Below are 122,733 nucleotides of genomic sequence, written 5' to 3' on the forward strand. Positions count from 1 at the left end.
TCAAAATTCATCAAAAGTAATTTTCAAAATATCAAAATACTCCTAGTTATTATGGGAGGATTTAAACTCTAGATGTCTTCTTAGACAACACCCAAAGTAGTTAGTTTTTTACAAGACTCTTGGCAATCACGCAAATATATAAAATATTATAATTGGAAAGAGACTTGTTATGATAGAATTAGGTTGTTTTGTTAGTAATTGCTATATAGTATATATAATGGCTCCGTAAGGAACTAATTGAGTTACAAGATTCAACTCTTAACTATTGTTAATAGTATATTTAAGTATAACGACCTCTTAATCAGAGGAACTTGACTCCACAGTTGATTCTATGGAAAGTTTGGCCATCAAAGGTTGCTACTTCGCATGTTCCTATTGCTAATAGGCTCTTTAACTTGAGGAACCTTGCTAGTATATTAATAGGTCGGAGCATAATAAAACCTTCCAAATCTCCAGGGACGGCTGCAGTACCTGTCTATTATAGCAAAGCCAATCTTGAGTCTTGACAAGGCCTGCCTCAGATGCCAAGCTCGACTTAACAGTTAGCAGCACAACAAATCTACAAACCCCGTAACTTTCTCTTGTTTTCCTAGTATGAAGGTTACAGGCCGAGCCTCATTATATAGAAATCATGCACAGAATGTCCTCTAGCTGTCTGGCTTCCCCTCCTTTATGGGCTGCACTCTTTAATTTCACTTAATTCTATTTGATGTCACTTGAACCCAAATTCTCTAAGGGGCAGGGAGAGTAAAGTCAAGTTGGCCGGAATATAGTAAGAGAATTAGATAATTCCATTGAACTACAAGACCTTTTTGCCTAATGATGCTTGACTTGACTAACTGTAAACTACAGGATTTTGTTATTTAATCGCAAAACAAAAATACAAGGCCATGCCAATTCCCAACATCTGTATTAAATTACATGTGCATAACCATTAAAACATCATTTTGCTCATCTTTCCAAATCTTAAATGACTCCATAATTTTAACCAAAGAATTGAAACTTTGTGGAGCCTATACTAAATTCAATTTTCATTTGACATTCTTTACTTCGAATAATAAGTTTTGGCCTAATCATCATAATTCATAGCTAGGGGTTCATAATTTAAGATGCCTTCGACAGGAAGATGAGATGGGACCCCCACCAAATTCTACTGTTTGCTTCCTCTTCAAACTTCAACAGGGAGATGGGACGGGCCCCACCAATATTCTCAGGTTTTGCTTCCTCTTCAAACTTACAACCAAAGAATGTAAGGGGGGCCCTTCCTGATGAAACCTTCATTCATATATTTTCTTCCTCTTCAAAAGGGCAGGGCAAATGAAGATGAAACCAATGAGGAAAAGAACACACAAAGTTTTAAAATCATATAGATCCTTGACTGACTTGAGATCCCCAAGAGCAAGACCAGCCTATATCAGACAAAATCAGCAACATGATTAGTAAAATGACAAACAACAAAGCAAAGAACTTACCATATACGTAAGCAATTTACTATACATAAATTATTTAGACAATATATAAATATACTACCAAGCCTGTAGACTGTAGAAACCTGAGAAAACCAAATTTTATGAACTGTGGAGACTATTATGAAATTCCAGAGTAACACCAATAGAAAAAGAAAAGAAAAACACATGGTTATCTAACAATCCAGCAACCAAAAAATAAAATGATAAAAAGGGAGGTATGGGAAAAACCTTTAAATGACATATTTGTATTGGTTCCTTGCTATGTAGACTAGTGTACGCAAAAGTAAAAGGATAAAAGTTTCCTCCAACTCATTATGTGAATGATCATGCACATTATTATAATCATATTACTCATAAGTCATCTAAACTAGTCGTGATTTCAAATCATGAAATTAAAAGCATACAAAGATGATCATTTGAATAGTCATGCAGTGGATTGGGGAATTTTCTTCCAAACCAGTTTGAAAAAATTTCTATCCAAAGTAAAAAAACCAATTGCATGAAAAGTTCTCTGTTCCTTCATGATTTCTAATGAAAAAGTCACTCAAAGAGGGTATGTGTGAAGCAAAAGCACACTTTTGATATATTCATCAGCCAAGCACACCAAGCAGCAATGAAGTACTCCCCAAGAAATTGATCACCATTCTGGCAAGCAAACTCTTCCAGAAATGAGAGGACAACACCACATTTGATCCAGAGAGACTAATGGCATTTTTTCAAAAGATATTTGGAAAAGATCAGGATGGATCTTGCTATAAAACAACAGGGTAGGAAGAATTCAATCACAAACGCACCAAAACTCTACTTTCCTCAAGGCTAACACCATTCCTAAAGGTGACAATATGGAGGAAATATTTTTAGGAATGGTGCAACTAAGATAGTTTAATGTTTCCCTGCAACCCAATGTAGTCTCACCATATTCAGACAATTAGACCCACCATACATCATATCAGTACTCCCCAAACTTCCAACGCCATTTACCTGAGAGCTTTAATAATAACAGGCTCAATGTCAGAGTCACAAATGAAAATGGTAACTATAATGTCAACAAACACTCAATCATTTGCCTTTTCCTCTAACAATTCTTAACTAGCTCATCATGGCACATACTTTTTAAGAAGAAAAAAGCACTGGTGTTTTACATGTCTTTGACCACTTCAATTATAAGCTGCAAAGTGTGGGTAGCCTTCCTAATACAGCCAAGGCAGATTAATTTGTTACGACTTCATAAATTTGTCTATTCAAGACTTATTTTGTTACCATTTTATCCTATCCAAATTTATACTCTTTGTTATCTCCATTAATTAACATATCACTTTTACAACTACTAGTATTATTTTATGTCTTCCCCCACCTCTTTTCATTTCATTGACCTGAATCAAATCACTTTTCCTCACCAATGCATTAATTGTTGTTCTTTGCACATAACTAAACTATCTCAAGCAACTCTCCCTTGTCTTTTAATCAATAGGAGCCACCCATATCTTTAAACGATTTTTTTTATTTATTTATAATTTCTTTCCTTGTATTTCCACTTTTCCATCTTAGCAGCATTCCCACTATAGCTATGCTCATTTTATGAACATATCACTTCTTGATATGATAGCCCAACATTCAATACCATATAGCAAAATTGGACATGTAGAATTCTTGTAAAACGTTCCCTTGAACTTAATAGGTATTCTATGATCATACAATGCTCTTCACCTTTGAAATGTTTGGCATTGCAGTCCAAGCCCAAGTACCCCAACCCATCAGTCCAAGAACCAACATCAGTTGATTGTTTATAACCAACATTCCTGCAAGTACCGCTAAAACTCCGACTCAAGAACCAACACTTTTAAACCACATAAAACATAACCCATCAACATAGTGATGTTCACATTTTTAAGTTATAACAACTTATAAAGTTGAATTATTTTATGCTTAACAAAATATATGATCATTATGACCTTTAAATGTATGTTGATAACTGTAACTAGTTAAGTGACCACTTACTAGAACTACATTTGCCAGTTTCTTAATGAATAATGTTGGCATTCAAATTCTCAGAAAGCACAAATCATATCAATATTGAGAGGGGGGGGTGGGGGGTGAAGGGGAATTTTGTCAGCACAAAGAAATATCAACAACTGCTCATAGTTAAGAATTTGGAGTGTAGTTTTTTCTGCAATCCTTATAAGAGTTTTTAAGTGATAACCCACTATGAACAAGCTTCATGTTCAACCACAAGGTTGTAATTCTTGACTATTTAGGTCATTGTTAATCCATAAAGAATGCAATATATGGTCAGGACAGAAGGATAAGAATAAGAGACAAATATTCTTTTAGTTCCGATTACAATGCGGTGAAAGGCCAATAGAGATCCAGTAAAAAAAGATAAAAAGCAGTGCCCCACCCCCAACCATTTCCTTTTTTAAACAAAGAAGCAAATTCTATCAACAATGTTAAACTTGCAGCAGTATGGTAATCCATGCACAAGAGAATGATTATTTGACGTTACTCATTGTTTCTAAGATAAAAGAAATCTACACTCCATCCATAAAGAACTTCTTACTTTTCAATTGTGTGCATTCCAAAATGTTTGTCAATAATTAAAAGGTCAAAGCACTAATTTTTTTTACTATCCAATACTACCCTTACTGCAATTAGTAAAACTTATCTCCTTAAGTTCAAAGGAGGGAAGTTCATAAAGAATAATGTGTTAATGGCCAAATTTCTTTTGCTTATATATTTCTTATTATTAAGTTACACATGAACTCAGTGGGTCTTGAACCCATGACCTCGCCCCCCATCATGCACTTACAACAATAGGGGGTGCCATTTGAGCTAGAGCTCACAAGCACTTTTCTTTAAATATTGATTTTTTCCAAGATAATCTTTAAGTGGCTGACAGAGAAAATAGTGCAACAAAAAAGATGGAGAGAGGGAAGAGAGAGAAAGAAGGGAAGGTAGAACCCACCTGAAGAAGGCAAACTCAAAAATGAGAATACTACATTTAGCATAGGACTTACGCAAAAGAGATGAAATGAGAAGGACAACCATTGACATCTTCTCAAATGCCCCCAACAAGGACTTTGGGTCATCAAACTTTTGTCCATTCTTCAGACTCCTTCACGTTCATTGTACATGAAGGAGTGTCTCTTTGCAATAAAATATTTAACTTATCCAAAAAAAAAAAAAATCAACTCCTTACACCATTCACATGAGAGCATAAGCATGAAGCTTCTAGAAAAGTCTCCCTTTCTTCAATTATGAAGAAATTCTTTAATAATTGTTATTATAAGTTTGAGAAACGAGAGTATGCAAAACTCTATGAGCACCTAACCATTCCCTCGTGTATGCCTTGTTCCAAATACTCCAGGTTATTATATGTAGGAATCCCTTGGGGTCGCCCCAAATTGCTGGCTAGAGGTTTTAAACCCAAGATCTCATGTAAATCATGAGACCCTAAGAACCACTAAGCCAACCCCTTGGGCTAAAATCCTTTAATAATGCAAGCATAAGAAAGTATTTGCGGGAAAAAATAAAATGAGAACATTGAAAAGAATTATTATTAGTCTCTCTCAGCCCAGCTTTGCAAATTCAGCACTAGTTAGGTAAACCCTACTGTTGACACAACAAATGATCCACCAAAATACTTCTTAATCAAAAATGCCTTTGATAGTAGAGAAGTATGGACCAAGTTATATATAAAAGCAGCCACCCAAGTACAGATGATCAAAGATGACAAGAACATAGAACTATCTCATGCCAAAGACAAATCATGTCAATTTCTCTAAAACTCTAAAAATGACCTAATAAGGAGATGTAGCAGAAGTATTTTTTAATAAATTTCATAACTGGTGGCCATTTTTAAATGTACTTTTGAAATCTAACTGACATATCAAACACTCCCATAACAGTGTTATGACTGTAAAGGAGAAAACAACACCAAAAAAATAAAAAGGAATGTAAAGCAATCAATATAATAGCAACATCAATAAGGTTCTGCATTAAAAAATAAAAAGAAAATATAACATGAGCAACAAGATAATAACAGTGAAATGAGAAGGTCAGAGAGAGGGACTTACTCTGACTGTGATATAGGATGCTGGAACAAGACCAATCAAGGTAGCCAAAAAGAATATATGAAATGGTATATCAACAATGGGAGATGCCAAATTAATGAAAAGGTTGGGCAACGACGGAGTTATCCTTAGAAAGAGCATGTAATTCAGCAGCTTATCTCTACGTTTAGCTATCTGATTCCATGAAATTTCATGTTAATTGAGTAGCACAATAAATGACCAGAGTTAAAAATAAATAATAATTTTATGATACAAATAAAAGACAGGAAAAAGATATACCTCTGCTTGGAAGAATCTCAACTTTTCAGGCCACAACCAACTAACTATGGGCCTGCCAATTAACTTAGACAAAAAGTAGCAGGATGATGCTCCAGCTGTAGCATTGAGAACAACTAAGAGAAGGCCTCTAATGACACCAAAAAGAGCTCCAGCTAACAAAGACATGAAAATTGTTCCAGGAATCATAAATGTCTGCATGAAGATGTAAATGGAGCAGTAACCCAGAATGAATTGAGCTGGATAATCTTTAGCATAGGATCCCAGATGATCTCTGAGGCAAAATTCACAAAAACAAAAAAAAAAAGGATTCATAGTTCAGGAAATGCTTGAGGCAGTTACAACATAAAACATGAAAAGCAAAGAAACAAACAAACTCAAATGACATTGCAAATGAAACGAGCAGAGCAACACCTCCTTTTGTTTCGACAGAAATGTTTTCTGGAAAACTGACTTGTTTTCCTAAGTTTGGTTGTGAAATGGAAAATTAGTGTGGAGATTATTTGCAGTGGTATGTTAAGCATGTGACATTCCAGAAAACGTTTTCACTATATTGGGCATTTGGGCTTATTTTTAGTCTCCCACAAAATGCATTTTCCATTGGCCTGCGTTTTCTGCCATACCAAACACAGAAAATGCAGAAACGTTTTTCCGTCAAAACAAATGGAGACTTTGGATCAAAATGTAGAAGCCATGACAATTTGTAAAGCTAATGCACACCACACACTTTTGTGTCATGGAAAACAAGTAACTAATGTTAGAATTACAATGAAATGTTTAAATTCCCCCTTTTGCTTATGCTTTTGGAACAATTAATTATTTATCATGGTATCAACTCAAGCCGTACTCGTTAGAATAATGGTTAACCGATTAAATTCACCATTTTTTAAGCTTTTGAGACAATCGGTAAGAAAATCAAATATCGATAATTCTAATAACAAAATTAGCAATTTAAGAGACCAATAATTTCAGATTCAAAACATGAAATTCATATCTAACAAAGAAAGGACAATGGAAAAGGAAAGTACTTGAGCAAGCGAAGATCGGAAATGGAGCGAGGCAGCTTAAGCTTCCCGAAGTCCGCCGCAGGCATGGTGAGGTAGACGCAAAAGAGGCCAGCGGAGAAGATGAAGAAGACGGAGAGAGAAGCAACGATTTCCCATCGAGTCAAAGGGAATCGGTCCAATTTAGGCCTCTTGGCGGAGGGCGAGTCGTCCCCATTCTCTTCATCTTCGTCTCTCAACACTATCCTCACGCTCTCGCCCATCGCGCTCCGAGGAGCCGCCATTGACGACATTGTTGAATTTCTTCACCACCTGCTGTTACGCTCTGACCACATCAAACCCACTCATATATTGCATTGACTCTTCTCAATTTGTTTTTCAAAAAAAAAAATTCAAATAATTAAATAAAAAGAAACCCTAATTTTGGTTGGTGCTGTGTCTGTGTGCCTTTGTCTGAGCGTAGAGAATGGGATCTGGAAACGGAAACTTTTGTAATTTGTGTTTGTAGCAGAAAAGCAGAGCGTTACAGAGACAGGAGCTTTTATTGGACTTTATTTGTTTCTTTTTCCCCGGGAGGTTTTCTTTTTTTTTTTTTTTTTGCTTTTTTTTTTTAAACCTTGAAAAATTGTGGTGAATTTCAAACCTTTTGTTTTTAAATTATATAGTTGAATTATTATTTGAAATTTTGGTACTATTGGTTTTTTTTTTTTTTTGGTGGTGGGATCAATAAAAATAAGGAATTTAATTAAAACCTTTTGTGAATTTTTAAATTTTGTTTTGGTACAATGCAAGAATATTTTAGCAATAATATGCCACCTTTGGAATCTGAAGGAGTTTGCATGCTTTGCTGCCTGTTGCATCACCTTGACTTGAGGATACCTCCTTCGACAGCATTTAAACGAGACTCATAAAAGGGTATATTACATATGCTAGTTCATGAGGTATATTCCGTTAAAGCCTACTTTGAGATGAAAAATCTTTGAAAATCTCAAGTTGTTTTCTAGGGCTTGAAATTACTTGTTATATTGATGGTTTTCATATGATCCAAGTTCACATCTTACATCCATTCTCGAGATGGTCTTATTGACAATAAGATTATTGATACTCCACTTGAACTTAATACGTATCTAACTTCTTCTTATGAAGAACCACTACCTCAGTACCTAAACCTCTGCCCATGTGTCCACCCAAACTTCCACCATGTAGCTCCCTAATAATCTACTCCCTGTCTAAGGACGACCAGATCATCATACACTAGACGGACGAACACACAACACTTAGAAAACTTTCGACTCTCTGTAGCGGTTACTAAACCCGTAGCTATCACCATGAATCCCTCAAATGAGTTAACTTCCGTTAGCGGTTACAACTTTAGTAGCCGTTGAGGAAGTTAACTCCGGACTCATTGGCTTCCACAAATCTTGGGGAGGTTATTGGACAAATAACCGTCCCCAAGATCTCTATATAAAGGACCGGTCTGAACCCGTGAAAGGTAAGAACATTTCGGAAGACTCCACTCCCAAAAACTTGGAACTTCATTCCTGTGAGACTAACTTTGCCATCGGAGGGGGTTTGGCCGGTCTTCTCCGGTCCCCATCTTGACTGCGCTTGGTTTTTGTAGGCCATCCACCGCTTCAGTAGTCCACCGAAGCCAGATCATCCACCTAACTGATTTGGAGCGATATCATATTTAAATTCATAAATGTAATGAAAAAACAATTGAGGTTTAGATTGATTATGATTTAAGATTACATTTAGATATATAAACTACAATGCTGACTATGTATCTTTGACAAATTAACAATTTCGTATCCAAATATAAAGCAGCTAAGGATTACGTTGACAGAGAGACATAGATTGATTGATCTATCTTTCTAATCCTATCCAAATAGACTGAAATAGTTTGTTTTTTAACCTTTTTTTAAAGGAAAATTAAGAGAGAGAATTTTATTTTTATTTTTTTTCAAATAGTTTAAATGGGCCGAGAATGAAAGATAAACAGTAAAAGGTAGAAAAATAAAAGAGAGGTTTACTTGTTAGTTGGAGACACTAGCAGATGGTAGAGCTAGAGTGGGCCATGGCCCCTCCAAGATGTTATATGTTTTTTTTTATAACAAATAAAAATCTATAAATAAAATTCAACTAATGGCCCATGCTAGATTAAAAAAAAAATTTTATACTACATTTATAATTAGGACAATTTAGTTCCCGCCAGCCAATGAACATGGAAAAAATAAACATAAACATTATATATGTGGGGAACGCATAAACGTAAACATTATACATATATTTACATACACATGTATTACAAAATGAGCCTTTGAACATGTGAATGAAAGCAGTTTGATATAACAAAAATGAAATATAGAAAAAGAAAAGTTTTTTTGAATCGTATTTATGAAATTAATTATAAGTGTAATATATATATATATATATTTTGGAGAAGGATAAGTATACCATTTAGAATATGGATTTTTGGAAGCATGAAAATTTTTCATTCCAAATTATATCATACATGGAAATTTTCTCAAAATATGTTCTAATAAAATTAAAGATTCACATAAGTAGAAACTAATGAATATTAGGGGAAAAAAATTGTAGGCTTCAGTTTTAGGTAGGTATGGGCCAAGAAGCCCGGTATTTACCTAACCCATTTGCCTTAGGAGTGTCTGCCTTTTGGGTATGGGCCTTTCAGATCATAGGCTTTTGAGATACTCCTCAACAATGTGCTTGTAGGTACGTGTGGCTATGCAAGACACCTTTTGTACATGCAAAATTGCAATTGAATATTATGATATGCTCAATGAATCCCAATTTCTGTTCTACCCCAATATATAATGCGTGTTTATTGACATCATATTGGAGATATGAAATCAAATTTTATCCTTATCAAGAACATATTTTGAGCGATGGAAGAGAATTAGCTATCAGCTTTTAGACTTGAATAATGCTCGAAATACAACTAAAGATCACAACAATTTACAATATTCTTATTGCATGCTAACTCATTCATGGCCCCACCACAATTTCTAATTTATTTTTTTAATGATATGGTATAATAATTTGGAAATATTGTGAAATTTTTGTAGTTGTTTGTTATATTCGTAGCATTACTCTTTGAGAGGTACTACTTCTACAATATTTTCCCAACAAATCTTTTGTGGTAAGTTGTTATTAATTTTAATTTGAACTCATCATTTAAATTACTTTTTTTCTACCAATAACAGCCAATAACAACCTATTACTTAGGATTTATTATAAAATGTTGTAAAAATATTGCATTGATAGCATTACTTTCCCTCAACAAGCCTTAGTAAACTAGGAAAAAAGAAGCAATAATTGCATTGTGCTCACGAGTAATGGGTAAATGGTACAAAATGCAATTTTATGACAAAACAAAATTATTGAGTACAAATAATGCATGCAATGAAGCAAAAATTTACAATTATAAAATAACATAAACAAGTACAATGGTGAATAAAAACTTTCACCAACATTTCTAATATTTGAGGAGATTTACTTTTCAGGAACTCTCCCTTTATCACATCAAGTCATTGTTCCTCTAATTTATATGTGTTTTAGTGTGTGGACTCTCTTTAACAATTCTACACGGGAATTCAACCTTAAATCAGCTGGTAGAGACTGATTATTATTATTATTACCATTACGATGAATTCATCATCTACATATATAGATTGAGGCTATGGATGAGCTTTGGTTATAAGTCAAGAAAGCATCCAAGGCTATTGGATGACCTTTTGTTATAAGTCAGGAAAGCATCCAAGGAGATGGCTATCATTATTTTGAGCTCCTAGTTCATTGTTCTGGGATATTAATGGCAAGTTTGGATAGGAAGTTGTGCCAGAAAATTGTGATGCGAGTAAATCATCCAGATTTTTCCAATCCACATACTGGCTGCTGATACCATCGAAATCTTCATTATTGGCTAGACCATTATGCTGGAAACCTTCTTTTGTTGCCAAACTAGTTGATAAAGAAGGGCTATCTAGTCGTGGTATCTCAACAAGTTGGTTGTCCAAAAGAGCATGGTTGCAAACAAGCTCTTGCTGTAATGAAGTAATGGGTACATGAAAAGTTGCCGCTTGATTTGGATTAAACGCTTGTGTTGTACTTGCTATATGTGAATATGATGGAGGCATAACTTGGCTGTTATCTCTGACATAGTAAGCGTTCCAAGCTTCGAAACCTTGTCTATAATTAGGACTGGGCTTCTTGAATGCCCGACACACCACCCATCCTTCTTCCTGCATTATAACCACAACATTGGCTTATTAATACAGTAACTTGCATTCATAGTAGTCTTTACATGATTATTTGCATAAGGTCATGTATAATGTGAGAGAAAGATCAAGGCTAATGCCACTATATGTACAGGTGTTTTATTTTCATAATGATGGCTAGGAATAACTTTAGTATCAACATGGAACAATCAATATTTCCATTGGCCACGGTCAATATGTCCCATTAAATTGAACAATAAGTTACTATGATTATTATTCACTTCTTCAAAACTCATGGGCCAAGCTAGACAATTTACCTTGGGGAACGAGTCCAAAGTACTAACGAAAAATAGTTATATGATATGTTTTCTAATTAATCAATCGTTTCTTTTACTGTTGTCATCCAATTGTCAAACGTATAAGCACCATGGACAATTCATAAATATTGTATTTTCATTTTAACTTCAATATGCAAAATAAATTTTTGCTTTACAAGCAAAAGTTATAACCATTGGGAGGTAAATTTTTGAACTTGAATGAGATAAATATTTATATTATTGAACTTGCCTGAAGAGGTCCATGTTCAGATGTTTGGAGGCGATATTCATGCATGATCCAATCTGATTTCCTACCATTGGGTGCTCGTCCCTTGTAGAACACCAGAGTTTTTCTCATTCCTATGATTCTGTTCTTTGAGAGCACAGCCTTGTCTCTCCCAGTTGCTTTCCAGAATCCAGCAGCAGTGGCTCTATTAGTCCTCGTTCCTGTTGGGTACTTCTTATCTTTATGACTGAAGAAGTACCACTCATTTTGTTCATCATAGCCTAGCTTGCATCTGTCTGTATCAACCATAGAGAAAATTAAAGTTATACGAAACCCAACACAATGTAATTGGTATCATATTCCGTACCCAATATGTAATTTTCTTAGTTGCATTTTCTATGAAATACTTCAGTGCTTGCTGGTTCATTAGGTTAGTCGATATTGTATTAAAGTTTGTATCAATTTGCAAACTAGCATTGCTTAATTTGTTTGAATTCTTAACATGAGAAAATTATTTGATACATTTAGAGTATACTTGATGTTATCCATAAGGACACTAGCCTTCTATATAATTAACTATTTCACTTTAAATACCTTGGATGTCCCATGGCTCCATTTTGTAGAGATCAATGTCAGCAATAACATCTAGATCGATTTTCAGAGAGTTAATCTTTCTCCTGAGGTAGTAACCCACAAGTTCTTCCTCTGTTGGGTGAAATCTAAAGCCGGGTGGGACACAAGACTCCATCTCCATTGATAATCGTCTCCTGAGAAAGAAATAAAGTATGAGAGAGAGTCCAAGTAAATTAAGTAAAGTTCCTTCCAAAGCTTCTAACCTTTTTGTTTCACCCCGTTACATGCCTCAAACATAGCCTTAAAGTTTCTTTCAATGTTAATTGGCCTAACAATAGAAACTACTGTGGAAGACATGACTGAAATAATTAAATAAATTCCAAAGCTCAAAAGAGCAATGAAGTTCCACTCATATTTGCCTTGCACATTTTAGTCATGATTTCTAGCTATCCATTCCAGTAAAGCTAGCACAAGTGTAGGATAAACAATGGTAATGATAATGACGTAACTTTGTGGAACCCAAAAGTGGTCCTGCTTGGGTTATTAGGCATCAAATGGCAGACCAATTGAGGAACCCACCAAAGATCAAGGACTAGAACTAGTATATATATTTGAGTGGTAAATGTTGCATGAGCTTAAGCGAAGTATATTGCACACAAAAGTTTGGCCGAAAAGTTTGACTTTGCTGGCACAAGCATGTTATGTTTCTTTGAGTGCAGTGCACTCCCAGCAGCTCGTGGTGGTGGAAAACGTTTTCACACCCACCATGCTAGACAACTTCACTCGATAGCTGGAAAAAAGTTTTTCAAGGATAACCACTCACAAAACAACACAATATTACTAACCTATATATGCACAAGCTCGCTATACCTTTTTTTTTTTTTTTTTTTTTTCCTTTTTTCCTCTATCTGGCAGGGATTTCTCTTAGAAATAACATAATTAAGTTCATTGAAACCATTCAGTTTAGATGTTTCAGTTAAGTTCATTGAGACTAAATGCATGTCATAAGTCATAACTCCCAAAAAAAAAGCATTCTAGGTCAAGGATGAACAATGAAATATTTTATCTTTGGATGAATAAACTGTAAGCATGGAATGTTGAAATATATAAAATATTACTTGTATGCATCACAAACCCTAGCTAGTTTCAGCATGGAAAAATGCACCAAAAGAATTGCAAAATTTTAATATGGTGAAGCTACAAGTGCAGCCAAACTTTCTTTTACATATATATAATATGTACACAATATATTTTTCAACCAATAACTAACAAACAATACTCACAGAAAAATGTGTTGGTGCTTTGTTTTGTTCTTGAGCAAGGCAGAGAGAGAGAGAGAGGTTTAGGTATTGGGATTGGGATTGGGTGGAATGTTTTCTGATAAGAGAGAGAGAGAGAGGTATAGGTTTTATATATGCAAAAAGATGTAAGTAGAAAGGCTGGCGAATATTGTTGTGTAAGCGAAAGAGGAATAATAAATGTATTTATATAGATGATATGGGAGAGAGAGGTAAAGAGATGAAGAGGGATGTTATTGATTGCGCGTGGGGTGGCAGATACATGAAAGGCTTGTTTTTGGACGGCGTGAGTGACACCAAGTTTTCACGCCACCCCCCCCTGGCCCTGCCCTCTCTCTTTCTCTCTCTCCCACCGCAAATTTGTGTACTAAGTTTTTGATTTCCCATACTTCTATTACAACAGTACAATAACAATGACTGACATTTCACAATGTCACTATCAAATAGAACTAGCTTGGATTCAATATTCCTGTACATGAGACCCGTTAGGATTTGAACAAGTGTCAAATATAAATAAGGCTAAACTCTAATGTACTAGAGGCTAGAGCATACATTATTCGAAAAGTTTAGCTTACATCTAGTATTTTTTTAACTGAAATCTCTTTTTATTTTAATGAGAAACAACCATATCATCTATTAACTAAATAAAATATGAAGATTAAAATTCATTACTACTTATTATTGTTATTTAAAACAAAAGAAAGTGTTCAGTTAAAAAAAGTACTGGAGATAAGTCAAACCTTAATTCAAACACGTGGCAAAAATTAAACATACATATATGTGTCTGTATCTTATCATCTCTGGTGCATTAAAAAACTAGAGGTAATTAAGCCAAGTTCATCAAACATCTACCATATGTCCATATTTCAGCAGATTCATTGTAGACCCAAGCCATGCTCTTCTCACATATATATTTTTAGAGTTTTTATTCTTTTCTTTTACATCACCCTTTTTACAAGAGTTATTTTACATTCACTTTAACGTGTTAAAATATGAACCTTGTCACATTAATTCTGGATATGTGTGAAATAATGGATGTAATCCAATCTGCAATGATTTTTTTCCCCCATATTTTTACATTAAAGTTTGAATGAACCTCATACATCACAATCTCTCACATTCTCTATCTCTCCCCCCACAATCCAGCAACTCCTGTCTGTTTGGTGCGCCGCCCTTTGCCATTTGGAACCATTCAATCGTCAACACTTGGATGCCATGTCAGGCTTTCCAAAGCTGTCGATATCAACTAGCTAATCATTTATGTTCTACTCACAATCACATATCTCCCATCGATCAGATGAGTCCCGCCAAAGACATCGTGCCCTTTCACCTGGCCTGGCATTGCATAGACTCACGCGTCATCCTAGATTTATTCTCGTAAATTATGACTTGAATTTTATTAATTACCCTTCTTAGATCTAACAACTCACGGGGCCGTAATCTTCTTTTATGATGAAAAAAAATACGGAAACAACTTTTGCCACAATCCCTGATTGTGGATGGTAAAAAAAAAAAGTTGTGAATTTATAAAAAAAATGATAAATAACTACTTACAATCTATCATATATTAAAATTGTTGACAAAAATTGTGACATAAAAGTTGTACTCCTAAAGAAGATTGACAATGCATTGAGTTGATTTTTATTTGAGGCAAGTTGTTTTTAAAATAAGGATATCTTTTGAAGCACAGTGAGTTATATTAAATATAATGACATTATCCATTTATGTTGTTTAGGGTTATATATTTTTCATTTTTATTTTATTTTATTTATAGAATGGACTCACTCCATTGGATTTCAACTCAATAAAATAAGTTAGACGGTACCAAACATTAAGTATTAACAAAAAAATTACTCAAAAAAAAAAAAAGTATTAACAAAAAAGAATATAACCATATATAAATGTTTGTTGAAAGCTCACACGTACGTGTACGTGTGAATGACCTCTATTAACCTATAAATGTCAGTACTCTTCCTAGGGGAGTTAATATACATTTAACAAAACAATTGATCTTAACAATGGTTTAATTTTGGAGAAGTTAGGGTTTGCCAAACCTACTTAATAAGAACTTCTTGAGATTTGGGATTAGTGAAAATGTATTAATAAGAACAAAAAAATAAAGGGTTCAAATGATAACTCAATGGTAATGACATCTTTTGTAGTATCCATTTATTTACTTTTTTTAAAAAAAATTATTAATACAATATAATGATATTTTAATGTGATTTGAACAAGCTTACATATTCACAAGCAACACTAATCAAAATTAGCTATCAATGATATGGATTATAATCACATGACTAACTATTACAAAATACAAACTAAACTCACAAACTCTTACAAATAACACCTATTTTATATTTACAAAGAAATTAAAAATCTCTCACAAACACGAACTTACTCAAATTCAAATATGCCTAAAACAAACTCTGAATACTAATTCGAATTATTAAGTCTTTTCCACATGAGAGACCTCTTGGGTCAAAACTATTAAATCTATCACTTTGTAGTCTATATATAAGGTTTCAATACCTGGCTTTTTTAAAAATAAATACTTTCAAATTACTTCTTTTTACAAAAAATAATAATAATAATAAAATATTCATTCGAAATATATAAAAATAAAAAATAAAAAACCAAACCAAATCAAAATATTATTTTAAGGAAAGTTCCAACATATTTTATTCTCTTCGGAATTTAACCACAAACCCTTTATGAAGAATAAAAAGATATCTAACCATTTGTAATATTACTTCTCCTTTAAACAACATAAAAATTAAGTTTTCTGTGGCTAGGAAAAAAAACGTTCCCACCGTCCAAAAAATAAATTTCAAATCAAAATTTGAGAAAAAAATATATATAAAAAGATTTTTATTTAGAGCTTAAAGCTAATGGCATTGCCTGCCCCTTAGGTAGATAAACTAAACCTATTTTCATAATAAGAAAAAATAGTGTATATCACTCACCGGATTCATCCTTGCATGGCCAAACGATTGCAAAATTAATTGGATGAATTGAAGGATAATGGTGGTTGTAGGGACACGATTCTCAAACGGCCCAACAAGGACATTGGGCTCGCACGTGAAGGATCCCTCACAATAAGATTTGTAGAGAGTGGGCTTGAAAGGCTAGCGTTTGGTCACAGGGCGTTGGGTCAGACCGAACTTTAGGGAAACTCAGATAAGAAAAGGCTTCAGCCTGGATAGCCAAGCCCTACAGCTTTGTAACTTGAGGGATTGGACTCCTCGGATCATGTCCGAGGAGCACTAATGCCTTTCTCCGGTTACCCGGCGGTGGATTTTTCGTGGTGGTGTACATATATTATCCGGGCATTCTCATCCCTGGAGTTTTTTTTTTTAGGAAGTGAGATGGGCCCTCCCCTTCTAATTAGTTTACCTTTCCTTTTATACTAGCCTACGTTTGCTGTCCCTCGTCCACGTGTAGGGTCAACTTTTCCAGGACTGATATTTGTCCCGTCAATCTAATCCCAGAATTGTTGGGGATGGTTAATAAAGCCTCAAAATCAGGTTCTGTTAGGTGCAGAGTCTTATCAGTGAAGGGTATTAAGGACAACTTCCCTGAGATATTTTCTGATCTCTAGAGTTTACCCGTATGCCACTTTCATCAATGAGACTTTGGGTCTGCCGAGAACAGCTACCCGTATGTCACTTTCATCAATGAGACTTTGGGTCTGCCGAGGACCAAGCTGTCCTCGGCTGTATCCCCGTGCCATTTTGAGCTTCTTATCTTTGAGCTTGGGCCATGGCCTTCTTCGGCTTGGGCCTGTGGACTCCCCATAAGCAAGCGGGTCGGGCCCATAAATTATTGGGCCCCACAGTGGTATATCCAAGTTAAAATTGTACCGTTCAAAATTGTATTTTACAACATAAACAGAGATCAAACAACATTAATACTATGAATGAATAATGTGGTTTAATTTTGTGAAAGAATAACTGACTTGATGAGGCTTTCCTAAATAATGTTTGAAACAAGTTTCAGAAGTTCATAAAACGAGGACAAATTAAATTGTCTTAAACAATTACTATATGGCTTTCTCAAAATAATTACTATATGGGATATAGTTTTGTCAGGATCGCTTATGCTAAGTAGTTTTAGCCACTAAACAAATATTCAAGGTGTGTCGTATATATAGAATAAAAAAGTGATAGATTGGTTGTGTGTGTTTAGTATTTTTTTCGTGAGTGACCTCTTGGCTTTTTAAGTAGTTTCCACATGAGAAACCTCTTAGCTTTTTTAGTAAACTATTAAAACAATATTATTATTTTTGTGTGTGTTCTAATAAGTATTACTGTTTACTCAAAAAAAAAAAAAATTTATTCAAGGTGTTGATAATTGACCATCTTAAAAGTAATCATCGAGCTAGGTGCCACACTTAGTGCTCCTTATCTACCATTAGAGAACCATACTCCATTAATTAGTCAAAAGATGAAAGCTGATAAGCGATCACTTCTAAATAAATTATAGAAGTATATAAATATATATATATATATATATATATTTCAAAGCTTATATAATTTAAGGGTATGATAATCTAAACCTAAATATTGTTTCAATTATACAAAATTAAAGCATATTGATTAAAAAGGTAAAAATCTTCAGCTCATATTATACCCTGGGTACAACCGTTCAAGGTGTGGTTCTATTTAAATGGGTTGATATTTAATTTGTTATTTTTTAAAAGCTCATGATTTCTAATATATAAAGAAAAACTCTCGTAAATTAATTATTTAATTTTAAAACTATTAGTTTTTTTTTTTAGGCCTTCTAGATGTAATTTTTCTAAAAAGAAATTAAAAAAAAAGGAAAAAGAAATCAATTTATTTTCCTTTTAATTTAGGAGTTTAAAGACATTAGCTTTCTTCTGGACTTCAGGTCTTTTTTGTGACTAGTACGGTGGTACCGCAAGTCATTTGTCCTAGCCTAGATATGTACCTTTTGCTTTAATTAATTAACTAAGAAAATAGAAGATATATATTAAGGGAATACTTATGCTTAATACTTTAGAACGGTACGGATTTGATTATACTATGTAGTACCCCATCTTGTTAGTCACTAATCACTTGTGGATCATCCCACGTTCGTGAAGTCCTAGGGCTTTTGGTATGTTTGTCTACACAGAAGGCCCTGTATTCGAGAGCAAGAAAAACTCTTCTAAGAACACACACTTTGTCAAAATTTACACATTTGTCAACTTGTGACTGAATTACATTATTTACACATAAAACCACAACGGTACCTGTTGAAAACTATTTAAAACATGTACAGTTGTAATGATGTGTGCGACAAAATGTGTGCCTGTGAACTTTTTGAGACGCGAAACCTGATAAGCCAACCAATGAAAAAACATTTGTTTGGATTACACGTTTCTTTGAAAAAACGATACCCTGGTACCCCAGTCTCCAGCATTATTTTAAGCCTTCCATTGTGAATTTTTTAGTCTTTTGTGATTCCTGTGGGCTCAAAATGAGATCTTAAAGTAGACAGAATTGTTAATTATGGCATCAGAGACTCGGTGTCATTGTAGACTTGGTAGTACCGGGAAGGGAAGCTGTGTCTAATGACAAAAATTCTGCTGGGAAGGATTGCACTATATGACATGTTCCCACTACGTCAAGTAATCTTAACTGTTTTATTATACTTTTTATTTTAAGTTCTTCTGCTACGGTCATAAAAAATAAGAGAAAATAAATAAGAGAAAAAAGAGATTACAGCCACCACAACTCACAACAAGCTTATATTTGTGAACATACATTTACGTAGGTTATGATGTGTGAGTTATATTACTATGGTAGTAGAAAAATAAAGAGTGATTAAAAGAAATAAGATTGTGATAATTAGAATCTTGCTTGAGTGAGATACAAGCTGACCAAATTATTGACCTAATCATGCTCAAGCAAAGTATAGGTTAAGAACATGCCAAATTTCTGACCTGATCACAGTGCTCGAACTAAGTATAGGCGAACTGGCTAATACATGCCAAAAAATTTTCCTGACCTTGCTCAAGCAAAATACAGGTGAAATCTCTGGCTTGAGATTTCTAATAAGTTAGCTCGTGCAATAAAAGTCGTACGTGCTCAAGCGAGATGGGACATCTTTAATTAGTTTATTTATTTATAAAAGTTGATATCTTAGAGCATGATTGAAAAAAAGAGGTATATCCTTGTAAAATATAATATTTTGATAGAATAAATCATTCATATAAAACTCTTAGTTAAAAAACTAAAAATGATGTTTCATATTTTGGGAGATCTTATTATATTTCTAATTAAAATAAATGTACACATAATTATTATCCTAGAGATTTTCAAATATCACATTTTGAAAATCTAGAATGTCGACTAATATATTAGGTAACTAAACACTGCAAGAAGCAATACCTCTTCATGGTCTTGCTTTTTCGCAAGTCTAGCTGAAAGAGCCAAGCATGTAACAAATTAAGTTAAAAGTTGTGTGGACATTACTGTTGTTACCATGAGTCCAAGTCATTGTTTCCATCAATCACTATCGAATCTCCACTTTGGCTCCCTCTAGTCAAAACGTAAACGTACCCAAACAGTCTCTCATGGAGGGCCGGTGCATAATGCATTATGGTTTGAGTCTGGTCAAAAAAGTAAACTTCACCTCACACAAGCTAACAAAGTAATAGTCAATTACCCTACGAACTTGGACCTCACCTCACACAAGCTAACAAATATATAGTCAATTACCCTACGAAACTTGCTCGGCTAGGCAGTCATTTTCTTAATAGTTCTTAGGACCACGTCATGTAGGGTATTTGGTTAGAGATGTGGAAAAGTGGGAGGATAAAAAATAATAGGAAGATAGAAAATATTTTAATTTCTCTCCTTTTTGTTTGATTATGAGTAAAAAAATGGAGAGATAGAAAAAGTGAGTTTATATAAATTTACTCATATACTATTGTTAAAAAATGATGTCCAATTAATACAAAAAATTGACAAACAACTAAAAAAACAATCACCCAATTTATTAAAAAATAAAAATCATATCTAGTTAAACCCAAAAAAAAAAAAAGAAAAAAAAAAAAAACAAAACAACTATCACACCCATAGCCCAAGGAAAACAAAAGCAAAAGACAAAAAAGGAACGTCCAGCAAAAAAAGAAAAAAAGAAAAAAAAGAAATGAACTAGACATGAACATTTTGGTCCATTTATAAGCCACCTTATTTTCTTCCTTTAGTTTTCTCTCCATTTTAGATAGAAAATTTTTTGGTGGGTCTGAGAAGAAAACACCTAAATCCCATCATTTATTTTTCTTCTTTTCTATCAAACCAAACATAGTCAAAAATGTTTTCCTTTCCATTTTCTCTCCAAAGTTTTCCATCCACCCTATTTTACCTCCAAACAAACATACCCTTAGTTTGATAATACGTATGATTGTGATTGATAAACTATCACTTTCACATAGATCGATAACTAATTAATTTACAAGTTTTTTTAATATTTGATAATTATATGATAGATTTTCAACTTATATAGTATTTACTCTATGATAACTACTCTTTATTTTCAAATTAAAATACTAATTAAATTTGTGGTATAACTAAAATTTAAATTCCAAATCTCTTATTCGATGTTAAAAAAATATTTTTATAAGTTGTGCTAGCCTAACCATCCCACACCAATCCGCAAGTTAAAAAGAAAAGAAAATTGCAAGTTACATATTCTTGAAAATAACAACCCCTAGATGAGTCTCAGCTCATGCTCATCAACTGTTTATGATGATATCAATATGACAAATCATTACAATCTGATGCGATCAACCGACTTCCCCTTTTTGTTTCATATTTTATATTTTAATACAAAGTGATTTTTTTTTGTCCATATTAATTGACTACTCATCAAACATGGGATATTAGAGAAAGACCCTTTCCCATTGGCTACTCGTCTCTTTCGAACCTTCATTAGCCGAAAAATGCGATTTTTAATTATTTTTCCAAACAAAATAATCATTTCACTTGGAAAAGGACCCAAAACAAACGAGGAATAAATAATGGCCATTAAGAGAAACTAAACAAAACCATAATGAAACTAAAACAAATATAATAATAACAAATTGATCCACAATTATATAATAATTTAGTTTAGGCTTAGCAGACAAAGCAAGTATTTATTATGGGTCGCGTGGTTAAAGAGTTTATTTCATAGGATCTTGTGCAAGATTCTGCTGTCTAATTCAAACTCTTTCTGAAAGCAGCTCTTCTCAGGACCTTGACATGCTACCCATTATTTACTCCTTAATTTGATTGTCAAGAACAATAAATTAAATTAATATTACTTCAAAAAAAGAATAATAGATTATTAATAATATTAATAGAAAAATCAAACTTTATCTTTTATAAAATGTTATATATAGTTGCAAAAAGGACATGATGAGAATGAGATCCGTCTGATCAAAAAAAAAAAAAAAAAAAAGAGAATGAGATCCGTTTATCATGAGTGGTGATCTTTCCTTTAACTTATGTTTTTGGACATGTATTTTTGTACAGGCACGCTATTAGCATACAAAAATATATTAAATTATTAACTAAATTGACATTAATTGTAGTCAAACAAACAATATGAACCATAAGAAATTTTACATTATTTTGGGATAAAATTTTCTTCTAAATCGGTTAGGAGAAATCTCCTCAAAACTATTAAGTGATTTATGTACAAGTAAATAATTGTAGGGTCTCAATTTGGAGTCCAAGCCCAAAATATATGGAGTTTTGGTCCAATGAATCCGATACAATGAATTTGTAGAGAATGGACCAAAGAACTAAGTCCTAACGAATTGGACAACGGCTAGTATTGAACTAAATGACAGTCAAACACAAATAAGAGATGTTGATATTAATGGACTTTCAGTCCAAGGAGGCCACAATTATCGTATATTGATCATAGTTGGCTACTAAGACAGTTTAGATTGTTACAGTGTTCTCTCTTTCTATTTTTCGATCCCACCTCCAGGAAGAGTTTTCTACCTTATATATCCTCTTTGGTGTCACCTTTACCCTCCACTTGTTGATTATCTGAACCCCCACTTGAGTACTTGTCCCATCAGCCACCTTCCCTAGCACTCTGTGAGTAGCAGTAGCAAATGTGGCACTGTTTAGAGGTCTTCTCCACATCAATACGGCCAGTAAAGTAACTGTTGTGCATTTAATACGGTAGTGTCAGCCTTCTCTTAGATATTTTTAGGTTCTCTTCCTTTTCTCATGCCCATGAAGCACGTTTCTATCATTGAACCTTCTTGGCAGACCACTTTAATTGTTGGGTTATATGTTTTGAACCATATTCACTAAGTCCGAGGAGTATGTACTCCTCGGACAGCCACTCATTTGCTCTCCACTTATAGGTCTTGGTTTGAGAATTTCTCATCATTAGTAGTTTCTCTTCGAACCTGTTTATCCATTCGGATAAAGCCCAAGGCCCAATATGTGATCTTGGGCCCTTACTCCTACAATAATCATGTAGTGAATTGGTAGAACTTTTTATAAAAATAATTAATTGAGAGGAAAATCACGTCATTGGTTTCGTTCACTATATATTAAATTGACTTAAATCAAATATTATCTCTAAACTATATTTTTTTACAATTTTTTATTATGAATGAAACTATTCTTGAAAAAATGGCAACATGGTGGATGTGGTAACGTCAAAGAGTGAGTTTATACTTCCATGATTCCGTCTGTCTTAAGGTAACTGTCTTATTCTCTTGATAAATGGACTTTCATATTCCTCATCAATTCTTCTTCCATTTGTAATTTTTTTTAAAAAAAAATTCTTCAATAAGGTTGTTAAATTGACTAAAAAGTCAATTTAGCAATGAATACCTTAAAAATGTATTCTACAAAAATGTATTCTACTGCAAAGAAGGCAAACTTAAAAAATTTTAAGTTTGAGCTATAGTGAGCTGTTAGAGATAGCTCAAAATAAAAACTAATTTTTTAATATGGGGTGTTAAAAAAATAGTATTTTAATGTGTTGATTTTTGTGTTTGCTGTTTATTGTGTTGGGTATATTATTTTATTGTATTGTTTATATTATTTTAATATATTGAATGTTAAAATAAAATCTTTGATGTTATGTATATTATAAAGTGATGTGTTAAAATAAATAAAGTAGTATTTTAAATTACTAAAAACTATATTTTTTTAGCAACCTTGCTGTGACTTTATGATTTGGGCCATCACACACACACATACACACAATTTTTTTGGATAATTAAATAATTACAACAATAAGGTAGAAAGGATTCAAACCCTAATTCTCTTAATAAAAAAATTTAGAAAAGAAAAAAGAAAAGAAACAAACTATACCTCTGAGACTTTGAGATACAAGACTCATGGCCATCACACACATTTAAATACTCTCTCATTTGTGTATTCTAACATGTGTGTATACTCAATGGCAGCCACAAGGGCCCTAGAGTTTTCTTTAGAGGTTGGAATCTTAACCGCTATTCTTGGTGACTCAAAGATTATTATCAACTTGCTCAAAGAAGATAATGAATCTCTTGCACCATACAGACACTTGATCTCTGATCCCAAAATGTTTGCAAAATCCTTCAATTTACTTGTCATGTATGTTGCGTAAAATATTCTATTTTAAGACATTTGTCCCACTTTTTATGTCTCACTTTGTGTTCCATTAATCATAACATGTAATGTATTCGATTTTTTCTATAAAATAATCAAAATTTAAAATAAAAATAAATTAATTAATTAAATACATGGCATATTATAATTAGTGAAGCATAAAATGTGTCATAAAAAGTGTGATAGAGATTTTAAATTCACAGATAATCTTCTAAAAAATCATAGAGAAGTGTTTGACATTTGGATTTACATAATTGCAGCACTGACTACTGAATGCAAACAAAATTACAATTATGTTGGCAATAAAACTTTCGGTCAAACGGGGAGAGAGGGAGAGAGGTCAAACGACAATAATGGTGGAGACTGGAGACTGGAGAGGAAAAAAGGGGTAGAAAAATGTCACATCAAAGAGGTAAAAATTTCAGTGAGAAAAACTTTGCAAAAAGTGAATTTGGTAGTTGACAATTGAAATACCAAATTGTATGGCAATCCGAGTTTGGTAATTGAAGTAATGCATTGCAAAAAGTGCCAAAAAGACACAAACTTCACCACCAAATTTGATGGTTCAAGAAATGAATAATTTCATGAGCCAAACCCACTTTAGTATTTTGATATTTTCCCTCCTCATATGTGGCAACCCGGTAACATGTCACTATATAATTGCACATCAAATACCTTCGGATTTTTTCGTGAGTGCTAAAAATGTAACTCAGGATGCTCATGTTATCACAAGTCGTGTGAACATGTTCTGTACACAATCTTTGCACCTTGGATTGAAAGACAATTAGACAAACAACTCATTATTGCATCAGCATGTAAAAATAATAATCATGGTGTTCTAATTAATTTTCATGTGTTTTATCTTCAGATATAATGATTCACTGGATAAGTGCTTATTCGATATTGTAGGCAGTTTTTGGCTCGTTTGCACAGTTCACATTGTGGAGCCTAGCCATTCAGCGAGCCACTTTGAAATGGTTTAGATTGGGAGGAGGCCTACAAAATTATTGAGAATGTACATTGAGTAATGACTAGTCTTGAATTTGTATAAATATATTAAAAACTAGTTGAGCTCAAGTGGTAAGAACTATGAATGGAACTGACAAAAACAAGTTTTCAATATGAAAACATTTTGAGTCCAGTTAGATTTTTATTAAGTTTAATAGTTGCTACAGTACTGCACAAAATTATAACTTGATGAAGTCAATTTGTACCTCTCATGTTAAGATTTATCTCAATCACGGTCAGACTCTCACTTAGGGTGAATTTAGTTGTGCTTTTTGAAAGAAAGTAACAGTTTTAATAAATACGATTTGAAATTGGATCTTTTTAAAAAGTATAGTATTTGATAAAAAATATTTAAAAAATACTTTTTGAAAAAACTAAATATTTAATTAGCAGTAATACTTAATAAATAAATAAATATATATATATATATAGTTTCACCAACCACAAAAGTGTAATTTTATTTTTCTACCCATACACTGCCAAACGCCACCGGAATATTTGATTTGTTTGTTTTGCTTTTTTTTTTTTTTTTTTTTTTTTTTTTTTTTTTTTTTTGGTGAGTACTAAAAAGTAATTTAAGAAATAAGATGCTCAATTAGAACTTAGCACAAGTCGTGTGAACTAGTTTTGTACACGTAGAAGCTTTGTCCCTTAGATTGAAAATGAAGAGCCTATAATTATTGCATCAGCATGTAAAAATAATAATCATGGTGATTCTAGTTCATTTACATGTGCTTTATCTTTAGACATAATGATTCATTGGATCAGTACCTAGTCGATACTGTAGGCAGTTTGGCCCCTTTGCACAGTTCACATTTTGCAGCCTGGCTATTCAGTCACATCAAAATGGTTCTGCAGAATGGGGAGGCCTACAAAAGTATAGATATGTTTTTTGAATAAAGAAAATATTGAATTTGTGTAAAGATATTAAAAACTATTAATTTGAGTTCAAGTGGTCAGCACTACGATTGAATGGAATTGACAAATACAAATTTTCAATCTTGAGTCCACTTATATATTTTTATTAAGTTTAATAATTGCTATAGATAGAGTACTGCACAACTTAGAACTTGATGAAGTCAATTTTTATCTCTCATGGCCGGTTACGATTTATCTCTATCATTGATCAGAGTCGGACCACCACTTATATGCTACCAAAGTGATCTCTACAGAAGCTAAGCTACCTGGCTTCGACTCAATCAGAAGATATTCATGACCATACAATTTTTTTTTTCTTTTTCTTTTTTGGCTGAATAAACAAAAATATTTTTTTGAATATTTGAGGTACATATTTGCAGTTTTTCTTTCATGTTCCTATGTTCGTTTGCTTGCTTGTCTGTGGTAATCTTTTCTTTTATTAGTTGAGCAAGGCAAGTGATGAAAATGGTGGTAATGGACAAGCTTACAAAGATGTTGATAATTTATCCATCACCACTTGATAGGGTCGATCTTTCTTTACGCTTAAATATGGAACAGACCAAACTCTTCCTTCTTTTTTTTTTTTTTTTTTTTCCTCCTCCTACAAAAAAGGAAAAAATAAAAAGAAGTTTAGATAAACAATAAATTTCACAACTAATAAATTATAATTTATGTACAATAAAAATGATATCAACAGTAATTTCAAATAAAACTGATATTAAACTAATCATAATCTATTACCTCAAATATAGTGAAAAAATATATATATAAAATTTGATGGGTAAGCAGAATGGTTGAAAAAACTAAAAACAATTGGGAGGTGAATTGAGGATGATTCACCATAGTGGTACAAGAAAATGGCTCATTATCTAGTAAGGGTGGTGGGGTTGCTTTGGTGAACTAGAAATAGTGTGAATCAAGCAAGTGGGGTATTTGGGGCGGTTTGTGGGACTATAGGAGGTTGGGCTGCTTCGTCCCACATACATTAATGTAATGTATTATAACATCATTTTCAACCCTTCTCATAATATCCATATCTATGCCTTTTTTTTAAACAAGAAACATTCTAGATTATAATAGGGAAGAGAAGATTAATTTACTAAAATTGATGATGACTTGCAGAAACCTTCTAGAGATTCATATAGATAGAGAGAGAATGAGGCACAACCAAGGTTGATAATGACATGTCTCCTCACACAACCCAAGTTGTCCTTTCTTTTTTTTTTTTTTTTTCTTTTTTTCTTTAGCTATCTTATGGTTTTGTTAGATCTTACCTTAATGATATAAGAGACATAAGGAGTCATGATTACTTGTGGGGTTTATTCCTTTTGTCTGTTCTTGTCCTATTTTCAATAATTTAATTAAGACAACAAAAATCTTTGACATTTGTGATATGGGGACCATGCACAATGTGAGGCTTTTGTTTTCTTAGTTAAGTAACACTACGTGGAGTAACCAACTTCAATTCTCTCTAATAATAGCAACATGTTAAGAAATTTAAAACCAAGGGAGGCTTGATCAGTTTCTTTTGTTTTTTTAAGTTCAGAAAGTTCTGTTTTATTCCTATGTTGTTCCCTTGTTACTTTGTTTGAAAATTGGATAACATATTCTACCATTAAAAGTTGCATATAGAGCCTGGATTTTATTTTTGTTTAATGGTATGTTACACATGTCAAGTGAGTTTTGAACTTATGATCTCATTCTTTGTATTTTCTCAGTAGAGAAAGAAGTGTCATTTAAGTTAAAACTTATTGAAACGGAACTTGGTATTTTAAGAAAATTAAGACCTATAAAAGAGTTCTTTATTTATCAATTGTATATCCAAATTAAATTTAGATATTTTATTTATTATAATTTGATAATTGGGGAGAGAAAATTTGAACCCTTGAAGGATATCTCTATTAGAATACCAGAAATTGATGAAGTGTCAATTGAACTATAAGACTTTTAGCATTATAAATTTTAGTTTTAAATGGTGAAAAAAAGTGTCTTTTGGTGAAGATAGCATCAAACAGATCCAAAAAAAAAACTATTGTATATGTGCCACTGCCATGAAGAAAACGGATTGCTTTAAGTGTTCGATATCCAAAGCATTCTCATTGCGAAATTTAAACCATACTCTTGTAGAGTTCACACAATCAAAGAAATCTTACAATTTTTATCAGGAAATCTATTCTTAAGATGAAATTGTGAATATTAAAATGAAGCAAAGAATACAATTACTAGTTGTTTGATACGTGCTTTATCACCAATTAAAATAGTGACGTCCAAGCATCTTGAAGAAGTCTAGTATATCAAAAGGCTACTCTTTCTAAGTTAAGTAAAACCAGACACATTTAGTCTTGACAAAATTGAACCTAGATCCCTTAACCTGACTCAAACTTGAGGAAAATACCTGACTCAAGTAATTTTATTATACTTATAATTATGGTGAGAGCACATTGTCATTATATAACGCTTACTTTGAGTCCTGTAGTGCATACACGTGATGTGTAAAATCCAACATTTATTGTTAAAGAAAATATGATACATGGCTTAAATAATTTGAAAGAAATAATAAAATGACAAAGTTTGACTATAAACTTAGTTATGCCAATAATCAAGTGTTTAAATTTCAAGTTTTTGTAATTTAAAATTATACATAAAAAATAAGTTTATGAATCAAATAATAAATTACATCCGATTAACACGAAATTTGATATGTGTGTAAAGAATATAAATAACATGCAATCTTAGATTTTTAAAATATATAATTATGTTAATTTTTTTAGTTGGAGTTGTAGCCTTAGGCCAAACTTTGTGCGTAATATTCTTTTATACGCGTGCACACATGGAAGGTGTACCATAGCTTGCTTGAGTTGCATCATATTGTCCCTTCTATGAATAGTTGCAAATGGAGAGATCTATCATTAAATCTTTTAATACATGCTAATACTCATTGTTAAAGTGGCTTCTCTCATCGCTATTTCAGCGATCAAACTTTTCCTTGTTGAGATCAACACAGCTTCTTTATTTAGTTGTCTTGCGATCCTCTTTGTTTCAAATAAAATTACCTTCTTACGTCACAATTTATATTTTATATATTATAGTTTATTGTATATATGATGTCACCTTATTTAAACTTCTTAATGACCTAGATCCTCTTTAAAATTTATAATATTATATTACTTCCTCCGTCTTAATTTGTTTGTCCTGTTTGAAAAATAAATCTTTTTAAGAAAACATCATTAATTATATTGTTTGCCTTATAAAAATGTATAAGTTTACAAAAATACTATTAAATAAATTTATCAGCTTTAAAAAAAAAAAAAAAAAACTATTCTTAATGAGACAACTAAAAAGGTGCCCCAATTAAATTGATTTTTTTAAATATTAGTTAGTTTTCTTTTCAAATAGTTTTGAAAATAAAGTAGGAATATAATAGGAACATTAGTAAACTAATAATTTTTATTTTTAGAAATAAGACAATATTTTAGGACATTCTAAAATGAAATAAAGGACAAACAAACTGAGACGGAGGTAATATATATAAAGGAGATTTTCCTTTAAATGCCTAACTTGTTTTTTGAGCTGAAGGTGATAAAATTAAAACAAAACTATTGTCATACTCACAATAGCATGACAAGACTACTTTGATGTTGGGCAATTGTCAAGTGTCAACCATGAGTTCTTTGACATGCCTGTTAGACAATCTAATGGTTCTTCTTCTTCCTTTTCTTCTTCTTCTTCTCAGTAATGAATCAATACATCCTTTTGTTTGTTTTTCTTTTCTGGATGAGTATATCATACAGTTAGTTAGCTTATTCATTGTCATGCGTTACCTAATTTGGACATCATATGCCCTAATCTTTTCAATGACAAAACGTTGTGGACGGGTTTATACCATCACAAAAACAAAAATAAGAAAGAACATATCAAGAGTTATGTGCATGAGGGTTTTTTGTTTGTTTGTGAGATAGATGCTTTGAGACTTGAAGCAACAAACGCATTATTAAGGGGAAGGTTTGTTTAAAACATAAAAAAGAAGGACAAAAAATAATAGAAGCTGAGTTAGCACCAAACCTCGAAAAGGGATACGAACTTAGGAGTTTGCATTATGGTCATCTTGAAAGAAAAAAATTAGAGTGTCACTCTGACCCCTTGAAGTGCCAATAAGAACACAAAGAGGTCGCTTCGGCACTTCAAGGTCTTTTTGAAATGCCGATCGGCCTTACCCCTTGGATTTTTAATTTTTTTGTCTTTTTAGGTTTTTCCCAATTTTATTCCAATTTTAAAGAATAATAATTGGTTTCTTTTATAAATAATAATAATGGTTTTTTTTTTTATTCGACTTGACTTTTCTTTGAATAATAATGATTCCAATTAAGAAAGGATCTCCCAAATTACCAACTTTATTTTTTAAATTAGTGTAAATAACCCCCACCTCTCTTGCGGTTTCAAATAATGACACTCCTAACTCTAGAGATTTATAAATGCAACATCTAGGTCTATTCCCTCTCACAATGGGATGAAAAAACTTTCCTCCACACTATTTGTGCCACCATCTAACATGAGTCTTCTCATCAAGGAAAAGTATGAAAAAACTTTCCTCCAGACTATTTGTGCCACCATCTAACATGAGTCTTCTCATCAAGGAAAAGTATGGTAAAGCTTGATACAAATAAACTAGGCCCCTAAAATTTTTGTTTGACCCATTTATGCTACACCAACTAGGTTCAATTGAAAATTGAAATAACAAAAGACTAGATTTTGAAGTAAAGTAACAAATGACATGAAAAGCCTATAGCTCACTCATCAAAGTGGTTGTCATCAAAATGGTTATATATGGTCCATTGTTCCTCATGGCTTAATGTGGTGTCTTTGGAGGGAGAGAAATAGTCGTTGTTTTGAAGATATTGACCGATCTATTCCGGACCTCAAGCTTTTCTTTTTTAGATCTTTGTTGGATTGGTTGTTTGCTTTGCAAAACAAATCTTTCCCTTCTTTTTTTGTTTCATAGATTCTTGCAATTTTTGTTGTTGATTTGTTGTCCCCTTGTTCACTCCCTGTGTACTAGGGTGCTTCCTCTTTGATATCAATATATCTTATTACTTATCAAAAAAAAAAAAAAGACTATAGCTCACTCAACTATAAGGCACAAACAAGTTGTATTTGACTAGACATATAAAGCTATAACCTTACAATTGTCTAAAACCTAGCAACTCTTAGACCGACACTTCCTAATTGAGAGACATATCTTGGGATCGAATCCCCAAAAAAATTAAAAATGAAGGAAACAATTGCATAACCGCATAAGATATGAAACTAAGTTATTAAACATGTCTCGATAGAATAACATCAATCACACGACGCACCAAGAAAGAGAGAGGGAGGAAGTGTCATTAGAATAGCCACTTTCCTCTAATTGATTAAACTATAATGTATGAACAAAAATATGAATGAAGGAGAACTGAAATGTCAAACTAATTTTATGTACTGCAGATATACAACCCCAAGGACTAAAGGAAGTTTCTTTGGAAGTTTCCAGAAGAAAACCTGGAGGTTAAACCTTCAGCCATGTTTTCTGAATCCAAGTTTATATTCTTTCTTCCAGCTCCCAAGTCCTTGTCACGATCCCAAGGCTTCCAAGGATGTTGCCCCACCCACTCTTGCTTCTCTGGCTGCACTTTGGTTTTTTTCTTTGAACGGCTTGTAGCCTCTTCCTGGTGCTTCTGTACCAAAGATTTTGATCGCTTTCCTTTATTATATTTATCCACCAAATCTGCATCTGAACTTTTCTGTACTTCATTGGAAGCAAGTGCTGCAGCCTCATTATACGCTTCTAAATAACTGCCATGGTAAACTAAATGCATTACAAAATACCTTCAACTAAGAGAGAGAGAGAGAGAGAGAGAGGAGAGATGACTGCCCAAAGCATTCTGGAAACGAAAAAGTGAATACATACTTCATCTTTGCTTTCTGGGCTCTCTCTGTAGGGGTATCTGTCCAAACACTAGTATCGCCGCGTCCTGCTTTAGAGCTCTTGCTAAATGTAGTTGACTGCGTAGTCATACCGGGCTGAGAAGGAAAAGCACGAGGGTTATGAAATGGAAAACAACATAAAGGCTTGCATTTGGAGTTTCAGTGACCATCAAGTGAAACCTTCAGGGTGCTATCTTTTATTCCTTTCACTAAGTAAAAATATATCATTAGAATGAGGGGAATCTCTTGTACACAAAGCTCTCTTAAAAAATTAAATCTAAAGGAAAGAAAATCAATAAAGTTTACACAAGAAGTCTCAGGAGTGGTGCCAGGCACATGAGACCATTCAAATAACAATCTAAAAATACAGCTTTGCACTCAATAATAGACAACTCCACACCATTAAATGTATGATCGTTTCCACCAAATTGCCCACATGACACAGGACAAATTGAGGAACCAACTACTTGTGCTTGTAGTAGGCTCAGAATTTGAAGAATTTCCAAATTTAGGGTTTAAAACTTTAGAAAGAACAATTAGGGTTAAAAAATAACCAAAGTTTTTGGGTATAAAGCAAAAAACTAGATTAGCGGTTACAAAGGAGGTTTAGAGTACATGGAATGTAAGTCAAGTAGAAGTAGGCAGAGATGAAGAGGTTGTTTGACTCGATGGTCAAGAGATACCAAAGAGTGAGAGCTTTCGATATCATGGACCCATAATTCATAAAAATGGAGAGATTGAAGAGGATGTGAATCATAAGATAAGAGCAAGGTGGGTGAAGAGGAGTGACACATCAAAATTATTTTTTAATTGTAGAATACCAAATAAGTTAAAGGGAAAATTTTATAAGATAACAAGACTAGCTATGCTCTATGGTACTAAATGTTGGGCCATTAAAAGCATCATATTCATAAAATGAATGTAACGGAAATGAGGATGCTAAGATGGAAAGAGGAGGAAGAGTCACTTGAGATGGTTTACTCCTGATATAAACTTGACAAATATTCATGTGTGTGTGTGTGTGTAAATATATATACATGGGTTGGGTTTAAATTACACTGGGGAGTAACTCTAATTTATATTACACCACTCAATATTTTTTTATTGGATGCTAATTTTAACAAATCCGCCATTGGATTAGATTTTCTTTTTATACTCTACATGTTTAAATTTCAAGTTTTTGTATTTAAAATTGTGCATAAAAAATGGGTTTCTATAAGAGTGACATATACAGGAGGTTCCCAAGTCCCAACAACTAATGACAAAAGCAAAAGTAAATAATTTAAAAATCACAAAATGACAATTGAATGAGGAGGGCCTTACTTTTCTTTCAGGAGGCAATGTTGTCATCCATTCATCTCTTTTCGGTGCCACTTTAACATCCATATCTGCCAATAGCTCATCATCACCCTCCATAGATATACCTGCCAACACCACAACTTTCTTGTGGTCAGTTCAGTAAATAATTTTGCAAGTCGCAAGCTGTAAATATCCACAAAAGGAGGAAGCTTGCCATCATACCAAGGTCCAACCTCTTGTAAAATACCCACTAAGGAAAGATAAAAATAACACCAACCTGAAATTATAAAAATTTTCTTACACAAGGACCTGAAGCGAGCTATAATACTATATTTTGTTATAAAGCTTAGACTGTAAGACACACACACACAGCACAGCACAAGACAAACGCAACTAAAACGAGTTTTCTGTTGGCCCTTACCACAAGCTTCCCAACACCCTCTCCAATCTGTTTGGTAGCACCTTAACAATAATTTGAAGATGCCAGCATGAAACTATATGACCTGAAGTCCTAATGTGTAGCTCCAGTTTCTCCATAACTTGCAGGATGAAAGAAGTAACCCATGACTACTCAAACTTAGTGAGTGGACTATAGGTTTTTTATTTAGGGTGTTGTTGGAAAAGTAAATTGGGGTCATGCTCTGATACCAAGTTGCAGAACCGGTGACATAGAAATACAAAAAACAAAGGGAGAAATGGGAGAATGGGCTACAAAACCCTAGGCTTCACCAACTACAGATTGTTTAGGAGAGGGGAAAGGAATGGAATGAAAGGAAATTCTTCAAGATATTCCGTCTATTCTCCATATTGGAAGTTTAATTAGAATGAAGGACAGACTATAAGCAAATGCTCATTCCATTCAAAATTCCCTCCTAAGTATTCCTTCCAAAAGTGGGAGGAACAATCATTCCTTTATTGAAATAGAAGTGAAATATCAATTTTATCCCAATAAATATATAAACAATAAAAGGTGAATGGTATAATAGTAAAACTATATATTTCTTTCTTTCCATTCCTCCTTTTATAAACTCCCAAACACACTATAAAAGATACACCATTTTCAAGTCCATTCTTTTATAAACTATGCTTTTCATTCTTTTAAAACTCCTAAACATATGCTATGTTTGGATGTTGGGGGAAGGAGGGGGAATAGAGTAGAGGAAGGGAGAGTAATTTAATTACCTTGTTTGGATGTTTTTTAAGGAAGGAGGGAGAGGGGTTTGGAGGGGTTTGAAATACTTCTAACCCCTCATTTTTAATTCCCCCAAATTGGAGAGATTTGGAGGGAGAGTGGAGCATAAAAATGTTTGACCAAATGAATTATCAAATTTACCTGTACCATATTAACAAAATTACAAATGAAAATACTAATTATTCCCCTCCCCCTTACTTAATTTTAAAAACATTCAAACAAGGTGGAGGATAACCATTCTCCTCTACTCTTCTCTCCACTACTCTCCTTCCCTCTACTCCCCTCTACTCTCCTCTCTCTCAAAACTTCCAAACATAGCAAGTGTTAGCGTGCTTAGAATCACTGCCAAGCTGTAGAGCAATCTCTAACTAGAAATATCTTATTCAAAATATACTGCTCAAACTATTGCAAGAATCTCTATTTAATTGGCGTCCAGAATCACATCAAATTGCTAGAGCCTCTTTTTAATAGGCTTCCAGGCTAGAGCCTCTTTTTAATAGGCTTCGATGATTACATCAACAAGGAGAGTCCTAACCAAATCATAAAATCCTCAACAACAATAAAGCCTGAATTCAAATTTCAAAAATGAGATCAGGTATCTTAAATAAGTAACAACCTAAAATATCAAATTCTGAAATAATTTTGGTTATACTCTTTACATCAACTAGAAGTGTCAAAGTGTGGGGACTTTTGTTGAATGATAGTCAATAAAAACGATTTGGTTGCTTCCCATTTGAGTGGTGAACATGGTTGGAATCTTCACTTTAACAAGTCACTTCAGAATTGGGAATTGGAGTCTATGTATGGCATTTTTTATATATTGTATTCAAATTTCCATTCTAGACTAGAGGACTGAATAGCTTCCAAACCTTCAAAAGCAGGAAATTTGAGGTTCACTCTCACTATGAAGTTCTGCGGGGCTATAGGGGTCAAATCCCATGTTCTGTATTTGGGGTGATCCTAGAAATATTGGCCACTTTGCATAGATGGCAGCATTGGATATAATTTTATCAATAAATAATCTTTGAAAGCATAATATAATGATCATTGATTGGTGTTGTATGTGCAAGAGGAGCACGGAATTAGTTGAGCACCTTTTACTTCATTGTATGGTGTCTAGAGATATTTGGTCATTTGTGTTTGCTGTATATAGAGCATCATGGGTTATGCTGAAAACATTGATTTAAATGCTAAGTTGTTGGAAATGGAGCTTTCATCATCAAAGAACCTTAGCTTGGAATGCAATTTGGCTGTGTGTCTTATGGACAATTTAGCTTAAGCAATATAATAGAACTATTAATGAAATTGAACGTCTAATCCACATGATCAAACAGTCAATGCTACAATGTTTGTATGATTAGATGATTGTTTTAGGCAATACTCCCCGATGTAATCTTTTAGAATTCTTTTTTTTTTTTATAGGTAATCAGAAAATTAATATTAATGATAAAAACAAAGAGAAAAGTACAAGATGTTCATGATGATAAACAACAAGAAAGAAAAAAGAGCACACAGCACAACAAAAAGAGGGAAATCAGGAAACTAAGCTAAGAGAAGACATAAACTCAGAAAGAGAAGAACAATCAGTGAAACCCTAACAACGAGACCACTCCAAAAGTAGTATGTACTCTTGAAAATGTAGATATCAAGATATAGTATGTACTCTTGTTTGTTTCTTTCTGAAAGATCTTTTTTAGAATTCTCATATAGCTTAAACTTGAAAATGTCAATCTCAAGATATATTAATATTATATACTTTTGTTTGTTCCTTTTTTAATAAAATCATTTTTACTTACAGAAAAATCATTCTACTTCCTTTTTTTTACTTTTTATTATTAAGTTATACACAATTGACCCTAAACTTTACCATCCAGCCTAATATTTTTTTGATAATTCAATAGTTGGAGGAGAGGGGGTTTGAACCTTAGATATCTCCATTAGAAACACCAAGAGGTGTCAACCAATTAAGCTACAAGGCACCTGGCATCACCCAACCTAATGCTATGAGGCGAGAACTGCAATCTGAGCTAGAAGGTAAAACTTGAACCCACTACTTCACCCTATTCCCTGTTTTCTTTTATCAGTAAGTTATATACATACCCAATGAGATTTGTACCCACCACTAGACCCTCTATACATTCTGACACAAAGAAACAAACGTACACACACAGATAGAATGTAGAAAACCAAGAGAAACCCTTAGCATCTGCAGAAAATGGCTAACCTTGCAATCTTCTCCATTGTGCAGCTTCACGCATTGATTTCAACTCAGCCTATAAGAACAAAAAGAATTAATAATTTGATATAGGCACACACCAAAGAGTATTTCAGATATAACTTCTAAAGATATAGCCAGACCACTACTACAACAAATTCCTTAAAAAGAATTAATATTGTATGTACCTTAAATGCCTCCTGTTCTTCCTTGAGTTTAATTTTCTCATCCATTGCTTTCCGCTAAACCAAGCAAATGAGGTTAGAAAGAAAAATCAATGTCAAAATCGTATATCTCTGTTGTGAAGATGCCAAAATACAACTATAATCACCATATGATAATTGCATGATATGCTTTTAAAGGTAACATTGTCTCCTTAATGAAATTATGCAAGTTCGTTTGAACCACCAAAATGTCTCAAGAAATTTCATTATAACTATCAAAGATATGTAAAAGAAAATTTTATGCACCAAACTACCAGTTCCATGCGCATATATTCCAATATTCCATGACTAAAGTCTAAACAAGAGTTCATACATAACAACTGCTACTATGATACAGACATTTATCAATTTTGCTTTTCAACTTGTAAGAAATTTTTTTAAGTAGAAGGAACAACTGAAGTACATAGTGTACTGTTGACCCCCCTCAAAAGTGACATTAAAAGACAAAAAGCTCAAAATGTTTCACAGGGAAGAAGTTATGCTGCCATCTGCAAGTGGCCACTGAACCAAAGAAATTAAAAAAAAAAAGGTATTTATTCCTATAAAGGGGAAGCTCAATCCCATAAAATGTCCTTTCACACCAAATCTTTTACATGAGGCAAAACAGCACTACATTCCATATCCTTCTACTATGCTATCGCCCAAACACTCATTTCAAACAAAGAAGCAAATCATACACCCTCATTGGCATAACACATTTGAGACCAAATGATTATCTAACCACAAATCATATTAAAAAGGGCAACTGAAATTCAAATATACTTATCATGACCAAATCAACTGTAAGAGATCTCAATTTCGATGAATTAAAAGAAGTATCACAGAATGTGACTGCACAAATAGAAGCATTTTATAGATTCACATATTAACCATGTATGCATAAGAAACTCACCTTATCTGGATCTTGCAATTCTTTAAAAGATTTGTTCAATTTGATAAATGCTTGATGGGCCTGAGGATGAGGGCATTTATCCGGGTGCACTAAAAGAGACAACTTCCAGTACCTAATTCATGACCATGTCAATAATTAGATAAAGAGAAACAATTACATAATGCACAAGCTCACCAGTTTGCAACAATACAAGATCAATGAAAACTCTAACAAACAGCCTAGAATCCATTAATTAAGATAGTGATTGCAGCCTGCAGATTGTGTCCATATCTTTGTTTTCAGCCATATAGTGAACTAAAAACCACTTTTTAACTGGTACTATCTCATTTTACAGCATGACGATGTGTAAATTTTCCTCCTTAATTTCCGATTTGAACTTTTAAAGTAAATAAGCCTGATTGCAAAGATAAAACATCATTCACACCATGAAGGAGATGGTATTCGACCAAATATAAAGGTTTAATTAGACCATTATGATGGTGGTGGTGTTCAACCAAAACTAAAGTTTTAATCAAATTAGACCACTGAAATAGGCACAAAATTATTTACCCGCTTCCCTAAATAAGTTGATTGCAAGAGAGACTATAAACAACTTTCTTCTTCACTATAGCACCTACACACTTAGGTCTTACTACTTTATACTAATAATTACTTGCTGTTACCCCCCAAGACATCTCCGATTCAAAGAGACTTAACTTTCCAGCTCTTAGGTGCTACGGATATATGGTCGAAAGCATTTTGTTCACAAGTTAAGAAACACCTTCAAGCCTTTAGAAGCTATATAAAAAATAACTTTTTGTGACAATTACATTCTGGATCTCAGCTTTCAAAGCTTTGGCATGCCTCAGCCCTATATTACTCTAGACTAGATGACTATTATCATTGATCTCAGAACAAATCCCTATCAGAAACCTTTCAAGTTACACTCTTCCTCCTCCAGTGTAGTTAAGCCAAGCATCAAAAGATGCTTACTAGTGTAAAGTAGGCAGTTTAGGGGTATCTGGCACAGAAGGAATAATTTCATGATGGAAGAAAACATTAGTCACCAAACAATAAAATTAGAATATAAAAAATATAAAATCCAGATCTAACTCCTAAATTTGCATCCCATAAACAAAATCAACCATTAAGTATCAAAAACAATTCATGGAACAAGATAGGTTCCATTTTTTAAGAGATAAAAATAAAAAATAAACTAACCTTTTTTTAATGTTATCAGCGGACATATTATGGTTCACTCCTAGAACATCATACAGACAATCAGCATCAGCCTCCATGATTCTGGTGACCTGATCAGATAAATGTAACTAGTTTATGAGTTATTGCACTCATGCAATTACTAGGAAACCATCCACGATGCAATTATGTATGGTCAACAAAAAAGATATATCTTAACCTCATTTCACCAATAGTTCATAATAAATAAATAAATAAATAAGCATATATACTCCCCAAAAAGAAGATATTATATAATGCAACTTTTTTTTTTTCAATAAGTAGAGAGATTTTATTAACAGTAAGTCCTTAAGTTGTCATCTAGTTTGATGGCAAAAGAAGTAAACTGGGAGAAAAAGAAATAGAAGAAGGAATGAGAGAAAAAAAAAAAAAAACAATACAGGGTTTTGTGATGATTGAGCAGCATCATCACCATTACATAATATAAAATACACAAAAGCTCCAAAATTATCCTTACACAGATAGCATAGTTCTCGTAATACTTTCCCCAATGCCAGTACCAGTACTACCTCTATCACTGCCCATGATTTGTTGGACACCTCTACTTGAAAAGTAGCATGCTTCCTATATTTGGAACTTTGGACCATTATGCTTGATGTGGCTATTGTGGGGAAGCATAATAATCGTACTTTTGAGGACACAGACAGATTAAACACTCAGAAGAATTGCTAATTCGGACACCTTTTATTGGTCCCGTGCATGGGGTCTTACAGATAGTAACACTAATAGATTTCACATAATCACTTCTATTTCACAGAATCAAATCTTTTTTGTGCGTAATTCTTTGTAATTTTTTTTTTTTTTTTTTGATAAGTAATATAACTTCATTGAATAAAGAAAAAAAATACAGGAAACCAAAGCACACAGGCAGTGTACAAAGGAATCAGAAAAAACAGCAAAAACTATAAAGCAAAGAGAATACAACTATCTAACAAATCTGTAAAAGAATTAAAACTAAAAACACACAAAGCATTTGTCCACTCTAGCAAAGTTTGGAGAAAAAACAACTTCATATCATGAGTTGATCTCTCAATCCTTTAAAAGTACAAGCATTCCTCTCCCACCAAATACCCCACATAATACAATGGGGAATCATACTCCAAATCACCAAGGACTTACATCTGCTACATTTTTTTTTTTATAAGACTTAAGTTTGCTACATTTATACGACTAGCTTGCTAGAAGATCCACAACATCGCATGGCATAACCCAATGAACCCCAAATAAATAAAATACCATATTCCACAACTCCCTAGCTACATGGCAATGTAACAATAAATGATCAATGGACTCCCCATCCTTCTTGCACATGCAACACCAATCCAACACAACTACTCTGCATTTCCGCAAATCATCCATATTCTGTGCAATTCTTTTAGGTTATGGAGTACTCATCATCATGAGCTTGATCTAACCTACTATTTTAATAAATTTTATAACTTATCAAAACAAAAATTAGCACATCAGACAGGTAGAACACCACACCCATACCTGAAACTTGTTTATAGACTTAAAAAACAACAAAAATTACATTTTACTCCCTTGGGCTTGCCCATGAACACAACGCATCTCTTTGTTCTTTGGACTAAGGTTATATGGTTATGCCATTACCTTGGGCATCCAACTTTACAGCAAACATAGGGTGACATGCAAACATCAATTTGTGATGGAAAAGTAAATGAAATCTTCTTGTTTTTTCATGCTAAACATTTATGCCTCTATTTCTTGAGAAAAAAAATAAGCAATTTTTACAAAGGTAGATGACCCTTTGGATTGAGCAGAAATCAGTTATGGTCAATATGGCTGGCATCATTAAACCCGTGTCCTTAGCTTTTCATTATATCAATATTCGATACATTATATTTACAGCAAGCACTACCATATTAAACTTTTGGTTCTAAATTGGTAGAGTTGGCAACAATATCACTTGCAAAACGACAAACATGGAAACAGAACACTTAAATAACACACACACGATGCTTCATGGTCGCCCTTTGGTGAATCGATGTTGTATGTGCTGTTGTAATGAGGAATCTGTGGATCACCTATTACTTTTCTGTCCGATAGCTCATTCTTTGTGGACTCATATGCTTCGGTTGTTTGGGATCGAGTGGGTCATGCCAGGTTCAATAGCGGACTTATTATTTTGTTGGTACCATTGGCTTGGGAAGCATAGCTTCGATATTTGGAATCTAGTTCCAGGCTGTTTAATGTGGAATATTTGGACTGAACGGAATCGGTGTTCTTTTGAGGATAAGGGGAAAACTGTGGTTCAGTTAGTAGATTTGTGCCTACGGACCCTCTTTGATTGGTCTCGGTGTCGGGGTTTTTCGGATTGTTTTACCCTTATGGAATTCCTTTCGTCTATTAGCTTTTCTTAGTTTTTCTTAGTGGCTGTTTGTGTCTTTTTGTTCACTACCGTGAACCCTTTGTATTTTCATGCTTTTCCCTTATTAATAATATTTTCTTCTTACTTATCAAAAAAAAAAATAACACACACACGCACATACAGATATATATGTGTAGATATCCACATACACATATATACAAACATGTGCATGCTGGAATCAGTTGAACCTGCTAAAAGAATCTTGATATACAACAATATTCTAGATTCTCAAGCCAAGGGTGCTCTTTGAAGCAACTGTGATATATGCAGAGTATTATAATTTGATCAATATGCATAAGGAACAGGATAAGAATACCTCTTCAAATCGCTCTGCCTCATTTGCAGATTCAGCCTCAGCAACCACAGCAGGTGGTGGAGGTCCTATAAAAATCTCAGTATCTTCCTCCAACTCTGCTTCTCTGGAAGTATTTAGAAAATATTATTACAAGTCATCTTAATCACATTACTTTTTCATCTTGATGTATCACCACAAAATCCAAAATTACAACCTCAAATAAATCCAGAAATACCTGAGCTCAGCCTGTGCTTCTGTTAGTTTGGCTGCAGCTGCAAGTAACTCAGCTGATGGCATCTCAGGACCAATAACTCTGCAACAAAAAGTAAACAAGAACAATAAAAAGTGTTCTTTATAAAAAATTAGATGATTGTTCGTTATTTATTCCTTTTCTATCAGTTAGTAACATACATATACTATATCTCAATACCAGGCTTTGAGTTTTGAATCATCCAATAGGTTACCTTCAAGTTTAAAGTCCATAACTGTTATAATTTTTATTTATAAATAATAAAACTTCATTGTAAAAATGACAGCATATAATGAGCCAAAGCACACAGGCAGTGTACTAAGATATGAGATCAACCACTGAAGCATCCCTATTGCATGCAATGTGAAACAACTCTGGAAAGACCTCCTCTAGTGGTCTTAGGCCTTTTCTTTTGCATTGTATATTTTACTGAAAACCTTCTTTCTTCTTTGCTTAAAATATACTGCCTGTCTTTTTAGGACGTACGTGAGGTTAGAACTTTGGTGTAATTTTAAACCTTGGAATTCTAGGATAGATTCAATTAATAAAATTATGTCTATTGTGTTTTCCTTAATTTGAACAACTGGCATATTTGGTTTTTACCCTGCAAAAGTTGCTTTTGATATTTTGAATCATCTAACAGGGAGATCAAAATCATCATGGTGTCAATCTGGAGGATTAAGAAAGCTCAGATGCACATACACCAGAGGTAATGGTGAAAAGATTTTTATTGATAATAACCATGCATTCACTTTTATCAGACTTATTGTATATTCTTTTATCCAATATTTACTTTTCACAATGTAGTTGATGACTTAAACATTTGCTTCCTAGACTGTATACAATTGTGACAATCCCAAGGAGCCTGAATCTCCCATTTTTCAAGCTACACTACATGTCACAAGTGCATCTAGAAAGAGGTTTCCTGCTGATATCAAAAGTTTTTCTCATGAACTAAATTCCAAAGGTGTCCGACCCTTCCCATTTTGGAAGCCTCAAGGCTTAAATAACTTGGAGGTACTTAACTTTTAGTTTGCAATATATTTTCTTGAACAAGATGAGTTGTGCTTTTGGAAGGTCTAGTCATTCTTAATTTCCTTGATGTTTTATGCAGGAAATATTGGTCGTGATCTGGGCAAAATTTGACAAAGCAAAGGAAGAAGTAAACTCTGATTTGGCTATTTTTGCAGCAGATCTGGTTGGAATTCTGGAGAAAAATGCAGATAGTCATCCTAAGTGGAAGGAAACTCTACAGGATTTGCTGGTTTTGGCTCGGAGCTATGCTATGACATCTTCTGCAGAGTTTTGGCTTCAGTGTGAAGGCATAGTTCAGGAATTGGATAATAGGCGTCAAGAACTTCATCCAGGTATGCTGAAGCAGCTTCATGCCCGAATGCTTTTCATTCTCACAAGGTGTACCAGATTTCTGGTTCCACAAAGAAAGTGGGTTGGCCGAGGATGAAATATTTTTCAGCTTCGTCAATCTGTAGTCCCGCATTCTGCAGAAAAACGAATTCCTCCAGGCATAGGAAGAGAGTCCAAAAGTTCTAGTGCTGCAAAGGCCTAAAAGGCAGCTGCAACTAGGAAATCTTACAGTCAGGAGCAGATGGATTGGAAGAAAAACCATTTTGTACCGCCAGGAAATTTTCTCTCACCTCCCCCTCCTACATATGAGTATATGACACTTCATAAACTTGGAGTCTCCCATAAGCAGGGACCGGATGGCTTCTTGGGAGAAACTCCCATCTCCAGCTGGGAAAAGCACGAAAGAAGCTGCTCCATTGAAGTTGCAGAATTATGGTAAGGTTGAATCTTTGAAGGGGAGAGGGGTTTCTGATGCAGATTTGGCAGGAAAGGTGCCTACTTTGAACATGATGATTTTCCACAGGTATTTCCTTTTCTTATCTAGTTCTATGTTTGGGTCTTGTAGGATCACTTATTGCCAAATTTCTTCCATAGGTTTGCTAATACCCATAGACTATCTTAATATGTTTTCCCAATGCAAACACTATATTGCCTCTCATCTCGATGATCCTCTTTCTATTATCACAACATCTAACAAAATGTATACACAACATAGCTATCTAAATACTAATAAATGTAACTCAGGAACCACAAACCGGCACTTTATACAGAAACTCCACATTCTATGATGTCTTATAAAGTAGTATACAAACCTTTAAGCAAGAAAAAATTTGCAGATTTTGTTTTAGTATGGCTATGCAATCCATACAAGGAAAAAAAAAAAAAAAAAAAAAAAAAAAGATAGAGAGAGGATCACAGCATACAAGAGTACATATGTCTAAATCTTGCACAAGTTGGTTATTTCTCATTAAAATGGACAAGACACTGTCAATAACTTATTCACCAGTCCATATTTGTGATTCTTTAGAATAAAACACATAGTGATTGATATTGCAGCTAATTAGGAAAAAAAAAAAATTTAAGTATTTTTGTACCTTCTTCTAGGAGGAATGGTATCATCTTCTAGACTTGGCCCTGCCACATTATTTTCAAGCATCACTTCTCCGCATTCGGCATCTTCCACTACTGAATGTACACCATTTGCTGATACAGAATGTTCAAGTTGTTGCTCTTTAGGTTCCATATGAGCATGAATTAGGGGTCCTACAATTTCTAAAGTAGGACGAGCATTTGGCGGAAGTAAAAATAATCTATCACCACTCTCCTTCAGTCTTAATGAAAGGAACAGCTTCTTTAGATGTTTTATCAGAGATCTTTCAGATATACCCTTTATGTCTACAGCTTGCCCATCATCAATCATTTGCAGAAGCTGTATATCAAAAACAAGGTTAAAAAAAAATAATAATAATAATATTAATAAAATAAAATAAATAAAACTAACAATCATACAAACATCACAAAAAAGAGAATAAAAAAATAATATAAAAGAAAGTAGCATATAAGAGAAAGACCAACAAAGTACAGCACAAAGAATACAACAACAACAACCAAGCGCCTTAGTCCCAATTTTTTTTATTAACTGATAAAAAGTACTCTTTGTTCACAATGATGAACACAAAATACCTAAAAAAAAAAAATGCAAGAAAATCAATTCGAAAGGCTATCTGAAAACTAAAAATCAAAAATCGAAGTAAAATGCATAAATCCCCAAGCCCGAGACCAATCAAACAAAGTCCTAATTAGCAAGGATTTCATCTGTTCAATAGATTTCACAAAATCCTCAAAAGTAAAGCTATTTCATTCCTTCCATACTAACTAAATCAAACATGCTAGCTCCAGATTCCAAAGATTCCAAACATTCGAGGCATGTTTTCCAAACCAATTCCACCAACCAAAGAAAAGAGATGCTACCGTCTCCAGCATCACCCACTAAATCCCAAACATAAACTTCACTCCACAGCTCATGAGAAAAGTCATGATGGAGTAGGAGATGATCCACCATTTCCCCACTACACCGACACATACAACACCAATTTGCTAGGGAGAAACCCTTCTTAATGAGATTATCAACTATAAGAATCCAACCACACACCGCTACCCACATAATAATACACTACTCTCTTGGGATCTTAACACGCCAAAATGCTCTTCCATGAGAAAGAAACAATATAAATGCCACTTATAGTATTATAAAAGCAAGGACAAAACTTAGATACAATACCTTAGGTGTTGTTCCTTAAGTTTTCCTCTTAAGATTCTACCATGTGGCTACTTAACTAAAAAATACACTTCCATTTCATGAGAAAAAATCCATATGGCAGAATCTTAAGAGGAGAACTTAAGAAGCAGCACCTAAGTACTATACATAAGTTTTGCTCTAAAACCAAACATCAAAATAACCATTCCTGTTCAAGCTCCAAATCATTCTATCTTACCTTTCCTCCCTAGGCATCTTGGAATAAATGCAATCAAAAAAAGAATGCACTTCTTCCAATTCCCAATCTTGAACAGCTCTATTGAACCTTTTATTCCAACTCCCAGTCCCACCATTAGAGGAAGAAACCAGCACATCAAAAACTAAGGCTTCCTTATCAGTGATTTAATTGGGAGGTAAAGTGGAGGAGACAGGAATTGAACTCAAGATCTCTCGCTCTAATACCAAATGTTAAAAATCTTACGTGTTGGACCTCACTTATTAAAAAGAAGTTTAAGCCCACACGTGAGGGGAAGTGTTAGAATTATGGTTAAGTGACTAAATTCACCATTTCCTAATAGTTTAAGCTTTTGAGAGAATCGGTAATTTAACATGGTATCAAAGCAGAAGATCCTAAGTTCGATACCTACCTTTGCTCTACCTCACATTTAAAATGTTAAATTCCTAATTGTTGGGCCCCCAATTATTAAGGAGAAGTTTAGGCACACAAATGAAGGGGAGTGTTAGAATCATGGTTAAGTGATTAAATTCATCATTTCCTAATAGTTTAAGCTTTTGGGACAATCGGTAATTTAACAATACTCTTTGTTACTTCCTTAATTGATATATTCTTTTTCACTACTTCTACTAATTTTACTTTTGCTCTTCCTCTACCTCTTTTTTCATTCCCTAAACTTAACTCAACTCACCATTTCCCATTGGTGCATTAATGACTCTCCTCTGAACATGAACAAACCATCTCAAGTGACTCTCCCTCATCTTTTCATCCTTAGAAGTCACCCCTATCTTTAAGCCTAAAATTTAGTCACTCAGAGCCTTGGTGAGATGGCAACTGGCAAGTGGCTTCTGCCAAAAGTGACAGCTTTTGGCAGGTTGCTATTCGATCCCGGAATTAGCCTCTCCAACAAAATTGGGGGTACATACCCCACAAAAGTGGGAGCTTTTGCACTCGGTACCCACATTTTTAAATTATAAAATGGCAAAAAGAATAACAATAGGGAAAATTCAATTCCTAAGTGGTGACAAGCTGTGCTTTCATAAAAAATAAAAGTTAATTAAAAATGTCAGAAACAGAATTTGCATGCTGTAAGGATAATCATGCTAATAACAAAACAGATAATAGCATAACTACTTTGGCCAATGAAACATCAAATTCAAAGTTGAAAAATTCCTAATTACCCACCAAATATCACAAAATAACATTCAAAATTGTAGTTGCAAAACCTAAAAATCGATTAGTATTGAATTTAGAAGCTTCGGATTCACAAGAAAAATGGATACCTGGATCAAGTCATTGGAAACATTAGGAAATTGGTTCAACAAGTCTCCCACCACCGCTTCGGGCTCTAACTCGGGCTCGGACTCGGACTCAGATTCGGACTCGTAAGCCCTACTCTTCTTTCTCGATTTCCTTCTCTTCCTCTCTCTCTCGTCCCTTTCTCTCCTCCTCTCTCTATCTCTCCTTTTACTTTTATCACTGCTCCTGTGCCTGTGCCGGTGCCGGCGCCGCCTCTTCGACGAGTCGTCATCAGAGCTCGGTGACGACGACGACGACGGCGACACCGAAGTCTCGGTGCCATCTATATGCTTCCTCTTCTTACGCTTCGATTTATCGCCCATTTTAGAATGCAACTACTACAGCTTTTGCTCACTCAACGAAAAATTCCTGATTTTCTCGGGAGCGGCTCACCTCCAATTCACCACCGCAACAATTTCTCTTATATCGCCTCTTCAATCCCTTCCTTCTCCTCCGCCTTCACCAATCCATGAATCACTGCACTGTTCGCCTCCCCAGCGGCAGGTCTCTGGTGTGAAGAAAGCTCACGGTTGACGGTTTGGCCCACCGGTGGTCGTAATTTGTGCTAACTGGTGGTGGTGGTGGTGGTGCCGGCCGCGGCAAGTGGTTTGGGATTTCAATTTGGCTAATATATTCCAAACACAGTCATGGTTTGTTTTTGGTTTGGGGTTTCACTGTTTCAGTTTACGCTGTGTAATATTTTTCTGTTTAAAAGAGAAATTGTTAGGCTTTTTTTCTAACCGTTGGATAACCTGTTTTTTACACGTTTCACTCATCTAATGCGAACTGGATTTGGGCCTTTGGGGGACTCGGGCTGCTTGGTTTTCGTGTTTGAAATTTGAATGTTTGTGACTACGGGCCTACCCATGAGCCCACTTATTTAATGGTCCAAAACATAGACCAAACTAGAAACCATCTAGATTCTCAAAAAAAAAAAAAAAAAAAAAAACCTAGAAACAATCTAAAATGAGTTTATCAAGTGACATATATTGATTCTCAAAAAAAAAAAAAAAAAAAGTGACATATATTGATGTTTCCAGCCTAGATGTCTAGGGTTAATCTCCTCTCCCTCAGCAATCAAATTATAAAAAAATAAACAATCACCAGGAACAAACACTATAGGTTAAAACAATTTCTTAAAAGAATTATATAAAATAAAATGAATTTAGTATAAAAATCTGCTAACTAACAACTAACTGAATTTATGTTTTTTTTTTGTTGAGGTTGTAAAAGAACTCTTGTTATAATTAATCTCACTAACCTTCCATATGATATTCATTCATTGGCTTGTAACATAGTTGAATTGGCATATCTATCATAAGAGGTACTTTCTAGTTTGAAAAACAGCATAAGTTATTTATCCTTGACTTTTCAGAGTTTTTTAAGGATCTTTTAGGTCTCAAAAGAATACCAAGCAAAAACTTAATGAAATTATCTTTCCCATGACGTAAAGTTTATATAAATTGAATGTTAGGGTGAGGAGTTTTTTTTTTTTTTTTTTTTTTTTGCTGGGTAATTGGTTTATAGGGGGATCGAACCCCCGAGCTTGACAAGGCACTAAGGCCCGGGTACCACTCAGGCACAAGGCCTGATGGTGTTAGGGTGAGGAGTTATGGTTTCCGAAAGTTGACACATCATAAACTTGTTTCATTTATCATAACAAAAGTTTACGCATTTCAATGGAGACCTTGTTGAACTCGGAATTAGGCGAGCCATACACCATTTACTTAATATAAACTTTATGACCATGCTTTGGTTGGGAAGGATATTACATCCTTTTAAGAAGTTTTAGGCCTTTGAAATGTCTGTTTATATGCCTTTTGAAGTCTCATTGTTATGTAATTATATATATATATATATATATATATATATATATATATGTGAGTTTTTTTTTTTTGGGCTACCCCAAGCAACTAAAAAAGAGCCTTTTGCTCAATCTTTCCAATGATATGTTACTCATACTATTCGAAAATTGTTTGACTTAGTTTCAAACAAACCCTAGGCTAGGATTAGGGTTTCTAGGGGTTTTCATTTTTGTGATATCTTGTTTGTTTACCTACAATTTGATGATCCACCCCTCATTTCAAATGTGACTAAAATATTTTTGAGTTAGTGCAAGAATCGTTTCAATCAAATGAATGAATTTTTAGTCAAAGTTCTATCAAACTAAATCAAACCTCATATTTTGCTCTAAAACTACTATGTTGGAGCATTTTAATATTAATTAATTAAAATGGGTTTATATGACAATATAAATGTAAAGATGTGGGAGTTAATATGGAAGATAAAGAGTTAGTGAAAATATTTAATCCCACATTAAAAATGAGAGAGACTTTTTTTCAACATTGCATATACAGTAGGAGTGCTTAGCAGATTTACTAGCAAACCTAATAGAGATCATTGACTAGCTATTGAGCGAGTCATGAGATATTTAATTGGTACCAAAAGCTATGGCTTATTTTATAAAAAGTACCCTGCTGTGATTGAAACTTTTAGTAATGCCGATGGGAATACTTTGTCAGGCGATTCTCTCTCAACAATTACTAACTCAACAATGGAAGCTAAATTTCCACCTATATTAATTCATTATCATACTACTACCGCAATTGGTAGAGTTAAAAACCATTATTACAACGGTAAATCCAGACCTATAAGAAGAAAGCACAGTACTGTACGATCTTATTTGAGTAGTGACATCATAACTGTGGGTTATGTTAAATTTAATGATAATCTTGCAGATCCATTTACCAAGGCCTTGACAAAAGATAGGGTCTAGAATACATCGAGGGGGATGGCATTAAAGTCCATAGATTCATGAGCCATGCATGAGGATACCCAACCCAAGGACAAGAGATCCTGAGAATTGGGTTCAATGGAAAAAACGAACCATATGATGGTCGTAAGAAATGCACTATCTATTTCTTTAGTTATTTATTTTGTAAATAATTTTTTAATTGTTCATCCTTCTGATGTAAGTGCATTTATCTTGTAATGTAGAGAAATTGAGTAAAAAACTCTTAATGAAATTTTTAGCGTGTATAAGTGGGGTGTCAAAATTACAGGAGCACCCCTGACAAAATTTCACCTATGTGAGTATGGGGTGGGGTTGCTTCCTATGAGATTTGGACTTTTTTTTTATTTGAGAAACACACACACACACACACACATATATAGGGGAAGGGGGATGAGATTTGGACTTAATCTCAAATACACTCATGAAATTGGGATCTGCACATAGTCGTGACCACTACGACTTTGGAGTTGAGATGACTGTTTTACTAAGTGAAGATTCAATGCAGAGCACACCTTCATGATGCATAGTGACTCATCTTTGCCTGGTAATCTCTCTTTAACTAATAAAATTTAATATTAAAATGAGTGGGGGATTGTTGGAGCATTTTAATATTAATTAATTAAAATGGGTTTATATGACAATATAAATGTAAAGATGTGGGAGTTAATATGGAAGATAAAAAATTAGTGAAAATTTTTAATCCCACATTAAAAAAGAGAGAGACTATTTTATTCTTTTTAATTGTGATAATTAATAGGTTGATATGTATTGGAGCAAATTGTGGGCTAGATACATTCAGAATATTTCCTTATTCATTGGTGAGAAAATGGATTATTTAATATGGAAAAATGAAAAGACATTCACCCACTTAATGGATTAGTTGTTTCGGCCTATTTATTTCTTCAAAAACTCTTTATCTCATCCATTAATTGTGTAACTCTAGCCCATCAGATTTATGTCCAGCAATTAATCTTGTAACACCCGCTATATCATAATTATGGACCTAATAAATCAGATTAATTTGAGTAATAATTTTGTGAGACCCATTGAGCCTATAAATAGACTCATTCAGACCCAATCCAAGCAATTGCAATATAATAACATTACAAATCCAGTAATTGCAAGCATTCTTATATATTAAAAAAATAGAGAGGTTCTTAGCAAAAAAGGGTGTTCTTTCTAGTGGGTTTGAATACTTTGTGCATAGGTTGTTCTAGTTATACGACATTTGTTGGACTGTTGTATCCTCAGGGAGATAAGTCGAAGAAGGTCTACATCGATTACAAAATTTAGTCAACCAAGGGCTTGAATCTCCTTAAATAGAGTGAGTGTCGCGCTTTAGTCTAAATAGTTTTGTGTATTTTCTAATCTCAAATTAATAATATTCAGAAGTATTATTCAGTTTCTCTTTGTGTTATTTCCATTATTATTGTGTTTACATCAACAGAACACCTATCTTTAAATCGAAATCTCTAAAGTGTATAAAATATTGGTGGACTGACACACTACTCACAAATGGAAAAGAAATGAGAGAAGATCTTTTTTCCTTTTTACTATTTCTCTTCTTTCACTCTTGGTATGCAAATGGACATAAGGATGGATATATGGTCTTTCAATCCATCTCATAAACTATATGACATTTATTAGTTTAGGGAACTTCACTTAAATTTATTAACTTAACTTAAGCATATTACTTTAATAACTCTTTTCCTTTTAAGAGCTTTTATATATATATATATATATAGAAGATCACTTTTTTTTTTTTTTTAAATGTAAAAATTCACTAACACTTACCAATGAAAACTATGTTGGCATTCTAAAAACTTATTACTAACCCAAGATATTGGTGGGATTTTAAATCACTTTTTCTATATTAAAACGATATCTTTATTTATTAAGAGTCTTGTAGCTCAATTGACAATTTCTGGTATTTCTAATAAAAAAGTCTATAATTCAAATTTCCACACTTTCAACTATCAAATTATTATAATAATTTTTTTTCTTAAAAAAAAAAAGCAATTTCTTTATGTTTTTTTAGAAAAAAAAATGGGGGTGTTTATGGTTATATTAAACCCCCGGGCAGAGCACACACGCTTAGGGATGTGATACCCACCAACGAACTCCTGCTGGTAGCAGGAATCGAACCTGAGCATGTTAGGCAGAGCGAACGAACTATACCCAGCTAAGCCAAGCCCCCGTTGGCTCCTTATGTTTTAACTTCCCCCTTAAAGATACAAGAATCCTCTAAAGTTTAGGAAGAACGTATTACAATAAAATTTTATGATTGTTTGCTTTCACATGGGATGGACCATACATTGCACCTTCAACGCTAAAAGCCCGCATATACCATATACGTTTTGCCAACCTAGCAGCAACGAAAATAATGCATCTTCATTCTTCATATCTTATATCTTTATATAAAAAAAAAAATGCGGCTATGCCGCTACAGTGCTTTGGCACTGGGCACTCAGTGTGTTTGCACTGTGCAAGCACTGTAGCGGCAACAGTGCTTTGGTTTCGTGAGTCTTTTTTTTTTTTTTTTTTTGTGCTTTTTGTTTTTTTGTCTTTTCTTTCTTCTTTATATACAGTGCTTTTGGTTTAATTAATCGGCACTGGAGTTACAGTCCTTAAAAGTTTTTTTTTTTAAATATTTATATAAGCTGGTATATATATTGTTATACTGACACAATTATTGACCAGCACTATAGCTACAGTGCCTAAAGTTTTTTTTTTTTTTTTCAATAATCGGTTTGTGTTTTTTTTTTCTTTTAAATATTTATGTAAGCTGGTATATATATTATTATACTGACACAACAAATTTCACAATATTTTCACAATTATTGACGTGTCAATTTCTTACAAGTCAAAATAAAATAATAAAATATGAGCTGTGACCAACTACAATTAAAAATAAATGTTTGAGAAAATGTTACAACAATTATTGTGTAGTGCTTTTGCTTTATTGCAAATACGCGTATGCATGGTAGCTACAATGCTTTTGGTTTAGTTAACTGGCATTGTAGCTATAGTGCCTAAAGTTTTTTTTTTTTTTCCCAGTAATCAGTTTGTATTTAAAAAAAAAAAAATGTAAGCTGGTATATATATTGTTATACTGACACAACAAATTTCATAATATTTTTACAATTATTGACATGTCAATTTCTTACAAGTCGAAATAAAATAATAAAATATGAGACTATGACAAACCACAATAAAAAAATAAATGTTTTGAGAAAATGTTACAATACTTATTATGCAGTGCTTTTGCTTTATTCAACTGGCACTATACAATGCCTAAAGCTTTTTTTTTTTTTTTTTTTTTTTATAGTAATCGGTTTATGTTTTTTTTTTTCCCCTTTTAAATATTTATGTAAGCTAGTATATATATTATTATACTAATATTATAACGCAACAAATTTCACAATATTTTCACAATTATTGACGTGTCAATTTCTTACAAGTTGAAATAAAATAATAAAATATGAGATTGTGACCAACCTCAACTAAAATTAAATGTTTTGAGAATATGTTACAACGCTTATTGTGTAGTGCTTTTGGTTTATTCAACTGGCATGGTAGATACAGTGCCTAAAGTTTTTTTTTTTTTTTTTTTTTTTTTCTAGTAATCGGTTTTTGTTTTTTTTTTCCTTTTAAATATTTATGTAAGCTGGTATATATATTGTTATATTGACACAACAAATTTCACAATATTTTCACAATTATTGACGTGTCAATTTCTTACAAGTCAAAATAAAATAATAAAATATGAGACTGTGACCAACCACAACTAAAAATAAATGTTTCGAGAAAATATTACAACACTTACTGTTATCACAATATTTTCACAATTCTTGAGCTCTCAGTTTTTTATAGATCAAATAAAAAAATGCTAAGTCTACAACATTTTAACATTAATTTCTACAGTGCTTAAAGTTTTTTTTTTCTTTTAAATATTTATATAAGCTGGCATATCTATTAACTATATAAAAAGAGCGAAAGGCTCATGAATAGTGTTTTATTGGTTTATTCAATTAGTGAGGTGCACTTTTTGTTTTCTTTTTTTTTCTTCAAGTATGCCAGTTGATTTGAGCTTTGTTTTTGTTTATTTTTTTATTTTTTAAGATATTTATATGTTTACTTTGTACTTGCAATGCAAGTTTACATTGTAAATACACAAAAGTGGTTAATATTATACACATTTGCACAAAAAATGGTAAATATTGTACAAATTTTGTAAATGTGTACAAAATTTGACAATTTTTTTGTGTCTACAATATAAATTTACATTGTAATTAAGTACAATGTATACATAGATATATTGTGAAAATGTTGTGACGCATGTGTCAATTCCTTATGGGTCAAAATAAATTAAAATAAAATAATAAAATATCATACCGAGATCTAGCACAACTCTAAAAATGTCGTAACATATTTGTTGTTATTACAATATATTCACAACTAATGAGGTGTAAGTTATAGGTCAAAATAAAATAATAAAATATTGAACTGGGATCCATCATGGTCTTATACGAATGAGATTAACTTTTTATGACATAATTATCAAAATTCTTAAAATTAATGTCTCTTTTGATTAATGTAAATCTCTATGTATTTTAAAAATCAAATGATTTATATCTTTATTTTGTGATACAAATAAAATTTAGAATGGATCCTAATCACTACTTTTTTTCCATGGCTAGCACATGCTGCCCTAACTATGGTCAAAAAAAATTTTAAAATATTTGTCACATATTCACATGGTCATTTTCTCCTTCATTTATTTATTTTTGATTTTCCATTTTGTTGGTCCATTGAGACTAATTAAGTGAGAGGAATGGGGTTATTTGTGGAACCTACTTAGCTTATTTACTTAAGTAAAACTATATAAAGCCTCACTTTTTATTGGTAAAACCGTACTTTTGCCCATTTTATGAAAATCAAAACCAAAACAAGTAAGGGAAACCAAAATGTCTATAACCCTAGATTATATCTATTTCTGTTTCGTTTTCAATATTTTAGCTTGGTTGGAAGATCAAATTTGGGAAGTGCAATGTCTTTCTGATTACCATTTAACACATGCAGACAAATAAATTAGTATAAATTTCTAGATGTGCAGTTTTTCGAAAGAAGGGACCCTTGTCAGGCTTACAAAATGGATGACTAATGTACCCAAGTGTCATGAGGCTAAGGTAGTTACATTCACTTTGAATCTTTTGTAATGAGACCATAATAATGGTCAAGGAAAAAAGGTAGAAAATGTGAAGAATTTTGTTTTGCCGATAGTCAGCACCCAAATTGACATATCTGCATATTCTTTTGTTTCAAACAGAGTTGGAAATTTCATTCTCAAGTACATAACTTATATTATGTAGACTGTTGAGAAAATCAGGGTCTTTACATCTTTTGCTTTTCCATAATTTAGATTTCATTGATGTCAATGACTAACACATCAAAATTTGTTTTGAAGAGAACATTAAGTGTGTCCTATAACTCATCAAAATTCCAAGGAGCCATTATTAACATTCGTAATGGATAAAGCAATAGTTAGGTTTGCACAATGTAATCATAAATGTAGGTAATAGTTTATCCAAAAGGCTCATTTTTACAAGAGGCTAATCCAATTCCTATGTTGTTTCCTATAAGTAATAGACATATCTGTCTAAACATGTCCTCTATTATAAGAGATCAGCCAATAGGTTGAAATTTCTCTAATCCACATGTCTTTCACTTGAATTGGGTCCCTTCTTGTACCATCAAATATACTGTCTCAATCACTACCAAGTTCTTGATGATGAATTGGAAGACAGGTCCATGTGACCCTTCAAATGCTTATGTCTATCACACAACCCCAGCCAACTTCCTTTATGCCAGTTTTTCACACATCCTATTCATCTATATATATGCACACACATATCATCAAAATCCAAAACCAAGTCTTCACATCCTCTGATATCAAATCCTTACTTTCTTCTCCCTTTTGTTTGTGATCTTAATCATCTTTCTTAGCAATACTTCATAGATAGATTGCTATGGCCATTCGTTTGCCTCCTATCATAAATGCTAAGAACATTCTCCGGTGATCATACTCATCTGGAAAGCAAGTTGCTTCAACATCTATAGATGTTCCAAAAGGCAACGTTGCAAAATATGTTGGAGAGAGCGAAAAGAGGCACTTCATAATTCCTATATCATTCTTGAACCAGCCTTCTTTTTTAGAATTGCTACGTAAGGCTGAAGAAGAATTTGGGTATGATCATCCAATGGGTGGTCTCACAATTCCTTGCAGTTAAGACATCTTCATTGATTTTACTTCTCACTTACATGAATTGTGATATGGCACCACTAAGATAAAACAGTAGAAGCAATTTTGTAAATCCATGTAAATTCTTTATTTCTTATAGGCTGAAGAGATGGGGATTGCCTATCCATTAAAGATGTTACAAATAGAATTACTACAATCCCTTTCACATTCTCCCAAGAAATGTAAAATTGAGACACCTATTGGTTGAAATTGATCCTCTTTTGATTCTGTGATATTTCTAGTAACTATATAAAAAGCGGCTATGCCACAACAGTGACTTTTGGTTTCGTGAGTCACTTACTTTTTTATTTATTTTTTTTTAAGCTTTGAACAGTAGCTATAGTACCAAGAGGCACTGTAGCTATAGGTTTTTTTTTTTTTTTTTTAGTCTTCCGTTTGTACTTTTTTCATTTTATATATATTGTTATTCTGACACAACAAATTTCACAATATTTTTACAATTATTGAGGTATCAATTTCTTATAAGTCAAAATAAAATAATAAAATATGAAACTATGACCAACCACAACTGAAAATAAATATTTTGTGAAAATGTTGTGACACTTGTTGGGTGAATGTGTAAAAGTTACAGTACTTTTGGTTTGTTTAATATGTACTGTTCATCGCTTTTTTTTTCCCAGTCATCGATTTGTGCCCTTTTTTTCTATATATAAAAAGAGCAAATAGGCTCATGAATAGTGTTATGAACGTTTAGTGACTTACCTTTTTCCCCTTTTTTTTTCCATCAAGTTCATCAACTTGGTTTGAGCTTGTTTTTTTCTTTTAAAGGATCTTTATATGTTTACTTTCTACTTGTAATGTAACCTTATATTGTATACACACAAAAAGTAGCAAATATTATATACATTTGCAAAAAAAAATTGTACAAATTTTGCAAATGTGTACAACATTTACCAATTTTTATGTGTTTACAATATAAATTTACATTGTAAGTGCAATGTATATTTCTATATGTAGGGACACAATTAATAACGACCCACGAATGACATTGGGCTCGTACGTAAAGGGCCCAAACAATATAATTTGTAAAGTGTGGGCTTGAAAGGCTTGACCTTGGTTACTGGACAGCGGTCTAGTCATGGTTTTTATGGAAGTTTATATGAGGGTGGACCTGGCGTGACTGGCAAAACCTTCCTTCGATGCGACCTGTGGGGTTTTTGTCCTCGGACCCCGTCCGAGGAGCTTAGTGTTCTTCTCATTCTCCCTCTTTTAGGACTTCTTCGTCTGGGGGGGGGATCCCCTTCCCCCTTGGTTCTTCTTCCCTTTTATACTAGTAGTTACTTTCCTTTCAATGTCTACGTGTAAGTTTCACTTTCTAGGATGGAGACTTGTCCCATCAGCCCATACCTAGAGTGGTTGGGAGTAGACGTAAAAGTTGAATAGCATGGTGAAGAGCATGGACCTGTCAGACGCAGAGTTCTTTATTACAGTATTGGTAGCTTTTTCACTTGTCCTGCCCCTGCATTGAGCTCGCCCTTTCCTTCAAGCGTTCTGTGGGGTGTCGAGCATAAGATCGTCCTCGGCCAGATCTTTAGCCCATTTTTTGGATTTTCATTATGCATCCTCGGCAATTGCTCTCCTCGGTTTAGGCTTTGGGCCTTAATGTAAAATGGACCAGGGTCGCAGATTCTCTGGCCCCACAATAGCCCCTCAAAATCCTGCTGCCCGACCTCTTCGTTGGGGAGGAGGATTTTGGTGACGTCGGACCTACATCATGGTTTGCCCCGCTTTTATCCTTCATTAATATCAGTGTCTCTTCATTTGCCTGGGAGTTGCACCGGATTACGAGACATTCTTATAGATTTACTCACGATGCGCTCCTGCCGCTTCGCTGTTCGAGCTGCGTCTTTAATATGTCCCCTTTACGAGGCTACCCAAATCCTATGGTTGCAGACGGTGTTGGGAGTTGAGTAAAAATGGTCTCGTCTATAGCATTTCTTGGAAATCTGCGTAGATTAAATGCCGCCAACTTGCCCTCTATATAAGAAGCAGGATAGGAGGTTACTCCCTTTACGTACAAACCCTTCACCCCTTTCAAATTCCTAATCCTTCAGCTGTGCTTAAGGTTTTCATTGCCAGTGCAATTAAACCTTAGAGTGATGTTTGAGGCACGAATGGGGATGAAGGAACCACACCCGCTCCAGAAGCATTAGGTCCTTCCGAGACTTAGGATAGCGCGGTCAGGGCAGGGAAGACAGAGACTCAAGACAGCCCTCCGCTTTCACAAGGTGGGAGCGGTTCCTCTACCTCTTTCAGCCAAAATCCGAAGCAGGTGCTGGTCGCGTCAGATTTTTGGTGCGACAGCAGTGAGATTTCTCGTTGTCAACACCATCCGCTCTATCGTGAGCGCTGCTAATATGGCACCTTCGTGTTAGGAGTCAAGGTTGATGCGGGGATTAAGTATCCCTGCTTCTTCCTCTCTTCCTTCACTGGTGTCTCTTTCTGCCTCCCCTTCTTCTTCTTTCCCATCACCGGGGCCAGCCTGGTGTTTCTACTTCTTCTTCTTCTGTTTCTTCTTCTTCTGCTTCTTCGTCTTCTGCTTCTTCTTCTCTCCCTTGTATCTTTTCTTTTTGCTTATGCAGTTAGCTTTTAGTATAGGCTTACTTAAGCCCCTTTATTGTACGTTGTGCGTTGTACTATTTCTTTGTCTTAATAAAAGATGATTCTGTTTCATTCCAAATATTTTTCTTTTCTGCAGTAATTACTTTGTGAATGGATGTATTTCATGTGTATTTTTCTTTAACGATACTCAGGGCAAAAAAACTTTGTAACAAAAAGCTATTATTTTGAACTTATTGAGACTATCAAGCATAATAATACCAACCTGCAGTAGATTAAACTTACGAGACTAAACGAGGTAACAGCTGAGTGCTCTGTAATGCGCGTGAGGCAGTCATCCGAGAATGAGTAACCCAAAATAAACCACCCGAGAGAGTTGCCGAGTGGTGAGGGACTTTGGCCGCGTTGTTGATAACACCTGGCCTTAATCGTTTCATGGCCTCTGATCCGAGGACTGAGGTATGGTTATACTGGGCCCAAACACTTATTCGCACTAGTTCCCTTAGAATTGAAGATCCGAGGATAGACCGGGACTTCCATTCGGTCTAGGACTTAACCTCTCCATGGGACAGAGTCCCGGGTTGTGTCCAAAACTTGTAATTTTTCTCTTAAGTAGTTGGTTTCCCCATAGGCTTGAGTCCGAGGACCATACAAGGCCTTGGTTGTGTCCAAAACTTATAATTTTTCTCTTAAGTAGTTGGTTTCCCCATAGGCTTGAGTCCGAGGACCATACAAGGCCTTGATTATGTCCAAAACTTGTAATTTTTCTCTTAAGTAGTTGGTTTCCCCATAGCCTTGAGTCCGAGGACCATACAAGGCCTTGGTTCTGTCCAAAACTTGTAATTTTTCTCTTAAGTAGTTGGTTTCCCCATAGGCTTGAGTCCGAGGACCATACAAGGCCTTGGTTCTGTCCAAAACTTGTGATTTTTCTCTTAAGTAGTTGGTTTCCCCATAGGCTTGAGTCCGAGGACCATACAAGGCCTTGGTTCTATCCAAAACTTGTGATTTTTCTCTTAAGTAGTTGGTTTCCCCATAGGCTTGAGTCCGAGGACCATACAAGGCCTTGGTTCTATCCAAAACTTGTGATTTTTCTCTTAAGTAGTTGGTTTCCCCATAGACTTGAGTCCGAGGACCATACAAGGCATTGATTCTGTCCAAAACTTGTGATTTTTCTCTTAAGTAGTTGGTTTCCCCATAGGCTTGAGTCCGAGGACCATACAAGGCCTTGGTTCTGTCCAAAACTTGTGATTTTTCTCTTAAGTAGTTGGTTTCCTCATAGGCTTGAGTCCGAGGACCATACAAGACTTTGGTTCTGTCCAAAACTTGTAATTTTTCTCTTAGTGCCGAGGATTAGCCCCTCGGCCAAGGTATTGGGCGTCAAACTGATGGTGGAAGCCCCTAGAATTGTCCTTATCGCTAGTGTTTCGAAGCATAGCCCCTAGTAGAACTTTATACTAGGGCAACGAAATCAAGCCGCTGGATGTAATGGAGGGGCTTTCGCAGTCCCTGGGTTGATAGGAGCTCGACCCACCATCTGTGCCACCGCACAAGCCTTCCCACAGACGGCGCCAATTGTAGGGACACGATTAATAACGACCCACGAATGACATTGGGCTCGTACGTAAAGGGCTCAAACAATATAATTTGTAGAGTGTGGGCTTGAAAGGCTTGACCTTGATCACTGGACAGCGGTCTAGTCATGGTTTTTATGGAAGTTTATATGAGGGTGGACCTGGCGTGACTGACAAAACCTTCCTTCGATGCGACCTGTGGGGTTTTTGTCCTCGGACCCCGTCCGAGGAGCTTAGTGTTCTTCTCATTCTCCCTCTTTTAGGACTTCTTCGTCTGGGGGGGGATCCCCTTCCCCCTTGGTTTTTCTTCCCTTTTATACTAGTAATTACTTTCCTTTCAATGTCCACATGTAAATTTCACTTTCTGGGATGGAGACTTGTCCCATCAGCCCATACCTAGAGTGGTTGGGAGTAGACGTAAAAGTTGAATAGGATGATGAAGAGCATGGACCTGTCAGACGCAGAGTTCTTTATTACAGTATTGGCAGCTTTTTCACTTGTCCTGCCCTTGCACTGAGCTCGCCCTTTCCTTCAGGCGTTCTGTGGGGTGCCGAACATAAGATCGTCCTCGGCCAGATCTTTAGCCCCTTTTTTGGATTTTCATTATGCGTTCTCGACAATTGCTCTCCTCGGTTTAGGCTTTGGGCCTTAATGTAAAGTGGGCCAGGGTCGCAGATTCTCTGGCCCCACACTATATATATTTATATTATATATAAAAAGAGTGAATAGGAAAAGTTATAGTAATTTCGCTACAGTAGTTTTGGTTTATTTAACTTTCACTGTTTTGCTGGCCATTTTTTTTTTTTTTTTTTTTTTTTGTGAATGCATAAAGTTGTAATATATTTGCTATATTATTTTTGGTTTGTCCACAATAATATTCATAACACTTTCATAACAAATCAAATATGGTAAATCGTTATTCGTTCTAATTTAAACTAACCAATGAAACTACTTTTTTGTCCACCAATAACAACTTGTAGTAACCTATTACTTATGATTTGTTGTGAAAATGTCATGGACATAACATTTTTTGTGTGAAAAATGTTAAGGCATCTTGATGTTGTCACAATATTTTCAAATTTGCTGAGCTGTCAATTCTTTACAAGTTAAAATAAAATATGACTAAATTATAAAGGTATTATGAAAATGTTGCATCATTCTATTGTGTTTTTTGAAATTTTTTGTTGGTTTAATCAACTTTGTTGAGACAAAATTCACTATTCTACATATAATTTTCTCGGGTTGACTTTTTGTATATTTTTTTCTTTACACACTATTTTAAGTAAAAACACATTGTTTTGCACACAAAAACAAAAACAAAAACTTAGGAAAAAAACATTTTTCATCCTTTATGTTTGGGGTAGTTTACAATTCTTCCTTAAACTTTAAAATCAAGCAATTTTTCCCTTAATATTTTGGAAATGAACAAATATGTCATATTGTTATTCTCTCAGTTAAACCCTAATAAAAACTTATGATTTTTTAAAATATTTTATTGTGTAATGTCTAAATTACTTTTGCTAAAGACCAATGACTTGGAGGAGGACCCTCATGCCCCTCTTTTGAATATTTTTAATAACTAAGAGAGACCAATAATTTGTCATTTGGTAGCTATGGAGATGATACTACTAACAAGAGAGAGAGGGAAACTTTTAGGGATTTTAGAACCATTTAAGGGTCAAACTAGTAGAAAAGAAATGGATAGCTCTCGTTCTCTCATGCTCTCAGCGGAAGAGCAAGACGAACTCTCACGTAGCAACAAGAAAGTGAAAAATGTTGGTCATGCAGGATTCAAAGAAGGGCTGGATATACCCTCCTCGTCAACGGGACAGAGCAATGGTTATTGGAATCAGACCGGGACCTTTAAGGATAGACTGGTGGGTGAGGTTCCTGGTGCCTATACCCAGGCTTTCAGTTTTGAGGACTTCATGGAGGCTGATATAGAATCAGATGATGAGGTGGAAAATCTCCGAGAAGGGCTGGTCGCAGTGAAATTTTCTAAGGATCTAAAACATGAGATTCGTACCCCGTGGACACGAGCTCTCATTGTGAAGGTTTACGGTAGGTCTGTGGGTTTTAATTTTATCCAAAACAAGCTCCTTGCTATGTGGAAACCTACTGGAAGATTAGATTGTGTAGGCTTAGGACATGGGTTCTTCCTTACTTGGCTATTACTCAAGGAGGACTGCGAAAATATTCTCAGGAAGGGACCATGGTTCATTGGAGAGCATTTTCTATCCATCCGACCGTGGGAGCCAGATTTCCATCCAGCAACGGCCAATGTCTCCTTAGTGACGGTTTGGATTAGACTGAATGCGTTGCCCATTGAGTAATATAATGCGAAAGCTTTGCATCAGATTGGCAAGTTGATTGGTAATGTTCTTCGAGTAGACACACATATAGCCACTGAAACCAGAGGAAAGTTCGCCAGACTTTATGTGCAGATAGACGTCAATAAACCCCTGATCACGGCCATTCTGATAAGAAAGTTCGAACAACCCGTGTGCTATGAGGGTATTCAAAAACTTTGCTTTAAGTGTGGCAGAGTGGGGCACTACAAAGACTGCTGCCCGCACATTATCCGGCAAGACCCACCCGTTGAAAGAGCGGAGACGACGCCAGAAGGGAGCGTGTCTTCCTTTTCATGCGAAATGCATGCACCGGACACGGTTAAGAAAAGACAAGGCAGTAAGGAGAGCGTGAGTGGGAGTGCGAATGAGGAGGCCTCAGCAAGTACGTACGGTCCTTGGATCGTGGTAAGTCGCAAGCGTAATGGGACAAGGAATCAGGTGAATGGTGGGACCTCCATGGTGCAGATGCATGGCCAGCCAAGGCGTGGTCCAGAGACGTATGGGAGTGTGATAATTAATAGCATGGGACATGTTCAACCCAGCCACAGCAATGGGCCTGGGAAGGAAGTCAAGCGAAAGCTTTCACCCATTAGAGAAGTTAATGGGCCATTATTAGCTAGCTCCTTGCAGCGGCTAGTAAAGACACCAAGCACTTGGGCTCAAAAGGAAGCTGAGGGACGGTCAAATAGTGTGGGAGTGGATAAGGTTGTAGGCCGGGCTGGGCTTGGAAAAGAGAAAAAAGGTGCTAAGCCCAACCAAAGTGATTCGGTCAAAGGTAAGAAAGCTCTGGCACGTGCTAGGGCTCTCCAAGCAAATTCCTCTGGCGCCGCTGGAGTTGAAAGGGGAAAATCTTCTTCTTTGATTCACCTCACTCAAAACTGTCTTGCCCAAAACTATGATGGTGACCAAAAATCAGGGGTGCCATCGGGTTTTCAGTTCACAGCAGCCTATTGCCCAGAAACGGGCTATAAGGTGGAAAGGAATGACCATCGAGATTTTAGGAATGGGTCGGAGTTGTGTACCACTGACAGAGTTTCTTCTCCGAGCGAAGGTTGTGCCGACAGCGAAGGTGGAACGACGCTTGCTATCGCCGAGCCTAACGGCCTCTGTTCTATACAAGATGAGCTTAACGAAGTGTCGACCCGAACTGATCAAGCTTCGTGGCCTTGTTCTATGCAAGAGGAGCCTAGCGGAACTAGTATCCGAGCTGATCAATCTTCATGTACACTTGAAGAAGGTGAAGATGGGGATGCTGATATGGTACTTGAAAGAGGAGGCGAAGTTGGTGCCGGCCTCTGATGTATGCCTTACCTCAGTCTTTATTGTATTATTATCATGAATACAATCGTTTGGAATTGTAGAGGTGTGTGTAAGCCCTCCTTTCAAAAACATATTGGTGAGTTGGTTCGGAGTCATAATCCAGCGATTCTAGTTATTATGGAGACTCGTGTTGGGGGTGATAGGGCAAAAGGAATCATTGACAGATTGCCATTTGATGGCTCAATGCATACGAACTCTATTGGTATCGCGGGTGGAATTTGGATGTTGTGGGATTCAAAGAGGGTGGATGTCTCACCGCTGGCTAATACTGAACAAGAAATTCATGCTTCAGTTAAGGTACGTAATGCTAACTCTAGCTGGCTTTTTACCGCTGTGTATGCTAGTCTTAGAATTGCTGAAAGACATATTTTATGGAATAACCTTATTAAAACTACTGAGTTACATAATATGTCGTGGATTTTGCCGGGTGATTTTAATGAGCCACTGTCGGCGGAAGATAAATTCGGAGGTAGAGTAGTGAGTGTCAATAGATCACTGTTATTCAAGGAGTGTCTAGATAAATGTAATATGATTGATATTGGTTTTTTGGGGCCCCGATTCACTTGGTCTAATAGAAGAGAAGTCCAAGCTTTAATCCAAGAAAGAATAGATAGGGTTTTTGTTAATCCCAGCTGGTGTTTATTGTATCCAGAAGCTCGGGTGGTTCATCTTACTAGATGCCATTCCGACCATTGCCCTATTTTGTTAGAGATGCAACCGAGAATTAATTTGGGGAGAAAGCGGCCTTTTAGATTTCAGACCTGTTGGTTGTCTGAACCATCTTTTCCATCTATTGTGTCTCGAGCGTGGAGTGATTCTTCCGCTCTTAGAGATGCAATTAACAGATTCACTTAGGCAGCAATTAGGTGGAATGCTTCCCATTTTGGTAATATCTTTACCAGGAAAAAGAACATCATGGCTAGGATTAATGGGATTCAACGGGCCTTGTTTGTGAGACCTTCTGCCTTCCTTGTTAATCTGGAAAATGAGCTTCTCAAAGATCTAGATAAAGTGTTGAGTCAAGAAGAAGAGTTCTGGCCTTTAAAATCCCGGGTTAATTGGATGATACAAGGTGACCGTAACACTACTTTCTATCATGTCTCCACCCTTGTTAGAAGAAAAAGGAATCAGATTTTAGCTATCAAGGACTCTATGGGGGAATGGGTTCTTGAGGAGAGTGATGTAAAGGCGGTCGTCAGAAGCGGGTTCAATGGTATTTATACTTCTTCTTTTGTCTCGGCCTCTCGGGCTGCTCCTGTTATATCCCAGTGGCAGGCTAGCTTAACTAATGAAGAAAGGGAGAGTATTGGTGGGGCTGTTTCTATGGAAGAGATAAAATCAGCCCTATGGTCTTTAAAAGCCTTCAAAGCCCCTGGGCCGGATGGATTGCATGCAGGATTCTTTCACAGATTTTGGCTAATTGTTGGTGATTCAGTGATTGATGTAGTAAAGAAGGTTTTTGCGGAAAGGGCTGTCCCGGAATACTTAAATAGAACTCTTATGGCCTTGATTCCGAAGATTCAAAGTCCTGAAGCGTTGAATAACTATAGGCCAATTAGTCTATGCAACACGGTGTATAAGATTATTACTAAGATTATTGTTGCTAGACTTAGACCTTACTTGGACAAGCTTATCTCTCCTCTTCAAACAACTTTTGTCCCGGGAAGGAAAGGCATTGATAATGTGATTATAGTGCAGGAAATCATTCATAATCTCAGTAGAAAGAAAGGGAATGTGGGGTACATGGCTATTAAGATCGATCTTGAAAAGACGTATGATAAACTTGAGTGGAGCTTCATAAGAGACATGCTCATTAGGGCAAATATACCAGCTGACCTAATTGACATTATTATGAGTTGCATATCCACGGTATCGACTTCTATTTTGTTTAATGGGGAAGCTCTAGATCCGATCTATCCTACGAGAGGCATAAGGCAGGGAGATCCCCTATCTCCGTACTTATTCATTCTATGTATGGAGTTTCTTGGGCATCTCATTGAAGAGAAATGTACTGCTAAGATTTGGCAGCCCGTAAAGGCCTCGTGTGGTGGGCCGGCTTTCTCTCATTTATTTTTTGCAGACGATTTAGTGCTATTTGCCAAAGCTGATCACATTAATTGCTCGGCTGTGAGGGACATCATTGATGAGTTTTGTAGTGCTTCGGGTCAATCAGTGAGTGCCGCTAAGTCTAGAGTCTATTTCTCGCCTAATGTGGATAGGGATTCTAGGGAGTCTTTTTGTGATATCCTTGGATTTGCCTCAACTCCTTCTCTTGGCAAGTATCTTGGAATTCCTATTAAGCACCCCGGATCTTCCCCTCAAGATTTTAACTTCATTCTTGATAGGGTTAAAAATAAGCTAGTGGGATGGAAAGCTAACTTGCTATCTTTGGCTGGAAGGGCAGTCCTTATTCAAGCTTCTTTGGCGGCTATCCCTGCATATGTCATGCAATGTACACACATTCCGAACAAAATATTAGAGGGAGTTGATCGGGTGAACAGAAATTTTCTTTGGGGGTCATTTGAGTCGTCTAAGAAAATTCATTGGGTTGGGTGGCAAAAGGTTATGAAACCAAAGGAGAAGGGTGGTCTTGGTTTGCAATTTGCTAAGGGCAGAAACACTGCTTTGCTGGCCAAGCTAAACTGGAGGTTGTATGTTGAAAAAGAAGCATTATGGGCCCAAGTTCTAAGGAAAAAGTACTGCAACCAGAGGAGGACCAGCTCTGCTAATGCAGATAGGCTGCCATGTTCGCAAATTTGGAAAGCTGTTAAGATAGGGAGGGGTACTTTCAATGAGGGTAGCATGTGGATGGTTGGAAGGGATAGTAATCTCAGGTTTTGGTGGGACAATTGGACGGGTAAGGGGCCTCTCCGCTGTATGATACAAGGTCCTCTAATCCAAGGAGCTAATCAATGGAAGGTATGTGATTTACTTTCAGATTTTAGTTGGGATTGGGGGTGGATTCCTTTTGATCTCCCTTCCAAGGTAAAGGCCATAATCCAAGCCATTCCCATTCCTATCACGAGTAGAGGTCAAGATAGGCTTGCTTGGTCAGGTAATCCAAGGGGCACGTTCGATCTTCGGAGTGCCTATTCAATTGCCACGGCTGATGTAGATACTCCTTTGTTCAGTTCTGGGTGGATTTGGAAGCTTGAAACGCTGCCCAAGATCAAAACTTTCCTTTGGATGTGCCAACATAATAGCATAGGTGTTAGGAGTTGCCTTGCTAAGAGAGGGGTGACAATTGAAGACTTATGTCCAATTTGCCAAAGGGTACCGGAATCAATTATTCATGCCACTAGAGATTGTGAGTGGGTTAAGGGAATCTGGATGCAGCTAGGTGTGAGTGCTTTTAACCAGGATTTTTGGATGAGTAATCTTCAAGACTGGATCAACCTTAATGGGAGAACCAATTGCAGTCGTGCCCAAGAGAAACCCCCTTGGAAAATTACTTTTTCTTTTGCTATGTGGTGCTTATGGAAAAACCGGAACATGGTTGTCTTTCATGGGAAAAGGGTGAACCAAAATCTGCCTAAGGAGATAATGGACCAAGTATTAGAGTTTATCTACTGTGTGAAATCTCCCAGGAGTCCGAATCACAAAATCAGTAGGAACCTTCGTTGGGAAAGGCCTCCAACGGGCTGGAAGAAACTTAACACAGATGGATCATGCTTGGGAGGGTCGGATAGAGCTGGATGTGGTGGCCTAGTAAGGGATGAGCAGGGAGAATGGGTTGCGGGCTTTACAAGACACATTGGCTCAACGAGTAGCTTCATAGCAGAATTATGGGGGCTGAGAGAGGGTTTTTTACTTTGTTGTAATTTAAACATTGAATCCCTTATGGTTGAATTGGATGCTCAAGCTGTGGTGGATGTATTGAAGAACAATGCCTATGAAAATAACGTTGTTTCTCCCATTTTGGATGACTGTAGACTCTTGGCAGCACGGTTCCATTAGATTCAGTTTAATCATTGTTATCGTCAAGTCAACCGTTGTGCGGATTTGCTTGCTAGAATGGGTGCCGCTCAGGAGCTTGATTTTATTTCCTTTGTAAGTCCACCTGTGGACATTTGCAATGCCTTTGAGGATGACTTGAATGGTGTTTATTGTAATAGGATGTGTTTTGTTACTGCTGTAAGTGTTTAGTTTTGTTTAATGCAACGTCTGTTTACCAAAAAAAAAAAAAAGAACCATTTAAGAGATGAATCTAATTGTGTGTAGATTTTAAGAACCACACGTGCCACAAAAATACACCTGTTGCTCCTGGAGTTAATGGAAACAAAGTCATTGATCCAACTAAAACCTTTGTTCTTGGCCAAGAAGAAAGTATGGGACAGCGTAGGGTCAATTAAGAAAGACCAATGGCTTGGAAGAGGACCCTCATGGCCCTCTTTTGAATATATTTTAATAACTAAGAGAGACCAATAATTTGTCATTTGGTAGCTATGGAGATGATACTACTAACAAGAGAGAGATGGAAATTTTTAGGGATTTTAGAACCATTTATGAGATAAATCTGATTGTGTGTAGATTTTATTTTTATTTTTTAAAATCTGATGTGGCAGTATAATTGGCAATTGATGTCGTATGAAAAATAATTTTTTACTATTCCATTTGACACATCAGTTTTTTCCATCTAAAAAATAACGATAAAGACTAAATTGATAGACACTAAAAAGATTAGGAACCAAATTGACACAATTGAAATGTTAAGAACCAAATTAACATTTAATGTTAAAAATAGGAATTAAATTTGTAATTTATAATTTTTATATTATTGTTAGTTTTCTATTTTATTTTGGAATTGAGTCATCAAGCCCATTTTATTGTAAAAAAATAATAAAACTAAAAGCAAATCTGTACTGTACCATACTTAATGAGCTAAAAAGAATATTTAAAAAAAATAAAAATATATATAAACATTTAAGCATCTTACGTAATGGTATAGGTTGTGGACAATGGACACGATCTTCGATACAGTTGCCATGTGGACCAAAGTTATCATTAAATGAAGGGGAGAAGGAAAGAATTGGAGGTTGAAATCAAGAGTTTCATCAAGGTATATATCATAGTCATCATCACAGCTAAGTCGTTGCTAGAGAGAGAAGCAAAAAGAGAAATGGATGCTGAAATCAAGAACTTCATACAGGTATGGATCACAGCCATCACATCTCTTTGTTATTGTTACTACATAGTTGCAAGGATCCCAAGAGGAATGATGAGGCTCCTCTTCCTCCTCCCCATCTTTTACCTCTTCACCATGCTCCCTTGTAACCTCAACTCTGCCCATCTTGGTGGCTCCACTGCCTTCTTCCTTGGTTGGCTTGGTAACTTCAAGCTCCTCCTCTTTGCTTTTGACCAAGGCCCTTTATCACCACCCCTACCAAAACTTCTTCATTTCATATCCATTGCTTGCCTTCCCATTAAACTCAAACAAGACCCACCTCCAAACACCAAAAACAATAAAAACCCATCTCACCAAAACACCCCAAAATCCCATAATCTTACAAAAGTGACTAGATCTCTGTTGTTGGTTATAAAAGCCTTGTTTCTTGCCATGATAATACAGGCATATGAATATAGGGCAAATTTACATCTATATGTTATTTTATCTCTCTATTGTTGCCACACCTACCTTGCTGTGGAAATTATCCTAGCCTTAGCTGCTGCCCCAGTTCAAGCCTTTTTTGGGTTTGAGATTGAGCTACAATTCAATGAGCCCTATCTTGCTACCTCACTACAAGACTTTTGGGGCCATAGGTGGAACCTTATGGTTTCAAGTATTCTACGACCTACCGTTTACATTCCCATCCGTCGTATTTCTGCTAATGTAATTGGGTCACGTTGGGCTGCTCTACCAGCCATAATTTCGACCTTCATAGTGTCTGGCATAGCTCATGAAGTAATATACTTTTACTTCACACGTGTGCATCCCACGTGGGAGGTAACATGGTTCTTTGTCCTACATGGCGTGTGTACAGCTATTGAGATTGTGGTGAAGAAGGCAGCGACCAACAAGTGGCAGTTACATCGGGCGATTTCGGGACCGTTGACGGTTGGGTTTGTGGCAGTGACCGGTTTTTGGTTGTTTTTTCCACAATTAATAAGAAATGGTGTTGTTGAGAAGGCAATAAAAGAGTACTCAATTTTAGCTGATTTTGTCAAAGTCAACCTACCATTGCAATTGCACTTACACAAAAGTTAGAGCTATTTGGTAACGTTGTTTTAGAAACGTTGTTTGTATTTTTTAGAAATACTTATAATAAAAAAGTGTGTGAAAATATGTGTAATATATTGTTTAAACATTGGAAACATATGTAATGTTTTATTTTTCAAAGATGCATACCACACTTTTATGTTGTAACTTCATTTGTCCCTACCTTACTCCCTGCAAAAGTCACAATTATTTGTTTGTTTAGTCAATAGCTTAAGATGAAAAATATTTTTCACAATGGATGAAGCTTGGTATAATGAAACAAAATAAAGATGACAATCTTTTAAAAATGCTCTTAAATGGTTCACACTTGTGTTTATAACTTCATTGCTTGATGTTATGTATTTTATGAACAAAGTTTCCCTCTAGTCTTATATATAAATGCGGCAATGCTGCTATAGTGTTTTGTCACTGTTCATTTTGTGTGTTTGCACTGTTCATCTACAGTGCCATTTTGGTGAGGCACTTTGTCTTTTTTTTTTTTTTTTGAATAGTAGCTACTGTACCAAGTGGCACTGTAACTACAGTAGCTATAGTTTTTTTTTTCTTCATTTGTACTTTTTTTTTTCTTTTATATATATTGTTATACTGACACAACAAATTTTACAATATTTTTACAATTATTGAAGTGTTAATTTCTTATAAGTCAAAATAAAATAAGAAACTGTGACCAACCATAGCTAAAAATAAATGTTTTGTGAAAATGTTGTGATATTTGTTAGGTGAATGTGTAAAAATACAGTACTTTTGGTTTGTTCAATATGTATATTTTTTTTTTCCAATCATCGATTTGTGCTCTTTTTTTCTACTAACTATAAAAGAAGAGGCAATGCCTCTACAGTGCCCCTTTTGGTGTAGTGAGCCTTTTTTTTCCCCCAAGTTTTGAATAGTTGCTACAGTGCCACTTTGGTTTGTTCAAGTTGCACTGTAGTTACAGTAACTACAACGTTTTTTTTTTTTTTTTCTTCTTCAGTCTTCCATTTGTACTTTTTTTTCTTTTAAATATTTATAAGAACCCGCATATATATTATTATACTGACACAACAAATTTCACAATATTTTCATAATTATTGAGGTATTAATTTCTTATAAGTCAAAATAAAATAATAAAATATGAAACTGTGACCAACTACAACTGAATATAAATGTTTTGTGAAAATGTTGTGGCACTTGTTGGGTGAATGTGTAAAAGCTACAGTACTTTTGGTTTGTTCAATATATACTGCTTTTTTTTTTCCCCAGTCATCAATTTGTACTTTTTTTTTTCTACAGTGTTTTTGCATTGTTCATACAACGTTTTTCACTGTTCATCTGCAGTTCCATTTTGGTGAGCCACTTTGTTTTATTTTTATTTTTTTTGAACAGTAGCTATAGTACCAAGTGGCACTGTAGCTACAGTACCAAGTGGCACTGTAGCTACAGTAGCTACATTTTTTTTAGTCTTCCGTTTGTAATTTTTTTCTTTTATATATATTATTATACTGATACAACAAATTTCACAATATTTTCACAATTATTGTGGTGTCAATTTTTTATAAGTCAAAATAATATAATAAAATATAAAACCGTGATCAAATACAACTGAAAGATATATAAAAGCGCGAATGCACTAAAGCACTGTAGCTACAGTGCTTTGGTTTAGTGAGTCCCTTTCTTTTGTTTTTTTTTTTTTTCAAGTTTTGAACAGTTGTTGCTTTTTTTTTCCCCCACTGCTTTCTTTTCTTTTCTTTTTTTGCTCTGTTTTTTTTTTTTTTTTTTTGGGTAATATCCCATCACTCTTTATATATATATATATATATATATAAATATAAAACTGTTAGTTAACACAATAAATTGTCACAATAATTTTGCAACTGTTGATATGTTAGTTCTTTATAGGTTAAAATAAAATATCATACTAGAATCATCCACAACTAAAACTAAAGGTATTATAAAAAAGAAGTGCTACATTCACGACATTTTTCGCAATACTTTCACAACATTGTTCATAAGGTTTCCCCCCCCCCCCCCACAAATCACAGTATGCCAGTTTTGGTTGTGCTGTTTTTGTCTTTTCTTTTAAATATTTATATGTGTATGTACAGTTACACTGACTTAACAAATTCTTACAATATTTTCACAATTATTGATGATTTGCACTGTTCATTGGCCTTTTTTTTTTTTTTTTCACAATACGATGGTTTTGCTTGTGCTTTTAAATATTATATGTGCATACACAATTACACTTACGCAACAAATTTTTACAATATTTTCATAATTATTGAGATATCAATTTTTTAAAGGTCAAAATAAAATAATAAAATAAGAGACTAAGAACAATCACAACTAAAAATAAATGTATTATGAAAATGTTATAACATCTTCTTCTTGTCATAATATTTTCACAATCGCGAAATCTCAGTTCCTTATAGATAAAAATAAAATAAAATAAAAAGAAATGCTATGTCCACAACATTTTCACAATAATTTTGTAACAAATTTTATGTGACAAGGTATTTTTGAAGGATAAAAAAGTGATATCAGTAGTGGGTTTAATTTAAAACCAATAACAACTTGTCATTTATAATTTGTTCTAAAAATGTTATGAATGTAGCATTTCTCTCAAATAAAATAAAAATATATCTATTCGGATCCTAAAAATAAAAGTATTGTGAAAATGTTTTAATATTTTGTTATATTCTTAGACTTCTTTTTTAGTATATAGTCAAATTGGATGAGTCAAAATTCACTGTACGTTTCACGCACAATTTTCTTGTATTGTCTTTTTGTTTTTGTTTGTTTGTTTGTTTGTATTTTTTTTTTTAATGCATAATTTTAAAGCTAGCAATAATTTTTTACCTAAGATTAGGGGTGTCAATTCAGGTTAGCGTGTCGGGTTCATGTCGTGTCAAGGTAGGAGTATTCAACTAAATGGCTCAACCCTAACCCGACCCGTTTAATAATCGTGTCATGATTCTTCAACCCTAACCCGACATGTTAATAAGGCGGGTTGACCTGACCCAACCCATTTAACACGCTTAATAAACGAGTCGTGTTGGGTTGACACGAATGTAACACAATCCATTTCAACCAGCATAATATTAAATATAACATCCATCTAGAAATAATTTTTTTTACATCCCAAAAAGCAGTGCATACACTTCAAGTCTTCAACTCACATTCAAAATAATATAGTTTAACAAAAATATAATATTCATCTAGAAAATAAGTTCTTTACACTCTAAAAGAAGTGCATACACTTCAACCCAAATTCAAAATAACTAAGTTTAACAAAAATAAAATAACATAGTTAAAAAATAATAATATCCTTGGAACTCGTCAAATACTAAGTATCAATATTTAAAGAATTTGAGTAAACAGTAAACTAATCCTGACTATGACCACGATTATCATCCATAGATTATTTGTTGATGTTCAAATTCATAACATCTTCCACAAGCTCATCCAATTTTATTTGTGCAAGTTCTATACCAAAAAAAAAAGTATTAGTAGTTCTAGGGTCTGTAAAGTTTCAATTTCCTATTATATCTCTTGTAAATTTTTGTAATTACTCACTTTTCTTTTTAAATTTAAAATATATGTTGGATATAAAAGGTATTTGACAAATCTAAAATAAAATAAATATTTATTTGTTAAATGAGTTAAACAAGTTGTATTAAGTGGGTCATTTTGGGTTGACACAAATAAATTGACGTGTTAAATGTGTCTATTGCGGGTTATGCGGGTTGACCCACTTATGACACGTTTCTTATCGTGTCGCTTTTGAGTTGACCCGTTTATGACCCAAACCCATTAAGGTCCAACCCTAACCCGCAAAAACCCGTGTCGAGTTCGTATCGTGTTCGCGGGTTGGGTTGAACATTGACACCCCTACCTAAGATTCGTTGTGAAAATGTTGTGGACGTAAAAATTAAATAATAAAATATCAAATTGGGACCTACCACAGCTAGAAATAAAAAATATTACGAAAATGTTGTGACGTTTTGTTATATTCCTAAACTTCTTTTTTGTGTGACATTTTGTTTTGTTCCTAGGTTTCTTTTTTTGTTTAGTCAAATTTAGTAAGCCAAAACTCATTGTTTTAGGCACAATTTTCTTCAATTGGCCTTTTATTTTATTTTTAAATACACGGTTAAAAGTGGTTAGCCCAATTTAAAACCAGTAGCAATTTACCACCTAAGATTTATTATAAAAATATTGTGGACGTAACATTACTCTAAAATAAAATAATAAAATATCATACTAGGACCCACCATAGCTAAAAATAAAGGTATTGTAAAAATATCGTGACGTGTTGTTGTGTTTCTAGACTTCTTTTTTGGTTTATTCAATTTGTTGAACTAAAATTCATTGTTTAATGCATAATTTTTTTAGGTTGATTTTTTTTTTACACATTGTTTCAATTTAAAAAAAAAAAAAAAAAAAAAAAAAAAACACACACACACACACACACACACATATTGTTTTACACACACATAACACACACACACAAATTGACGAAGTATAACACTTTCTTCCTTTATGTTCGGGGGAGTTGCATTCCCTCCTAAAGTAAAGTTGAATAATTTCATCATTTATATTTTGTAAATGAGCATATCTCCCTATTGTTTATCTCTTAGTTAAACCCTAACAAAATCTTATAATTCCTAAAATATTCCATTGTGCAATGCCTAATATACCCCTACTAAATTTTAATGTCCCAAAAAATTTCTTTGTGTATTTTGAATTTTATGTAGTAGACTGATAGTCATGCTTGGAAAGTTAGAATGATGATATATGGTGTTCTATTTGTTACCTAGAGAACACTAATTTATTAGGTTTAAATCTTCTACACTTATAATTTTATCTAATAAAAACTTTGATGACATATGTCTTTTGTTATTTTGTTCTTATTTTAATTTATTTTCCTACTTAAAAGTGTATTCCTTAAAAATAAGTAAGTTAAACACTGTAGTTAAACTCATAAAATAAGATAATAAAGAATGAAATATGAATAACAAAATCTTCATTGTAGATGATTGCAAATATTTAATTTAATGAAGATCTTCAAAAAAATTGTAGCATATATTATCATTCATTGCGAAAATTTAAATATTGTAGAAAGATGATGACATTCATTATCATTCTTTGTAACATTTTTTTGGTGTGTAGATATTACATTTAGTAAATAAGTTCTAAGAAATTATCATAATACATAAATATTGAAATAATTATTTTAAATTTAAATACATGATTTCATACTTTTTTTTTTTTTTTTTTTAATCTATATTACTTACTTTATTAAAGGACTAACACGTGCCTTGCACGTGCAACGAACACTAGGAATGGTACAAACTACAAAGGCACAGCGTGAAATGATCCCTTTCTTGGCAGATTTCCAATGCTTTTATGAGTTGGTGAAATTTGACTCCTCCCAACAACCTACCCTACTGCTCTCTGATTCACATGCTAACTAAAAGCCTAAAACAAGACAAGGCCATGACCCACGAGCATTATAGCCCTAACTATTGAGGGGACCACCTTGCCTCTATCGCCCTACTCTTGTCCATGCACTGCAAGCATTAACAGCTGTACTCACAGTCTCACACTATAGCAAAAGATAAAAGGAATAAAACATAATATTTTCACAATAAATTACATACGATCAAATGTTAAAGATGGGAAAAGCCTAGATTCTTGTGCACTAAATTTGATAGGATGACATTTAACCTAATCAAACTAGTTAACAATAGATAAAAAAGTGATATATGCGATTGGTAAAATTATTAAATTATTATTGTTTTAATTTTTATTGTGAAATTGTTGTAAAAATTTCGCTAATAAAGCACGATCTATAGTAATAGTAAAAGGAACAAAAGTAATAGAGAAGCTTCCAAAGAACATTTCCCTGAGCACTCAACTCAAAGGCTGTGACTTTGCTCTAATCTTTGCATGTGAATCGTAAAAGAGACAGGTGAAAAAAGCATCCAAAAAAATAACCATATATAATGCCTCTTTGTCCTTGACTTATTCTCATCATACTTATCAAGTTATCATCCGAGTCCTAAAGATGAAGCTCTTCATCATTTTCGCCATTGTCATCCTCCTCTTACAGGTACATATCGCGATTAAAGATGGTCTCATAATGTAGAAAATTAATGTTTTATCTAACTTTATTTTGTAAATTGGTGTACCTTTAATTTCCAGGTTCTTGCAGAGGCTTCATCATATAGTAATGCAGCAAATACTCTGGCTAATGTGAGTCTCTCTACCTATGTATGTTCCATTTTCTATATCAAATATGCTTCGGTTGCCAAGATGTTTTGTGATCTTACAATAATGATTTAAAATCCAAATAAATATAAGATGTCTAGCAAGACTGAACAAACCATTATTTAAAAATTCAATGAAGCAAATTGCATTTGATATTTGAGACTAATAGGAAAAGTTCTATAATTCCTTGGGTTTTCTGAGTGTGTGTGTGCCATTAATTTTCTTTAATTTTATTCCATGTTTTTGTGTTAATCAATCACTGCATAAATTGACAGTATAAAAATTTGAATTTGAACCTGGGGGCTCACTTTTGTCATGTCACTTTTGGATTCAGATGGATGAAGGGGAAAACGAACTAGCGCTTCACAGTAAACATAAACCCCAGAAAATCAGTAAGTTTTACTTTGCTAGACCTGAAATTCATTAATCATTCCCTTCCAATTTTTTTTTTTTTTTTTTTTCATTTAGTTATTGCTAAAAATATTACAAATTTTACTACATAACATTTACAAATTAATGTGGTAATAATCAATGTGATTGGTTAATGTCAACAACATAATAAATATCATAATTATTTTTTTGTTATTGATGACACATCAATTTTGTAAAGATAGTGTAATAAAATTTGTAGTATCCTTTAAAGTACACATTATTATTATTTTTTTTACTTTTTCTTTTTTGATAAATATGATATGATAGAATTTAACTTATGCGGTCTATTCCATTATAATTGTTCTTTATCATTAGACCCAAAACACCAATTAATTTTTTATGTATACAGAGTTCAACCATAAATTTTTTATTCAAAATATTTTATAATTGAACTAACTAAGATCCTCAAATCCATAGTTGAAAAGGGTTATTTGATTTGGATAGGTTAATGTCCTAAATTGGAATCCTCGGAAAATACAAAACATGGCTCCTTTAAGAATGTCATAAAAAATAAAAATAAAAATAAAAATTCTGGGACAGGGATTACTACGATCCTGGTAATTTCCATTTTCTACTATTGTTCAACTCTAACCCCTGCTTACTAAAGCAAAAAAGTCAATCAGCCGTGATTAATTATAAAATCACATCATTGGAGGCCGTGGCCAACGCACTATGCCACTATGTAGTAGTATATCAACTAGAAGGATTCACGTGCCTTGCTTGCTAGTTACTGAATAGACCGATTCTAAAAATAAAAAAATAACAATTTACTGATTAGACCGGCACAAAAGTAATTTTTCTTCTTAATTGATATTTTTATCTTATGCGCAATTAACAGAGTCACATTGGCTTCTCCAAAAAAAAAAAAAAAAAAAAAAAAAAAAAAAAAAAAAAACAGAGTCACATTGAATAAGTATAAAAATTGTTTCTTATAAAAAAAGAATTGTATAAAAATTTTCAAGAAGTAACTGATATTTTTTTTAATATTATCTATGAAGACATTTGGGATTTTTAAATCTCTTCTCCTCTAATAATTGAATTATCAAAATTAACGATAACAGTATTGATCAATTAACTATATTTTAATTATAATTTTATGAATGTCTTTAAATTATTAGACTTCTCTTTTAAAATATACACTGTTAAAAAAAATTATTTATAAATTTTAATTGAGATTTATGATATCATAAATATAACTACTTTTTGTGTTCATTTGTCTAAGTATACATACTAATTTTAGTAATTTACTGGTTATACCTGAAAGATATGAAGCTTCAATACTTTGTTCATATTTTTATCAATTTGGTTGGTTTAGGGATTACTTGAATCTTATTGGAGGTTTTGGGCATATTTTGATTATTTTGTAGGTTCAAAGGTATTTTAGTCATTTTGAGAATTATTTGATTATTTTTGCACATTTTTGGGTATGTTGATATGTTTGAAGGTTTTTAGGGTATTTTTGTTATTTTAGAAGTTTTGAGGGTATTTTGAAGGTTAAATGTAGCATTTTTGAAGCTATAAGGGTCTTTTGATAATTTTGAAAAAGAGTTTCAAACCCTAACTTATGGGTTATCAAAGCATTCAAATAATAATATGAAAATTCTAAATTTCGAATCCTCCCATGTATAAAATGAACCAAATAAGAAATTTTAAAATTGTTAGGTTTAGATTCAAGGAATTCCAAAACCATTGATTTAAAACCAAATCCAAGTATCCAAATATAACTTTAGAGTATTGATATTTCTAGTTTTCTACCATCCATAATGAAGTAATTTTCACCATCTTTTGATAAAAAATTGAAATTAATTTTTCATTTTCGGTGATTTAGATTGTAATTATGCATGCTCAAGGAGGTGCAAAAAGGCATCAAGAAAGAACAGGTGCACTAGAGCATGCAAAAGTTGTTGCATGAGATGCCATTGTGTTCCACCTGGTACCTATGGCAACAAGAACGCTTGCCCATGTTATGCTCGCCTCAAAACCCATGGAAACAAGCTCAAGTGCCCTTGAACTATCCACGAGAGAAAGGGAGAATTGGACATTCAAAATACATTTTGAGTACAATACTTTCATTGTTATTATGTACTTTTATTATTGTTATTATGTAAAGAATATATGTTGAGACCGATCGAGTCAGCGATGATGCCAATCTAGCTTAATAAGTGCATTCTATACTTTCTTAATTTACTTGATATTTTTGTTGGTAATGTTGGAATGCTAATAGAATTATTTACTTTCTTTAATTGGTTCAAAATCACCTAGCATAACAATTTATTTTTAGGTTAGATGAACATTAACTCAGTTGTCAAAACCAGATTTTGAAACAAGTTATAATTTTGTGTTTGTGTCAAATTTAATTTTGTTAATTCTTGTACCAACTACCAAGTGGCCCTTTCATAATATTCAACAAGAAAATCCAGAGGACCGTCTTACTCATCATGTTTAAATCACCTCTTCATCACTATGTTAATGTACGTAAGCATGAGTTACAAATAAATATAAATTGTTGGATATGGAAGAAAGACAATCATTTCCTTTGTGTGAGGGAGAGAATAGATGAAAAGTTACTTACAAAAACAGAAAAAAGAACGTATGAAAAGTATGCACTGAAATCACACATACCATAATACCATTCAATTAGCTCTAGTAAACACGACTGAGCATACACATGATTGTATAAATTGATAAGCACACAGTAAAGGAGGACCGAGAACACAAACTTATGTTTTGATGTTTCTCTAGGACCTCTCAACACTTTAATATAACATTTAATTTTTTTTTTTTTTTTTTTTTTTTTTTTTTTTTTTTTTTTTTTTTTTTTGTTTATTGTGACATTACATTGTATCTTTTTAAGGACACTTGCGTCTACCACCATGAGTCTTCATGTGCCAATAGCAAGGGCATTTTTCATAGTTCCCAGAAGTCCCCGGAGGCACGCAATGGCACCTTTGGCAGCACGTATTGCACGCCCTTATGCACATCTTCTGCCGAGACGACTTGCTGCATCTGTAACCACACCTAGCTCCGCAGTCTGGGTATTCATAGAACACATAATATATAAGGAAAAATATTATTTCACACTTTTCATAGTATTATTTCCAATTGGCAATGTTAAGAGTGCACCAAGAAAAGTTATTTCTAAATGCACCTTAAATTTAGCTTGTAATGAGTAGTCTAGTGACTAGTGAATATGGTGTCCCAATGCGAAAATGAAATTGAGGTTCAAGTTGGACCGGAAATATTTGTCTAATTCCTATTTGGGTACAAAATTAGAGGTTGAAAACTTTTGAATGGTCTAAAAAAAATATTATGAAAAAACAGATGGGTAAAATATAAAGGTCCAACAATGATATTAAAGGGTTCGTAGAAAAAGAAAATTGATATGTGAACTATGATAGCACTTCCTACCCCTTATACATACGTGTAACACTAAAGTTAGGCTTCTTATCATTATTCCAACTTCTAAGTTAATTGATCAATTCTCACATCTGCTAATTCTGACCAAACTTTTGCCATTTTTGAGATTTAAGTTGATTTCTCAAACAAAATATCAAATTTTCTTTCTCGTGAGCAAAAAGATTATATATTGATAGACCTTTTTTTTTTGAGAAGATATATATTGATAGACTAAATGACTGAATTTATCATTGTTAAGATTGCATAATATAGACAAAAGTCTTGTAGTTCAATGATATACTCATATACACTTACTTATGTGGCCAGCTTCAACCATGAACTGTGGTCCGCCAAAGATCTCCCACTGAATTTTTTTTGAAAAGAAGTATCAATAACAGTCACAATCAAAATTTTGTACCCAAAAAAAAAGAACTATTCTAATTCTTTCTAGTGCTATAATAATAGGTACACGTGTTTTATCAAAACAATCCAGCAGGAGTGCATGACTACCAAAGATAAAATTGAAAGATAAATTTTAGATAGATACAGGTTTTTTTAGATTATGAAAATTGTTATGATATATCCCATACATGAATGCTTTAAAGTTTAAACAATCACCTCAGGCATCAGGACAAAGAAGAGAATTGTCAAAACAAGAGCAATGTTAGTGCGAGCCATTTCCTGCCTCCTTAGAAGTTAGAACAAGAGAAACACAAAAGTTGTGGAGAGAGGGAGAGGTAAGGTGCTTGTGGATTCTAAAGCTAGCATAAACTGTCTTTATAAAGACAAGGTGTTCTGTTTAATGATTTATTTTTATGTGTCATCAAAATGACATTCCCAACGAACTTCCGTGTACCACTTCATAGTTCATACTGTAATCTCTGTATCATCTCAAGCTTCAAGCAGTTCCAATTAATTGCCTTGACCTTTTCTCCATTTGGTTAAGTTATAATTGTCTTGACTTGGTAAATTCTAACTATAAATTCCTTTTGGCAATGGGCTATAGGCTAATTGCACGACCAAACCTATAAGCTATGAAGTATATCCGGTCCAATCCCCAACCCCCTTACCAAGGGGAAAAACAAAAAAAAGATATTTAAAACAGAAATTGTATTTTTCTATTAAAAAAAAAGAAAAAGAAAAAGATATGAATTTGGATTGAATTCAGAGCTCCTATGTACTATACACGACACAAATACAACAAACGTCCTAAAATAATCACGTATTGGTTGTGTATCCCATAAGAAGCCTTATCCAAATTGTAGGTATTGATCTCAAATGAAAAATCTAATATAACCTCTTATCTGTTAATAGTACTACTGTTTTCCTTTTTTATTTCTAGTTTGCAATTGATCCTTGAAGTAAATTATCCAAACTTGGTGGCACCATTGCCGCGTAGCTTAGCGTAGGTGAATAACAATGCTTTACATTTAGAAGTTCATAACTAAATTAATCTCTTTTCACTTTTATTTTGTTCTAGAAAGTAACTCTGTTTTTTTTTTTCCTAAGAAAATACACTGGTATGTAAGATAAGTACCAAATTGGTTACAACTGAAGTGCAGTTTTACATTCTCATAAAAAAAAAAAAAACAAAAGGTGCTGCTTTCCGTTCTACATCACTTAACAAGTCAAGAACAAAAAAACTAAAACAGTTTCAAAAAAAAGAACAGCAAGGTTCCAAAAGATTGCCACCCATGACCTAATGTTGTTTTATAGATATACATGGCCTACTGTTCCTCGCCAATTCTTAGCGAGTTGCATCTCGTAATCAGAAGCCAAAATAATATACCAGGCGGAGATCAAAATATTTTTTTAGTAAGAAATTAATTTAATAACTAAAGAGGGAAAAGAAAGAAAGAAAACTAGAAAGAAAGAAAACTAAAAAGAAAGAAAAGAGAGTCTGAGAAAGAGAGAGCCGTTGGGTGCAAGCTGGCATAACAGGACAAGGCAAATCTGTGGGTCCCATAAGTTGAATGAAATTACCATATTGCCATCATAACTCAGTTTCCATAACTTGAAAACACTTAAAAGTTGTTTTTAGTTTTGCTAACTCATCACTAAAAAATCAGAGAATTGAGTGATGTAAAAAAAAACTGAAAACAAATCCAAACACACCCTTCTGCCGTGAGACCCACTAGTTTTGAGTTATGGGTGATAAAAACAGAGTGATGGGTGATGGAAAATGTACGGCATCGTGGTACCCAGATCCATTTGGGCCTTGAATTCTGACCCAGCAATGTGGCCCTAGTCTCTTTTTACCCAAAACCCCAGTCCGAATCCACACAAATTGCAGGCCAAGTTTTGTCACCTTGTCCTTGCTCGGCAAACTGTTCTTGAACAATAAAGAAAGAATAATGTCCAAACACACCATCCTTCGCATACCCAGCAATGCCTAAGGAAACACCGCTCCCGGGCATGTCTACTGGAGTGGGAACCAAGTTCTAAGGCCACTTTCACCACATTCCACTCCCACCTAACCGTCCACTTACGACTAATGATATTGAACCTCCCATTGCACTAATTATGACAGTAATCATGATCTCTCCACTAATTTAGAGCTATAAATATGAGAAGTTGGGTGAAGAAAATGGTTGTTGAAATGTTCTCAAGGAAACAGAGAATAGAGAGAAAAGAGTGATTCAGATAGAGAGAGAGAGGGAGAGAGAGAGGCAACTTCACTGAGTCTCTATGCCAAGAACAACCCAAAGTAGGAAATCCTAAACTCATAACTTATAGAAATAGAATTATGAGATATGAAAATTGATGATCCAAACAACCTCTTAACTTCTATCATTGAAACCCATTTGTCAGGCTAGATTGAGCCCTTCGTGGACAACCCATTATTCAATGAATCTACTGTTGTAGCCCATAGTCATAGGAAAGCTTGCCAGCCATTGCCGTTTCTAATCTCTGATAATACTATCCCCAACCGAAGGGTTAAGATTAGCTCTCTTTTTTTCTTTTCTCTTTTTCTTTTTCTTTTTTTTCTTTTTTTGGTTGTTGTTGTGGTGAGAAAGGGGTTTAGATTAGCTTTAGAGCTACCATTTATATTTAATGAATTAATTGATTTGTATATATAAAAAAAAAGTCCGCGAAACCCAATTGGGGTTGGATGTCCAGCATTAATATGTCAAAAAAGCTTTAGGACTTGTTGAAGTAGCAACTTGTGTGTGGTAGAAATAAAAGTAATATTAGTAAGTCTTTTGTAAAATTAATTATCCATCATTCACAACATATCATTTCAGTAAGTTGTGAAAAAATTTATCTCTGTATCAAAGTTGTAATATTAATTTTTTTATGGCCACAGACTTTGTCACAACTAGATGACACGGATGCAATTGTAATTGATTAACTATCATTAGAAAATAATAACGCACTCTGCTATATTATTTGTGGTGGTGCCTAGATTGATAGATAATCATTTTGATCCATTGGCGTTGCCAATTTCTAAGAATGCTTCCCCCTCCAGCCCTTCTTGGTTTACCTATAACATTTTCATAGTTGTTAGCCCTTCTTCTTTTTTAAATAAAAAATATAAAAAGGTGGAATCCTGAGAGCAAGTTTCTACTGTTGCGAGTTAAACTCTCGTGTTAGATGGTCCCGCCAATCCTGGTACTAATGCATCCCACACAACTTGAACTTAAGCACTAAAGCAAAGCGGACAAGGTGCTTAACTACTGGACTTTCACCCCTAGGTCCAGAAGTTGGTGGGTATTACTATGTTTTCAAACCCGCCTACTCAGTGTAACCATAGGTAGTTAAAATGAACCGTATAGACATTAATCATTGAATATATATATTTGAATTTATAAATCAATCAACCGTAATATGAAATTAAGAACATTAACATGCTCCTATTGTACACAGACAAAAACATATATAATTAACAGCTAAAACCGAACCCAACATCGAGTGCATTTTGCCATACAATCTCCCTTGCAATCGACATTATAACCCAACACTTTTGGATTTCGAAGAAGAAGGCTACGGAGTGATTTCTCCTTTATTCCCCATTCCTTTTCTAACACCTGCACATTGGTTTTCAGATCATGTTCAAGACTACATCCAAGAACTTCAGGAAACTTTTTGAGCAACTTGCAGATATCATCATTGGCAAGGCTTAAACCCCTAAGATAGTCCAATATTCCATTTACAATTTCGAATTTTGGTACTTCTCTTTGACGTTCCTCACCCCAGTAAGGTGAATGAAATTGGCCAAATGCTTTTCCAAGTATCTTGTCTTCCTCCTCAACACTGAAATTAAATGCAGATAGAGCTTGCCTGCATGCTTCCCATGCCTTCCTATCTTCATCACTCAATGTTAAATTTTCAATTTGTGCGGTTGAACGTATTTCCCATTTCTTAGAAGAGAAATTGGTGGACCAAGCTCCTCTGAGCACATCTGGTGGAAGACCATTAGAGAAGTTCACATTTAACAGCACGATATTTGGTGTAGATGTTGCAAGATCAGGAGGCTGCAATGAGAAATTGCAGATCATATTTTTTAGATTCAATAGTTAACATATATAATAAAATAAATGAAGATAAACTCATAACTTGAATATTTACAAGCTTACAATCTAGAATGTTATTAAAAGGAAGGTCCAATATTTAAGCAGGAAAACTTGATAAACATAAAGAGTACCTAAAATTTATTCTCTCAATTAACAAGTATGATTTGAATGTCATATTATTTTATGCATCTTTTAGGAATTAGTTTTCTACAAAACTTCTTTTACTGTGTGTGATTGGTTATTATTTGAGGCTAGCTTTGCAATCATGGGTTCATTACTTTTAAATTTTTTGGTTTCATAAGTACATTACTTTTTAAATGTTACAAAGTCCAACTGTTCATTACTGCATGGAAAGCTTAGTTGTTGCAATTCCTACTATAACTGTCCCAATACAAGTGTCACTCAAAACTAGCTAGACTTCAAAACCTAGTCCATTAACCCTTCATGAGTGACAAAATCCACATAATTGTTCTCTTTTCCTTGGTTTAGAAGGGGGTTCCACAGGAATACTACTTGATCCTATTAGTTGCACAGCAATCCCTTGAAACCACCATCTGTGTTAAAGGGATTCAATCTCAAGTGTCTTGATATGACAACATCAGATTTTGAGAAACTATGCAAGTTCACTTCCATAAGGTTATCGATATACAGACGTCATATAGAAATCAAGTTCACATAGAATTAAAAAAGAGTATGTATTGCTACCTTTTAAAAAAAAAAATAATAATAATAATAATAATGAGTACTTATTGCTATCTTCTAAGAAGTCTATATACCTCACCATTTAGCAACATTATTGATAAAAGCTAAAAAGTAAATTAGGACTATACCAAATGGTCTAATTTTATTTTGTTTTGTTGCTTAGATGGATATTCATAACACTAACTGCCCGTTTGGATGGAGGGGAGAAGGAGGAGGAGTGGAGGGGAGTAGAGTAGAGTTGGCTAAAAATAAACTAATTTTGGACTAAATCTACTCTACTCTATTCTACTCCCCCTCCCTCCCCCTCAATCCAAGCAAACCATAAGGTAAGTGAAGCTGAATATTCTCAAATTTATGAAACTAGATAGATATTAAAATAACGGCCTAATTAGAATTTTATCTTTCTTTTTTTAGGGAATATAGGTAAAATATAGATGTTCATCTTTCATATGGTTTCATCTGTTATCAGGTTCTGTTTTAAATGATAAAGAACTTTCTTTTCCTTCAAACAAATTAGTTTCACTAATGTCTTCATCCTACCATTGGAGCTCCAATATAAACCCCAGCTCACTTCACAGATTCTTCAGCCTTGAACTGAAGTATCAAACAAAAAGTTGAAAAGTTCCAGATTTGGGGAAAAAACAGTGCTTATTTAAAAAGCATGCCAAAAACCACCTACTCCAGGCTATCAAACAATGCAAAAGAAGATAACCGACTCCCCATCATGCTTTCATATAAACCACAAGTTGCAACATATTGTTTCCTATTGATCAGATCATTTGCTTTTAAGTTCCTAACGCTGCAAAGTGTCCAGAAAACACCATGTAAAAACATAATGCCAAACATTCTGCCAAAAAAGACCCCTCTGCTTGACCTAACCCAAAAGAGTCCCATGCTCCAGTGTAGCTGTCTCATGCATCGCAAAGAGAACTCTAAAGCAAGCATCTACTGAAAGTCTGACTCCCTTTTTTCAATCTGGCACTACTCCTAATTGATAAAGGGTTCAAATGTCTGTCCTCCAGGTCCCCTATAACTTCACATCATTGCCCCCCTCATCTAAAGCTATACCAATCACCTCATGAAATACTTCTTTACCAAAAAAACTCCCCACTCCCATCTCCCAACCTAAAAGGAAAAATCTCCTGTACTTCCCAACAAGAAGTCCTTTTTTTTTTAGAACACTCGTTCCTAAAAGTTTTCCACAGACTCAGCCCAAACGTGTTCATAACAGGCCCAGTGCACCAACCTTGTAACAGTTCAAATCCAGAGTTTATTACTTCTTTCTTATTGAATATGTTCATTCAATGAACCATACACTTGTTCTCTTGATACTTTCTTGGGACTGTAAATCAAACCGCCATGAAACAGACTTCAATTTATCACTTAGACATAGGGACACAACTATTCAAAATCAGTAGATATTAGTCCAATCAAAACCAACTGGTAACCATATTGAATAAATAAGACTTTTGAATGGCTAAATAAAGACTGCATATGATTCAATACCTATGCCAAATTATGTATGGCTGAAAGGAGGCAAATGTAACCATTTATTTCTCCTAGCTCTCCTAAGAACCAAAACCTGCATTTACAAAACTCAATTCAGACTCTTAATCTGAACCCTAATTACCCTGTTGATGCATTGATCTCTAGCAGGTAGATGTAAAACTTGAGGAACAATTTGAAATATCAACAAGTACTTGGAATCCCAAAATAAAACCAGCCTGTCTGGTTTTGCACCTAATTTGAAAACACTAGACTAAAAACACAACCAATCCCTGAACCCTAAACAAGTGAACCATGCAGCCAGTAAGGCTATTTCATTTTCATATCAACAAAAGTATCCTATTCTAAAAACTAAATAAAAATAGAGTTCAGAGTGATGTAAAGATATTAAGCTGAACTTTTGTTGCTCATGCACATTTATGTCATAGGGCTAAGATTCCAATTTACTAACTTGATTACATGGTCAGGTTTTTCCATACACTACAGAGGCCATAGAAGAATTCATTTCAGTTTCATCAATTCAACATCCCTTAGAAGAAAAGGTATGAATTGGTATTTTGGTACTCACAGTAGAAAAGCAGTAGGGTGTTGCAGAACCAAAGGTCAAAAAAGGAGAAGCCAATGATTTCCCTAGCATCCCTGCCATGTCAGAAATTTAAATACATATCAGCTGACAAAGAAGGAACTATATTAATTGACTAAAGAAGGAAATAAAATCACAAAATTACAAAAGGTATAACGAGATTGGTAAATTATGATTATAGTTATCCACAAAGAAGTACTTGGCTTACAGACCCCAACACATTTAACTCAGCATCTGACCTTCATTGATTAAAAAACTTAATAACAAATTCTTTCTAATTGAGGAAAAATAAGGTATTTTCACCATTCATGCAGTAAGAATTGACCATGAGCCTTTTCTATTTCTCCAAATAGACTCTGGTGTGGACAACAAATACCTGTTGGACTAGATTGATGCTGATTGATTCCATTGGACTAGATTGATGCTAATTGATTGATAAACCTTAAGGATTTGATTTGATTTGATTTTTATTTTCAAATTTAAATATTTAATGAAATTTGATTAGGAGTTATTTCACTTCCATATTTGATGCAATTTGAGAGAACTGCTAAAAGGCACATTCTTGTGTATGTTTCACTTGAGTAATAAAACTTTTTCTAGAACCACTTAATGCTAACTCTGAGCAACCTTAGGCACTTAATGCAAACTCTGAGCAACCTTAGGTGCTGAAGCCTAAAGTCACCACTTGATGCTAACCCCAGGCAACTCTAGGTATTGGCTTCTAAAGGTTATATGTTTTTTTGTTCTTTTGTTTATTTACACACACATTCCCTTTGAGAGTTCCCTGTGCTACAGCAAACTCACTTGACTAAAATTTCCATTATTTGAAGTTCGAGAAATCTAATTTATTTTTCAAAGATTAGCCCTTAACTAATGAAATTTAAGAAGAGTTGTTGCAGAGGAACAACTCAAAATACTTTGACTATATAGAAATAAGAAAGTCCAAGCAAAACCCATTCATTACAAACTGTTAGGGATCATATTATTACCTAGTCCTACTGTTTTGGATCACAATATTATACCTATTCCTTTTATGAGGTCACCAAAAGACAGAAAAGAAAACAATTGATGATGGGTCAGTCAGAATGAAATCCTGCTAAAATCAAAATTCAACCCAAAAATGCTAAAATCCATCATTCTTAATTCATCAATGTGAAGCTTATTCAATGATTTTGTAAAAATAATAATAATAAAGAACTTAATTACAGAAAGATATAAAAAGCAGATCTCCGCTTTTCTATCAATTCTCTCTACAATTCTATCCACCAATAATCATTTTGAAATTTCCCACGAATATACTTCTACAGTCCCTATAACTCATAACAGCCCAACGTGTAGTGAGAGCAGCAGAGAGCACAATCCAAGTCTTCCCACATACTCTTCTTGACTAACAGCACAACATACAATGCAATATAACACATGATATTAGACTATGTCTCGCACCCGAATTTGAGTACGTGTCAAGCAAAATAGTAAAAACCCCAAGGGGTAGCATACTTGGTCATGGATAGCCCATCATGAACGCAAGGGTTATTGGTTCAAATCTCCCCTTACCTGTGGCCACTCACTCATTAAAAAAAAAAAAAAGAGCTAAACACCTAATCAAATTCCATTGTTAATGTAAGGAGGTGAGTTGGTCTTGGATATGAGCATAAACTAATTAGCCTGTCAGGGATGAAAGCCCCTAGATTACCCGGCAATTAGTTTTGGCGGGTGGGATCAGTTGCCCGTAAGTTTTACTGGCTAGAGGTAAGCCCAAAGGGCTGTTCTTTAGGAAGATTCCCTAGGTTATGAATAAAATAAAAAAACTGTAAGGAGGTGAGCATTTCAAAGGCATTCTCTGTGACACAACACAATATACCGAATACCAAAAGGTCCTTTTCTTTTATTTTTTTCAAATGGGATTCAATGCAAAATCTTAACATGATCATTCAGTTTACAAAGTACATCATCAAAGCAGATAATGAATTGGAAGAAACAAACAACTGTCTCACAACTTAATACTGAGCAACTCTAATTATGCAATGGCACACACACGAGTTGCAAACTTGCAATCGCACATTAGTTAAAAAACAATTCAGAAAGCAAACTAGTGGAACGGGATAAATTATAAGTAACTAATTGAGGTTTGAAAGACAAACCGCTTAGAATTAATATGAAAAAAAAAAAGAAAAAAAGAAAAGAAGAAGAAGCAAGAATTAGAGTTTGAGTTTGAGTTGGAATTGAACATAAAATTTTGGTGTGGTAAATACCTGAATACAAGGGTGATTCCTTGACTAATGCACAGAGAGGGAGAGAGAGAGAGAGAAATGCTAGTTCTTCCGGTGCAAGGGGTGGCAACGAAAAAGTGGGACCCCTAACCAAAAATATGTGCCACAGCCACAGTTAAGAGGGATCAGAAGGCAACCACCAGGATTTTTTTAGAAAATAACTATAAAATCTAAACAATATCATTAGTTAGCAAACGTTTCAAACTATTTTGGTTTATAACAACTCGAGTTTGGTGGAGTCGATTTGTGGGTTGTAAAATCGAGTTTAATATACTCGATTTTCCTTTTTTGCAGCAGATGATGCAGGGAAACGGCGCACAGAAATCGAGTTAAATAAACTCGATTTCTATGCATACAAACCGAGTCCAAAACACTTGGTTTTTACACATAGAAATCGAGTCCAACGGACTCGATTTCTGTGTATAAAAAACGAGTCTATTAGACTCGGTTTATATGTACAAAAACCGAGTCTAATAGACTCGGTTTTTCTACACAGAAATCAAGTCCTGGACTTGGTTTCTATTTTCTTTTGCCACACGTAGAACTCAACAAAACTCTCTCATTCCCTCCCACACTCACAGTGCGTCCATTCCATCTCGGTCTCAGCTCCGCTCTCTGATCCGGCTCCGTCGCTGTTCCGTCGCACTCCCTCTCTTCAACTCCATTATTGGCATTTCCAACCCAACTGTTAAATCCCGGAGTCCAGGAACCGCGCACGACACCCTTGGTGTCTCCACGACCGAATCCACTTTCTGCAGCACACGATTCATACTTAACAAAGCCATCAAAGAATTCCTTGTGCCATATACGTGCAAATCAACCTGACAGAACTTGTCGATCTCCTTGTCCAACTCTTGAAGCAGTAGTTCCACCACCGGATTTTCGAGCACTTGCGAACCAGCTTCTCTCCTTTCTTCATATGTTCGATCAAGGTCTCTGTTTCCACTTTTGGGAGTTCAAGTTGTTCGCTTAACCTTCTCCGTCGCCGTCGGCCCTCCATCTCGCTCCGTCTCAGTCTCAGCTCCGGTCTCTCACTCTCCGTCGCCGTCGCTGTCATAGAAACCGAGTCCATTGGACTCGGTTAGGCTACTGCAGTACTGAACGTAGGCGAGTATATTTGATTTTTTCCCTGCACCTTCTGATTTCTTTTTTTCTTCCCTGCACCTTCTGATTTCATTTTTTCTTGTTCTGATTTCATTTTTTCTTGTTCTTGAGTCTTCTGATCAATTGCAATTCATTTTTTCTTGTTCTTATTGAGTGTTGGAATGACTGGTTTTGTCAATTTTTCCCTACACCTTCTGATTCTTCAGTCAGGAACTAGTGGGTCTGCAGACAAAGAAACCGAGTTCAAAGGAGTCGGTTTCTAAGCCTGAAAAACAAGTTCATTGAACTCGGTTTTCAAGCCTGGAAATCGAGTTCAACGCTGTCGGTTTCCAAGCCTGGAAACCAAGTTCATTAAACTCGTTTTTCAGGCTTAGAAACCGACGGAGTTAAACTCGATTTCTGCCTACGTGGCCACTCCGCCAACCTCAGCTAAAAACCCAGAAATCGACCCTCCTTAACTCGAATTGCTAGAAACCAAAATAGTTTAAAACGTTTCCTAACTAATGATATTGTTTGGGTTTTGTTGTTATTTTCTAAAAAATCCCCAACCACCACTGTCCTCAAATAACTACCGTTGTGGTCAATAGGTTTGTTTGGCTGGAATTGGATCCTATACCCCCATGCAACCAGCGTTATCCTGAACCTCAGTTTAGGAATTAGGATATCAGGATTTTTTTTCAAAATAACTACAAAACCCAAACAATTTTATTAGTTGGTAACGTTTTCAAACTATTTAAGAAACTAACAACTCGAATTTATTGTACTCGATTTCAATATCATGCTGCAGCTGAAGTGGAAATTTGTCCACGTAGACATAGAACTCGAGTCAAACAGACTCGAGTTCAAACATCTAGAAATCGAGTCCATAGGACTTGATTTGGTTTTGCTTAAGCAACTGAGCAACTGTCTTGTTCTTCCTTTCCTTTTTTTACTTTCTCCAAATGTCGTCCCACTCTCCACTTCCAAGCCCCAAAAACCCATGAACAAATCAAATCCAAAACAAATCAAACCCATTCTCCACTCTAACATGTTCTTCTCCTCCACTGGAGTGGTGGCGAGAAACCACACGTCCGATCCAATTTCCATCGCCTGAAGCTTTTGCCGCCTGGGTTTGGTCAAAATTGGCACCTGGGTTGTTGGGTTTTGCATCGTTGCTTCTTTCTTCCATTGGAGCAGCGGCAAGAAACCACACGTCCAATCCGATTTCCATTGCCTAAAGCTTTTGCTGTCGGGGTTTGGTTAGAATCGACGCCTAGGTTGCTGGGTTTTGCATCGTTGCTTCTTTCTACTTCGTTGTTCATCTCTGCGTTTTGATCTTTGGTTGTTGATCTCTGCATTTTGATCTCTGGTTGTTGATCTCTGTGTGATAGAGGTTTTGCTGATCTCTGTGTTACTAAATCAAGTCTGTAGGGCTCGATTTCTATATGGCATACTCGTTTTCCAAGCCTACGTGGACAGATCCTCTAGCTTAGCTGCTGGTGCAACTAGGAAATTGAGTATGATGTACTCGATTTATAACCCAAAATCAATAGTAAAACACTCGATTTGTTAGATTCCAAGATAGTTTCAAACCTTGGCTAACTAATAAAATAGTTTGGCTTTTATAGTTATTTTCAAAAAAAATCCAGGATATCATGATAAACAATCATTTATAGGTATTTCAAATTGGGCAAAATTTAGCTACAATTTTACTTAATAAAATAAATATTACTACATATTTTGAAAATCTAACCGTTGAATTACATGTTTTTTATACTCTTAATACACATGTCAAATTTCATGTCATTCAGATACTATTTACTATGTGATATATGATGTTTCTTGGAAAATCAGTAGGTTGGATGATACGGGTTCCAATGATGTGTTGGACCTGAAAAAGAATTGACAAAAGTCAGAGGAGACCGGGGTGACCGGCCACAAATCCTCCAATGATGAAGTTAGTCTCTTTCTTCAGGAAATCTGAAATTTCAAAATTCTAGGAATATTTTCTAGAATGAACTTACCTTTCTTCATGGGAGTAAAAGTGTTTATATAGGTTGATGTAAGCGGTTATTCATCTCATAACTCTCCCTATTATTAAGGAGTCTGTAGGATTTGGAGTTAACTCCTGTAACTGTTGTGGGAGTTATATTTCTTGACTTCATTTTCCATAACTGTCGTTGGAAACAATTTGTGACAAAGAGGCTTAATTTCCTTTGTTAAAGTGTAGAGCTCGTCCGTCCAAATGCTTTTAAGGACGGACAAGCTTTTAAAGAAGCCTTGGACGAATGCTACGTGCTCTTGGTTCGCATTTGTTGGTCTTTCCTTGGATGGCCCTAATGGATGAGTATGGAGTTTATTTTCTGACACCATCAATATATAAGTTTATATTTTATGCACAATTTTAAATAATTTATTGATGACATAGCTATTGATATTTAATTTTCTAGAAATTTTGCAAGCATGAAGGATATAAGAAGAAGATATAATTCAATTGTGGATTTATAAAATTCACCTCTAATAAAAATATATTGAGTAAGGTTGTAACCTTAGACTATAATTATAAAATTCAGCTCTAATAAAAAGATATTGAGTAAGGTTGTAACCTTAGACTATAATTAATTTTGTAGCTAAACTTTATCCTTTCAAATTTATGGGGTCTATTCCATGTGACTGTTCCTGTCATCCGGCCAAGGAAACATTAATTAGTTTTTAGTAAAAATAGGTTTGAATCTCAAATATTTTATTCGAAATGGGTTGGGTTGGACAATTTTAGGTTCAATCTTGGCCGGTGCATGCTAGAAACTGGTAAAACTAAAATGGGTTTTGATGCTTACTTGGTCTTTGATGGGTTAGCTCTACTCGATATGATTATGACATTATAATTTTTGCCAAAAATCCAAAACTGACCCTTTAACTTTCAACCTTTTTTATTTCAGTCCCTTAACTTTCAGTTTATTATTTTAGTCCTTTAACTTTCAATTTTTGTCAATGTGGTATTTCGTTAAAACTCAGTTAGCTACTGCCATTAAGAATGCTGAAACAACGCCGTTTTGGCTTTTTTTTTTTTTTAATAATTTTTTAAAATTTAAAATTTTTATTTTTAATTTCAGAATTAAAAGAAAATAAAAAATCTAAAAAAAAAACATTTAAGGGGAATGACGTCATCGTTCCCCTTCCCTTGAAATCAAAACAAAGAACATGACACCCAAACCCTAACTGAGAAAATTTAGGGAAAACGGAAAGCTGGTCGATTTGAGAGAAAATGATTGAGTTTGTTTAAGAGAGAGAGAGAGACTGAATCAGTTTGAGAAAGAGACCGATTATGAGAGAGAGATCGAGATGAAGGTGGAGTTCTGATAAAGACCGATTTGTAGAGATTGAGAGATTGAGACCGAGATATTGAGATTGAGACTGATTTGGAGGCAATAGGTATTCAATCATTGTTCTTATCAGCTTTTAACTAAATATTTGTTTTGTTTTCATAGTTGAAAGATCAGGTATTAAAACTTACATTTATAGGAGTATCAAACGTTGAAAAATTCATAACTAGGATATGGTTTTGTTTAGTTGAGTTGTGTGGTGTTATTTTTAGCTCATAGGAAGCAATGTAGGAGGTGGCTTTGGAAAAACGACGACCTTCTCGGTCAAGAAATCCATCACCTTCTTGGTGTAGATTAGTCTATCTCGGTCTCAGTCTCTCTATCTCTCTCTACAAATCGGTCTTCATCTCGGTCTCTCTCTCAAACTCAGTCTCTTTCTCAACTTAGTCTCTCTCTCTCTCTCTCTCTCTCTCTCTCTCTCTCTCTCTCTCTCTCTCTCTCTCTCTCTCTCTCTCTCTCTCTCTCTCTCTCTCTCTCTCTCTCTCTCTCTCTCTCTCTCTCTCAAACCAACCCATTAACCCCAAATTTACACAATTAGAGATTTGACTGTCATACCATCGTGTTCTTTGTTTTGATTTTAGGGAAAGGGGAACGACCCCTTAATTATATATATATATATATATATATATATATTTTTTTTTTTTTCTTCAGATTTTTCTTATTTTCTTTTAATTCTGAAATTAAAAAAAGAGAGGCCAAAATGGTGTTGTTTCAGCACCTTTAATAGCAGCAGCTAACTAAGCTCTAACGAAATACCACATTGACAAAAATTGAAAATTAGAGGACTGAAATGACAAAACTAAAAATTAGAGGGCTAAAATGAAAAATACTGAAAGTTAGAAGGGCAGTTTTGGATTTTTGTCTAATTTTTTCCACAAATTGTTGGCCTTTGGGCTTTGGACAAACCCAAGTTTGCACTCCCGAGTCCTGAGTGTAGCCCATTAAGGATAAACCTGAACCCTAAGGTATTAGACTTATAGTGTGCTATTCTTTTAACTGGGTATAAAAAGAATGCACGCATTAATTTAGTTTTGATCATAATGTAGAGTAGAAAGTGAGTGGATCGATGACGACCAGAATTTTATTGGACCATGAATTTTTAAACAAGTTGAGACTGATAGTATGGTGGGTCAAACTCAAATGTTTGAATCATTTGTTTACTCTTTACGCCAACAGGTCATGATGGAAGACCATTGACATGCGGATAACAAATACATAATATATATTTATATATATTGTGAAGAGATCAACATGCGATCTATAGAATCATAGTTCTTTAGTGAATGATGATACAAGTTTCTTTTAAACATTATGAATATAGTTCAGTGGTGGCCCTCCAAGAAAAATCATTCTATAGCTCCAGTGAAGAAAGAGTGAATTTTTAAGACACATAGAACCTCAAGAGAGCCATTATCCTTTGTAGCTATCTGGTGTAGTTTCATGTAACCACCTGGAGTCAAGACGAGATCATGAGACCTAAGTATTAAAATTTAGAAGTTTTTAATTTTTTATTACAATGAGTATAGACACATCTCTCCTTCTTCTTTCTTTTTTTTTTTTTTTTTTTCTTTTTTTCCCTCCCAGAACTTATGTGTCATATTGTAATTGGTGCATAAATAAAAATGATGTCAAGTATACATCCATATAAGAGTTATATTGCTCAAATCACAATTTATCATTTTAACATATTGTTAAGACTATTTTGATTAAAGTTGTGTTGAAGATTAAGATGACAAACAATTCAAAAAAAGAAGATGAAGAAAAAATATAAAGCACTTATATCATTGGGATTCTAAACTTCTTAGGTAACTTTACAATTTCTAATATCCTATGGAGGGATAAGAAGTGAGATCAATGGATGAAAACCAAGTTTGAATGGAAATTTATCAAAAGTCATAAGGTCAGGTGTTTGGGACATTCAACAAGATAGTCATGTTAGCCACATAAAATGATCCTTGCATAAGCAGTATATCGATTAAAAGGAGAGTTGGTTGGAGTGATACGTCAAAAATATAATTTCAATTAATGACATTCAATGAGATAGTCATGTTAGCCACATAAAATGATCCTTGCGTAAGCAGCAGTAACGATTAAAATGAGAGTTAGTTGGAGTGATACGCCTAAAATATAATTTCAATTAATGACATTTCCTATCATTTTTGTGGATGATTGGTAGACTCAAGGGAATTTGATTGGGTGTGGGTCAAATCACAAGAATAATGATTTCCAAGGACTTTAGAATAAGAGAAATTCAAGAACACCATACCAATATAAATATAGACTAAACCTCAAGGGAACTGTATGCATTTTTTTAGTTGAAAAAAATCCATAATTCCTACACTGTTTGCTGACTTAAGCTCCAGAGCTTTCTTGATTGTCCTTTAGGGCATCGCCAAGAAGTAACAGGATGATCCATCTATGCTCACAGGAATCGTGACAAAGAAAAAGTTCAATCCTGGTGCTCAAATCCTTCATCACCTCTTCTAGGCAAAGGTTCTCTTAATCAAAGAAAACCCCACCACCCACATGCTATTCATCCATCTTTTTACCATGTCATCAACATTTAGATAAAGGTTAATTATCACCAATTTAGTACATATGTAAATTGTTAATGATGTGTTGAGGTCCAATTATTTGTTTAAAAATAAATGGTAGATTTTTGAAATTTTATGAGAGGTTTCTAAAAAGTAAAAACTTTAAAGTGTTACAATGACTTTCAAAAAATGTCCAATTTGCCACTTAAATACAAAGAACACTTAGGGTCGGTTTGGATACAACTTATTTTTGTTAAAACTGAAAACTGAAAATACTGTAACAAAACAATTTTTAAATGTGTGAATATTACTGTAGATCAATTTTTAATATATATTTTTTCCTGATGAACAGTGCACAAATAGTAGTGAATAGTGCACAAACAATGCATGAACAGTGCACTATCTCCTAAAAGCTATTATGCGTGAATAAAAAAAAAAAAAAAAGAAGGGAAAATGCAAATGTGAAATGCAGCTTAACGTGGATCCAAACACTCATTGAAAACTGCTTGAAAGTTCCACACCCCTCAAAATTGTATGCTTCCTTCCAACAACATATTTTGACTACACAAATGATTATCACACTTGTAAACATGGTGTTTATGTTGCCAACAGTATATATATAGCAGCTAGAGTTGGGGAAGAGAGCAAAAAATAAGGAAAAAAAAAGAGTAGAATTTTTAAAGTGTGTTAAGTGATGGGTTTTCTTTTAGAAGTGTTAATTTAGCCTGTTTGGATGGAGGAGGAAAGAAAGGAGAGTAGAGAAGAGTAGAGTAGAATTGGCTAAAAATAAATTAACTTTGCGCTAAATCTACTCTACTTTACTTTACGCTTTGAGAAAAAAGAATTGGATAGTTTTGAAAAAATTTCTATGATCAAATGAGCTGTAATCTAAATGAGATTAGTTATCCCAAAAATCCGGGTCAGGGTCGGGTAAAAGGGTAGGTTTGTAATAATGGATGGCTGGTCTACTTGTCTAGAATGGTTGGTTCCATGGATGAAAAACAAAAACAAGACAGGACCGTCAAAATCTCCTCTCCTCCATCGCCGCCCTTTCCCTCTTCTTCAAAATTAATTAATAATTTGTATATTTTGCTTTTAGAAAACAGAAAACAGTAAACTCCATTTCCAATTGAGAAAACAAAAGATCTATATATATCTATATATATCACTTCCTTTACACTCACTCTTTCCCCAACCAAGTAAAGGAGAGAGAGAGAGTTTTACAAAATCTCGCGCGCTCTTTCTCTCTCTTTTGGAATCAGCACAGTACAATGCTAGAATGAATGGCTCAGTACAGGCAATCAGGAGGAGCAGCAGCGGACAGGTTCCCCAATCCACGTGGCGGCCATTCACCTTCATCGTCCAACGGCGGCGCCGGCGATCACGTCTCCATCGGGATTCGCTCCACGCCGCTCCACCACCATAAACCGTCTCGGGCTCGCCGCTCCGGTCGCTCCGACAAGTTCCGCCGGCGCGTCTCCGTGTGCGGCGTCGTTTTGATCCTCTCGCTCGTTCTCCTCCTCACCGTCTTGGCCTACTATTACCTTTCCAGAGACACCAAAGGTCCCTTTCACTCCTCATTTTGCATTTTTGATTTCAATCGTTTTCTCTATAGCACAGTTCATGTTCTTTAGGTTTAAATTACTGTTGCTGTAAAATGACTTCATAGTATAAGTTAAAATTGTGCTAATCTTGCCGTTAGATCGCATTTTCTCTTCATGATGTCATTTACTATTCAATCACGAATTTTGTATATTTTAAAATTATAAAGGATTGAAGATTTGAACATTTTGCAGATTCGAGTTTGTTTGGGTAGTGCGTCTGCGTCCGCGTTTTGGGCGTTTTTTTTAGTCCAGCGCCTGCTGCAATGTTCATGGAGCATGAACAGTGCAATCAGGCATATGAACAGTAACTTTTTGGTGAACAGTAATTTTTTTTACTTATTTTTGTTGTTTTCCGTTTTTAGCAAAATAAGCGGTATCCAAACACATACGAAATGGTTCTTAATCTCTGATCATTTTGATAATCGATGAGCACGATACATCTATTAACTACACTGTGCTTGGTAAAGTATTTAATTAATGAAGAGATATTGGGTGCCATCACGAGACAATATTACTACCATTGTAATTGTTGCTACCATCACCATTTTTATTATCACAACCAACTTGCTGCCACTGGCACGACCACTGTTATCACTAACATTATAAATGTCACAGCTAGATCCCTCTGCAATCACCCATTGCTGCCGACATTAACCCCTTGTCACTTGTTGTTGTCATTTCCAAACCTGTAAATGCCCAATAATCTCTAGCTAATATGGTACTGCCTTCTCTCACAACAATGGGATAGAGGGTGGGGTTACTGAATTCACCAACATTACTGTATATTTGGTTGCTGCCAGCACCTTTGCTACTGAATAACTAAAGCAGAAAGAAGAAATTGTATCAGTGGGAAAAATCTTTTAGTTATTGTCTTTTTTATATGGAAGCAAGTTTTGAAGAGTCTATTAATTTCAGTGCATAATAATCAAATAATTCATAAATCCTTTAACTTATTTTCTTTTCAACCGCCAATGAGTTATAGCTCAACTGACGTTTCTTTTTCCTATAGTAATGGGATGGAGGGTGGGGTCGTGGGTTCAAGAGCCATTGGGTGTGTGTAACTTACCAGTCAAAAGGGGAAAAAAAAACCCCTATTTTCTTCTCAACCAACAATTGGAGTGGTAGGGAATTTGATGTAGTCAAACCCTAATTTGTTTGTAATTTTTACATTTATGTTTGTGTGATGAATGTGCTTTCCTGAGCCGCAATACTCAAGAACCTTTTATCATTGTATAATCTTTTTATTTCAAAATATATTATGACAGCTTGATCTATAATCCCTTTCTATACTCTGATTATGGAAGTTGGAGTTTTATCTAAGCATTTTATGACTCTTTATGTTTTTGTGCAGAAATAGATAGTTATCTTGCTGAGAATGATGATTTTCTTAGAAATGTGACACGGACACAGAGGAATGAAGTCAAGTTTGGCCAGGATTCAGGTGGGCATGGTCGAGATTCAAGGTATTGGGATAGAGATGATAGAAGAAGGGATGAAGATTATAATGAAGATGTGGTGGAGCATTCTAGCATGGACTCAAATGATGAAACTCATAAGGGTGATGATCTGATGAGAATGAAGAATAGCAACAAGAAGTCCTCTATTGATGATTCTGTCAAGGGTTCAGATCGGAGAGGCATTGGATTGTACAATGAAGCTGGGCGTAATGAGTTGAAAATTTATGAAGCACAATATGAGGCCTCTTTGGAGAATGTGGGGAAATTGTCTACGGAAAATGAAAATAATAATCAGCTATTTGATCCTGAGGATTTGGGAAAGCAGGATGATGTAGCTGAAGCTTTTGATGAGTATGATGACGGTTTTGATTTTCATGATGCTCAAACGGATGATGACACTGGACATGGGAAAGGGGACTATTTAGATGTAGTAAATTCGCACAATGAAGACAGTGGAGACTCTAGGGAGTCCTCTGATTTTCTTAGTGCCGGAAGGAAGCATCAGAATGTGGCTGAGGATTTGGATGAAACCTTTACCAATCCACATGAGGATTCTTCTTTAAACTCCCGAAATATTGATAAATCCAAGACAAATTCCAGACATGTTAATTTCATTGAAAAGCAATCTACCAGGACACGTTCAGGTTCAAAAAGAAAACCAAAGCACCGCAAGTTCTCTGGTAAAATTTCTGTTTTTTCTTATGAAAATTGTCTGGGTACATTTTAATATTTCTTTTTTTGACTCACTGAAAATTTAATTAGTTTGTGCCAACAAAAATTATAACTTGCTTGTGGTTTTAAAATTAGAGATCATTTTGACACCTAACTGCTAGTTGGTGCAGACATTTTAATCCAAAGGATACTTTATACCTGTAAATTTTTCTCATGTTAAGCTTACATTTTTTTTTGGAATCTTCTTGCAAACAAATGACACTGATGATGAATAGGATACCTATGACACCAACTGCGCTTGTAACTGATAGCTGATACTTGGTTTTGGATACTCTTCTTCAGACTTCAATTCCTAATATAATTAGAGAGATCCAGTCCTAATCCAATTGTATAAATCATGACACCTAAAGCTATTTTTACCACTTCTTGTACATAACATCTAGTGAATGAACCCGATGGCCTTTTTTTGAACCTTCTGTGAATCCTCCTATGGTCAGATGCAGTACCAGCAGCTGGTGCTGAGGTGGCATGTGTAGTTTCCTGGCTGGGGATAATTCTCTGGTCTGTTCGTGTCCTTGGTTTTCATGGGTGGTTCCATTTTCTTTTTTGTCGAATCCAAAACGTTTGAATTTTCAGTAGAGGAGGGAGGTACTTTCTACTCTTTACGTATATTTGAAAGATATAAGGATTCTCTCAGGTCGGTTTTCATGGGAAAAGATAGTGCTTTTCGTCTGCTATCTTATGTTGAGGAACTCCTGTCAAATACTCGTCCTGATAATTTTGCTAGAACCTTCAGGGATGGTAGTAAGGTTTTTATTTTGCAACTGGGATTCAATGTGCATGGAAGCTTTCTTATGATCTCTGAACTTCTTCATGGTCGTCGGAAGGGCCTCATCATTGTACCGGAAGGAAAGTTGGGTTGTGGGTGGAGAGGTTTTGGCTTACATCTTCGTAAGGCTATTGCTCCTGACACTCTTGGTGTTAAATCGCCACCTCAATCTGCCATGTTCCCGACAGTGCAGAAGTTTAGAAATCAAAAATCGTTTCTGTCGGCAGCGGCGGATGGTCATCGGAAAACCAATGGAGGAAGCAGTTCAGGAAAGCTTGCAATGCCCATAATTCAAAATTCAATCAAATCATATCAATCTATCAAGTCTACCTTGAGCAGGCGGAAGACTCAGAACCAGGATCTGCGTGAAAGGGGTGCTGGGCAGGTAAGCACAGTTCCTGAGGCTGAAGTCATGCTTGATATAAAGGACGACACTCTTAATGGTGCTGATTCTCCTCTGTCCCTAGAAGTTTCTCTAAGTTTGGTGCGTGGGCTGAATGGCAAGTGGGATATTAAGTGCTCCAATATTAAGGAAGTGGGCTGTTCTGGTGCTGGGCCCACGCAAGGTACTTTTAGGCCCAATGATCTTGCTGAAGCCTCCCCACTTAACCCACCCCAGCCCCTCAAACTTAAGCCCAAGCCCTCTAAGATCTGGCAACCCAAAAGAAAAGCAAAGCCCAACAGAGTCTCTCCGATGCCAGTGACCCATAACCCAGGGATGTCGAGTCTAGGCGAGCGACCCAACCAGACTTCTTCGCGCTCATCGTCCAAGCCTCGGATGTCGTCGATGCCCTCCGACGTCTCCGATGTTGCCGCTGCTCAACCCCTCAACTCCGACAAGCTCGTTGAAGCCTGCTTTGAGCTAGCGGCGTCGACTGAGTTGCTCCAAGGCTCCGATGTAGTCGACCCTGAGCTTCTCGGCTCCGACGTACTCGACTCTGAGCTTCTCGGCTCCGACGTTCTCGACTCTGAGCTTCTCGGCTCCGACGTAGTCGACTCTGAGCTTCTCAGCTCCGACGAGTCCGAGGAGGCCATGAATGGGGTGGAATGCACCTCAGATGGCGCAGAGAGCTTACTGCGTGAACTCCGTTTGTCTCTCCAGGAGCATTCCGGTAATATAGTCAAGAAATGGGGGGACTCGGAGCAGTGGGTTCTTGAATTACGCGATGGGAGGAGGGTTGCGGTTCCGCTTCAGATCGCTTTGCCTCGGTGTGAAGCTACAGATGTTTTGGAAATGCATCAACTGTTGGCCTTAGTTAATTTGGAATCTCCTGACCTCATGAATGTGTCATCGGCTCTTTTCGAAGAGGATGAGGTTCTGGTGGAGGATGGGGCTTTGGATTCCTACTCGGAGGAAGCTGATCAGCCCCTAGTTGTTGAGCCAATTGCTTTTTCTCTACCTTCAGCCATGGCAGAACAATCTCTTGTAGATGAGAGAAGTGTGGTGAGTACGGATACTTCACAGAATCTTGAACCTCATTCTGATTGGTTTCAAAAGAGATTCAATAATTTTCATAGTTTCCTTGGCACGTCCCTTGAGGGTTTAGAAGATCAAGCAACAGAATTTTTACTGGCTGTTGAAGCTGAATTATTTCGAAGGGCTGAGGTGAATAAGAAATCATGTGGTTCAAAAGGTTCGGGGGTGAAAGGTTTAAGAGAGTTGAAAGGGTTGTTTAGTTCCATAAATTATGGCTCTTCATCTGCTAGGCGTTGTGGTATTAATCGGAATCGGGTTCTTTCCATTGATCAATGAATTTGAAGCTTTTTTCTTGGAATGTCAGAGGTCTGAATGAAGCTGGCAAGAGGCTTCAGATCCGCAACTTGTTGCGATCCTGGAAGGTAGATATTGTGTGTTTGCAAGAGACCAAACTAGAATGGATTACGAGAGGTATTGTTCGAAGTATATGGAGTTGTCCATATGTAGATTGGCTGTACTTGGCCTCAGATGGTGCTTCTGGAGGAATTTTATTGATGTGGGATAGTCGAGTTGTGGAAAAGGTGGAGGAAGCGGTGGGGCATTTTTCGGTTTCTTGCAAGTTTAAAAATGTAGGCGACCAATTTGAGTGGGCTTTTTCAGGCGTCTATGGGCCAAATTTGAACAATAGGCGTAAGTTGATGTGGGAGGAACTAACCGGGTTGATCACTTGGTGGGATTTGCCTTGGTGTCTAGGAGGGGACTTTAATATTATCCGTTTCCCTTCTGAGCGGTTGGGGGCTGCTACCTTCTCTAGGGCTATGTTTGGATTTTCTGATTTTGTTTCTTTGCATGGGTTGATGGACATTAATATGGAAGGGGGCCTTTATACCTGGTCCAATTCTTCCTCTGCTTCTCGGCTAGACCGGTTCCTTGTCTCCCCTACTTTGGCTGATCACTTCACTCAGTTCACCCAAAAAAGGATGTCTAGAGTTCTTTCTGACCACTTTCCTATATTGTTGGAGGGTGGGAGGCAGCGAAGAGGAAAAATTCCTTTCCGTTTTGAAAATATGTGGTTGAGGGTGGATAATTTTGTCGACAAAGTGAAGATGTGGTGGGCTTCCTACTCGTTCCAAGGAACCCCAAGTTTTATTCTTGCTAAGAAGTTGGCTGCCTTAAAGTTGGATTTAAATAAGTGGAATGAGACCGAGTTTGGCAATGTCACTTTCAAGAAACAAGACCTTTGGAACAAACTGAATGGTTTGGATGCTAAAGCGGAGACTCTTAGTCTATCTGTTGAGGAGAAGTTAGCTCAAACTAATCTTCGTACAGATATTGAAAAGTTGACTCTTATGGAAGAGACTAGTTGGAGGCAAAAGTCTAGGGTGTTGTATTTGAAGGAAGGGGATGCCAATACCAAATTCTTTCATAGAATGGCTAATTCTAACAGAAAAAATAATGGTATTGAAAGCCTAATGGTTAATGGTACCTTGTCTTCGGATCAGGGTATAATTGCAGACTACATTACTCATTCCTTCATGAATCTATACTCTGAGCAGCAGGTTGGGCGGCCATTTCCGGATTCGTTGGTTTTTCCAATGATATCTGGTGAGAATGCGGATTGGTTAGAGAGGCCTTTTGAAGAGGCAGAAATTTTTGATGTCATTCAAAGTTTTAATGGTGATAAAGCCCCTGGTCCAGATGGTTTCCCTATGGCTTTTTTCCAAGCTTGCTGGGGGATTGTTAAGCCTGATCTCATGGCTGTTTTTCATCATTTTCATGCCATTGGTCAGTTTGAGAAAAGTTTAAATGCAACTTTTATTACTCTCATTCCTAAAAAACATGCGGCTAATGAGATTGGAGATTTTCGGCCCATTAGTTTGGTTGGAGGGGTTTATAAAATTATTGCTAAAGTCTTGGCTAATCGTCTCCGCTCGGTGATGGGGGATTTAATCTCAGCTTCCCAAAATGCTTTTGTGAGGGACAGGCAGATCCTTGACCCTGTTCTTATTGCTAATGAATGTCTTGACAGTAGATTGAAGTCTGGGATGCCGGGGCTGATTTGTAAGTTGGATGTTGAGAAGGCCTTTGACCATGTAAACTGGAATTTCCTGCTGCGGATGTTAGAAAGAAGTGGTTTCTCTGCCAAATGGAGACAATGGATCCTCTTTTGTCTATCCACTGTCCGTTTCTCCATCTTGATTAATGGCTCTCCTTGTGGATTCTTTGGTAGCACTAGAGGCTTGAGGCAAGGTGATCCGTTGTCTCCTTTCTTGTTTGTCTTGGTGATGGAAGCTCTTGGAAGAATGTTGGATAAAGCTGTTCGTGAAGGTCGCATGTCGGGTTTCAGTGTGGGTAACTTGGAGGGAAGATCCAAGGCGGTGTCTCATCTCCTTTTTGCGGATGACACTCTAATCTTTTGTGAGGCTGATTTAGATCAGATTTTGATTCTTCGTATGATTCTTATCTGGTTTGAGGCGGTGTCAGGCCTAAAGATTAACCTAGGCAAGTCAGAATTGGTTCCAGTTGGGGTAGTCAATCATTTAGACCTTTTCTTGGTTGTTCTGGGCTGCAAGCAGGGCTCTCTCCCAATGAAATATCTTGGTCTTCCTTTGGGTGCTAAATTCAAGGATAAGACTATCTGGAATCCAATTCTGGAGAAAATGGAGAGGAGATTGGCGGGTTGGAAACGCTTATATTTATCCAAGGGAGGTAGAGTCACCCTAATCAAAAGCACCCTTTCTAATTTACCCACTTATTTTCTGTCTCTATTTCCTATTCCTGCTAATGTGGCTAACCGAATTGAGAGGCTCCAGCGGAATTTCTTATGGGGCAGTTTTGGAGATGATCCTAAAATTCATTTGGTTAAATGGGCTACTGTTTGTTCTCCTATTTCTTCGGGTGGCTTAGGGATAAGGAAGCTTAGACTCTTCAATGAAGCTCTGCTTGGGAAGTGGCTTTGGAGATTCGGGATTGAGGAAGATGCCCTTTGGAGGGAAGTGATAGAGATAAAATATGGATGTATGTGGGGGGGATGGTGTACCAGAGCTGTGATTGGCCCTCATGGTGTTGGTTTATGGAAAAATATCCATCAGGGATGGCCTTCCTTCTCTAGCCATATTCTATATGATATTGGTGATGGGTCTAGAGTGAAGTTTTGGCAGGACCGGTGGTGTGGAGAGACTTCTCTTGCTGTTAGTTATCCGGACTTGTTTAGATTTTGCAGGAATAAGGATGCTAGTGTGGCTGAGCTTATGATGTCCACCAATGGTGTCCGCTTTTGGGATGTGAGATTCGTTAGGGGTGTGCATGCTCGGGATCTAGAGGCTATGTCTGATTTCTTGGAAACCATTTATGGTTCTTCTATAAGGGGGCTAGGTGAGGATAAATTGTGTTGGATTCCTAGCAAAGTTAAGGGTTTCTTGGTTAGTGATTATTATAGAATTTTAGCTGGCTCCGCCTTCTTTGGTTTTCCTTGGAAAAGTATTTGGAAGCAGAAGATTCCCTCTAGAGTTGCTTTCTTTGTTTGGACTGCTGCCTTAGGGAAATGCTTGACGATTGATAATTTACGTAAAAGGAAGGTATGGATTTTGGATTGGTGCTACATGTGTAAGAGAAATGGTGAATCGATTGACCATCTATTCCTTCATTGTCCTTTTGCTTCGGATCTATGGTCTATGGTTTTGGGTCTTTTTGGAGTTTCTTGGGTTATGCCACACTCTGTTTTGGGGCTACTGCGTTGTTGGCAAGGCAGCTTTGGTCGTCATCGAAATGGTTTTATTTGGTCTATCATTCCTCATTGCTTATTGTGGTGCCTTTGGAGGGAGAGGAATAGTAGATGTTTTGAAGATTCTGAGAGATCTATTCCGGACCTCAAGCTTCTCTTTTTTAGAACTTTAAGGGATTGGTTGTTTGCTTTGCAAAATAAATCTTTCCCTTCTTTTATTGTTTTCCTAGACTCTTGTAATTTTTGTATTTGATTTCCTATCCCTTGTTCACTTCCGGTGCACTTGGGTGTTTCTTTTTTTCAATATATCTTATTACTTATCAAAAAAAAGTTTCCTGGCTGGGTTTGATGTATTGGATGTACCCCATTATTCTAACCTGAAGATGGAATCAAAACTGTTGGATTCCTCTCCCTTTTTCTCCTCTCTGAAATCCATTGTAAGAGTTTTACCTGGAGTTGCAGTCCAAACAAAAAGCGCTACCTTTGTTGGTGCCTTCACTTTCCAAATAGCATTCCTAGGAAAATCTGAACTAGAAGCCCCTCCTGACACCTTATAGAACTAAGGAATTGTGACAATACCATTTTATGTAACACTTATTATTTGTCCCAATCTGTATCCAAACTAAATACAGCATATCAAATAAGTTGTTAACGGATTCCAACTCCTAATATTGAACTGGGCTCTCACTAATTTGGGTTCCAATGTACTACACCACCTAATATCTCCATAGGTTAGACACTAGCAAATTTATTTTCAGCTAGCTGAAAAGATTCTAGAAATAATAACTTTGATGGTTCATTCACTCTATCAAGAGCCTTGTAGCTCAACTGGTTGGCACCTATTTGTGTTTCCAACAAAAACATTTAGGGCATGTTTGGTAAACATTTAGTAATGTAATAGTGATTTCTATGGTTTAACTATTTAGTAGTTTGGTTATGTTTTTGGTTATATTTTTATTAGAGGGAATAGTCATTTTTTATGAATAGCTATACTTTAAATGGGTTGTAATAGCTATTCATTAATTGGTGTAATAATTTCTAAAATGAATATATTTCCAAATAAAAAAAATTTCCATATAAAAAAAAAATCATCAAAAAACAATTCATCTCTCAAATTTAAAAAATATTATTTTTTAAGAAATATAATTGTATGAGTAAGATATTTCCTAAAATACATCTTAAGTTTTATTCTAATGTTACAACTCACAACCAAATTTATGAATATGTTTAGTTATTCCATTATGGATACGTTTGGTATATTGAATGTTGATTGCATTAGGAATAGTAATCTTTATTATTGGGAATGAAAGACATTGTAATGAAATAACTATTACCATCTATAAGTTTGGTTATTATATATGGAAAACTTGTAAAAGATGATGTATAAGGAAACTTTATATTTTTGGAAATATATTAATTTTAAAACCTATTATATGCACTAAGGAATAACTATTACATCTATTTTAAAGAGGAATAGCTATTCTTCAATTTAAAGAATAATTATTCTAATGTAATAATTAATCCATGTAATAAATATGCAACCAAATGACCGAATTGTTATCACACATGAATAACTATTCCATTACAAGAGCTTTTATTTTATTATTTTCCACTTATTTATTTTGACATTCTCATTTCAGTTATACTCATTTTATGGATGTATTACTTCTTAACTATTCAACATTCAATACTATACAACATAGTTGGTCATAATAAAAATAAAAAATAAAAAAGATAGTAGAAGTAATAAAAAAGGACATGCTAAATAGGGAAGTAATATAGAGTATGGCTTTAGATAGAATAGAATGGATGAGAAGACCCATAAAAGAAAAGAATGGATGAAAAGAATACATGAGAAGAATACATGTGATAGATCCTAACGAATTTGTTGAGGATCCATAGCTGACCCCAAAAATTTGGGACTAAGGCTTTGTTGCCATTGTTGTTGTTGTTGTTTTATTTTTTTATTTTATAACAAAGCCAGTATTAAAACTAAAGATTACAAGTACAAAGGGGATAAAACGGAGTATACTAGCTGTAAAACATTAATATCTAGGCAGCTAAGAGCACCCACATCAGTGGGTGCATAATAGAAAAAATGTAAAATTTACACACATTTTCCAAAAATTGATCCGCATTGGGTTGTCTATTGTTGTGTAAATATACAAATGAGCTGCAGTAACTGTGTAAATATATGCAATTACTGTAGCTGTGTATTTCTATATTTTAATATTTGTTTACTCCACCCGATGGTTTCTCTCTCCCCCCTCACTCTCTTCTTCCTCTTTCTTCTTCTTACTCATTTGCTTACAAAAATGGCAAAGCAGCAAGCAGTTCAGTATAGTCAGTCACTGAAACCACCATCACCACCGGGCCTCCCAATAGTTGGTCACCTTCACCTCCTCACTGACATGCCCCCATTGAAACAACACGTCAAGTTTCCTCTGGAACAGAAATATGAAAAAATAGCATATATTCTACTGAGAGAACAAATATAACCATCAATCAACCTGTAAAGTTTATGAATTCAATTGCCCCTTCTATAATTTGACATATCTAAAGCATTGCTTAAACGTAGATAAGAAAGAATCAAGAGGTAAATCTTTTTATTATCCATCTCTAACCTCCTCATCTTTATCATTCAAAAAAGAAAAACCCATGTCAGATATTGTTAAATCATTAAAAATGAGGCTTTGTAATGAGTTTACCTTCAAAATTTGGGGGTTTGATCAAAGTTGGATTGTTGTCATCAGTAGTAACCATTTTGCTTGATTATTTGAAAGAAAGAAAAAATCACACCAACCCCACTAGCCTAAGACAAGATCAAAAGCTTCAAAGAGAGTTTGTTGGGTAGTTTGTTGTGATTTTGGTGAGGCTTTCGGGTTAAGGAAGATAGAGACTGTGATTTTGGTGGGTAGTTTGCTATGATTTGTGGTTTACAAATTTGGTAAAGCCGAGAGATGATTTGAGAGTATTATAAAAAATTGATAAAGAAATATTATTTTAATGAAATGTAGTGTAAAATAGATAAACTGATATGGGTGTTTTGAAAAGTAATTTGTGTAAAATAGAAAAAGTAGGTCCCTATGCTAAAATAGATAGAAATGCTCTAAGGGTATAAAGAGCTATGAAGCACGGATACGGACATGATACATAGTACAACGACACGGCATTTCTTGAAAAACTAGGATATGGCACGTCTAGAATATGACAATTAATTAATTAATATATATTTATTTTTAGGTATATATATTTTATATTTGGACATAATTTATGTTTATTTTGGATTTAAAAAATAAGTAACAACAATGAAATGTTTAGATATCTAAAATTAATTTAAAGGCAATAAAATAATTTTTAAAGTACGAACAATGAGTTCAAATAAACTATACACCCAACAAAAGAGTTTACATAAACAACATTCAACATCAAACTAAAAACCAAAAATAGAAGACAAGTCTTCAAGATGATCCCACAAAGACAGCATCATCATCTTCATTATTGTCATCACAAATACTACTACTACTATTATAAAAAATAACACTCTCCAGCTCCAGCTCATCTAATGAAAGATTTGCCATCCCAAGCAATCCAGCTCCTCCAAATGGCTCATCCCATGAATAACCTCACGAATCACCTCCAATGTCCCACTTCTAAGATTTTCCTTTATCATAATCTTTCCTCTTCCTTGAAAGAAGTCAAAGATTAGTATGAACAAATACTAAATCTTCAGCACGTTTAGGAGCAATTTTGTTCCTCTTCATTGAATGAAAAAAGTTGTATGTACTCCAATTCCTCTAAGCACATGATGGTGAACAAGGTTGTCCAGCAAACTTTACAGCTAAAACTTGAAGCATTGGTAACGAGAACCCATGGACATTCCACCAAAGCAATGCATCTAAGTTCCACCTTTCCTACATGCAATTACTATCAGAGCTCACATGTCCGTAAAAATAAACCAAACTCTATATGCACCTTCCTTCTATCTTCAATATTTGGAAAGAATCTTCTTAAACACTCTTGTTTATCTCCTCAAAAATTTCTTTATCCTGATGTGGAGGGACATGATCTTTTGCCCCACTAATCCATTGATTAGTATAGTACCTAGTTAATATTAAATAAATATGTTACAATATTAATAATGAGTTCATTTATTTCAAAAGGAAGAAAACTTAGGATTCATGGAGTGAGCAAGGCAATGAAGTGGTGTGCAATTTTTGGTCCACTGAGCGATGAGTATATCATTTATCATAGTATAAAATGGCACAATCTCCTCTTGGTTCTTGCCTTCAAATTGGTATATTTCTGCCTTCACCTTTTTTATCATTGCATCCCACATATCATACACCTCATGAAGAATAGGCTTATCTGTGTTAGCTGTACAAAGCATGCCATAAGTAGGTCACATGAATTGAAGAATATAGTCAACCTTGTCCCACCACAATTCATTTGAAACCAATTCTCTCACAGTTGCTGCTTTTCCAACGTCATCTTCTCTATAAGCCGACCATTGCTCACAAATGACCATGTTTTGAAGGCTTCTTCTTATGAGTGAAATCTCTTAAGCATGACCAACGTTGAAGCAAATCATGTTTCAGCAACAAGAAGTAATTACAAAGGGCAAAATTCATTAAACATCGCCAATATCATGGAGTGATTCTTGATGAAAATACGTATGAAAGATGCATCTTCAGCAATTTTTGTAATCCAATACTCTTCTTGACAGAAATATTCTATAAAATCACACATATTCTAGGGTTGACTCTTATCCAAAGGACATCCAATACTTTCTGTGAAAACAATTTTAACCTCTCAATAGTCAGCTCGAACCCTTCTAAAGTTCTATTCCTCTCCCTTTATATATGCTATGTCAAACACAATGGAGCTATCATCCGTACCCTATTCTTAAAAGAAAGATGTCTGACAATAACATTTGAGAACTCCTCACTACTCTAGGCATCACTCATTTCACACCAAAAGCCACAAATATGAACTTTTTCAACTGCCTTAGTATTGTATAATGCAAAAGAAAATGATCAATGTTCTCTTCTTCTTGCCAAAAACTAAGTCTTCTACCATTCCCGATGATATAACTAATATATCTAGAAAAGATTGCATCCAACTCTAATCGCCTTCAAGATGTCCACTCCATATGTACCATGAGGTGAATTCATAGACCAACTCTCTCCCTACTTCCCCATATTTCACTTCTAATAAGCATTTCCACTAGTGGACTAGTGGTCATCTTTTTAAATAAACCTCTAATAAACTATCATTTATCCTAAAAGCTTGAGTTGATAAGAAATGGTGAATTTAATCACTTAATTATTATTATAATACTCCCCTCAAGTGTGAGCCAAGACTCCTTAAAAAGTAGGTCCTGACAATATTTAACTGTTAATGGGAGGTAGAGTAGAGATAGGGTTCCTACTTAAGATCGCCTACTCTAGTATTATGGTAACTTATTGCTAGTCCAAAAAGCTTAATCTGATAGGATATTGTGAATATAATTATAAAAAAAAAGGAAATTGTGAATATAATCACTTAACCATTATTATAACAACCTCGATAATCATTTCCTTGACAAGACATGGTTGAAATACTCAAATTTTTGATACCTAATCCACTTGCACTTATATGCGAGCAGTTAAATCTTTTTCTTCAATCTCTTATGCATATAGCTAAGGTTTAGATACTGACATAGGCAGAGGAAATTACATAATTCCCTTTATAATTTGGGGATGGTTTCAAATTAACCCTAGTTTTAAAAAAGTTTCCATTAAAACCGTAAAAATTTAAATTTTTTTTTAATTCACCCCTCAAAGAGTTGTCATTTAAAAGTAATGAAAAATCTAGTAAATTGCACTTTAGACTTATCTGAGCACTAAAAAATCCATCATATAAATACCAAGTGGTATTTTAATGCAAAAAAGCTCACAAAACGATAGCATCCTCATTAAACTTCATTTTGTAAGGTTTTTATTTTTTGTTGCCAAAATGGTATATGTGATTTTCATGGAAGGATTTTTTTGTTTAGGTATGTTCTAGTCACAATTTATGTTACTTTTAGTTAATAGTGACTAATTGGGGGAACAAATTGAAACAATGGAGAAAGTTGATGGTTTCAATAAAAAAAAAATTTTAAATTTTGGGTTTAATTTGAAATTGCCCCAAACTATAGGGTGGTTTATGTAATTTGACTAAGATTTAAGGTTCTTTGGACCAAAATCTGTCTTGCTTGTCATGCTCTGTTGGGTGCAAACAAGTCTAACCTGCCTGAGATTGTTGCTTGGCAGCATTATGATGTATTGTAGGTTAATAACCTTAATGGACATAATAATGTCTAAAACTCACCACATATCCTCTAGGTACCTTATCATATGCTTTCTCTAGATCAATAAAAACCATATGGAGATCTTTACGGGCTTGTCTATATTTTTCATTTGATGTCTAAGTAAGAAAGTAGCTTCCATGTTAGATCGCCTTGACACAAAACCAAAATGATTCTTCGATATTGTTGTTTCAAGTCTTAACCCATTTTTAATCACCCTCACTTAAATTTTCATAGTGTGGCTCAAAATCTTAATTTCATAGTAATTTGTACAATTTTGAATATGCCCCTTTTTCTTGTAAATTGGTATTAGAGTGCTTCTTCTCCACTTAATAGGGATTACAATGTTTCTCCTCATGCTAATTTAAAAAAAAGTGACAAGAACTTATCAAAATAAGAAAAAAAGTAACAAGTAATTCTAACACTCCTTGTGAAGTTGGAGCATACAAATCAAACATGCCTAGCTTGAAAGACGATTGTTGAAAAAAGGCAGGAGCAAACGACTTCGTGAGAATATTAGTTGCCTAACTGGTCATTTGAATGGATAAAGGTAGTGATAGTTTGTTTCTTCATCAATAAGATGCGGCAATATAATTAAAGAATTTGGTCTCTGTAGTGAGTTTATTATTTTGTTGGTGGCAATGGGTTGGGAAACATAATTCAAATATCTGGAATTTGGTCCCAGACAATTTGATGTGGATCATTTGAACGGAACAGAATCATAGCTCCTTTGAGGATACTGAGAAATCGTTGGTTTAGTTGCAAGATTTGTGCCAATAGACTCTCTTTGATTGGTCCCAGACAGTTTGATGTGGATCATTTGAACGGAACAGAATCATAGCTCCTTTGAGGATACTGAGAAATCGTTGGTTTAGTTGCAAGATTTGTGCCAATAGACTCTCTTTGATTGGTCTCAGTGTTGGGGCCTCTTGGATTGTTCTTCTATCATAGAGTTCCTTCTTCTCCTAGAATAGTCTCTTGATTTCTATGTTTCTTTGCTTAATTTTGTCTTTTCTTTATTCACCATCATGAACACCCTATATTCTTCTTTCTTTTTCTTCATAATAATATTACTCTTACTGCCTATAAAAAAAAAAAAAACAATAAAATTAAAGAATAGAAAAATGAAGGATAGATAATCTAGGAGTCAAGCACCTAGGCTTGATTGGACTCATCACCAAGTAATAAAGAACAAATGTAGGAGTTAGCACTTGGGGTTGGTTGAAGTTAGCATCAGAACATTTGAAAAATTCCAAGAAAAACTTTCATTAATCAATTATACTGTAAAGTGTAAACTGTCTCCATAGAAGTACAATAATGTGTTTGTATAAACTACTAGGACAAAACCGTAGTTATAATTCTAATTGACTTTGGAAACCTAATTCTAAATTACTTGGGAAAGCCTAATTATGAAATTACAAAAATACCCTTAGTGTGGGAAATTACATAAAAATACTAATAATCAATTTAACTAATAAGACCTGAAATGAAAATCTAATTGGTCAATAAAAATACAATTTCATTCAAAATTAAATAAAACTAATTTAAAATAAAATTTTCTTCACACTTCTCACATCAATTTATGGCATGATTTTAAGAATACCCTTATGCTAATGTAAAATAACATGCTAATATAAAAAAATAACAAGTAACTCTAACATGGTCCACAATATGTGCTTGAGACTTGGGAGGTACTTACATATAAAAAAAAAAAGTGCTTGGGAGGTTCTTGAAATATTAAAGACAAAATGTGTTGTGTAAATTTTGGTAATAATTTACGTTTTTGGTTGTTCACTAGCTTTGAAATGTTGTTGTTACTTGACTGAAATGTTATATATAAATATTTCAGGTTCCTCTTGTGAGATGAAGTTCTCAAACTCTACTGCTCAGCTTGTGGAGCCTTTAGCAAGTCGAAAGTTTGCAAGATTTTCCTTGCAGTACACAGAAGTAGAGGAGAAGCCTGATGGACAAGAGCAATGGGAGCCCAGGTTTGCTGGACATCAGAGTTTGGAAGAAAGGGAAAATTCATTTTTGGCACGTGATCAGAAAATAAATTGTGGCTTTGTTAAAGGTCCCAAAGGATCCCCAAGTACAGGGTTTGACTTGGCAGAAGATGATGCAAATTACATCAGTACATGCCACATTGCTGTAAGTTCTTGCATTTTTGGAAATTCAGATCGCTTGAGGACGCCAACTGGTAAAACGGTAAAGGATTTATTCTAGAGTTTTATGCTTATTCCTATACTTTCTCTATGCCATTATTTTTTGTTTCTTTTGACCTGTTGAGTTTTCATATAATCTTCTTGGAACAATTGCACTTTGAACAGCACATAAAAACTTAGTGACAAATCTTAATCAAAATTCATGCACATTGGCCAAACGTGCCGTCCATGCTCAGAAAATTTTAGAATTCTTGAGACATAAGCCTATATTAATATGAGAAAAATTATACCTACCTCCTGCAAACTTAGAGAACATAAACTTAGTCGGCCTCAAATCGATTGTATATGGTCCCTGGAAAGCGCCAAATCAAGTAGACTTCTTAGATTCATATGTTTGCCTTTTACAGTTATTAAAAAAAAGAAAGCAAAAAAATGTTTGCTTTTTACCTGAACCTCATGTTCTCTGCAACTTCATCATCTCATGTGCCGTAGGCCTTAGGGAGCCTATAGATGCCACCATGCTACCATTCCTTCATCATCACCTCTCCCCAACCTAGGAAAAGTGGGAACTTTGTGCATTGGGTGCAACAGTTTTTTGGAAGAGGAAAAACTTAGGGATTGTCTAGTGTTACCCTTTTAATACTCATTATATAATGATATGCACCTCAGGGTTAGCAGGAACTCAAATAATACAAAACTAGAAATTCACATTGACGCAAATTAAGACCAAGTGGTGCAGAATTCTTTTTCCACTTTTATGAATTAATCTGGATATTAGATATTATAACGAAATGGAATTATGTAAGGTTACAGTGATTGAGTTAGTATGGTCATTTTGAATACCAATGTTATCTTGAATCTCTTCCGTATCTGTGGTCTGAATCTTTATAAAGTTTGGTTTGAGCTTGTCAATGGCATCTCACTTTGTCTTTATTGCAGGTGACTCGATTGTCAAGGAAAAATGTATGCTTTGTTATGTTCATGGATGAAGTTACTTTGAACACACTTTCTTCAGAAGGTCAAGTGCCAGATAGAATGGGTTTTATTGGCTTATGGAAGGTTGTAGTGGTGAAGAATCTACCTTATTCTGATATGCGAAGAGTGGGCAAAATACCTAAATTATTGCCACATCGGCTTTTTCCTTCTGCAAGGTGAGAACGAGACTTGTTAGACTGCTCAAGTGTGCATCTTGCGATGCAGTTAATAATAAAACGCTGTAGCCCCTAGCAGTGTAACTGAACTAATTTGGGTGTGTTCATATATATATATATATATAGACACACACACATACACACTGAAATATATTCTTAGTTCATATGAATAGAATTTATTTCCACTAGCCATCATATTTTAGTGAAGGATCTTAGAATTTGGTTTCAATTTTTTTCTGTTTACAAAATTACCTGTGTGGGATTTAATGGTTATTAGCGTGTCCTAATTTTAGCTGGGGAATAAACTTTTTATTTATAAATTAAATGCACAAAAGGCTTAGGTTACGCCCAAAATTGTCTCCAATATGCTAATTTGAATATTAAATGAGACTTATTGTAGTAGTAGTCGAACTTGTATCATGAGACTAGCATCATTTAACTGGGTATTCGGTCCACATCTTTAATGATGCCCTGACTGGGCTTTAGAGTGCTCTTGGTTAATGCTCCCTTCCTCTTTCCTCCACTTATTTATTTATCTATTTTTTGGGGGTTTGTGTTTTGGGGAGAAGGGGGAGGGGGAGGGGGAGGTGGGGGGGGGGGGGGGGGGTGGGTGGGGGTGGGGAGGAGTGCATCATTCCACTAGGTTTTTGGCTTATAACTTTAAGCTGCCCTCCCTATTTAATGATTTTAGAAATTTAAAAATAAGGCCTACCGGACATGAATTACCAGTAATTATATAGTTGGTTAAAAGGGTTGTCAGCTTAGGGCAGCCGGAAGGCAATCTAATTAAGAAGAAAATATAGATTTTTTTTTTTAATAAAATTTATATATATATGTTTATTATAGACTGTGTTTAAGTTCCTTCTGTGCATAAAACAATGATGTCATGTATTTTATTTTTATCTAAGACCTGGCAACCAAAAGAAAAAATTGTTCATGCTACTTGTCTTTAGTTACTCCTTTGAAGTTGTCAGTGCTGTCAACATGTTTCTGACTTTAATTTGTTATAAATTAAATTAAAAAAATTTGTCTGCTTCTGTTCATATGGAGCTGATGGTCAAAATACATTTTTAGGGAACTGATTTTACAGTGTTTGTTTCTTGTTGGAATAGTCTGTTTGCTGGATAGGTGGCTATTCCATGCAACCAAGTTATGGCTCTTGTGTCTAAATCTAAATCCTCTGTTTTAAAAATATTTTCAGGTATTCAATCTGGCTGGATAGCAAATTACGTCTCCAACTTGACCCTCTTCTTATCTTGGAGTACTTCTTGTGGAGAAAAGGTCATGAATATGCAATTTCTAATCACTATGACCGTCATTGTGTGTGGGAAGAGGTTGCACAGAATAAGAAACTGAACAAGTATAACCATAGTGTCATCGATGAACAATTTGCATTCTATCAGGCTGATGGGCTGAAAAGATTTAATGCCTCAAATCCAAACAAACTTCTCCCTAGCAGTATGTTCAATAAGAAATTTTCATTGTCCAAACTTTATATTAACTTCCTCCTCCTACTAATAACATAATTTGCCTTGTGCTGTGCTGTCTATAGATGTACCTGAAGGATCTTTCATCATTAGGGCACACACTCCAATGTCAAACTTGTTCTCCTGTCTTTGGTTCAATGAAGTTGAACGGTTCACTCCTCGTGATCAACTGAGCTTTGCATATACACACCAAAAGTTGAGAAGGATGAATCCTGACAAACCTTTTTATCTTAATATGTTCAAGGTAAATAATTCTATGGAATATTATCATGTCAAAGTGAATCGAAACCATAGTGATGGCAGATTGAATTTAATATAAACTGGCTGTTGGGGGGCAAATCAATGTGATGCTAAAAGATTATGGAATTTTTATTTATTTATAACAAGTCTCTTTGGTTCCTTGCATTGCAGGATTGTGAGAGGAGAGCCATAGCTAAGCTGTTTCATCATAGGTTAGAGGAAAAGCATAGTATTCGCAAAAGTGCAACGGAGTGAAATATGTGCTCAGCTTTTTATTGGAAGTTAGATTCTATATGTTGTGTTGGGCAATACACTTCTTGAATGCCTGGTGGGGCAATGCCCTGTAAAGTTCTCAATGTTGCACAAGTGCTGCTTGTGGATGTGATGCATGAAATTTTGTGATTGATGGATGGGAAGATTGTAGCAAATGCATAATCTTTTAGGCAGTTAGCCTTTGTGGTGAGCTCAACATTCTTCAGTTATTTCAACTGGCTATGTCCCCGTCGAAACTGATAAATGCATTCTGTTTTAGTGTCCGCATTGTAATAATTTTTTCCATTATTTTGGATGCAAGCAAAGCACCCAGTATTGGTAGCTATTCTATGTATCTTACCTTCATAGCACTAGTTTGTTGTTATCTGTAAGAAATTTTGTTGTCAGCTTGTATGATATTTTGGTTATTTTGCCATTCTCATCTTGTTTACCTTCACAATTATAAGTTAGCTTTCAGTTTTTTCCCTTTTAATATGTCTCAAAATTCTTTTAATTAACTTTTAAATGTATCTCACCTAAATTACTTTGAAATCACATACGAGACTTGCAACAAACTGTTTGGTTTATAGTATATCAAACACAATGTTACCATGTTATTGCAACATCACCTTTTTAAGGAGGAACATTGCTCAATAAAGGAGAAAGTTAATCCCAATGGCCACAACTGATATTCCCATCATTCAGCATGTTTTCGAGTGACCCCAACATTAATATAAACTGCAAAGAAACCCATAACATGAGAAAGGGAGATTATATCAGCTCCGGACTAGAAACCACAACACATTTATAAGAGACACGTATTTGAAACACTTAAATCAGTAAATCACTCAAATTTGCTGCGACATTTTTTTTACATTCAGCAGGTGTACAAAATATGTTTATGAGTTCTTTAACTACACAAATAGGAGTGTCCCCTTCTCCTTCAAATCATTACTTCCTCTTTTCCTTATTTCTTGGAGCTAACATCTATCTTTCTTAAGTTATGGAAGCTGTTTTGGCAAAGCTATTATAGTCGCTGCCACTTCACACTTTGTAGCATGGATTCTTGGAGTTTGATCTATTGCAAATGCCTCATGAATCCATGATTTACTAGGCCAAGAGAGAAGTGTGAGTTGCTTGTAACTAAAATAAGTTTCTAATACCTCATTCTCCTTTATATTTCTCTGCACATCTTCATATGATGCAACTAGATACATTATTGGCATGGCTTTGATGCTTATATCAACTTGTTACATTATCGGCAAATACACTTTACTTGGTCTAACATATTTCTCCATAGTTATTTGTACATGCCATATGGTTTAAATTTCCTATACATGAGAATACTCTTTTCCTTATTAATTTGGTTTTTATATACATCTTATGATGTCGCTTCCTGCATCTATTGGCATAAATTTAATGCCAAATATATTAACTTAGAATTTGACAAATTTATATTCATTTAATCTTGATAAATATGTTTGTTAAGCCTTGCTAAACATATTTTATTCTCTTAATTTCATGAGTAGTGTTTATTACACACATCTTATCTGACACAACTGTACACACATTTTTGCACTGAAATCGTGACTTGAAGTTAAGTGTTCAGTGTAAAATGTGTGTATATACAGTTGCGTGCAATAAGATGTATGTATAAAGTTTTAGCCTAATTTCACTTAAGTTTTAGCCTAATTTACATATGAGAAAATTATTTTTTGTGGCTAACAGTTGAAACCCAGGTCTAGCCGCTAACTTATCAAAACACAACGCATGTCATGGCCACTAAAAGACTCCAAACAACTATTTAATTTACATCTCTTCATTTTCTGTTATAGTGAATATTAAATATTCTGTATTTGATTTCAAGAGTCTCTCAATGTTTTTTTCCCTTCACAAAATTGGCAGACACCGGCAGGAACAAGCGCTGAAATACTTCGAAATTTTAACCAAGGTGGAACTAGGGAATTCAGTACACCAATCTTATAATTGGTATGGAATATTTCGCTTATTCCGATCTAAATCAGAACCGAGTTAACAACTTTGCAATCAATTTTGAAGTAATGTAGACCATAGGAAGCGAAAACTCTCGTTCCACGTGTTTCATACTTTCATGCAATGATGCAAGTTGTGATAAATTTTGATATCGTTGGGCCACCTGAAATTTAATAGGGCCGGTAGGGTTGCTTATGATTTGAGATTGTTGGGCAATGTTATAGTGGTGCCCACCATTTTTCAATGGTTTTATCCCTCTATAAAAAGGCCCATTCCATTGTATAAAAAATAAAAAGAGGTTAAGTTGCAAACTACAATCTTAAAGTTTGAAGATATTTAGATTTCACACCATGAAGTTTTAGAATTTGGATTTTTTCCCATAAATTTTAGGGGTGTTTGAATTTTACTCCATGAAGTTTGGAGGTATTGAATTTTACAACCTGAAATTTTAGAATTTGGAGTGTAAAATCTAGATATCCCTAAATTTTAAGGGGTAAAATCCAAATTTTATTGTATAAAACTTAAAGTGACATGTCATCAATTACAAAAAAAAAAAAAAAAAAAATTCAAACATTCATTTTATTTTATTGTCAAAGTCTACTAATTACATTTATTGTTACCTCAATTTCTATACTTTATGTAGTAGACTTTATAGTACATTTTTTTCAAAATTATATGATAATTAATAAGTGATTATTTTATTTTATTTTTTTTTGTGGAAAAAAGGTTGTGCACTATTTATTTTTCACTTCCAAAAGGGTCTTCGAAACAACAGACTAATAAGAGCTCAACCCAATTGAAAACCACACTCTTTGGGGGAAAAATGTTTTGAGGCTTTAATTTTTGTAAACTAGTGTCTTACATGCTTGATTGTCAACATTAACTGCACCAAACAATATCTCTATCTCTATCTTAACACCAAAATCAAAATTTATAACAATGCCTTGCCATATCTAACAAAAAGTCAACATTATTTCTTTAATTCTTCAATTTATTTGTTTAATTCATCAAACTAAACTTGAGATCCTTAATATTTAATAAACTTATTTAATTGATATATAAATAAAGAAAAACGCCTATTAAATTTATCGACTTAGGGCCCAACACTATTTCAATTTATTTGGCAGTGTGTAATCGGTGAGTATGATTATTTTTACACCTTTGTATGTTGAAGATATTTTTGATAGCTCGAAACATTGACAAAGAATTTGTTTGTCTTTTTTTGTTATTATTTTTTCCTTTTTGGGACATTGAACTGATTGCAGAAAATTTAGGAATATATGAGCACTGTTGATAAATTTTTTAAAAAGTCAGGCGGGGCCATGGCCCCAGCGGCCTACCCTAGCTCTGTCTCTGTCGATAAGCCAAGATACTTGTCATGACTCATGACTAGTGGTGGTATAATTGGTCACCACTATGTTTCAATTATTTTATGCCATTGTAGCAGATGAGCAAAATAGTAATTTTATTTTAATTGACCTTTCAACTTGAGGCACTAGCATATTCTTTCAGGATAATGTTATTACATTGAAAAAATCTTATTTCACGCTGACTGTCACACACTTCATATACACTCATTTTTTAAATTGTGTTTTAAATCAAAAAGGTGTTACTCTATAGCGTTTTTATAATAAATTATAGGTAATTAGTTGTTATTGGTTCAAATTTAAACTTAATACTAAGATTATATTTTTCTCTTAATAATAGCAATCAATAACTTGTCATTTATAATTTATTGTAAAAATATTATAAAAATATTTTGAACATATAATTTAATAATATGTTTAGGGCGAGTATCCTCGTAATACGGAATGCGTGATTATAGTGGCATGGCTAAAAATTAGAGATTATGATCTCAAACATTAAATGGGAGATAATGGGTGGGCCCCTCTACACGTGGGAATGCCGTGAATGTTCCCAAAAGAGTATAATCTTTATGGCAGTTACCTACTATCATAATGACATAATCTGCTTTTGAATTGTATCGCTTTTTTTTCAATCCTTGTCTTCCCTTCCCACTATGAGCTGTTATTCATAAGAAATTTTGTTGTCATTCAGGTTTGTACGATATTGGGCCAAAATGGGCATTTACTACTTTCGATTAAAACAAGTAGTAAAATGTTTTGTTCTGAAATTATTTAGCAAAATACTCTTGTTTTAAAACTCGATTTAATGAAAATTGAGTTACTTGCAAAATCTTATATGAAACTCGAATTTCATGTTTTTTTTTTTTTTTTTTTTTGAAGTTTTTTTGCTTATAACTCGATTTTTTAAAAATCGACTTTTTCCCTGCTCTGAAACTATTTAGCCATATGCTCCTGTTTTAAAGTCGATTTTTTTAAAATTGAGTTTTTCATTGAAACTCAATTTTTAGAAAATCAACTTTAAAATAGGGGTATATGGCTAAATAGTTTCAGAACAGGAGTATTTTTCTATTTGTTTTGGGCAAAAAGAGAAAATGTCCATTTTGGCTTGATATTTGGGCCAATCTTAGGTGT

At 34.7% G+C, this 122,733-nt stretch overlaps 7 protein-coding genes and 1 pseudogene across 9 annotated transcripts; 4 read left to right on the forward strand and 4 right to left on the reverse strand.

Moving 5' to 3' along the window:
* Positions 1-836: 836 nt before the first annotated feature.
* On the reverse strand, positions 837-7,395 carry LOC126713460 (uncharacterized membrane protein At4g09580-like). Its single transcript, XM_050413211.1, has 4 exons — positions 6,844-7,395; positions 5,819-6,089; positions 5,543-5,713; positions 837-1,409 (listed from the first exon to the last, which is right to left on the reverse strand). Exons 1-4 carry the CDS (start codon positions 7,110-7,112, stop codon positions 1,278-1,280), a joined length of 843 nt encoding a protein of 280 aa, XP_050269168.1. The 5' UTR covers positions 7,113-7,395; the 3' UTR covers positions 837-1,277.
* Positions 7,396-10,237: 2,842 nt separating this feature from the next.
* On the reverse strand, positions 10,238-13,803 carry LOC126713461 (NAC domain-containing protein 30). Of its 2 annotated transcripts, none has more exons than XM_050413213.1 (4): positions 13,460-13,803; positions 12,198-12,370; positions 11,624-11,899; positions 10,238-11,080 (listed from the first exon to the last, which is right to left on the reverse strand). In XM_050413213.1, the coding sequence occupies exons 2-4, from the start codon at positions 12,355-12,357 to the stop codon at positions 10,581-10,583; spliced, it is 936 nt and encodes a 311-aa protein (XP_050269170.1). In that variant the 5' UTR covers positions 12,358-12,370; positions 13,460-13,803; the 3' UTR covers positions 10,238-10,580. The 2 variants fall into 2 exon arrangements, with proteins under 2 accessions (XP_050269170.1, XP_050269169.1); XM_050413212.1 differs by having other exon boundaries at positions 10,238-11,084; positions 11,628-11,899; positions 13,460-13,801.
* Positions 13,804-31,383: 17,580 nt separating this feature from the next.
* On the reverse strand, positions 31,384-47,812 carry LOC126713462 (uncharacterized). The gene is made up of 11 exons (XM_050413214.1): positions 47,116-47,812; positions 44,435-44,769; positions 41,961-42,038; positions 41,747-41,849; positions 39,006-39,094; positions 37,806-37,917; positions 36,878-36,931; positions 36,699-36,747; positions 33,307-33,407; positions 31,967-32,079; positions 31,384-31,851 (listed from the first exon to the last, which is right to left on the reverse strand). Exons 1-11 carry the CDS (start codon positions 47,452-47,454, stop codon positions 31,521-31,523), a joined length of 1,704 nt encoding a protein of 567 aa, XP_050269171.1. The 5' UTR covers positions 47,455-47,812; the 3' UTR covers positions 31,384-31,520.
* An 8,067-nt stretch (positions 47,813-55,879) lies between these two features.
* Positions 55,880-56,454, forward strand: LOC126706444 (auxin-induced protein 15A-like; annotated as a pseudogene).
* A 12,552-nt stretch (positions 56,455-69,006) lies between these two features.
* On the forward strand, positions 69,007-70,412 carry LOC126713464 (long-chain-alcohol O-fatty-acyltransferase-like). The gene has a single exon (XM_050413215.1). It carries the CDS (start codon positions 69,057-69,059, stop codon positions 70,251-70,253), a length of 1,197 nt encoding a protein of 398 aa, XP_050269172.1. The 5' UTR covers positions 69,007-69,056; the 3' UTR covers positions 70,254-70,412.
* A 5,762-nt stretch (positions 70,413-76,174) lies between these two features.
* Positions 76,175-79,189, forward strand: LOC126713465 (cypmaclein). Of its 2 annotated transcripts, none has more exons than XM_050413216.1 (4): positions 76,175-76,356; positions 76,449-76,517; positions 76,849-76,906; positions 78,775-79,189. In XM_050413216.1, exons 1-4 carry the CDS (start codon positions 76,312-76,314, stop codon positions 78,954-78,956), a joined length of 354 nt encoding a protein of 117 aa, XP_050269173.1. In that variant the 5' UTR covers positions 76,175-76,311; the 3' UTR covers positions 78,957-79,189. The 2 variants fall into 2 exon arrangements, with proteins under 2 accessions (XP_050269173.1, XP_050269174.1); XM_050413217.1 differs by having other exon boundaries at positions 76,191-76,356; positions 76,449-76,499.
* A 4,924-nt stretch (positions 79,190-84,113) lies between these two features.
* LOC126713466 (uncharacterized) lies at positions 84,114-90,053 on the reverse strand. The gene is made up of 3 exons (XM_050413218.1): positions 89,900-90,053; positions 87,633-87,703; positions 84,114-84,817 (listed from the first exon to the last, which is right to left on the reverse strand). The coding sequence occupies exons 2-3, from the start codon at positions 87,699-87,701 to the stop codon at positions 84,233-84,235; spliced, it is 654 nt and encodes a 217-aa protein (XP_050269175.1). The 5' UTR covers positions 87,702-87,703; positions 89,900-90,053; the 3' UTR covers positions 84,114-84,232.
* A 7,856-nt stretch (positions 90,054-97,909) lies between these two features.
* LOC126713467 (uncharacterized) lies at positions 97,910-118,679 on the forward strand. Its single transcript, XM_050413219.1, has 7 exons — positions 97,910-98,480; positions 99,873-100,658; positions 114,801-115,156; positions 116,053-116,264; positions 117,466-117,722; positions 117,817-117,995; positions 118,163-118,679. The coding sequence occupies exons 1-7, from the start codon at positions 98,201-98,203 to the stop codon at positions 118,244-118,246; spliced, it is 2,154 nt and encodes a 717-aa protein (XP_050269176.1). The 5' UTR covers positions 97,910-98,200; the 3' UTR covers positions 118,247-118,679.
* The last annotated feature ends 4,054 nt before the right edge of the window (positions 118,680-122,733 follow it).

Source organism: Quercus robur, chromosome 2, assembly GCF_932294415.1.
Source record: "Quercus robur chromosome 2, dhQueRobu3.1, whole genome shotgun sequence".
Lineage (NCBI taxonomy): Eukaryota > Viridiplantae > Streptophyta > Magnoliopsida > Fagales > Fagaceae > Quercus > Quercus robur.

Bases quoted from the DNA above. Each gene is read 5' to 3' on its own strand.
- LOC126713467 (XM_050413219.1), top strand. From the start codon at position 98,201: ATGGCTCAGTACAGGCAATCAGGAGGAGCAGCAGCGGACAGGTTCCCC. The intron at 100,659-114,800 runs GTAAAATTTCTG...TAAATATTTCAG, and splicing joins AAAGCACCGCAAGTTCTCTG to GTTCCTCTTGTGAGATGAAG. The intron at 117,723-117,816 runs GTATGTTCAATA...TGCTGTCTATAG, and splicing joins AAACAAACTTCTCCCTAGCA to ATGTACCTGAAGGATCTTTC.
- LOC126713461 (XM_050413213.1), bottom strand. From the start codon at position 12,357: ATGGAGATGGAGTCTTGTGTCCCACCCGGCTTTAGATTTCACCCAACA. The intron at 11,900-12,197 runs GTATTTAAAGTG...TGGTTGATACAG, and splicing joins GGAGCCATGGGACATCCAAG to ACAGATGCAAGCTAGGCTAT. The intron at 11,081-11,623 runs GTTCAATAATAT...TAATGCAGGAAG, and splicing joins ACATGGACCTCTTCAGGCAA to AAGGATGGGTGGTGTGTCGG.
- LOC126713462 (XM_050413214.1), bottom strand. From the start codon at position 47,454: ATGGGCGATAAATCGAAGCGTAAGAAGAGGAAGCATATAGATGGCACC. The intron at 44,770-47,115 runs GTATCCATTTTT...TTTGATATACAG, and splicing joins TTTCCAATGACTTGATCCAG to CTTCTGCAAATGATTGATGA. The intron at 41,850-41,960 runs GTATTTCTGGAT...AAATACTTCCAG, and splicing joins GAAGCACAGGCTGAGCTCAG to AGAAGCAGAGTTGGAGGAAG.
- LOC126713466 (XM_050413218.1), bottom strand. From the start codon at position 87,701: ATGCTAGGGAAATCATTGGCTTCTCCTTTTTTGACCTTTGGTTCTGCA. The intron at 84,818-87,632 runs GTGAGTACCAAA...TTCTCATTGCAG, and splicing joins CACCCTACTGCTTTTCTACT to CCTCCTGATCTTGCAACATC.
- LOC126713460 (XM_050413211.1), bottom strand. From the start codon at position 7,112: ATGTCGTCAATGGCGGCTCCTCGGAGCGCGATGGGCGAGAGCGTGAGG. The intron at 6,090-6,843 runs GTACTTTCCTTT...ATTTTGCCTCAG, and splicing joins TCCGATCTTCGCTTGCTCAA to AGATCATCTGGGATCCTATG. The intron at 1,410-5,542 runs GTAAGTCCCTCT...TGTCTGATATAG, and splicing joins CATCCTATATCACAGTCAGA to GCTGGTCTTGCTCTTGGGGA.
- LOC126713464 (XM_050413215.1), top strand. From the start codon at position 69,057: ATGAAGGGGAGAAGGAAAGAATTGGAGGTTGAAATCAAGAGTTTCATC.
- LOC126713465 (XM_050413216.1), top strand. From the start codon at position 76,312: ATGAAGCTCTTCATCATTTTCGCCATTGTCATCCTCCTCTTACAG. The intron at 76,518-76,848 runs GTATGTTCCATT...TTTTGGATTCAG, and splicing joins ATGTGAGTCTCTCTACCTAT to ATGGATGAAGGGGAAAACGA. The intron at 76,907-78,774 runs GTAAGTTTTACT...TCGGTGATTTAG, and splicing joins ACATAAACCCCAGAAAATCA to ATTGTAATTATGCATGCTCA.